This window comes from Cyprinodon tularosa, unplaced genomic scaffold (assembly GCF_016077235.1).
Source record: "Cyprinodon tularosa strain WSP-4 unplaced genomic scaffold, ASM1607723v1 ctg8, whole genome shotgun sequence".
Lineage (NCBI taxonomy): Eukaryota > Metazoa > Chordata > Actinopteri > Cyprinodontiformes > Cyprinodontidae > Cyprinodon > Cyprinodon tularosa.
In genome coordinates, this window is record NW_024039562.1 from 787 (window position 1) to 144965 (window position 144179).

At 37.7% G+C, this 144179-nt stretch overlaps 2 protein-coding genes and 2 long non-coding RNA genes across 7 annotated transcripts; 3 read left to right on the top strand and 1 right to left on the bottom strand.

Moving 5' to 3' along the window:
• Window positions 1-11418: 11418 nt before the first annotated feature.
• LOC119774126 (deoxynucleoside triphosphate triphosphohydrolase SAMHD1-like) lies at window positions 11419-75079 on the top strand. Of its 3 annotated transcripts, XM_038271489.1 has the most exons (17): window positions 11420-11578; window positions 11723-11830; window positions 12333-12493; window positions 12617-12732; window positions 13349-13410; window positions 14729-14884; window positions 16477-16653; window positions 18081-18362; window positions 18675-18728; window positions 22376-22476; window positions 72423-72531; window positions 72622-72713; window positions 72820-72917; window positions 73820-73959; window positions 74092-74142; window positions 74238-74342; window positions 74488-75079. In XM_038271489.1, exons 2-17 carry the CDS (start codon window positions 11813-11815, stop codon window positions 74620-74622), a joined length of 1857 nt encoding a protein of 618 aa, XP_038127417.1. In that variant the 5' UTR covers window positions 11420-11578; window positions 11723-11812; the 3' UTR covers window positions 74623-75079. The 3 variants fall into 3 exon arrangements, with proteins under 3 accessions (XP_038127418.1, XP_038127417.1, XP_038127419.1); XM_038271490.1 differs by lacking the exon at window positions 16477-16653 and having other exon boundaries at window positions 11419-11578; XM_038271491.1 differs by lacking the exons at window positions 72423-72531; window positions 72622-72713; window positions 72820-72917; ... (2 more) ...; window positions 74238-74342; window positions 74488-75079 and adding exons at window positions 22573-22681; window positions 22772-22863; window positions 22964-23049; window positions 29187-29353.
• Window positions 30891-31793, top strand: LOC119774127. The gene is made up of 3 exons (XR_005279491.1): window positions 30891-31044; window positions 31214-31318; window positions 31490-31793. It is a non-coding gene; the product is annotated as an uncharacterized LOC119774127 (long non-coding RNA).
• Window positions 75080-87324: 12245 nt separating the features above from the next.
• LOC119774075 lies at window positions 87325-88805 on the top strand. Its single transcript, XR_005279487.1, has 4 exons — window positions 87325-87432; window positions 87556-87626; window positions 87873-87918; window positions 88127-88805. It is a non-coding gene; the product is annotated as an uncharacterized LOC119774075 (long non-coding RNA).
• Window positions 88806-91291: 2486 nt separating this feature from the next.
• LOC119774073 (sodium- and chloride-dependent GABA transporter 2-like) lies at window positions 91292-101329 on the bottom strand. 2 transcript variants are annotated; one of them, XM_038271381.1, is made up of 14 exons: window positions 101022-101329; window positions 100783-100917; window positions 99422-99562; window positions 99199-99277; window positions 98034-98166; window positions 97664-97798; window positions 97474-97577; window positions 96888-97012; window positions 96466-96578; window positions 96246-96383; window positions 94371-94473; window positions 94195-94295; window positions 93308-93478; window positions 91292-92540 (listed from the first exon to the last, which is right to left on the bottom strand). In XM_038271381.1, the coding sequence occupies exons 1-14, from the start codon at window positions 101209-101211 to the stop codon at window positions 92433-92435; spliced, it is 1776 nt and encodes a 591-aa protein (XP_038127309.1). In that variant the 5' UTR covers window positions 101212-101329; the 3' UTR covers window positions 91292-92432. The 2 variants fall into 2 exon arrangements, with proteins under 2 accessions (XP_038127309.1, XP_038127310.1); XM_038271382.1 differs by lacking the exon at window positions 91292-92540 and having other exon boundaries at window positions 93293-93478.
• Window positions 101330-144179: the final 42850 nt, after the last annotated feature.

Consider the following 144179-nt stretch of genomic DNA (forward strand, 5'->3'; position numbering starts at 1 on the left):
GGAGCAGCTGATCATCTGACCTTACAGCCTGTCTAAGATAGTAAGGGTGAATTAAATCTGTAAGATAAGAAGGAGGAAGACTGTGAGGACATTAAAGACAAATACAAGAATTCAAGCACAAACAGTGTCAATGGAGAGCAGCCAGAAGAGGAGTGATGGGATCTTGCATATGTGGGCTTGGAGATAGGCGGCTGCATCCAAAGTATTTTACTCATTTAAAATTACATTCTAAATGTGCTAAACTTGTATGCTAAATTAGTGATTGGTGAAAATGGGCTGCTTATTGTAATGTTTTTCAATAGGTTTACAAAAGACAATAACAAAAAACTGTTTTGACAGTAACAAGCTAAGACCTCACTGCTGCAGGATTTATCCAGAACCCACATGGAGAATATCTCCTCTGTTCCTGTGGTGACAATCCAGTAGTCCCCTAATAAGGCTTGGCTGTGTGTTCCTGGTAAGTACTGGCTAAAAGGTTTGGACAGTGTGTTTCCCAGTCAGTACTGGTTAAGTAGCCAAAAGTTCTTGTGCTTTCCACATGGAACTAATCAGTAGTCTCATAGTAAGACTGCCCTACGTGTTTCGCAGTAATCCACGTGCTACAAAATGAGAACAAGTCTTTCTGGATTTAAATGCTTGCAACAATTAAGGGTGTGATCCCATTTTTTTCATGATTGGTATTTTTGTTGGCTTTGTTATGAACCGATACATACCAGCAATGTTTTTCTTTAACAGCAGGTCCAGTGACAAAGTGGTACTGTATACTCAACTCTTTACTTCTTATCATTAATGCTGCTGTTGTTTGTGTGTCTGATCTAAACCAGGTGTTCATCATATGGTTTTTGATAATTTACGTGTTTCTTTATTTAGGAGGGAAGAAGAAAAAGGAATATTCGATAAGAGTTTGAAAAAAAAAAGTTATCTAAATTCTATGGATTCTACTGATGTCCCCACTATTATTGTTTGTAGATGAAATAAAGTCACAGAGACACAAAAAAAATTTTTTTGAGCTCTGAACATTGGATCTGAATAAATTGTTTGTATGAAGGATTTAGAAGAAAACGTTTAATTCACCACTTTTCTCATATTTCTAACCTTCTCTCAGGTAGGAACAAATATGACGAACACTCCAGACTTGTCGTAGGAGTCTTGCACAATCAGTTAGCTGTTATCTAAACCTAGTTTTTCACTAAATTACTACATTGGTTGTTATTTGTAAGCAATTTTCCATTTCATTAGAATACATCTTTATGTATTATGCAACTCTGCAATTATACATTACATTTTTATCCACCGATGACAGAACAATAGGTCACTAAACCTGCAACTGGCATATTAGTATCCAGCGGACACTTGTTTAATCTGTTGTCAGCGAGTCATTGAGATGAAACTAGTTTTAGATAATCTGAACTGTGTGTGATGGTTCATCATCCACTCTGTGGTCATTAACTAATAGAGAAGGTCAGTAAAAATACTAAGATGGGCTGGGGTGCTTTTACATTTTTTTTTTTAAAGGAACAGGGAAAAAGTGGGCCAAGATGATGTCCTACACATGTATTTTACTACTGCCACCAATTTCAAAGAACAAGATATTAAGCTGAACAATAGAAATGCATCTTGAAATGAACTGAACTGAATGCTTTTTGACAATATTCTATTTCACTTTAGGGTGTCTTTTAAGCTGCATGTAAATTGTAATAAAATAATAAAAAGAAAAATATTCTTTGTGTCAAGCGTCTTTACTGCTGGAACTCATTAACCACAAAACGACAACAAGTAGGACTTTATTTAAATGCCTGCAACTGTCAAGGGTGTGATCCCATCTTTTCATACTTGGTATGTGTTTGTTCTTTTGCACATGATCAGGGACAATGCTGCCACTCACCAACATTTTCTGAAAACTGAAAAAAAGTATTTTGTTGTTAAACAAATTAGAAATGAGAACAACAACATACCATAATTAGGTTTTTGTAGATAATTCCAAAAATGTACCTGGGAGGGAATTTTAAGAAGTCACACAGAGACTTAAACACAATAAATCTTCTAAAATGCATTGCGTAGTTGTCAGGTAGTGATAAAATATATTTTTAAGTTTGCTATAAACTCTTGGGTTCCCTCAGAGGGATGATAAAAACAACTCTATGTGCCAAGTTTTATTCAACTTCCAATCCAATATATGTATGAAATATACTTAAAAACAGCAAAAGTTGACCTCAAGTGCTGTGCAATCCAACAATACAGAAAAGAATAGACCAGACATGAAAGGTTATCCAAACCTACTCCTGGTAAAACAACAAACAAATCATGCTGTGTTAAAGACCATGAGACATATAGATGGGTCTTCAAGGAGAATCTAAAAGACATCAGTAAAGGAACCTGCTTAACATGCTAACATAACACATTTCTTAACTTGGGGGCCAAAACTGTGAGAGGCTAACCAATCCAAGGCTTCACTCAACCTTGGAACTCTAAGGAGCAGCTGATCATCTGACCTTACAGCCTGTCTAAGATAGTAAGGGTGAATTAAATCTGTAAGATAAGAAGGAGGAAGACTGTAAGGACATTAAAGACAAATACAAGAATTCAAGCACAAACAGTGTCAATGGAGAGCAGCCAGAAGAGGAGTGATGGGATCTTGCATGTTTGGGTTTGGAGATAGGCGGCTGCATCCAAAGTATTTTACCCATTTAAAATTACATTCTAAATGTGCTAAACTTGTATGCTAAATTAGTGATTGGTGAAAATAGGCTGCTTATTGTAATGTTTTTCAATAGGTTTACAAAAGACAATAACAAAAAACTGTTTTTTGACAGTAACAAGCTAAGACCTCACTGCTGCAGGATTTATCCAGAACCCACATGGAAAATATCTCCTCTGTTCCTGTGGTGTCAATCCAGTAGTCCCCTAATAAGGCTTGGCTGTGTGTTCCTGGTAAGTACTGGCTAAAAGGTTTGGACAGTGTGTTTCCCAGTCAGTACTGGTTAAGTAGCCAAAAGTTCTTGTCCTTTCCACATGGAACTAATCAGTAGTCTCATAGTAAGACTGGCCTACGTGTTTTCCAGTAATCCACGTGCTACAAAATGAGAACAAGTATTTCTGGATTTAAATGCTTGCAACAATTAAGGGTGTGATTCCATTTTTTTTCATGATTGGTATTTTTGTTGGCTTTGTTATGAACCGATACATACCAGCAATGTTTTTCTTTAACAGCAGGTCCAGTGACAAAGTGGTACTGTATACTCAACTCTTTACTTCTTATCATTAATGCTGCTGTTGTTTGTGTGTCTGATCTAAACCAGGTGTTCATCATATGGTTTTTGATGCTTTATGTGTTTCTTTATTTAGGAGGGAAGAAGAAAAAGGAATATTCAATAAGAGTTTGAAAAAAAGGTTATCTAAATTCTATGGATTCTACTGATGTCCCCACTATTATTGTTTGTAGAAGAAATAAAGTCACAGAGACACAAAAAGAAAAAAAAAATCTTGAGATAATCTGAACATTAGATCTGAATAAATTGTTTGTATGAAGGATTTAGAAGAAAACGTTTAATTCATCACTTTTCTCATATTTCTAACCTTCTCTCAGGTAGGAACAAATACAGGTGCTGGTCATAAAATTAGAATATCATGAAAAAGTAGATTGATTTCAGTAATTCCATTTAAAAAGTGAAACTTGTATATTATATTCATACATTACATACAAACTCATATATTTCAGATGTTTATTTTGTTTAATTTTGATGATTACAAACGACAACAAATGAAAATCTCAAATTCATCATATCAGAAAATTAGAATATTACTGAAGACCAATAAAAACAAAGGATTTATAGAAATGTTGGCCAACTGAAAAGTATGAACATGAAAAGTATGAGCATGTACAGCACTCAGTATTTAGTTGGGCCTCCTTTGGCCTGTATTACTGCAGCAATGCGGCGTGGCATGGAGTCGATCAGTCTGTGGCACTGCTCAGGTGTTATGATAGCCCAGGTTGCTCTAATAGTGGCTTTTAGCTCTTCTGAATTGTTGGGTCTGGTGTATTGCATCTTCTTCTTCACAATACCCCATAGATTTTCTATGGGGTTAAGGTCAGGAGAGTTTGCTGGCCAATTAAGAACAGGGATACCATGGTCCTTCAACCAGGTACTGGTAGCTTTGGCACTGTGTGCAGGTGCCAAGTCCTGTTGGAAAATGAAATCTGCATCTCCAAAAAGTTGGTCAGCTGCAGGAAGCATGAAGTGCTCTAAAACTTCCTGGTATGTGGCTGCATTGACCCTGGACCTCAGAAAACACAATGGACCAACACCAGCAGATGACATGGCACCCCAAACCATCACTGACTGTGGAAAATTTACACTGGACTTCAAGCAACGTGGATGAAGTGCCTCTCTTCTTTTCCTCCAGACTCTGGGACCTTGATTTCCAAAGGAAATGCAAAATTTACTTTCATCAGAGAACATGACTTTGGACCACTCACCAGCAGTCCAGTCCTGTTTCTCTTTAGCCCAGGCAAGACGCTTCTGACGCTGTCTGTGGTTCAAGAGTGGCTTGACACAAGGAATGCGACAGCAGAAACCCATGTCTTTCATACGTCTGTGTGTGGTGGTTCTTGAAGCACTCACTCCAGCTGCAGTCCACTCTTTGTGAATCTCCCCCACATTTTTGAATGGGTTTTGTTTCACAATCCTCTCCAGGGTGCGGTTATCTCTCTTGCTTGTACACTTTTTTCGACCACATCTTTTCCTTCCCTTCGCCTCTCTATTAATGTGCTTGGACACTGAGCTCTGTGAACAGCCAGCCTCTTTAGCGATGACCTTTTGTGTCTTGCCCTCCTTGTGCAAGGTGTCGATGGTCGTCTTTTGGACAACTGTCAAGTCAGCAGTCTTCCCCATGATTGTGTAGCCTATAGAACTAGACTGAAAGACCATTTAAAGGCTTTTGCAGGTGGTTTGAGTTAATTAGCTGATTAGAGTATGGCACCAGGGGCCATCGATTTTGAACCTTTTCACAATATTCTAATTTTCTGATATGATGAATTTGAGATTTTCATTTGTTGTCATTTGTAATCATCAAAATTAAACAAAATAAACATCTGAAATATATGAGTTTGTATGTAATGTATGAATATAATATACAAGTTTCACTTTTTAAATGGAATTACTGAAATCAATCTACTTTTTCATGATATTCTAATTTTATGACCAGCACCTGTATGACGAACACTCCAGACTTGGCGTAGGAGTCTTGCACAATCAGTTAGCTGTTATCTAAACCTAGTTTTTCACTAAATTACTACATTGGTTGTTATTTGTAAACAATTTTCCATTTCATTAGAATACATCTTTATGTATTATGCAACTCTGCAATTATACATTACATTTTTATCCACCGATGACAGAACAATAGGTCACTAAACCTGCAACTGGCATATTAGTATCCAGCGGACACTTGTTTAATCTGTTGTCAGCGAGTCATTGAGATGAAACTAGTTTTAGATAATCTGAACTGTGTGTGATGGTTCATCATCCATTATGTGGTCATTAACTAATAGAGAAGGTCAGTAAAAATACTAAGATGGGCTGGGGTGCTTTTACATTTTTTTTTTTTAAAGGAACAGGGAAAAAGTGGGCCAAGATGATGTCCTACACATGTATTTTACTACTGCCACCAATTTCAAAGAACAAGATATTAAGCTGAACAATAGAAATGCATCTTGAAATGAACTGAACTGAATGCTTTTTGACAATATTTTATTTTACTTTAGGGTGTCTTTTAAGCTGCATGTAAATTGTAATAAAAAAAGAAAAAGAAAAATATTCTTTGTGTCAAGCGTCTTTACTGCTGGAACTCATTAACCACAAAACGACAACAAGTAGGACTTTATTTAAATGCCTGCAACTGTCAAGGGTGTGATCCCATCTTTTCATACTTGGTATGTGTTTGTTCTTTTGCACATGATCAGGGACAATGCTGCCACTCACCAACATTTTCTGAAAACTGAAAAAAAGTATTTTGTTGTTAAACAAATTAGAAATGAGAACAACAACATACCATAATTAGGTTTTTGTAGATAATTCCAAAAATGTACCTGGGAGGGAATTTTAAGAAGTCACACAGAGACTTAAACACAATAAATCTTCTAAAATGCATTGCGTAGTTGTCAGGTAGTGATAAAATATATTTTTAAGTTTGCTATAAACTCTTGGGTTCCCTCAGAGGGATGATAAAAACAACTCTATGTGCCAAGTTTTATTCAACTTCCAATCCAATATATGTATGAAATATACTTAAAAACAGCAAAAGTTGACCTCAAGTGCTGTGCAATCCAACAATACAGAAAAGAATAGACCAGACATGAAAGGTTATCCAAACCTACTCCTGGTAAAACAACAAACAAATCATGCTGTGTTAAAGACCATGAGACATATAGATGGGTCTTCAAGGAGAATCTAAAAGACATCAGTAAAGGAACCTGCTTAACATGCTAACATAACACATTTCTTAACTTGGGGGCCAAAACTGTGAGAGGCTAACCATTCCAAGGCTTCACTCAACCTTGGAACTCTAAGGAGCAGCTGATCATCTGACCTTACAGCCTGTCTAAGATAGTAAGGGTGAATTAAATCTGTAAGATAAGAAGGAGGAAGACTGTAAGGACATTAAAGACAAATACAAGAATTCAAGCACAAACAGTGTCAATGGAGAGCAGCCAGAGGAGGAGTGATGGGATCTTGCATGTTTGGGTTTGGAGATAGGCGGCTGCATCCAAAGTATTTTACCCATTTAAAATTACATTCTAAATGTGCTAAACTTGTATGCTAAATTAGTGATTGGTGAAAATGGGCTGCTTATTGTAATGTTTTTCAATAGGTTTACAAAAGACAATAACAAAAAACTGTTTTTTGACAGTAACAAGCTAAGACCTCACTGCTGCAGGATTTATCCAGAACCCACATGGAAAATATCTCCTCTGTTCCTGTGGTGTCAATCCAGTAGTCCCCTAATAAGGCTTGGCTGTGTGTTCCTGGTAAGTACTGGCTAAAAGGTTTGGACTGTGTTTCCCAGTCAGTACTGGTTAAGTAGCCAAAAGTTCTTGTCCTTTCCACATGGAACTAATCAGTAGTCTCATAGTAAGACTGGCCTACGTGTTTTCCAGTAATCCACGTGCTACAAAATGAGAACAAGTATTTCTGGATTTAAATGCTTGCAACAATTAAGGGTGTGATTCCATTTTTTTTCATGATTGGTATTTTTGTTGGCTTTGTTATGAACCGATACATACCAGCAATGTTTTTCTTTAACAGCAGGTCCAGTGACAAAGTGGTACTGTATACTCAACTCTTTACTTCTTATCATTAATGCTGCTGTTGTTTGTGTGTCTGATCTAAACCAGGTGTTCATCATATGGTTTTTGATGCTTTATGTGTTTCTTTATTTAGGAGGGAAGAAGAAAAAGGAATATTCAATAAGAGTTTGAAAAAAAGGTTATCTAAATTCTATGGATTCTACTGATGTCCCCACTATTATTGTTTGTAGAAGAAATAAAGTCACAGAGACACAAAAAGAAAAAAAAAATCTTGAGATAATCTGAACATTAGATCTGAATAAATTGTTTGTATGAAGGATTTAGAAGAAAACGTTTAATTCATCACTTTTCTCATATTTCTAACCTTCTCTCAGGTAGGAACAAATATGACGAACACTCCAGACTTGGCGTAGGAGTCTTGCACAATCAGTTAGCTGTTATCTAAACCTAGTTTTTCACTAAATTACTACATTGGTTGTTATTTGTAAACAATTTTCCATTTCATTAGAATACATCTTTATGTATTATGCAACTCTGCAATTATACATTACATTTTTATCCACCGATGACAGAACAATAGGTCACTAAACCTGCAACTGGCATATTAGTATCCAGCGGACACTTGTTTAATCTGTTGTCAGCGAGTCATTGAGATGAAACTAGTTTTAGATAATCTGAACTGTGTGTGATGGTTCATCATCCATTATGTGGTCATTAACTAATAGAGAAGGTCAGTAAAAATACTAAGATGGGCTGGGGTGCTTTTACATTTTTTTTTTTTAAAGGAACAGGGAAAAAGTGGGCCAAGATGATGTCCTACACATGTATTTTACTACTGCCACCAATTTCAAAGAACAAGATATTAAGCTGAACAATAGAAATGCATCTTGAAATGAACTGAACTGAATGCTTTTTGACAATATTTTATTTTACTTTAGGGTGTCTTTTAAGCTGCATGTAAATTGTAATAAAAAAAGAAAAAGAAAAATATTCTTTGTGTCAAGCGTCTTTACTGCTGGAACTCATTAACCACAAAACGACAACAAGTAGGACTTTATTTAAATGCCTGCAACTGTCAAGGGTGTGATCCCATCTTTTCATACTTGGTATGTGTTTGTTCTTTTGCACATGATCAGGGACAATGCTGCCACTCACCAACATTTTCTGAAAACTGAAAAAAAGTATTTTGTTGTTAAACAAATTAGAAATGAGAACAACAACATACCATAATTAGGTTTTTGTAGATAATTCCAAAAATGTACCTGGGAGGGAATTTTTAAGAAGTCACACAGAGACTTAAACACAATAAATCTTCTAAAATGCACTGCGTAGTTGTCAGGTAGTGATAAAATATATTTTTAAGTTTGCTATAAACTCTTGTGTTCCTGGGAGGGATGATTAAAACAACTCTATGTGTCAAATTTTATTCAAATCTCAATCTTATATATGTATGAAACATACTTAAAAACAGCAAAAATTGACCTCAAGTGCTGTGCAATCCAACAATACAGAAAAGAATAGACCAGACATGAAAGGTTATCCAAACCTACTCCTGGTAAAGCAATAGACAAATCATGCTGTGTTAAATATCATGAGACATATAGATGGGTCTTCAAGGAGAATCTAAAAGACATCAGTAAAGGAACCTGCTTAACATGCTAACATAACACATTTCTTAACTTGGGGGCCAAAACTGTGAGAGGCTAACCACTCCAAGGCTTCACTTAACCTTGTAACTCTAAGGAGCAGCTGATCATCTGACCTTACAGCCTGTCTAAGATAGTAAGGGTAAATTAAATCTGTAAGATAAGAAGGAGGAAGACTGTAAGGACATTAAAGACAAATACAAGAATTCAAGCACAAACAGTGTCAATGGAGAGCAGCCAGAAGAGGAGAGATGGGATCTTGCATGTGTGGGTTTGGAGATAGGCGGCTGCATCCAAAGTATTTTACCAATTTAAAATTACATTCTAAATGTGCTAAACTTGTATGCTAAATTAGTGATTGGTGAAAATGGGCTGCTTATTGTAATGTTTTTCAATAGGTTTTCAAAAGGCAATAACAAAAAACTGTTTTGACAGTAACAAGCTAAGACCTCACTGCTGCAGGATTTATCCAGAACCCACATGGAGAATATCTCCTCTGTTCCTGTGGTGACAACCCAGTAGTCCCCTAATAAGGCTTGGCTGTGTGTTCCTGGTAAGTACTGGCTAAAACGTTTGGACAGCGTGTTTCCCAGTCAGTACTGGTTAAGTAGCCAAAAGTTCTTGTCCTTTCCACATGGAACTAATCAGTAGTCTCATAGTAAGACTGCCCTACGTGTTTCGCAGTAATCCACGTGCTACAAAATGAGAACAAGTCTTTCTGGATTTAAATGCTTGCAACAATTAAGGGTGTGATCCCATTTTTTTCATGATTGGTATTTTTGTTGGCTTTGTTATGAACTGATACAAACCAGCAATGTTTTTCTTTAACAGCAGGTCCAGTGACAAAGCGGTATACTCAACTACTTCTTATCATTAATGCTGCTGTTGTTTGTGTGTCTGATCTAAACCAGGTGTTCATCATATGGTTTTTGATAATTTACGTGTTTCTTTATTTAGGAGGGAAGAAGAAAAAGGAATATTCAATAAGAGTTTGAAAAAAAGGTTATCTAAATTCTATGGATTCTACTGATGTCCCCACTATTATTGTTTGTAGATGAAATAAAGTCACAGAGACACAAAAAAAAAATTATTGAGCTAATCTGAACATTGGATCTGAATAAATTGTTTGTATGAAGGATTTAGAAGAAAATGTTTAATTCACCACTTTTGTCATATTTCTAACCTTCTCTCAGGTACGAACAAATATTACGAACACTCCAGACTTGTCGTAGGAGTCTTGCACAATCAGTTAGCTGTTATCTAAACCTAGTTTTTCACTAAATTACTACATTGGTTGTTATTTGTAAGCAATTTTCCATTTCATTAGAATACATCTTTATGTATTATGCAACTCTGCAATTATACATTACATTTTTATCTACCGATGACAGAACGATTGGTCACTAAACCTGCGACTGGCATATAAGTATCCAGCGGACACTTGTTTAATCTGTTGTCAGCGAGTCATTGAGATGAAACTAGTTTTAGATAATCTGAACTGTGTGTGATGGTTCATCATCCACTCTGTGGTCATTAGCTAATGGAGAAGGTCAGTAAAAACACTAAGATGGGCTGGGGTGCTTTTACATTTTTTTTTTTAAAGGAACAGGGAAAAAGTGGGCCAAGATGATGTCCTACACATATATTTCACTACTGCCACCAATTTCAAAGAACAAGATATTAAGCTGAACAGTAGTAAAGCATATTAAAATGAACTGCACTAAATGCTTTTTGACAATATTTTATTTTACTTTAAGGGTGTCTTTTAAGCTGCATGTAAATTGTTAGAAAATAATTCAAAAAATAGTCTTTGTGTCAAGCGTCTTTACTGCTGGAACTCATTAACCACAAAACAACAACAAGTTGGTCTTTATTTAAATGCCTGCAACTGTCAAGGGTGTGATCCCATCTTTTCATACTTGGTATGTGTTTGTTCTGTTGCACATGATCAAGGACAATGCTGCCACTCACCTACATTTTTTGAAACCTGAAATAGGTGTTATGTTGTTAAACAAGTTAGAAATGAGAACAACGAGATACCATAATTAGGTTTTTGTAAATATTTCTAAAAATGTATTTCTATTAATTATATATATATATTTAAAACTAACTAATTCATTCACTTTAAAAACAGCTACCGTTACAATAGTAAAATAATAATTGATAATCGACATTTATTAATCTCACATTGGAGTTATTCACCTCTGCATTTAACCCATCCCCTTGGCGATCAGCGGGCTACCATCGTGGGGCACCCTGGTAGCAGTGTGGGGTTAAGGGACTCAACCCCAGACTGAGACTTCTTGGTCAGAGCCAGAGACAGAGTGGCAGTCTGTAGGATTGGGGCTCGAACGCAGAACCTCAGGAATTCCAAGCTCTATGCCCTAATCACCACTCCCTCTAATGGTTACAGTGAACAAAGGCAATGAGATGGTTATTCATTTTAAACTACAATGAACCTGGAGGAGGTGCATACATGTCGTCCTCTTATACATCATCTTTAATCCGTCCCCTGGAGGTGGTTAGGTTTCCAGTATAAATTACCACACTGATGGAAGCTGGTAATCATCTTCATCTGGAAGATCCAAGCAGATCCTTGAGTTTGCTTTTACGCTGTTACATTAAGGTAGAGAAAAAAAAAGGATCAGCAATTATTGCTATTTTATTCATATATTGTCTTTGGATATTTAAATAACATAAATTGACAAGTGTTTTTCATATCTGTTTCTCACATTAACAATCCTCACTTTTTTATTTCCCTCATTTACAGGATCTTCACATCAGAAATCTGATCCTTCATTTCAAGAATTTTGGTGACCATCTGCAAATCCTGAAAAACCTCTGAAGGCTTTTGGAAACAATGGCAGAGCAAAGGAAGGTAGAGCTGTTCTCACTTTACAGCTATAGAGATAAAAGAAGAGGAGCATTTAGAAACAGAAATGTAACACTCAGTTCCTTAAGACTTCAAAGTGGCAGAAAAAATTTGTTTTAAACACACAGAGACTCAGACAAGGATTAGGTCCACTAGTGAAAGATCACTTTATTTGGGCTTTGTATTCATGGCAAAGGCTGTTTTATTGTTAATTAATGTTCACTTTTCAGATTAAGTCATATTACTTAATACATTTTTTAACTCGTGTTTTCCTTTTTAGTTGTTACTGTAAGTAATTTTATGTGAGCTATCTCTATCCTATTCTGTTTTCTCTGAGGATCATACGTTTTCATTAGAGAACTTAAAACAGATATAAAACAAGATGAGATTTTTTCAATAAAATAAGCATTTGAGTTTCTTTTCTGCTTCCTTTTTATGCAAATATTTATTATTTTCATCCTTTCTGTATGATAATGATGTCAAAGATGTTTCCTTATGTTAATGTCAGATTTTTAAAGATCCGGTCCATGGGACTATAGAGCTGCATCCACTCCTTGTCAAGATCATTGACACGCCTCAGTTTCAACGACTTCGAAACATCAAGCAGCTTGGAGCTGTATCTTATGTTTACCCTGGAGCAACCCACAGCCGCTTCGAACACAGCATTGGGTAAATTAAGTGTATAGTTACTGAGGTTCACGAACAATAGTTCTCTCAAAAAGGCTTATGTCAGTTTCCTTGATTTATCTTGTTAGGGTTAATCTATTTTATTTTATTTTTTTTCTGTTACAGGGTGGCTTACCTGGCTGGAGAAATTCTAAAGTCTATCAAAGAGAAGCAGAAGGAGCTTGGGATTACTGACTGGGACGTCCTTTGTGTGCAATTTGCCGCCCTTTGCCATGACCTTGGTGAGGGACTTCCTGAGTCAGACTCACAGTTAATATTAAAAAAACCAGCAGCAGTTTGAATTTTGAAAAAATAAATATTGTATTTCACTGCCTTAGCTAAGCATTAGTCAATCATCTCAAATAAGTAAATGAAGCATATTTGTTTCCTGAGGAAAACTAATACCCCAGAATGGTAACTGAACAAAGTAATAGTTTAATGTAGAAGGTAGATTTTCTCATTGTGGGAAAATTATAGATTTCATTTATATGTTGTTATTGTAACATTGTAACACAGGATTCGGCAGGTACAGTCTATCACCTGTTCAATTTCTGTTTTAGACCCAACGTCTAATAACATAAAAAGAAAAATAACAACCATAAGTGTTATAAGCTTTAAAACAATATCAATATATATATATTAGCTTCTTTTTTATATATTCGAAATTGTTTCAGTGTCTGTGAAAAGAAATGTTTCAACTTGTTTTTTAGGATTAAAACTGACCTTTAAACCCATTTCTGTTAGGATCAAAAATACATTTAAAATGTTTGTTTTTAAAATGCAGAACTGTTCAAGATATTATATATAGACTTTAAATCATAGCTCAAACCCCTGAACTCTGACTTATTTTCTTTTCAGGACATGGACCGTTTTCCCACATGTTTGATCTAATGTTTTTACCCGAAGCAAGACAATTAAAGTTAAAGAGTATTATATCTTATACTAACCTGCAACGTCACTGCATTTTATCAGACTAATTTAAGCATAGCAAATTAACACATTATTAGGGTGATCTGGTGAGATACCTCACTCATGCTCCAGAGAACTGGGGTAAACTCCTTAACCTAAATTTCTCTTTCAACATTAGTTTTGGTATCTCACTATGCGATATTGCGACTCCTGTATTGACAGATAGGCTTACTCAAGGACCACAATTATAAAGGTGAAGATAGAAAAGCCCTTTATTGTCCCACAATGGAGAATTTGTGGTGTTACAACAACATTACAGCAAAACTTGGTAGCAGAAATATGAACCTTAAAAGTGAATAAAAAAAAATAAAAAATAAGCGGTTAGAGATAAAAAAGGAAACAAAATAAAATGCTGTACTATGCAGTGTTTTCACAAATATACATACTATGCAGTCACCCGAAGAAAAAAAATCAATATACAGCCATGAACATTTTCACAGTAGTAGATCCCTCACCCAGAACTGTGTGGGCCAGTGTAGGCGTGGTAACATCCAACCTGTGACTCCCAGTGAAGGTTGAGGAGTTGCCTAGCTGGCAGCTACACAAATGTCCACCAAAGCTATACCCTGGAACAGGACTGCAGGCCTGCAGTGGGTTAAAGGCTCTATAGCTCGCACTATCCATGTTGTTTAGTGAGTGGTTTTCCTTTATGGGGTTGAGCCCATGATGCAAACAGCTGCTCAGATTTCGGGGAACCAGCTGTTTTCTCCACATACATTCTCGGAGCTCACACTGGGCAGAGAGTGTATAGTCGTTCAGGCTCCTGGGAGGAAAATGGAGGTGGGTAGAAGAAGGCCATTAAGCCAGGGGGATAGTATGACAGAGTGGGGTTAATGACCTTTCGTATGATAGCTGGGTTAGGATTAAGTATCACCTTAAGAGTCCCCATTGGAAAATTACATGGGAGTATTTTGAGCTCAGCCTAATTCATAACATGTGAATATGGCTCACATGTTTAGCAGAAACAAAGCAATCAGCAAATCAGTCCAAAATGGCAGTATTTAAAATATCAATTTCCATCTAAAATAGCTGAATATAATCTTTCAAGTACTAAATGGAAGTACTTTACATAACACAGTTCTTATCTATTGGTAAAAGTTAAGTAAATAATGATCACACCTGATGTCTGCCCACATTTAAAGATAAACTGTGTCCTTTTGTGTCTGATACAAAGTAGGCTATTTCCGCTTTATTCAGATAGATATGTTACTTTTATTTTCAAAATGTGATGGCCTGTTCTCACAATAAATTTCTTTGTGTGTCTTGCAGCGTGATGAACTATCTAAAAAGATTGATGACTTACTAAAACATATGAAGAAAATGACTGGTGAGGATCAAGGAGATTCTGAAGAGATAAAGGAGCTTCAAAAGCTTCAAAAAGAAATTCAGGATTTGATCAAGGATCTCATAGACCCAAAAACAGAGGTACCCATCCTGACAGCTTGTGGAATTTATCATCAAAAGTTAATCTGGTTGCGTGTGCTTTGGTGGCGCAGTGGTTAGCGCACACAACCCATCTATGAAGGCCTTAGTCCTCGATGTGGGTTACCCGGGTTTAATTCCGGCCTGCTTCAAAAGCTGGATTTTTTATGCGTGATAACTTAAGCATTGTGTCAGATAATGATAGAAGTATGTTATATAAGGCACCATCATTATGATAATGTAGGGCATGGGTTTCAATTTTATAAGCTCAAGTAGTTATATTTTTATCACTAATCATTTCAGACCTCCCTCCAACTTCTTCAGTCTTTCCATCTTTAAAATATCTATTTCCATCTAAAATAGCTGAGTTTAGTGTGTAAACGACACAAACACTGACATTACTCTTTTCAAGAAGACAGAGTGCTGTTTTTTTCAAACGTCCCATAGTGGCGGTATTTTGCTAAAAATCAGATGAAAAATATGTATTGGTTGGTTGACATGACTTTAGTGAAATTAGCAGCCTAATAGTAGAAAGGTGTCCATCCCAGGATTAAGATGAGCTTGAATTACATGTTCTAAATTTAAATGTAAACTAACAACAAGGTGTTATAATTAGATGTTTTACCTCATTCGAAGGTCTCTGAACGTAGAATTTAGCTGATAGCGCAGCCTACAGTGTCTGTCCCACTCAAAGCAGGTGAGGAAGGGGGCGGGGCCAGGGACATAGAGTTGCATTGCGCTTTTAGAATAAAAGCATGTCAGGTAGAAATATCAAAATGAAATTTGTTTGTTTTTCCTCTGCTATATTCTTGCTCTTGGGGACAAATGCGCCTGTCTCAGGGAGAAATGCAAAAAAATTGTCAATAAATGTTTGTTTAAATAAACAGGCAGATAGTAAAGTAAAAAAGAGAATGTGTAGGAAAAATAAACACTATTACTTCACAGTTTTAAGCCTAATACAACCTGTTTTTGTTTTTTGTCCTAACATGCCTCTTTTTCTTGTTTGCTTTGATAAACATTTTAGAATGCCTTTGTTATTGTTGTTCTAAAAGCACATATTACACCTATAAGATGACAACACATTCCTATTTCCAAAGTTCAAAAGTTTCTGAGACACAATTTCAAGACATTTTACTGTTGAATTAAGAGTGAGTAACATATGTGGAATTTAGCTTATTTGATTAAATATGATGTAATGTACACATCCTCTCATTACATTAAAAGTGAACTCAGATTTGAGACTCTCTAAAAAGAATCACTGTGAGCAAATTGAAATCAATTTTTATTCTGCTTATAGCTTCATAAATACTAAAAGTTAATTACAAATGTTTTTAAATAAATCTTTCAAGCACTAAGTGGAAGTTCTTTGCATAGCACAGTTCTTATCTATTGGTCAAAGTTAGAATAAAAACTGATCAAAGCTCCCAAGTAAATAATGATCACACCTGATGTCTGCCCACATTTAAAGATAAACAGTGTCCTTCTGTGTCTAATACAAAGTAGGCTATTTCCGCTTTATTCAGATAGATATGTTACTTTCATTTTCAAAATGTGATGGCCTGTTCTCACAATACATTTCTTTGTGTGTCTTGCAGCATGAGGAACTATCTAAAAAGATGATTGACCTGAAGAAGAAAAATGATGACTTACTAAAACATATGAAGAAAATGACTGGTGAGGATCAAGGAGATTCTGAAGAGATAAAGGAGCTTCAAAAGCTTCAAAAAGAAATTCAGGATTTGATCAAGGATCTCATAGACCTAAAAACAGAGGTACCCATCCTGACAGCTTGTGGAATTTATCATCAAAAGTTAATCTGGTTGCGTGTGCTTTGGTGGCGCAGTGGTTAGCGCACACAACCCATCTATGAAGGCCTTAGTCCTCGATGTGGGTTACCCGGGTTTAATTCCGGCCTGCTTCAAGAGCTGGATTTATAATGCGTGATAACTTAAGCATTGCGTAAGATAATGATAGAAGTATGTTATATAAGGCACCATCATTAAGATAATATAGTTTATGGGTTTCAATTTTAAAAGCTCAAGAAGTTATATTTTTATCACTAATAATTTCAGACCTCCCTCCAGCTTCTTCAGTCTTTCCATCTTTAAAATATCTATTTCCATCTAAAATAGCTGAGTTTAGTGTGTAAACGACACAAACACTGACATTGCTCTTTTCAAGAAGACAGAGTGCTGTTTTTTTCAAACGTCCCATAGTGGCGGTATTTTGCTAAAAATCAGATGAAAAATATGTATTGGTTGGTTGACATGACTTTAGTGAAATTAGCAGCCTAATAGTAGAAAGGTGTCCATCCCAGGATTAAGATGAGCTTGAATTATATGTTCTAAATTTAAATGTAAACTAAAAACAAGATATTATAAATAGATGTTTTACCTCATTCGAAGGTCTCTGAATGTAGAATTTAGCTGATAGCGCTTCCTACAGTCTCTGCCCCACTCAAAGCAGGTGAGGAAGGGGGCGGGGCCAGTGACATAGAGCTGCATTGCGCTTTCAGAAATCAAAACATTTTTTTTCTGTACTATATTTTTTGCTCTTAGGACAAAAGCGCCTGTCTCAGGGAGAAATGCAAAAAAAAAAAAATGTCAGTGAATTTTTGTTTAAATAAACAGGCAGATAGTAAAGTGCAAAAAGAGAATGTGTAGGAAAAATAAACACTATTACTTCAAAGTTTTAAGCCTAATACAACCTGTTTTTGATTTTTTGTCCTAACATGCCTCTTTTTCTTGTTTGCTTTGATAAACATTTATGCCTTTGTTATTGTTGAATATGATGTAATGTACACATCCTCTCATTACAATAAAAGCAAACTCAGATTTGAGACTCCCTAAAAAGAATCACTGTGAGCAAATTAAACTAAATTTTTATTCTGCTTATAACTTCACAAGTAATACTAAAACAGTTATTTACAAATGTTTTTAAATAAATCTTTCAAGTACTAAATGGAAGTTCTTGCATAACACAGTTCTTATCTATTGGTCAAAGTTAGAATAAAAGTTGATCACAGCCCCCAAGTAAATAATGATCACACATGATGTCTGCCCACATTTAAAGATAAACGGTGTCCTTTTGTGTCTAATACAAAGTGGACTATTTCCACTTTATTCAGATAGATATGTTACTTTTATTTTCAAAATGTGATGGTCTGTTCTCAAAATAAATAATTTTGTGTGTCTTGCAGCATGAGGAACTATCTAAAAAGATGATTGACCATCTGATGGAAAAGAATGATGACTTGCTAAAACAGATGTATGATGTGCGGAAGAAAATGACTGACGAAGATTCTGAAAAAGTAGATGGCGTACTAACAAAGATGGAGGATGTGCAGAAGATAATGACGGACAAGGATAAAGGACATTCTGGAAAAATAGAAGAGCTTAAAAAGATTCTAAAAAAATATCTAAAAGAATATCTAAAAGAAGATCTGGATTTCATCAAAGATCTCATAGACCCCCCAAAAAAGGTACCCATCCTGATAGCTCCTGGAATCTATCATTAACAGTTCATCTAATTGGGCTTGCTTTGGACGCGCAGTGGTTAGCGCACATGACCCATGTATGAAGGCCTTAGTCCTCGACATGGGTTACCACTAGTGTGATAAAATCCCCCCCCCCAAAAAAGTTCCTCTTGTTCATAACAATAGTGTTTATTCTCACTTTTCCTTGCGCCAATATAAACTACTGTTTTTGCTTATGTTATATTCAACATTGATACAGTTCTAAACATTACCAGAATCCTTGATGTTATTTTGTGTTGATTTTCTTCAATAATGAAGACGATCCCAGCTACTGACCAACCAACAGGAGGATCAGGAGGAGCGAGAAAGCAGGTACTAGAAAATGAAGAACCTATACCTGAACTGTTTCAAAGGTTGGATTTATAATGCATGATAACTGAAGCATTGTGTAAGATAATGATAGAAATATGTTATATAAGGTACCATCATTAAGATAATATAGTGCAACACGGTATGGGTTTCAAATTTAAAAGCTCAAGAAGTTATATTTTTATCACTAATCATTTCAGACCTCCCTCCAGCTTCGTCAGTATTTCCATCTTTAAAATATCCATTTCCATCTAAAATACATGAATATGATGTGTAAGCGATATAAACACTGGCATTGCTCTTTTCAAGAAGACAGAGTGCTGGTTTTGTTTAAAGGTCCCATAGTGGCGGTATTTCGCTAAAAATCAGATGAAAAAAATGTATTGGTTGGTTGACATGACTTTAGTGAAATTAGCAGCTCAATAGTAGAAAGGTGTCCATCCCAGGATTAAGATGAGCTTGTACGGAGCCCCCTAGGGGACATGGGGAATTTTTTTTCTTTTGCGTTACCTCGCAAAACTTTTGCGTTCCCTCGCAATACTTTTGCGTTCCCTCGCAAAACCTTTTGCGTTACCTCGCAATAGGGCTTGGTCGTCGTGACGTCACCACTTTGCGTGGTCGCCCTGTTGACGGCGCACTTTACGGCTTCCGTGCTGGTGTCTCCACTATGGATAAAATAAGGACATCTTTTAGCTAAATGTGCATCATGCAGCTGAAAAAGCCACAAAAGCAACATACGGTGTTGAATCTGCTGGCTCTGTAAGGCTTACCGGGTGGAACAAGGTCATCAATAGCTGTCTCATCCTCGCAGGTTTACTGTCAGTCCTTTGCCGTTTTCTCTTTTCCTGTCTCTCATAGCGTGCAGTCTGTGTGGCCTTTATCTCAGTGTGGCCCAAGTGTAGTGATGGTGCCCAATCCGGATGCGAGGTGTACATTTCATTTGCTGGTTTTCCTGGTGACACAATTTAAAATGATTATCCACAGCAGCAGTGTTGAACACATACAGAACCATAATGTTATCAATGATCCTCAATATACACATTATTATATTGTATTATATGATTACATTACATTACAAGACGGCTGGTAAGCGCTAGGATCAGCAAAATTTATAAGTGGTGCTATGACAGCTGTCAACCTCAGGGTTTTTTTTTGAAAATGGAGAGGGATGTCTAACCTGACAACAGCCAGATGCATGTCTCGCTCCGCCCAGCTCCACTCCACGGAGCGAGACATGCATCTGGCTGTTGTCAGGTTAAGGGATGTCCCTGTCCTTGTAGGAACTGGCAGTGTGTTCTACCAAAGAGGATAAAATGCTATATCAACCAACGAGGATGAAAATGCTATATCAACAGTCTCTGGGCGCGCGTTCATGCATGTATGTGGTGCCACGGATGAAGGAAGGAAACACTGTAGGCTATAAAATAAAACCGTGCATCTTTAACTTACCAGAATGAAAATGCAGGGAACACACTCGCATTGACATCAGGATACTGTGGAAAGTTCTGTTCTGTCGTCTTACAGCCGCGATTCAAGCTAGCCGACGACTTTTTGTTATCTGTGAAACTTGGTCTCCGTGTTTGCGCCTCCAGGCAGGACAGCGGTGGAAAGTTATCCCATTTTGTAGGTTTTTCCCTCGGCGATCATGTGATGCGCTGTTACAGCCCACAATACTGCAACGGTTTACCATGGTTGAAATCAAGTTACGGTGAAATTAAACGAAATAAAACACGGCTGAGAGGGAGTACAGTACGCGTTAGTCACAGGCAATAGTCTAAGGAAGCCGTAAAGTGCGCCGTCAACAGGGCGACCACGCAAAGTGGTGACGTCACGACGACCAAGCCCTATTGCGAGGTAACGCAAAAACTTTTGCGAGGGAACGCAAAAGTTTTTGCGAGGGAACGCAAAAGTATTGCGAGGGAACGCAAAAGTTTTGCGAGGGAACGCAAAAGTATTGCGAGGGAACGCAAAAGAAAAAAAATTCCCCATGTCCCCTAGGGGGCTCCGTAGAGCTTGAACTATATGTTCTAAATTAAAATATAAACTAACATCAAGATGTTATAAATAGATGTTTTACCTCATTCGAAGGTCTCTGAATATAGAATTTAGCTGATAGCGCATCCTACAGTGTCTGCCCCAATCAAAGCAGGTGAGGAAGGGGCGGGGCCAGTGACGTTGAGCTGCATTGCACTTTCAGAATAAAAGCATGTCAGGTAGAAATGTTGAAATCAAATTTGTTTTTTTCCTCACCGCAGTATATTTTTTGCTCTTGGGGACAAATGCGCCTTTCACAAACCCTCTTAGCTACGTCTATACTATTAAAGGGAAAAATGCAAAAATATTGTCAATGAATGTTTGCTTAAATAAACAGGTAGATAATAATGTAAAAAATAGAATATGTAGGAAAAAATAGTTGTTTTCTTTCTTGTTTGCTTTGATAAACATTTTAGAATGACTTTGTTATTGTTGTTCTACAAGCATATATATTCAACATTGATACAGTACTAAACATCACCACAATCCTTGAATGTTATGGAAGCAATGGTAGTAAAATGTATAATCAATATTATAGAAACTTAAGGAAATTTGACAGGGAGTTGGTTTAGAAGTGATGGACTGGTCCATATAAAACCAGTGCAGCATTAGAACCAGGGCCGAAACAATTAATCAGAATCCTCTTTTTGCTCCTAAAGATTCTGAAAATGGTCGTTAGGTTATATCCAAGTAACGTCTTCCTATGGGCAGACGACTTGAAGACGCAAACTAAACTGTTCATAATTTATTCGTTATGGTATGCCAGCATTTATAACATGTAGGTGAATCAGTGTCGTGTGTATGACGTCATCCGCGCACGCTGGCTACCCTTCATTCATCCTGTCCGCTGAACTGCTGATAGTTTTACTCACATGCCTGGAAGATGTCTAGTGCTACTACCACAGATGATCTCGCTCTCAAAATGGTATTGAACGATTCAGATTAGCTCGCCGAATTAATATAAGGGGTAGAGCGTAGCCGTCTGTGGCCCGGGCTGCCTGTCACAACTCCAGTCAGACGTCATACATGCGGCGCTTTGTTTTTAAAAGATATAAATATAAAAAATATAACTGCGGATGTCTGGGTGACAGTGATTCACCTACAAAATATGAATGCTGGCATACCATAATGAATAAATTATGAACAGTTTAGTTTGTGCCTTCAAGTCATTTGCCCATAGGAAGACGTTACTTGGATATAACCTAACAGTTATATCTTCAGAACAGCTCCAAATGACACAAAATTTATATGGGTGAGTAGAACATGATGTAATAATGTAAAATCAGGAGCCCAATGTAAAAAAAAAAAAAAAAATGGAGTTGCCCTTTAAATAATGGAGTTAAAAACATCTCTAGGGAGCACGCTGCCGAACCAACCTAGAAGTTCTGACTCTTCTCGCCTGGTTTAATTCAGAAAAAAATCTTCTAGGGAACCTCTGACTTTATTATATTACTATTTATTAATCTAAAAAATAATCGTCAGATAAATTCATATGTAAAATAATCATTAGTTGCAGCCCTAATCTGAATATATTCATCTTCTTCTGTATATGTCTGTAATTGTGTTTGGCGAAACACCTGGCAATATTTGTTTACAATTCTGTTGTTCTTCTGTAGAGGCCACCCGCAAATCGTTCAGAAAAGCGCTACATCCTCTACGACATTGTATCCAACACGATAAACAAGATTGATGTAGATAAGTGGGATTATTTTGCCAGGTGGGTATTTATTATATGATTCCACACTCTAAATGTGTCTTGTGTTAAATATAAACACATATTTCCAAACATTTGTTTCCTTTTTCCATATGACAGAGACTGTCATTACCTGGGAATGAAGAACAGCTTTGACCATGAGCGTTTGATTAAATCTGCTAGGGCGTGTGAGGTGGATGGAGAGTGGCAGATCTGTTACAGAGACAAGGTGTGATTTAGTTGAGAATTTTTCTTCCTATCAATATTCAAACTCAGATTTACAATACGTGCCACTGAACATTGTGATTATCGTTAACAGGACGTGTTCAATCTGTATGACATGTTCTACACAAGGTTCTCTTTACACAAAAGAGCCTACCAGCACAAAGTGAAAAACAGCATAGAGTGGATGTAAGAAACCCCTGACATTGCTGAAACTCAGTGGCAACTGTGTCTCCTTGTATTTCATGCAATGTTATCATTACCATTACAATTTGCAATGTTCCTTCAGGATCACAGACGCTTTCCTGGAAGCAGATGAGCACCTGTCCCTGTCTAAAGCTATAAATAATATGGAAAAGTACACTCAGCTGACAGGTGAGTCAGCACTTACAACACTGTAATAAAAGTTATATTTATATGTTGGTCTGGCAAAACATGGATTTTTAAAACCAGCTCAAACATTCAATTCAATTCAGTTTATTTATATGCCGCCAATTCCCAACACATGTCATCTCAAGGCAGTTCAGCAGCTCACACAGTCAAATTGACTGCACCACAGAACATCTTTTTCATCTTACCTGGAAAGGGTGTATGCACAGGTGGAGAGAAATCTAAAATCTGCACTGAAAGATTTCAACTTTGTTTCCCCTACTGCTGATATTTGGTCTGCTAAGTGCTAACAACAGAAGCTATATGGGGTAACGGTACACTGGAATAGAAAATCCCCATTGAAGCACAATAAGGCTGTATGTCAGAGAATTTACGGTAGACACACATATGATTTAATCGGTGCAGAAATCCAAGACATTCAATCTCTTATGGATTACTCAAAGTAGTTGCTCAACTAGATCAAAACAGTCCAATCACAGTTCAGGTTCTATAGTTACATTTGATGCTGCCATACTTTTGACATATGAACCACTCTTAATTAGAGGGGTGTCACTAATCTTACTTTCAATAAAATAAATTGTTTTTATAAAGAATACTATAAAATAGTCACTGATAAGAGCTCGGGGAATACATGGTTCTACAGAGGTCTGGCTCTCTGTGAGTTTTGCAACTGTTTTAAAAAGAAATATAGGATTATTCTTATTCTGATCTGTTAATGAACAGTCGTTTTCTAAAGCAGTCAAAATGTTTTCATATTAGGTAGGATTCCTGTACAGATGTAAACATAGTTCCCTAGTATCATATGCTTTAAAGTATCTAGCTCCAAATTAAACCAGAAAGCCAGCTTCCAAATAGTAGTGACTTTTAAAGGGGCTACTGTGTATAGCAGTGCACAGAGAAGTAACCCCCAACATGATCAAATTGTGAAGGGGAATAAATTAAATGGTTGCCCTCTGTAGTGAGGAATATATTTTTTTTTAAACTTCATTATCTGATAATGATCTACTAAAATGGATCATTTGGGAGATAAGAACTTTGTTAAATGGGTGCTAACTGTCAGAAGCAGTTTAGGTTTTCCCCAAAAAGTCTGCCACTTATCAACTTAACTCAACATTGCCTTCAGAAATCTGTTTTACAAAGCCGGTATTCAACTCTGAATTGATCTAGCCTAAAGTTGTAAACTCTGAGTTTTCAGTTTCATAAAAGCTGATGTGGGTTAGTTTAATAAACTATGAATAGGTCCACTCAGAGTTGAACATGTGTGTAACATTTCTGAAAAGCCATTATCAGTAGAGCACCAATTCAACGATTCACCATGACAACATGCAACAGGAAGTGCCTATTTCACACCACTTCAATTACAGATTTTAATACAGAAATGAGGAAAAATGCAGACTTTGTTTAAAAGACAGAGATACAGTGCTACAGTTGCAAAGGAGGGGAAGATAGCAAATGAGAAAAATTGCTGCTAGAGTTGATAGTTAATAAGTTAATATGCAGCCCTCTATGGCAGACCATTTTCACATTTATTAAAAGTGTTCTCCTCTCTGTTCCATTTGTAGATCACTAAAATAAGATTCTTCCTGGTCAAAATCACATTCCTAGTTGAAGCTATAATTGTAGATTTTCTAAATTACATCTTGTCAGCAGAAATTGACACATTTTAAGTAGCCTTTTTGACACCTATCAGCCTGACTGAATATGTATTTATAATATCTGAAATACATTTCTTGATGGTCAAATTAATACAAATGATTACCATTCACAATAGGAATATGGAAATCTGAAATTAATTTCTAGACATCCAGAATGAGGTAAAGAATTAAGTCATTTTGACAAAGACAATTTATTTATGATATCAGAAACACATATTCAGTCAAACCAATCCATATTAAATTGGCCTGTCATAGTCTGTTGTAACCACAATAACATTATGGGGAAAGCTAGTTTATTGTTTGAATGGTATTGGATCAATGTATATATTTAGGTGTAATTACCTGTTAGCAGGAGAAGGTGAAGTGTAAAAATGTTGTTCTAAGAGGTAGGACCTGCGCATCGTCTCATGGGCTTCCTCCTCATTATGATTCTGTGTTCCATCACACAGTAAGTACTAAGTGGCTGTTTACAGTCGCTTCGGATGTTATCATCCAAATAAATGTCTTATCTTATTATTGATTATCAGTCCCATAGAATGTCTTCAGACAATTAATCAGATCAAATAATGTATTTATGTTAATCTGAAATGATTTCAGTAGATCTTCGTGTATTGAAAAAAAAAAAAGATCTGCATAGTGCCTAAAAGGACATTTAACATTTATTTTTGAAACTTAATGTGTCTAATGGACCTTGTGAATGATTTGATATTATTGTATATCCATAACTATGCTACAACTCTCACTAAATCAGGAAATAAAATTACCTGATTGGCTCTAAGGTGGGCGGATATAGAGCTCACTAGGTTTATTAAACAAAACCTGCTCCCGGCCAGGTTATTCTCTGGGGAGAATGTTGCTACGGCAACAGAAACAGGTTAAGTAAACTCTCGTTTTGAAATGGAAAACTTAAGTTCCCTTGATTTCAGGTTTTAAAAAATATATACGTTTTTAGTAAACAAGCTTTGAAACGGACCCCAGGACACCAACCAGACAACCAGTGGTTGAAAGACGACTTGTGGCTAAACATCCATCCATCCATCCATCCATTTTCCAACACGCTTAGTCCCAAGTGGGGTCGCGAGGGGTGCTGGTGCCTATCTCCAACTGTCAATGTGCGAGAGGCAGGGTACACCCTGGACAGGTCGCAGTCCATCGCAGTGTGGCTAAACATGTCTTTTTTTTATTTGAGGGAATACTAGTTCTAGTCTTAAATAAGATTGATACCTACTGACACCCATCTAATTGCTCATTGTTTTGGTTACTTGGCAAGGCAAATCAACTTTTATCCTAGACCAGGGGTCACCAATTGGGTACCCGCGGGTAACAAAGGGCCCTCAAGGACCACATAGAGTCCCCTCAGCAACTTTTGAAAACAGAAAAACTCACCAGTTGGCTTATTTTGAAATTTAATTTAATTTTGTTGCTCTTCTTCTTTTTATTCATTTATATAGTATTTAATCATATTAATCATATAGGCCATGTAAGCATTTATAAAATTTCAAAATGAAAATGTCTAAAAGAAGATAAATTAGAAGAAACAATAAAAATATGTTTATTTTGTATGATGTTTAGGTGAATGCTGACCCCTATCCTAGACTCAGCAATCTCTCATCTTGGTTTATCCTTCATTGTTCTCTCAACCATGTTAGGTTGAATAATTAATCTGTACTTGGTGTGCTTCGATAAAATATAACGGTCTTTATAAAAACCTTTATGGCTACAATAAATAAGAAAGATAATTTATGTAGTGGGCAAACTGTAGAAATTTAATTTATTGTAATATTAAGGTGGGTAGAACCTATGTATAATTAGATATGCATATGTTTTCAAAAAAATAAGGTTAGCTATTTTGATTATTGTCAGTGGTGTCAAAAGTACACACATTTGTTACTTAAGTAGAAGAATAGATACTGCATTTTAAAAACACTCTGGTAAAAGTTGAAGTATCAACTTGACCTCTTTACTCAAGTAAAAATGAAAAAGTATGTGCTGCAAAAACTACTTAAAGTATAAAGTAACCTTTAAAGAAAACAGCCAGATGCCACTGTATGAATTGTAAGCTAAATTTTTGACTATTTTGAAAAATTCTTTGAGATAGAGCCAAGGATGAGGGAGGCCTTGTTGGTCTACGTCTCCATCTTCAGATACGCTCCCGTCTGTGTCCGACCTTTCAAACATTTCAATATCTTTTTCTGAATCAGACATTGTAGCATGGCATAGACAATTCACCTTTACAGTTTAAAGAACACCTGCTTGCTTCTGATGATTTCCTTTAGCTAACCAATGAGTGTTTGCATTATATGACTCATCAAATTACACTAGTTTTCACTAGATATGGATGGCGCCAATGATCTGCAATTGGATGGAGCACATGACGTGAAATAAATATTTATAAACATTAAACTGAAGCCAAGAGTAACGGGTAACGTTTGTTTTAATAATGTAAGGAATAGAAAGTACAGATACTTGTGTGGAAATGTAATGAGTACAAGTCACAAGTGGGAAGAAACATAATAGTGTAAAGTATAGATACCTAAAAAGTGTACTTAAGTACAGTAATGAATTATTTGTTCTTCGTTACTTGACACCTCTGACTATTGTATTTTATTCAAAAACACTGTATAGAAAACAGGAGTCTTGACTCTCCTCACACTTCCATAGTGAAAGTGTGACTCACTGTGAAGCTGTATGAGCTTGAGTGAATAATAAAGAGTATTAGACTAGTCTATGCCCCAGACCCCTGGACACTGATGGAGCTGGAAGATGAGATGGTGGAGGTGGGTCAAAGTTCAACTGAAACGTTAAATGGTGAAGCTGGGCCTTCGTCTTGATGAAGAGTGTCTTGAGAAACGAATGAATTTGGAGAGGGTACAGTCTTCCGTCGATTGGCTGAAGCTTGAGTAAGGCATTTCAGTTGGCATTCCAGGTTAGGCTGAATAAAATTCTTCCAGGTTGAATTTTCATTTAATCTTCATTTTCTATCTGAGTCTGTTGTGTCCCTCAGAGGATGAGTAAAACATAGTGTAAACTGTAACCTACCCTATTCCAACATACTTTAATAATTTTGATTAATTGAAATGGTTTGATAATATTTTGAGGTGCTCCTTCTACATACAATTGTTTAATAACTGTAAGTTATATATTTATTTTTCATCATATTCTTTGAAACATCATCATTTCTAAATTACTTTACATCATTTTCAAAGTATTGAATCAGTTGTTTTGATCATGAGTTGTCAGTCGAGCAGTTATTCATACTTTTAATATTTTTACTCTTATCCAAGTAATTTCTTGAAGAGCTACTTTAAACTTTTACTTCAGTTAAAACTTGATGAAGTACTGCAACCTTATCTTGTCTATAGTTTTGGGGTACTCCACCCACTGCTGGTAACTTCAGAACTTTGATGTAACTTTTCTCTCCCTGCAGCTGACTAATCATCACCTGGGCTATTATCTTATCTATCTTACTTTTCTATTCACTTGCTTATATTTCTAGTATGGATTTGATTTTAAAGCATTCGCGCTATGCAGTCATTTTCTTATATCGTTACCCTTTTGAATCAACTTTAGTAAGTACATGGTTCCTCTGAACAATATTCAGAGCAAACTTTTTCTACCAAAATTTAATTCATAATTATTTGCACTTCAAATAGCATGTGCAACATTGGCTTGGTTTTAAGCAAAGGATAGAAATTTAACTCATGTTTTTTTTATTCAAGGAATCATTTACCTCATGTATTAAACTTGCTCACTGCTATTATTTTAAACAAAGCTCTTTCAATATTAGAAACCCCTAATCAGCTCAAAGTGCATCTCATGTCAGTTTCTTTTTTTTAATACACCAGCTATTAAATTGATAGCCATATCCATCTCTTTGTCTGTTTATTTGTTCTTTGCATAAATTAGGTACCATTTCATTGGCTTTAGTTGCATTTTAGGATACTGTGAATGAACTATGCTATGGAAATGAATTTGCCTTCATGCCTAATTGATTGTGTGTTTGTCGTGGGAAAAAGGTATTCAACTATTCATCCTAGTTAAATAAACGGAAATCGATGGATTCACTCAGTCGGTACATTTATTCATATCTTTGCAAAGAGAGAACAGTCATCATGAAGCCCTTATGGCACAGCATTCTGCTCTGTTCTGATCTGGACAGGGTTCGTTCCCCCTTACTTACAACAATGGAAAGTAGTCAAAGTCAAAACAAATTACGAACACTTTGGTTAACAGTAACATGTTATGAATAAACCTTGAGAAAGAATCTGGTTTGTTATGGGAAGAAGCTCTGTCTGGTCTACAAACACCATCCTGCAGAGAATGGTGTGGCCTTGAGAGAGAAACAGACTGAGTGAAAACTTTTATAGAGTAAATAGGATAAATTAATATATAATAGAAGAGAGATAGAAATTTTCTGACAACATTGTTCCTGTTTTTATTTTTTTCCCCTTTCTTTTTGCCCTTTAGATGATGTATTTGAAAAGATACTAAACGACTCTTCAGGCAAACTTGATGATGCAAAGGCCATACTACAGAGAATACATCGCAGAGATCTCTACAGCTGTCTGGGAGAATTAATCTCTAAGGGATCCAAAGAAGAACTTGAAGTAAGCATTTGAGTTGCTGCACAGCTGATGTGGGTTGTACATGATAGTTCAAATGTGTTGATGACTCAGCAAGTCTTTGTTTGTCTAATTATAGTTTTAGTCTTACACAGTAAGTTTGGGTCTGTGGGAAAGTCTATAAAGACTAAGGGAAAATATTGATACAATATAAATAAGTTCATTATGAAGTAATGTTTACATTAATATACAGAAAACTTACTTTTTGTAATTGGTAAATTTAAGTGGTTGAACAGTTTGAATGCCTGGTTTCAATAGGACTGTAGGAAAATCTCTGTTTTTTCAGCAGTTTCCTAGGGTATAAGTAATTACTTATATTTATAAACACACACACACATGTGCTCCCATTATTTAATATTAGTTCTTTAAAGAAGTAATAGCTTCAGGTCCAAACTTTCTTTAATAGAGCTGAGAGTGGTCTGCAAGAAATACAGAAAAAAGAAACAAATGGAAATTATAATTTTCACTCGCCATTAATAGTCATTTCTAATTTGTCCAGCAGGTGGCAGCAAGAGGCCTCAAATAAATCACAAACTGCATACTGTTTAAATTGCTATATATTTAAGCTGCACAGATATACAAATCTTGCTAGTCTACTGACAAACTTACATTTATTCATTTAAACACTCCCAGTTTCTTGAAAAAACAGCTCTAAATGGTCTCGCACGATTAGGCTAGTTCGTCAACTTTCTGCTCATCTAACACTAAAGTACTCAGACAACAGCAATGGCTATTGGCAGCTAGAGATTACAATGGACCAATCACAGGAAACAATATTCAGATGGCTTCCTTTGCTCTTTAAGCTATAAACAAGGTTTAATTAGTCCACTTTAGACAGTTACAGAAATTCATTTAATACTTTGTACAAAAGCCTTTGTTGCCATGACAGCTTCAAGATGCCTCCTGTATAAAGAAATTAATCACATGCATTGCTCAGGTCTGATTTTGGCCCATTCTTCCACACGAACAGTCCTCAAATTTTGAAGGTTTCGTTGGCCTCTTCTATGATCTCTGATCTTTAGTTCATTTCATAGATTTTCTATTGGAGTTATGTCAAGTGATTGGCTGGCTGATTCTAGCAGCTTTATTTTCTTTTACTGAAACCAATTAAGTTTCCTTGTGTGTGTGCTTGGGGTCATTATCTAGCTGAAATGTCCATCCACATGTCACCTTCATCATCCTGGTAAATGGTAATAGATTTTTATCAAGAATGTCTCTGTACATTTTTCTATTCATCCCTCCTTCAATCATTTGAAGTGCTGAAAAACAGCCCTACGTCATCTAACCAGACTATATTCTCCCAGTATTTCACAGGCTTGTCTAAATGCTGTGCATCAAACCTTAATCAAGCTTCATCATGCTTTTTCTTAAGCAATGGAGTCTTGCATGGCGAGCATGCATACCAGCCATGGTGGCTGAGTGCATTTATTATTGTTTTCTTTGAAGCAATTGTTGGACAACTCTTCTATGTGTGGATTGTATGGATTGTTAATGACATCTGGTGAAAATGTCACGTCAATAGCACCTCTAGAAATATATTTACAGAGAAAAATTGTGTGTTCAATACTTAGTTAGATTTCACCTGTTGTATAGTAAATGCTCCACTTATTTTAAAGGGAATAAAAAACAGATGGGAACAGTTGGAAATAAACAACCCCAAAGGTGGCACCGAAAATCTGCAGCCAGAAGACTTTGTCGTTGATGTAAGTTTTTATCTACAATTTTTCACATTAGACAGAATATCTACATATGTAAATAGGACAATTCTGCTAAGATTAACATTTGTTTTCTAGTTGTAATTCAATCCCAGGAATTGAATTGCTTTTTGCGTTATTTATTGTATTTGCTGACCTAAATTTCATTCTTTTGTAGGTAAAAGAAATAAACTATGGGATGAAGGAAAATGACCCAATAGAGCATGTGTGGTTCTACAAAAAGGACAATCCAACAAAGCCCTTCAAACTGGATAAAAATCAAGTATGAATAAAACATAGCACTGTAAAATTTTAAATCTTCCAATCTGTAGATTCTGAATCTGTATCAATTTTTATTTATGCTATACTCAAACTGTAGGGAATTTATACAAGCTCTTTTCCTTAACAATTTTCATTCCTCCATTTAATACAATATTTCTTGTTTACTTTTTAGGTTTCTAACCTTCTTCCAGGAACATTCAGCGAGAAAATAATCAGAATCTACTGCAAGAAGACGACTAAGGAGACTCTGAAAGCTGACCAAATTCACTTCGAGAAATATAAGAAGATACATGACGGAATGATCAATGCATAAGTGCTGCTTTTCTTTGAGCTGTATTTGACAGCAGCAGAACAGCTATTTTAAGGCAATCATTATTAATTTCCTAATTGTTACTAATACGTTTTTATAGATATTGATTTGCTAATTTATACCCCTAACAGCTGGGTAATGTGAATAAGGCCAGAACAATGGGTGAAAATCTTTTATAGCTTCACATACAGCTAAAAGTATAGTTACAACAATAAAAAAATGCTAAATTCATTCTTAATGTTGATAAAAACTCAATAGTTTTGAGTCTAATGACATCAACAAACAAAAAGTAACCAAATGATACCAAGGGCATGGAGATCGGTGACAACAATATATATATTTTTCAAAAATTACATCATAATACTTCAGAGACAGCAAATTGGATTTATCAATCAATAAATGTATCACTTAGCCATAGAAGAGCGTGCCACAAATGCTTTTCTATTTCTTGAGTGTGCTCTAGACTCTCAATACAAGCAACCCTGTTTTCTGTTGCATAATGGGATGAAGTAAAAAATGTGACGTGCCCATAATTATAAAAATTCCACTTAATAAACTTGGTATTGGGGACTATAATCAAAAGGGGAAAGATATTTTTTGTTGAGCTTTGATGTTAAGGGATATTTTCCTCTAAAGTGAAGGTGTTGATTTGTGGTGTTATCTATATTTAAAATAGAATAAAATGAATTAAGATAAGGTTTTATTTTAGAATGTAATTACTGATGTTAGAAGGCTTGTTATAGAAAATATATCTTTATATCCCTTTATAGATATATGCATTTATTCTTTTTAATTGGGTTTTGATTCGTTTTTTATCTAAGCCAGTTTTTTAAAGAAAAAAAATACATTTTAGCCAGTCTTGTGATTAAAGTGGGTTTTAAGTTTTTTTACTTAAAGGTCCAATATTATGAAAAAAATTCCAATTTTAAATATTTTGTAACAGTCATATGAGTCCTGAAGCCTGTGTAGGAAAAAAATCCTTTGACCTCCATCATTGCCTTTGTCCACCTGTTAGCTTTTTGCTCAAAATGGTCTGCTTGAAAAATTTCCTCTTAAGATGTCATAAGAGGAAATATGTTGCAGCCCAGCAGACAAGCTATGGCCTTCGTCTAATGTATCATTCCAGGCTCCTAGGCTATCTGTAAGAACGGGCTGTTTGTCATGATTGTGGGTTGTGGGGACACTGCCTTTGGGAGCGCAGGGGTGGGGAAATTAAAACAGCTCGCCCAGAGGAGGGCTTAATAAAAAGATGTTAGGTAAAGGATGACTGCCTAATCTGAAAATAATTTTCCTGCACAAATGGCAAAAACATGCTCATGGGGGCCCAATTGTTAATATTTTTTTATTCTCAAATATAGAATAATATTGGACCTTTAACAGTTCTAAGTGAAGATTTATTTGCATGAATATGTTCTACATAATGGTAGTAACTCAGCTTCCTCTTACCCTTCATATTTCAGTAATTTTTTATTATTAAAACCTATTTTTGATTAACGCTGAAAACAAAACTATATTTGCTATGTTATTTTTTGTATATTTCAAAATTATTTGACTGTTTTTTTGCGTACTGTGGTCTTTTTCAAGACTGAAAAAAGGTTCTGTTTGAATAAAAAGTGGGATGTCAGTGTGTGACTTATTTTGTTCAACACAAGTGAGACATGGATTACATTTTTGTTTCAGTCTCTAGACATCAAAGGCTACGTTCACACTGCAGGCCTTGATGCTCAATTCTTTTGTGAAATCCAATTTTTTTGCGCTGCCGTTCACATTTCCAAATATATACGACATGTATGTGATCTCCTATGTGAACTGCAGTCATACAACGCAAATGTCTTGCAAGCGCAGTAGAGGACGCAATGATGTCACAGGCCAGCGTGCTCTGTGTTTACGGAAGTAAACATGGATGGTAGTGCCGGAGCGCATCTAGTAATCTTTCCCAACCATAAAAACACAATCTTTTCAATATGGTTAAACATAAATACAGCTCTCCGCATCATCGTCTGCCATGGTTGTTGTTTTTCTTGCCGCTTCTTCATAGCAAGACACAGAATAGTGACCTTTGTCAGGAATTAATGGGGTTTAGGTCGGATTAATGCGACCTGTTCAGACACAGGTCGCAATTGAAAAGATCAGATTGGCATCAGATTCAGGACCACATAGTCAAGTGGCCTGGGTCACATTGGAAAAAATCGGATCTGTGTTGTTCAGACAGCCATTAAAAGATCAGCTACAGGTTGCATATGGACCAAAAAAATCCAATTTGAGTCACTTCAGGGTGCAGTGTGAACTAAGAGACTTAAAGAGTATGTATAGGCCCACCTACATACCTAAGTGCATCATAGCCAGTTAAATTTTTTAACTTTGCGTGTTAAAGCACATGATCAATAATAAAAAAAAAAGCATGAGTGATTTTCAAGGTTCTTGGCCATAGAGCAGAGGTCTTCAACAGGGGGTCCGTGACCCTCAAGGGGTCCACAGAGGTACTGCATGGGGGTCACGAAAGTTTCGGTTAATTAGACTTTTTTTTTATATTCCCCACTGCAATTTTTTCCAGTAATTGAAATATCTTTAAATACACTTTATCATGAATTCAACACACTGTAGTGAACAGATAAATAGAGGCAGAAGATCCCAGGGAGAAATTACTTTTATTACATTACTCCATCTGTAATAGAGTGACTATAGGACCAGTTTGATAAAACACAATTTCATACAATATATATAATTAGGGGTCCCCGCTCCATCTCGCCATCAGTTTGGGGGTCCTTGGCCTAGAAAACGTTGAAGACCCCTGCCATAGAGAGCTCATGTAGCCAAGATTAGCCATTTGTTTTACATAGCCAAACACTAATTAAAACAGTCAACTGCAGTATATTTTTTGAAATAAAAATGTGAAAAATATTTCAGCTTTAACTTTATTGGCACCTTTAATTTCCAGATAGTTCAATCGGATGTGTGCCACTAAGATACTCTAATTAGAGAGCAGTAGTGAAACTTCGATATTGTAGATAGGGCTGTACAGATGCGAATTGAAGAGAAACACTGTACAAATGTTGGGATGGTACAGTAAGGTATGGATAGAGGGGAAGGAAAGACTGGTCTTTGGGAAGAGTTCAATAAGGTGACTGCTGTAGGAAAGAAGTGGTTTCTGAACCTGCTTGTGTTAGTCTGCAAACTGCGTAAATGGTAGAGCCTGGGGGAGGAAAAGAAAAGAGTATGGCCCGATGAGAGGAGTCTGAGAAAATCTTACATGCCTGGTGCTGGCATCTCTTCTTGTGGACATCCTGTGATTGCCTGTCAGCAGTTCCCTCTCAGCTTAGTGCTTTTTTAAGGTTCACATTCAGTTCTCAAAAATTAAATGTTGAACATGGGTCAATACTCATTAAAACCTTAAAGTAATCAAAAAGTAATCAAAAGTAATTAGTTACATTACTTTTTAAAAGTAATCGAAAAAGTTACACTACAATTACATTTTAAACAAGGTAACTTGTAACTGTAATGGATTACATTTTTAAAGTAACTTACCCAACACTGACTGTGACTAATGTCTATACCTCAAGCTTGGTTCTCCTCCATCTGAAGAAGGAAAGATACCCCCTCCCTAAATTTCACCCACTAATATACTAAACCCACACCTACTTAAGCTCCAAATATCTGCTTAAAGTCCAAAAGTGCAGTGTATTTTGTCCCCCAGATCACAGCATGTTCATATAGAGAAACAGAAAAGCACAAATTAGCATGCCTCTATCACAGCTGCAGGCTTCAGAAACACAGGTAAACACATAGCTCACATTCCTAAACATTCCTAATCTATGACAAAACTCATTGTTGATTTTAACAAAAAATACCTTTGATTTCATTTCCTGTATAGACATTTTACTGAAATAGAAACCAACTATATGATGCACTCAAGGCATTACTTATTTCTATACATGTTTTGTTTACAACCAAAGTCAAATCACATTTATCTCACCTGAAGCAATCTCAAAAAACTGCTTAATCATGTCTGCAGCCATTGCAAGACAACTCTCCAACACCAGATTTTCCCTTGTGACTTTGTCCAAGGCAATGTCAATCTATAAGTTGGTTTTAGGAAAACATGTCTGTAACCAAAGATTCTGCACATCATTTTGTCAAATTGTAAGTTGTTGAGTTAAACCAGCATCAGTTTCTAGAGAACTGCACTTCTATGGGTTGTAGAAGACTATGGGAACTCATGTTGTAGTTTTTGGTGGGGTATGTTCTGTGCATAGATGGACAAGAAAAACGTCATTCTGAGTAGTCAGACCATGGAGCTTATTACAAACACACTTTTGCTACCCTTAAACCCAAGCGCCCCTGTGATAAATTAACTGGTGGCAGCAGCTGGAACCTCAGATTTTTGCAGATGTCTCTGTGGGTGTGGCGTTTCAGGACCCCTTTCCCCAAACAGGAAATATACCACATATAGACTACAATAACTACAAATCATTACAAAGTGTTGTTTTATCAATATGAAATACATTAGTTTAAGAAGTTACCGTCACAAAGGTATTTAACTGCAAGATATATAGCATGTTTTATGCCGGTGAAGATTCTCAGTCATCCAGGTCACAGCTCAACACAGATGGGCTACCTCCTACGGACAAAGTCCGGTTATTTATTTTATTTTGTAATCAGATCTCTTTGGACCCTATGAAGGTGCACGCAGTCACAGACTGGCCAGTTCCTAAGCATAGGAAAAAAACTGCAAATTTTTCTGGGATATGCTTATTTTTAAGGAGATTCATCAGAAACTACCGTCAGGTTGCCCCTTCACTTCTGCTAATCTAAAGTTTTGTTGGAATGATCAGGCTGATAGAGCGTTTCAAAGACTTAAGGCCCTGTTCACCTCCACACCAGTTATTGTTGAGGTGAAGCATCCAGTACAAGAATCGGGGGGTCCTCAGTCGGGAGGCTAGGGATGTGCAAATCCACCCATGTGGTTTCTTTTCAAAGAAACTTTCAAGTGCAGAAAGGAACGATGATGTCGGGGCAAGAGAATTGTTAGCTGTCAAGTTGGCTCTCCAAGAATGGAGAGATTGGTTAGAGGGGTTCAAGACTGCTTTTTGTTTGGACTGATCACAACCTGGAGTACCTAAAGTCTGCATACAGACTTAACCCCAGACAATCAAGGTTGGCACCTTTTTTTGGATGCCTTAACTTTTCTCTTTCTTACAGACCCGGAACCAATAATGTCAAACCTGATGCTCTGTTCAGGGTGTTTGAGGTGGACGAGGAGAGTTCCAGTGGTGCAAAGGAGTTTGTGTTACCAGAGTCTGTAAAATGTTATTTCACTATGGTCGATATTTATGTAGGAAGTCAGACAGGCTCTCCATAATCAGCTTTCCCCAAGCGATTGCCCTAAAGACAGTTTGTTTGTCCCTGATGTTCTGAGAAGGAAGTTCTTAGAGTTCTCTCAAAGTTCTCGTTTTGTTTTGTCATCTTGGTGTGTCCAAAACCCTTAAGATTGTTCTGGCTCAGTTTTGGTTGCCTGTATGGGAGTTTGTGGGAGCCTGTCCCCTTTACATTCAATCCAAGACACCTAAGAGACCTCCATCAGGTTTTCTTTGACCTCTACCCATCCTGTCTCGACCATGTTCTAATATAGCCATGGACTTCATTACCATGTTCCGAAGGTAACATCATTATTCTCGCCATCATTGACAGATTATCCAAAAAGGTTCATTTGGTTCTGCTGGCCAAACTCCCTTCTGCTAAAGAAATGGGTGAGATTCTTAATTTGATATAGTTCGCCTTCATGGTCTCCCAACAGACATTGTTTCCGACAGGGGTCTTCAGTTTTTGTTTCAGTTCTGGAGAAAATTCTGCTCTCTGTTGGGGATCTCTATCAAAAACATGTCAAAAATGTTTTTGAGAGTTTAATCATCTAAACTCTCAAAAACATCTAGACAACCTTGACCATACCTTCTGGGCTTTTAACACAAGTTAACATTAAAGTAATAGGGACTAGAATTTTTTGACCATCTTTAAACAGCAGCTACCTGGTAAAATGCAAGAAAATAAAAGTCCATTTCAGACTCACCAAACGGCGAAAACATGATGTGTGTACTGATATCCAAAGCATCACAAGAACAATCTGTGCTTGTCGGTTCTTTTCGGAACTGCCAGTGACCCTCTTATGAAGGTGTATAGCCTCTACTTCCAACTATTGTTAAGGTTCAGCAGGTGCATAACTAGCCTTTAATAAAAGAAACCACCAATAGTATTCAAACATGAAAGGAAACAAGGGCAGGTAAAGCTGAGAGGAATATTTTGTGAGGGTGAAAAGAGAGATTCTGTAAGATATTCCGTTTTGTTATATCCAGGTATCGTCTTCCTATGGGCGATCGACTTGAAGGCACAAACTGAACTGTTCATAATTTATTCTTTATGGTATGCCAGCATTCATAACATGTAGGCGAATCACTGTCCCCCAGACATCCACGCTTATATTTTTTATATTTATATGTTTTAAAAACAAAGCGGTGCGTGTATGACGAGTGGGAAAATAGCATAGATAATGAGAGTGACGGGAGCAGTGAAACATCGAGTAGAGAACGGATGAGTCCAAAAAGAGGTAATTCTTCAGCTAAGGCAGGTGTGGGAGAGAGTGGTGAAAAACTGGGATGAGTCTGAAGAAGAAATGGATGGGGAAATAAGGGATTTCAAAGTAATTGTTAGAGTTAACGAAGATAAGGCATCGCAAACTATCAGTCTAGTTAAACCATCCACCTTTCTGAAGAATCAAGTGGGGGACATAACTAATGCAAAAGTTCTAAAAGATAGAACTTTTGCATTAGATAGACAAAGATTTTAGGATGAAAGAAGTAGGAAAGTATAAAGTGACAAGCGTGTGTCTGGTACAAGAAGTAAGCAAATGGAGGAAGGGAGTTATTTGGGGGATCCCGATTGAGGCTTCAATTGAGGGAATCAAATCTCAGAGGAGGATAAATTAAAGATGTTAGAAGGCTTCAGACCTTTAAAATGGAGACAAAATGGACAGTGAAAGTGTTTTGATAAACTTTGATAATATGAAAGACTTCCAGACAAAGTCTATTTGGGATACTTGACCTACAATGTAAGATAGTATGTCCCATGACCAATTAGATGCCTTAAAGCTACAGTGTGTAATAATTACAGGGATATACAGTCAGAAATGTAATATATTATACATAACTATGTTATTTATCATCATCTACGAGCTCAGCCTCTTAACCTTAATATTTGCGTTGCCTTAGAATTCGTTATTTATAATTACATAGGAGCGGGTCTCGCAGCCATGGAGGCAGACATCTTTGCGCTACGGCAGCGCAGAGCCAACAAACTAGCGATTGCGAGATCGCCCATTACGCTAGAAAATAACTACGGCAAGTTGAGAGAGATGAACTGAGACGGTACTGAACAATAGATGGCAGTATCAAAATTATCTATGTAAACAAACCTCATCACTTGAGAAGGAAGGTGATGCGGACGTCGTGGAAGACATTTTGTCCCGTAACGCTCGCCGTACTGTTGGGGGGGGAGAAGCGGTGGGGGGGAGATGTTCATGTTGCTGCGGTCTGCAGTCTGGACGTTAGATGCCGCTGAAAATTACACACTGTAGCTTTAAATGTCAAAGATTTGTAAATACAGCACAGACATGCAAAGGAAAGAGAAGATGCGAATGATGTGGATCATGAATATGAACAGTGCAATAAGAGCAGGCAGCCAAAATGTTGTAGCTGGGATGGAAGCCACAGTGTGGCATATGGAGGCTGTGAAGTAATGAAGAGGGAGGTGCAGGTTCAAAGTCAGAATACACAACAAACGATCCTATGCACAGGCTGTTGAAATGGTAAAGCACAGAACAGACGTTGGGGAGAAAAACAGGATGAATACAGGGTTGAACCAAAGAAAAGAAAATAGTATATGTGGATTTACAAAAGTTAGTTACATTCATTGTGTCAGGATTCCAGTCTGTGTGTTTGTCTTTTGTGTTGTTCTTCCTTTCACCAGCAGGAGGCGCCTGGTTCCGGTCTGCCTCCTCACCCACCTGCGGAAGTTTACCTCATTATTGGAGCGTTCTTAAGCTGCTGGTTGCCACTACCTGAACGCCAGAGTCTTTGCCAGTTTGGGGTACTCTAGACATGCTTTGTTTATCAGAGTCTAACCTGAGTTTTTGTATTGCCAGTTTTTGGTACTCTAGCCAAGCTGAATTCTCACTGAGTTAGACTGAGTGCTTGTCTCTCTGAGATTTTACTTTGTTTTTGTCTTTGCCTTTCGGCAGGAAGTCATCTTGCAAACTGGATCTTTTCGGACCTCCTCTCCTAGGAGGGATCAACTGAGTCTTAAACTGAGCGAGGGATTCAAACAGGAGGTTTGGATCCAGTCTCCTTTTAGAACTTTAAACTTAGGCTACGTTCACACTGCAGGCCTTAATGCTCAATTCCGATTTTTTTGTGAAATCGGATTTTTTTGCGTGTCCGTTCACACTTCCAAGTATATGCGACTTGTATGTGATCTACTGTGTGAACTGAAAGCGTTCAACCGAAGTGTCCCGCATGCGCACTCGAGGACGCGATGACGTCACATGTAGCAAGCGTCCTCAGTGTTTGCGGAAGTAAACATGACTCGTAATACCGCAGCGTATATTGCGTTCTTTAAGTTCTTCTCCAACAGGAGCAGGCACATTACGAACGAAATCTTTTTAAGAAGATCAAAAAGAAAGAGAGCCAGGTTCCGGTAAGACCCTTCGAGTTTGATCTGAATCGAGCTATCTTTCCAAATATGAATTAAGTCAGCAACCTCACTTTCTCTCCATTGACTGCTCTCTGTGTTATCTTCCACAATGGTTGTTAGTTTTTCCCGCCTCCGCTTAGTAGGACGCAGATTAGTAACGTTTAGTAACATTTGTCAAGTATCAATGACGTGTAGGTCGGATGAATGCGACCTGGCCGTACAGACACAGGTCGCATTTGAAAAGATCAGATAAGTATCGGATTCAGGACCACATATCCAAGTGGCCTGGGTCGCATTTGAAAAAATCCGATCTGTGTCCTTCAGACTGTCATAAAAAGATCTGATACAGGTCACATATGGGCAAAAAAATCGGAATTTGGTCACTTCAGGCTGCAGTGTGAATGTAGCCTTACTCTCTGAGCAAGGAAATCATCTTCACCACGACTCGTTCAAGTACCCCAGGAAATCTGAGTGGCAACCAGCGTCTCCATCCATCTTCACCATCCGAGTTCTGGGTAAACCCTGTTTCGCCATCCACCGAATCAGACATACTCTGGAAAACCAACACACAGATTGGAGTCAAGGATCCTTCACTTCTCTGGAAACATGAGTCAACAAACAGATCTTCTCCTTCAAGATCAATGAAACAAATTTCCCACTGATGTGCCATTTTTATTAGGGAAGGGCTGCAGTTTAGAGTGGTTAAGAGAGGAAAAGAGGAGGAATTCGTAATGGTCGAGATTTTGATAAATGCAGATCCATTCATTTTAATAAATTATTACAATCCATGTAAAAGATTAGAGTTGCAGTGTGTGCAGATTTTAATATCCTTAGCAATTTATGGGAACAGGGAACTGATACAAATGGAGATATGATAGAACAGCAGTAGGAAGATAATCAATTATTGTGTATGAATGAGGAGAGGGAAGAAGAATAGATGTGTATACAAGAAATTACTCAGCTATAGATTTAACTCTGGTGTCCAAAGATTTTGTTGGATTATATGAGTGGGAATTAGAGCAGGAAACATAAATTTCTTATTTCTAAAGAAAATTAGGTATTAGGAAGGTAGGAAATATGGATATTTGGTAAGGTATAACGGAATATATTTAAATATATATGTGAGAAATACATGGATGAAGTTGATTCCAATGTAGATATAAAAAGTAGAGAGGGAAAGATTAGGGAAGTTATATTGATAGCAGCAAAAAAATAAATAAAAATCAATTCCTATAAGTAAAGGTGTGAGGACTAAGCAGTCAGCACCGAGCAGATTCCTGCTGGTGTCATGCCAAAGTATTTATCCCTGCGAAAATTTCTATCCCCTCACCGGGAGCACACACAGAGTAGATAGAGCTGGTCGAGTTCACTCCGTGTTATGGTCTTGGTTTTGTTAAGTTTTCTTTGAGTTTTCAGTTTCATGTTTATTTATGTTTTTCTTTGCTTTCTAGTTTTGTTGGTTTAGTTCCTATTTTGTTGTGTTTTTGCAGGTATTTGAGTTCTTAGGCTTTTCGTTGTTGCCCTCTTGTGTTGGTTTCCTTTCCTGTAGCTCTTTTCCTAGAAGCCTCTGTTCGCACCTGCTCCCAATCAGCTCGTTAGTCCTCCCTTCGTTCAGTCAACCATAAATACTCTCACTGTGCAGTTCCTCAGTGCCGGTTCCTCGTCTTACCTCATCTTTTCTTGTCTTTCCCTGGCTCCTCGTGGTTGTTTTCCCCTGATGTCTCCATGATTCTAGTTTTTTTTTTATCATTTTAAGTTGTATTTTGGATTCCTGCCTCTGTTACCTCTGTTCATTCATTAAACTGCAAGAACTCACCTCTGCCTCTCTGCCTCTGCATTTAGGTCCTCAAACCTCAACCAAACACTGACAATCCGCCTCAGTTTCAACCTACTAAATGTGAAACTGGAGATGTGTCATGTTTATGAAAGATGGGCATTGTTATTTTATTCTCCACTTCACTTGTTATAGCAGAATATCAGCAGTTATATTGATAAAATAATAAAAACTGTTTGCTTCAAAATAGGACGCTCACAGCAGGGTTGACTCCTTTCTCTGAAAGCCAACAGCTTCTTGTTTGTTTCAACATGTTCCTTAAAAAATCTCTCATTGTTTAGTGGTTTCTAAATGTTCTCATCTCATTTAAAAACTGTTTTCAACCATATTCTTGCAATAAAATTGAAATAGTAAATGCAGTGTACATGTACATATTATAGGCTATATACAGTAGGAATATTACTTTTTCCCAAGTCAAATTAAAGCTGAAGTCTGTAAGTTTTTAAAAATCATTTTTTTGTCATATTGGCTAAAACTGTCCCTATGCCCAGACAGCAGGCATGGCGGAGCGACAGCCACCAGCGAAAGAGAAACTGCCTTTACTGCCCCTGCCGACAACTGCTTACACGGCAAACTTCGGTATAAGCAGCATCTTATATCTAGCTGCTTGGAGGTGAGTGTTATCACTCTTACCGGTTCACACTCCATGCCGCGTACGCTGCTTGGACGCTTGTGGTCGCATGCGGTAGCCGCGCAGGTGCTGTGAGAGGGGTGGAGCTTGGAGGTGGGGCATGAGTGAAGCAGAGAGGGTGGGGGAGTGGCGTGAAACCTGTTTTTCTTCAAATTTTCAGTCGAAGTCTGCTCTCTTCTCAATGTTACAGACTGCAGCTTTAAGCAATTAAATCTATATTTGTGTTTTATATATTGACTCATTTCTCTATATTGTACTATCCTTAATAAACAGTGTTTGTTCCAACATCAGGCTTTTTATTGAATTCCATATTACAAGAACTGATATCCCATCTACACATCCAGTATAGGAATAATCACATGCTTAAGATGTCTCTAGGCTGGAACATCAAAAATAATGTTTACTGCAGATTATATCGGGCTGTCTGTCCCTGCTATAATTTGTTCACCTTGTCTTAATCGGACACACAGTCTCTCGCCTTTTTCATTTTTGGCTTTCAAACATATCTTATGATTACAAAAACTCCTGAAACTTTAGAGGTGATAGACCTTTGTATTGTAAAGTTACAAGGGGAAACAGATTGAAGCAGGCTTTCCCTGCTATAATCTGTTCTCCTGTGTAAATCAGACACACTGTGTCCCACTGTTTTAATTTTTTGCTCAATAGTCAAAAAGAAGGTGCCAAAAGGAGGGAAAGGTGTATGGGGTATATACAGTATATACTGTCCATTTATATTTATAACAGCTGAAGTCTCTTATTTAACAGGATTATTACACAGGGCATTAAATGGGTCTTTATATAAATAGGTGTTTATATATATAGTTATTGCACTGTGTATTAAATATAAACAGGATATTGCACAGGGTATTTCACAAGTGCACGTCTTTCACTAAAGGAGCTGCTTAGCACATATACAGTCTGGGCTCCTTTAAAATTAAACCGGGAAAGGATCCACTTGGGGAGTAGTGGGCTGCCATCTTGGGGCACCCAGGGGTTAAGGGTCTTGCTCAGAGACAGAGTAACAGTCTGTGGGAGTTGTTTTTGAACTCACAACCTCAGGAGCCCACTCACAAGCTCTATGCCCTAACCACTAGGCTGCCACTCACTCTTTATATTGTGAATGCATTTGACATTATAAGGAAGTAGGGTTGTCAAAAGTAACGATACTCCAAAAAGTATCTATACTAAAACGTTGTATGCGGATACGATACTCAATTTTAAAAGTATCAATACTACCGCTGCCGCCGCCGCCCTGCCTTCTCTCTCTGCCCTCACATACACACGGCAGCATGTAGCCTCTCGCTTCAGTCTGTAGGACGCCTCGGTTGGATATCCAACTCCTCCCACATGCCGTCGGTCAGCAGATATGGGATCTTCCTATTGGTGACCTAATCAAAATGGCCGACTTTGATGTGGGCAGAGTTGGACAGCCAACACAGGCGTCTTACAGACTGAAGCTAGAAGCCACATGCTGCCGTGTGTATGTGAGGGCAGAGAGACAGCACAATAACAGAAGAGAGCATGGCCAGTGCTGCTGCAGGAGGGACAAAACAAGCAGTTTTGGTCGAAAATGATAGAGGCAAGAGTGCTGTTTGGAGGTATTTTGCCTTCGAGCCTGACATGGAAGCCGGACGTGTATTTGTCCTCCTTTACCCCCAGTACTTGTCTTTCATGTAAATCAATGAGAGCTGTTCCACATCCTCCGCTACTCCTCCGCTCGTCAGCACCCACGTACGTCTTCTCTGTCTCTCCCCGTCAAAATACAGAGCTGAGTTTTTTGGGCTCCGCTCTGGTCAGTCCAGATCAAGACCCGTAATTGCAATCGCACCAAACAGGAAAAAGAATGTAGAGAAGACCCGGTTTGTCAAATTAAATTATAGTAAAAACAGAACAGAAAGTAAGAGCAATTAATTAAATCATTGGATGCAGACTATTGGTGCTTCAACAGACCAGGAAGAAGTTGTGAGATTCTAGAGTGCATCGCACAACTTTAAAAGAAAATTCTTATTGAAGGAATGGATGAAGAGATGATGAGTTAGGAAGCAGAGAACAAGCAGAGTTTATAAAAACTATGTATGATCCTAGTTATTCCTGTTACAAAAATCCCCAACAGAAAGAAAATATTTGGGCTAATATTTGGGAAACTGAACATCTGCTGGATGAAGATGGGGATTTTTTTTAATATGTCATATTAAATTAAACGTTCACAGGGTTTATACAGGAATAAGGAACTGTAATTTATTGCTAATAGAAGTAATCTTAATGCCATCAACAAGTATCATGTACACAAGTTATTAGTTTACATGAAATAAGGAGCTGTAAGCACATTTCCATGACTGAAGTTTGTAAATAGATAGATAGATAGATAGATAGATAGATAGATAGATAGATAGATAGATAGATAGATAGATAGATAGATAGATAGATAGATAGATAGATAGATAGATAGATAGATAGATAGATAGATAGATAGATAGATAGATAGATAGATAGATAGATAGATAGATAGATAGATAGATAGATAGATAGATAGATAGATAGATAGATAGATAGATAGATAGATAGATAGATAGATAGAGAACACACTGAAGACTTTTTTTGTAACGGGCAGCTGCTGAGAATACAGCATTTATTTTTGTTTAACTGGTTTGGCTAGTGTCATTGTTCTGTTTGTAAAGCATAGCCAAGGAAAGAACACTTAAGTTAATTTGGTTATTTTTTTCAATATCAAAATATTGTTCTTATTGTTTATTGTATTTTATTTATTAATAAAAATATTTCTGTTGAATTTTGAGGTCTTTGTTTTTTACCTTGTGGTATCGAAAATGGTATCGAGTATCAAATAATTTCCCGAGTATCGCTATCGGGTTGAAAATTTTAGTATCGTGACAAACCTATAAGGAAGGATGGGTTGTTTATAAAATCTTATAAAATGGGGCTTACAGGAAGGCCTTATAACTAGATTAAAGATTTTTTGTTTGACAATGTTATGCAGGTACAGATGGGAGTAACAAGATCCGATAAATATAAAACTGATCATGGAAACTCCACAGGGAAGTATTATCAGTCCTTTATTATTCTCAGTCCTGGTTAATGATGTTTTTACAGAAGTAAATTAGGATGTCATACAATCATTATTTGCTGATGATGGAGCCTTGTGAAAGAAACGGAAAAATGTGAGATTAGTGTATGAGAGAATGAAACATTATCTTAAATCTGTTGAAAATTTGGCTTATAACTGGAAAATTTAATTCTCAGTAGTTAAAACAAAGACTTTTGTATCAAGTAGAAAGAAAATTGAGGAAATTTATTTAAAATCTATGGAGAAAAATTTAAAAAGTAAGTACATTTGGTTTTTTAGGTAGCTTTTATAAGGTGATCATAAAGTACATTGAAGGGAAATGTAAAAAAGTTATAAATATAATGAAGTATTTAATAGGAATAGATTGGGGGGCAAATAAAATTAATTTTAAAAATATGGATGGTGCCTTGATCAGATCAGTGTTGGATTACGTATGTGTAATTTTTAGGCATGCTGCAAAAACAGTAATTAGTTAATTAGATGTACTGTAATTCAGAATCAAGCTTTGAGATTATGCTGGGGAGCTTTGAAGACATCTTCATCTTTGGCAGGGCATGTGCAATATGGGGGAGATTCCTTTATATTTCAGACAAAAGCAAATTGTGCTGAATTATTGGGTGAGTTTGCAGGGACATAAGGAAGAGAATAATCCAGTAATTTAAATCCTGAGACCTTGCTGGGAGAGTGGAAAAGCTAAAACACACTGTTTTGCATGGGAAGCAAATAAATATATTAGGGAAATAGGTATACAGGGAAAGAGATTCTGTGCTGCAGTCAAGGGTGGATCTAGCGGGGTGGCCATGGGGATGTCTCCTGCTCTCACAGGAGACATCCATGGCTCGTCCCAATATTTGGACACCAAATCCTCTATAGGTAGTTTCAATTTGGAAATTGTATCTTTTCTATACTAATCTTCATTGTGGTAAATACTTAATACTTAATAAAATACTTAATTACACTTTCAAAAAGTTTTTATCATATGCCTAATATAGCACCATCCAACAGAATCTTCAATTTGATTAAATTTATTTTATTCTTAAACCACCAATGCACAACGGCATTGGAGATGACAACATGTCATCTCAATACTCTTCAGAGAGACCATCTTAAGGATAACTAACATCTTATGTCTTTTGCCTAATTGATTCTTCACTACCTACATCTGATCTTTATTCTCATGTTCTGTTTCCAACTGTTTTTTACTGTTAGCTTACTCAAAAGAGAAAACTCTCTCACATACGGGGCAAATGAGTGTTGTTTTCAGACTCATGACGATGAGTATTTAACATTTTGTATTAAAACATATCAAGCACCATTTTCCAGGACCTGTTAGTTGTGAGACCAATTCTGGTGTGGTGCCATGTTGGCAAGGAGCAATGGCTGAATTTGCAAGTAAAATATGTGTCTCCTGAACATTTTAGTTTTACTTTACTACTTGTTTATAAAGCAACTTCTATTGAAAGGCTATTTTTGATTGAGCAATGGGGAAGTACTTGCACTTTACTTTGTCTGCAGTACACTTGATTATGCCTTTATAGCAACTACTGTCTTGAATGCTGGACACACTCTAACTCTAATAAAGGCAACACGGGTTTTAAAACATTAGTCTTAGTGTTTGTACAATAAAGGCAGATAAATGACCAATAAGATCAAGCTATTGACTGTATCCCAAAACTATCCTATGTACTAATAGAAACACTATATCAGTAGTAACACTATATCAGGGCATAAAGCAAAAAAAAAAAAAAAAAAAAAAAGACAGACAAGAATAATGATCCTGAACTTTCATGGAGAAGGCTGATGTAAACGATCGGATTACACTTTGTTAAAGAAAAATGATTATTTTTAGTTTTTAATACAGTTAATCTTATGGCATGTGTAAAAGGTATGTTGAACACTCTCATTTTGACCATATTTCTTAATTTTGAACAAGGTTGTGTTAATGATTTAAAACTAAACTATTGATGGGTAAGTATTCAAAGCACAGGAGGCCATAAAATGAGTATCTCCTGGGGGGCGAATACCATTTGAGCCTCAGGGGAGAGGTCTGCTTGGTTTACAGAAGATCAAAAGTCTTCCAGAATAAACATCTGGGATGGTGTGAAACTGAATACAATGTAGAATGTTAAAACACTAACATTTAGTTTTTAAGACATTTTTCTAAGTATTAATAGAATGTTTTTTAATTGAAAATTGTACTATCTGTGACAATATCAGAATCAAATGGAAATTGTTTGAATGAAAATGTTTTGTTTAGTATTAGAAAATTGCTCAGGATCTATGCTTAATGGGGTAATTGAATATGTTAGCTTGTATACTTAGGATTGAATATTATGTTTCATATGTGAGAAAAAGGAATTGTATCTCATGTTCTGTTGATTCTATGTGTTATTTTTGGTTTAAGGCAGGATTCAATCTTTTGGGGTGAAATGGTGCAGAAGAGCAAAATTGAGTTGTGAAGATAACCTTTCCTTGAACCAAAATACTGAATTTAAGTTTGTTCTTGAGATTTTATGGCAGGAAAGAGGCCCCAACACTCCACACTGATTCTGTGAAACTTTATCTCATGTTAGCCAGATGACCTTAGAATCCCTGGAGGCCCGGTCGTAAATTAGGGGAAGCTCTGAGTTTTTCTGAGTGTCCAAGGTAGCTTCCAATTGGTCAAGCGGAGGCCCTTATACTAAAGGGCAGGACTTATCTACATTATAAAATTTGTGCACAGGGGCAAAAATTCAGATAGCTGCCACTATTTTGCTTTTGCACCAGCTCTCTCCAAAGACGCGTCTTTGCCTTTCTTTTCTATTTTCTTTACCTCAGGTAATTGAATGTATGTTTCTGTTGTTCTGCAGTTTTGTTGTTAATTCATAAGCTGTTTTTTGTTGGATTAAATTCTGTGATTCTGTGACGTCCGCACGCCTTGCTGGTTTTCCTTGGGGGCCACACGCAGCTCGCCGAGCACACTTGGGAAAGGAAGAGAAAAAGCCAACCTTTTTCCAAAGTTAACTAATTTAGAATAAATTTCTTCCTTAACAACTTTTTAACGCAGCCATCCCTCTGACATCACATCTTAGACACAGTTCCTCTAAAATTGACTGCGAATGGAAACTCTTTCTCTTAAATAGTTTTTTGTCTGGTTTAAGGGACACCACCATTCCAACTGACCATCGCGCCCATGTGGTGGAATACTCCAGAGCTAAAGATTTTCTTTAAAAAAAAGCGTTGTGCTTAAGCCCAGCATCGCCCGTGCTAATACCGCACGTTCTGTTAGAGTAGATTAACCTTGTGTTGTTAGACTAAACAACACAAGGTTCTCTCCTGTTCTGTCCTCGGCCAAGATATTGTGCCTGTCACCTGTTTTGAGTGAGCAGGACCCCTGTTGAGTTAAGTACACCCTGAAAGCTGCTCCCATAAGATCTGTAAAGCCGGGCATATGCTGTACGATTTTTTTCAAGGGCTACTGCTCACACTGTACGACTTTTAAAAATTCACAGTTCAGGATGTATGTTCTCCTGACAATCTGATGCGATCTACCTGCTCCCACTTTACCTCTAAAAACCACGTCGGACTCAGCTCCACAGTGAGATGCCGCTATTGGAGTTGTCTATCCAGAAGCCAAAAGAGTAGAAGAGGAAAAAGAAAGAAGTGTCACTGTCTCCAGTTAAATATGAAGGTCACTAGCATGAAATGCACTGCCTTGGCAATTTGTGCAATTTTGTGTGCTGAAACCCCTAAAAAGAAAAGCTGACGAAGTATTTGGACAAAGACATGGCTGAGCAAACGTAGCTATTACGGTCTGTCAATTTTACAGAAAGAACTCCATTTCACTTGCACCCCCACCATGCTTCTGTGTTTTCATCTGAGAGGAAGAAGTAGAAGAAGAATCCTTAATTCTTATGCGTACTGAGCAATTTGCCCACGACCACCCTACGATGGCCAACTGAATTTCAAACATCTTTGTTTTTCTCCCGACCTTACAATTCCTTATTGGGAGGTGGTCATGAGAGGCTAATCGCCCCTCCTTTACCCCCTGTACTCTACAGTACATGACACACAATCAGGATGAAAGTCGGCCCGCTCAAAACATTCTCACGACTGGAGATTTGGCCCAAAAAGGGCAAAAAGCTGTACAGTGTATGCTCGGTTTAAGTGATTGTCAGGTTAAGATTCTACTAAGTCTATGTGTGGTACTTTACTGACTCTGAGTTACCTAGGTGGCTGAGGTGTACCCAGGATACAAACCACTTGAGCATCACCAGTACTGCTGCATCCCAAAGACAGCAAACTACAGTCCACCTTCCCCCCCACGATGGGACAGCAACAAGTTAAGAATCTTCCTACTTTACTCTTAAGAGTTAATTTGCTTGGATGAGGGGAATAAGTACTTAAATGCAGATTTTTTTAATAAAAGAGCTCCATGAACTGCTTTCTTTGCTGATGTTTTCTGATGCCGAAGCTGCGTGGAGTCTTCCATCTCCATTTCTCCCTGTTTCTCCACAATCCTCTTTTTGATACTTAAAGTTTATGTCTCTTGGTTCAGCCATCTTGTGGAGGGCATTTTAGTTTATGCCCAGAAGGAGTTTTTATGACCAATGTTTTTGATCGGTCTGACATTTTATGATTCCTGAGCTATGGGTTACTATCCAAGCTGCTAATTTACAAGAGAAAAAGTGCATTCACACAGAACGTGTATTGGGTGTACCAATATAATGCTTTGATTTTTTACTAGGTTGGACCCATTCATCATGGATGCCTATGATGTCACATCTGCTGAACAGCATGGGAACTTCCCACCCAAAGTAAATTCAGGGAAAATAGGCTACAGGCTTAGAAATGCTTCAATACTGAACTACTGGGGTTTCAGGCTGCTTCTCATGTTTCATTTTTTGGTCTAAAGGGTAAAATGAAATGAAGATTTTTAAAGAGGTCATAGAATGCATAACCGAGTTTACATTTTCAAAGATGAATAATGATAGTTCAGTGGGTGAAATGGACGTACAGAGAAGTTAAAACCCCATTGTCACCTCCTTTCTCTGCAAATCTCACAATTCTAAACTTCCACCATAAAACGTGCGAATTCAAATAAAGCACAGAATCAATTTGGGTATGTTGCCTTATTTGGTTCTGGCATGTACTTTTGACACGCCCCGAAATTGACATACAGACCAGCCCACTGGTTCACTGGCCCAATAATATAAATAGAGGTAGATGTAAGACACCAGTTTAGCTGTTTAGCCTGTTTCAGTGAGCATGTGCTTGTTGCTATGATGCGTCTTTGCTCAGCAGCTTCGCTCATTGTAATCCAACCAATCAACGCACATCTCATCTAAATATTCATGAGCATACCATAAAAGTAAGAAAACCTGTTGTTTCATTCTGGGGCTCTTAACCAGGCTTGCATTAGGGCTCATAGAATAGTAAATATGCCATTTTCAGCTTCACCTTTAAGGATAATTTTCAGTAAAAACTAATTAATAGGCATTAGACCCAAGGGTCTAAAGGATGGGGGGTAGAGTCATGCACGGGTCGAGTTTTACCAACCCGCACCCGCCTGAACCCGTTAGGATGTCTACCGAACCCGACCCGTCACCCGCGGATATCCTTAATTCAAATCCGAACCCGACCCGACCCGACCCGTTGATATTTAACCCGCAACCCGACCCGTTAACACATCAAGTGATAGGCTATAGTACGCTGCGCTGCAGAACAGCACCATTAACACTGCAGCAGACGTGTATGCACTGACTGTGGCCTTTTTTGAAAGGAAGCCCACACTGCCGGCAGGGCTTTAAGCTACAACAAGGGTGACCACAGTGCCTGATTAATATAACATTTCTGATGTCCATAACACCCACGCATAAAAAAAAATCACCAACTACCCGCCCGCACTAAAAAAATATCCGCCCGACCCCCGACCCGTTTATTTTTATTTATGTATTTTTCACCGGCAAAAGAGCATTTTAGCGCATGACCTGTCAGGGACCTGCGGGTACCCGACCTGTTTCAGGACTCTAATGGGGGGTACAAGTGACAAAGGGCCCTGAACAGTGGCTTTCTTAATTTGTTGCTTAGCGATATTGTTTTGGCTGACAGAGGTTTTGATATACAAGAAAAGTGTCATGATCTTGGCGCTGCTAGTTCGTTTTTTTTCCTTTGCTCCTGCTCCCCTGTCTCATTTGTTCTGCGGCTGATTAACGCTGATCATTTCCACCTGGTTCCTCTGCTATTTATGTTGTGTGCTTGTCTTCCATCAGCGCCAGGTTATTTGAGCGTTTTGGTGAGGCTAAGTCTAGCATTTTGTAATCTGCTCTGTTTTCCTGATTATGACCTGTTTCTGCCCTGTGGATCCTGAGTTTTTGCCTAGTCTCTGTCTAATCTGTTTTGGACTGATTCCTGGATTCTACCGGCTTCTGAATTTGGACCTGTCTTCTGACTCTGGCTTTGGATTTCCCCTTATGGACACTGTTGCTGCTTGGCGTCGGCTGTGGCCTGCTCCGCTCTCTCTCTAGGAACTCTGGGGGTGGCACCCACCACAAGCTGTGAAGAAACCTCCCGTTAGGATTCAGCTCTTTTCTCCGTAAGCAAACTGAACTTTGAATCAGGTCAGTGACTTTGCTCCAACTCATTATCAGCCTGACAAATCCAGTCATGTAAAGCCAGACCTGTATCTCCTATCTGCAGAAATCTGCCCTGCAGCTGACAAACAGCCCTGCGCCCCCTTTTTTCTGTTAAATAAGTGCTTTGAACTTGCCCACTGCCTGTCTCACCTCAAATTCAGGGTCCACCATTCTGAGATCATTACAAAAAGCTTCCAATATTCACAAAGGGGTGCTGTCAGCTGGATGCTAAGGTTGTAGAAGAGACATGGAAGATAGCACATTCAAGAAATTATGTTGAAAGGGTGAATGGAAAAACATCTCAGAAATAGAAAACATTAAGTGGAACCACACCATGAACACGCTATTTTGGGAGTGGCGGCCTAGTGGTTAAGGCTTAGGGCTTTGAATCTTAAGGTTGTGAGTTCGATCCCCCACTCCCACAGACTGCCACTCTGGGTCCCTGAGCAAAACCCTTAAGACCACACTGCTCCCCGAGCGCGGCACAATAGCAGCCCACTGCTCCCCAGGGAGATGGGTTAAATGCAGAGAATTCATTTCGTTGCTCTGTACTTGTGACAGTGGAATGACAATAAAGTTGAATTCTATTTTGTGCTGATCGTTTTGATTACCCGGTCCAAATCCGAAGTAGGGATGTGTCTCATAAAGTGCACAAAAGGAAAGAATCGTTAGTATTAACTGAATTTATTATAGCCATGTTTAACAAAATCATTGATATCAGCATAAATTGCAGACGATCATCTACCTCTAAGGCTAACCTGACCACTGCTCTGATGAAGAGTGGCCCTGATCTTAGGTCTTCTAGTTTACATACTCTATCTCACAGCTTCGCCTTCTGTTATCCAAGTCTTCCAGAGTCTAACAGTTACACAGAATCAATACTTCAGCTTCACTGAAACAGACATGTAAGCTTTCACATAAAAGACACAGGACATGAGAACACCTATACAGTAAGCAGTAACAGAAAATCAAATAAAAAGAAATCAACCTCCAACACCATTATCATATCAAATATTAAAATATTTGACCACTTTTGAAAATTAATAGCACAAGTACAATGTTCAACCATCACTTCAATCTGTAATAAAAGAGGACAGATGAGCCCAGTATTCAAGGTGAGAAAACCCGTAGGAAAGTGTTCATTAAATGATAACAAACAAAACTAAAGTGGAGCTGCTTGGATCTGTGGCTCGCGGATGCTGCAGGAGGGGGGCGGGGCACCGCCCAATCTCTGACACTCTGGTAGGAGAAACACAGGTAAGTGACAACAATCATCTGACAGAAGATGATCTCAGTGAGTCACTTACCTGGTTCAACAGTGCAGTCCATCTCCCTGAAAAGGGACGCAATCCAGCCAATGGACTGATGGCAGATGCGTCACTGAATGTCCCCAGTGCAGCAGTCCCAGAGAACTTGCTGGAAGCTGATCCTGGAAAGGGATTCAGAACATGTAGGAAAAGACAGAGCAGGCAGGATCCATGATTTCAGGCACCCTAGAGTTCCCAGGCAGGTTCAGAGTCCAGACGTGTGACCAAGAGGACACACACAGGAGCAGACAGGATCAGGTGCAGACAGGCAGGTGGAAGAGGGTAGCCGAGACAGGACATGGAGCCAGAACTTGAGAAGGACCTTTAAACTGGTCTCCAACTTGGAGCCAGGCTTACTGGAATAAAAACTGATTCTCCTCCCGTATAGAGCAAAAAACCCTGAAGACTCAGCAGGGGAGGAACAGTGGTTGAGCAGGAGATGAGACAAAAAAAACCTCTTTCAACTGGCCGCTAGGATCCAGGACATGAACCTTAGAACAAAACAGAACTGAACAGACTGAACAGAAAACATCTAACGATCTGGCCATGATAGCTGGAACTGAGCCCAATATAAGGGAAACTGGCAGGTGGATGAGATGAATGATAATTAGGAGCTGGAAAGAGTGAAGCAGGAGAACGGCAACAATAAGTTTGAAAAATGAAAAACATGCTGTTATAAACTTCTCTTTGAAGCAGATAATTTCTGAAAATGCAATGCAGTAAAAACTCAGAACAGTGCAAACCTTAGAAGGCTTCATTTTGTCGTCCTCCCTTATGTAAATAAAGTATGTTATTGTTACCATGGCTGTAACTACTATTACGGATGCCGAGGTCTGGACCTGTGTATTTTACTGCTTTGTATACAGCATAGGCGAACAAGCCATGCGCATCAAGCACTGCACATAGGGCTAGGAGTTGCGGGGGGAATAAAAAACAATAAAAAAAAAGTAACAATAACATACTTCAAATTAAAATGTATAAAGCTTTTTATTTCATATAGTTGAAATGTATAATATATATTTCATGTAATGATTAATACACAGAAAAAACCTCTCCTCAAGAAAGAAGCAGACAGTATTCAACTTTGAAAAAAAAGAGCTTTTAGTCATGTTACATGTTACTATCACCTCAGTCGGATAGTAAAATGACAATCCTTGGGGAATAACAACCACTTTCTCTGAATAATTTTGGGTTATGGTTCTACTGGACATAATCATGTTGTAATAAAACAACTGCATCTATAACTGGACAATGTCCAGCAGGTCCTTGAAATTTCTATGCAGTTCTGTCAGACATTTTAAAAATACTGTCGCTCCTCAGTTATAGAGTTACCTTGGTTTATAATGTAATTTTCTTTGAAAAAGTATATTTCCTTTTTGCAAATTCAGACCTAAAGCAGAACGTCCATTTTAGCAATGAAAGATGTGAGTGAGGCTGGTACCATGCAAAGTTGCCAAAGAGGCAAAGGCAGCATCTTAATGTTGTCAATGCAAATTCTTCCAGAATTTGCAAGTAAAATATAAGCTTTTTTAGTTCAAATGAAAGTCCCTCTTTTCTCTTTTCCTAATGATGGCCCTGATGATGCTTGTAAGATTAAGCCATCTAATTTCTTGAGAAAGTGAATATATGTGAATAGTTGTAACTTATAATCAGCAAATTCTGGGTAAAGACAGCATTAGATTTAATCAATGTAAGTGATACAAAGACAAAACTCTGCTAAATAAAGAGGTGGACAGCGTTTTAACTATGAAAAAAACATAGAAATTAATCTAGGAGTTCCCCACCTCTCGCCCGTAGACAGCTGGAGATAGGCACCAGCACCCCTCGTGACCCCACTTGGAATAAAACGTGACAGAAAATGGATGTTTAAGGTCTGTCTTAGAACAGCAGTGGAGAAGCATTTAACTAAAGACACTCATGATTTTTAATAGTCTTCTGAAAAGGATGCTCATTGTTGTCTATAACGGTCTTCATTTTTCATTTGTCTATGTGAAAACATCTCCACAGGCTCTAGAGGAGTACCTAGAAAGAAGGTGACTATTTCTTTTATCAGCTAAGAGTTTTTTTTTTTAGGTAATTAAGTCTTATGTTGTTACCCAATAAGATGATTGCTGAAGAAATTCTCTCCACAACAGGCTTATAGCTGATATGCAGCAGCCCAACAGTGTCTGCAACAATATGCTCAGACTTAGCCAGACGCATCCTGTCACCAAGGGCAAATGGGTGCTTTTCTTCCTGTTACCTGGACTCATGACATGACAGTAGTTATGTAGGTACAGCCTCTACTCCTTTAGATGTGACACGGGAGAGTTTCACAGCTTCCAATGTTATCACAGGGGACCAGCTGGATACACAGATTTTTGTCACAGGGGCTCTGCATGCTGCCTTATCCCAAGTCTCAGGGGAACAGTATGACACCTTAACTCAGGTCACTTCAGCCCAGCATGATGTATCAACTCAAGTTGCAGTGGTAAGAACTAGGTGTAGTTTCCTTCTGACCCTAAACTCCAAACAGAGCTACAGTACATTGGCTTAAGATCCATTTGTAAAGTCTCCCCTTAGTGCCACGGCTCAGAACAGGGGACCTAATATTCAAGGTAGACAGACAGATCATTCAAAAGCATTTATTTTAAAATGGATCTGCAGTAACAGTGGCTAGTGCATCTAAGACATGAACCTCTGCAGAAAGGAAACACAGGTTAGTCACCACATAAATCTGGCAGAAGATTTTGAATTTGAGTCACTAGGAGAACGAGGTAGCATCCAGCCAGTGGGCTGCCAGCAAGATGCGGCGGGTGCCGCCCAGAGTGTTCCGAATTGCAGCCCCAGAGGATGGAGAACTAGCAAGAGACCAGATCCGAGCAGACAAAAGAAGGCAGAACAATCCAGAGGACGAAGCCAAAGCTCATGTTGAGGACGTGTTCAGGATTCAGAACCAGGAGATCACAAGTCTGAAGAGGTTCTGAAGGAAAATCTAGGACAGTGCCAGGGAACAGCTCCAAGTTCAGCAGGAGTCCATAGACAGGTCAGGCAATTAGATCAGACAGGACCAGGCAGGTTCAGTGGTTGAGAGGCAGAACAGGTTAGGATCAAGTAATAAAAAGACACTAAGGTAACGCTGGCACACTCTCCCCACTGGCTCGAGAATAATCTGGCACTGATGAATGGTTAGAACACTGGACCTGAAAAACAGAACATCCCAAAAGGAACACCAAGGAAAATCTCACATAAAATAAACCTGAAATAAAAAGCTGCTCTTTTGTGCTTAAAGGTTTAACAGAGGATGTTTTTTTTCCAGGTGGATCATTAAAATAAGTGGTCCTCCTAATTGTTGATCATTGTAGTGATATACGTAGGGCTGTTCTACGTGCTCATCCCCACCAGTGTTGAGACTGACATAGTGGAAAAATTGCCAAACTTCTTTTGGAAAGTAAGCTGTATGAAGGGCTGCAAACAGCAACGTTTAAACAGAGCGTGCACGAGGAGAGAATGGCTTGTGCATGCTCTTGCACGCGTTTAATAGGCAATCCCTCTCGGGAGCCGGTACAGGGTTGTGCATATGCAATCTTTTCTTTTGTGGAGAGGGAGGGTCTATGCAAAAAATTATGAAAATTATGAAAATCCTTGTACATTTAGGACATAAAAATAATGTGACAATCCTAAAACAAAAGCTTTTATAGTGACTATAAAATCAACTGACCAGAAGCAGCTACAAAGCAACTTGAAATTTCCATCGAGGTGCTGGGAAATGTTTAAACCAGAAACCACTAAAGATTACAAAACAGGATCTTTAAACAATGTCTGCAAAACACCAGAACCAAAACAGTCTCATGGATGATATTAGAGCAATCTTGAAACTATTTAAATAACGATTGCTCTTTATGTGCTACAATTTAAACACTACACATAATGTGGTAAAACAGTACAGTTGTAATCACATAAGCCCAAGCCAAAATTCTGTCTTAAATAACCCTGAACAGTCCTACCGATGCAAAATGTGTACAAGTTTCTATAGATTATTTGCCAAAAACACAAGCCTGTCAACATCTTCAGGTCTGGGGAATCGGTTGCAGGAACACACATACGTTTTTGCCAAAGTCTTCACATTTGGGAATATTTCCTTATGGCCCTCCCACTACTGCAGGGGTCAGATTCAATGGTAAAAAAATCAAGCTTGGCATGTCTTATTTGGCATCTAGAATCTTACGATGTTTGAAGCCGGGTTTTCCATAACACTGACAGAAGCCATGTTTTTTGTGATATATTTAGTTACATCATCTGGGATTTCCCTCCACCTCGTGCTTTTTCTGTCATATGGGATAGATTTAGCAAAAGAAGAGGCCAGTGTCAATTATTTTACTCGTGGTTTATTCAAATTTCACGAAGCAGTTCAAGGAAAGTTGGAGGATTGTCTTTTCTCTCTCTCAATCTGAGCTGAATTATCATCAAGTCTGAACCTACTGCACCTTTAAGCAGCTGGTCGAGCCGTGCTTTATCCATATTTTTGGCTGGAAGGCCACCTCTTTGCAATACTTTTGACAAAAAGTGTTCCATTCTCCATAGGAAATCTGACAACTTTTCTCCAGACTACTCCTGCAACAGTCGGAAAGCAAAATATAAATCATCTCCTGACTCTGCCATTCCGAATGCACTATCAAGAGCTTCTAAGCACTTTCCAGGGGTGACATCAGGATCAGAAAGAGAAACAGCTTTTATAATTTCTAAAGCAGTACCCTTTAAACTTTCCATTATCCTCCTTCTTTTTTCTTTTGAGGAGCATTAACTCACTTCCACCATCATGTAAGCCTGCTCTAACCAGTAATCAAATTGTTCCTCACCTACTAGAGTAGGCGTGATGCCTGAGAAGACAGGTTTGATTGCTTTATCCAGTAGATCACTTACAGCACAAATGAGAGGAACTGGTTCTGGTTCAGCTAGAAGAGCCTGCACATCATCAACAGTCTTCCATTCTGCACGCAAAAGAGTGTTTAGTTTACTTCTAAAACCCGCCTCGTCGCTGGAAGTTTCTGAAATAATGAATATCGGCCAGGCTGTAGACTCATCTGAAGTAGTTATTCATGTTTGATGTTTGTTCGTTTATTTCGTTAGTTTTAGTTTATTCCAAGGTTAATATCCCCCATGCAGTCAGGAGAATAATTACTAGCCAGTGGTGAGAGCCTTAGTCCGCAGGTCCTCAGCTCCACACTTCTGTTATGTTTATGTTTTGTTTTCATAAACTTTTTTGAACTTGTCTAACCTTGACTACTCAGTCCATCTGTCCCCGTTTTCGTTACAGTAAGATAATTTCTAACTTAGCTAGAGCCTTCTGTTAATAAGTTAACTCACTGCACCTGTGTCTCCCCATTTGTTCTACCATTTTCCTTGTTTTTCCTTCTACTGAGAGTCTGAACCAGTATTTATTGGGTCGTCAGTTAATTTTCCATGTCTCCTAGCATGTAACTCTATAATTTACCTGAGGGACTTATATCTTTGAACTCATTGTGTTGCTCTTGAGCATCCGTCTACATTTTGTTGCAACAAACCTGAACTTTATAGAGGATTTCAAAATCAAATTTAGCTTATCTGAATTTGATGGGCCTACAATTCACCATATGTTATATGGACATCTCTGATGAATCTGACGTCCCTAATTGAAACATTTAGAGGAAGTGAACATTAAAGTAAAATGCAACGGAAAACAGCAAAAATTAGTAATATATATTTTAATGCTATATTTAAACCTAAAAAGGTTAAGCTTTCACTCATTTTACCATCACCTCTGTTGGATAGTAAAATGACTATACATGGGGTATTACAATCCCTTTCAGGTTGCAATGAAACAACTTGTTCTAGAACTCGACAATGTCCACCAGGTCCTTAAAATTTATATAGCTGTACTGTTATATAAGACATTGGTTTAAAATGTCATTTTCATTTAAGGAGCTTTTAATAAAATACTTTATAGTATTTTTCCGTTTTGCAAATGCAGACCTCAAGTGAAGCATCCTTTTTAGCAACTAAAGATGTGAGTTATGCTGGTACCATGCAAAGTTACCAAAGGAGCAATGGCAGCATGTCAATGCAAATTCTGCCAGAATTTGCAAGTAAAACACAAGCTTCTTCAGTCCAGTTGAAAGTCCCCCTCTTCTCTGTTCCTTGTGATGACCTTGGCAATGCTTGTAGGATTAAACTTATCTAATTTCTTGCAACGTGAATATATGTGAATAGTTGTAACTTATTATCAGCTAATTCTGGGTAAGGACACCATAAGATTTTACTGCTATATTTGCCAGGGTCATAATGCTTCCACCAGCTCCTGTACACACACACTCACCAGGCTTTTTCTGTCTGTTCGGCTCTGATGGTCCAGGGCTGCCTGTCTGCCTTTGCACGTAGTTGCACAGTCAGAGTCCATTGTGTGGAAAATATATTTTTTTAGGCTTAATTTTCTTTTGAATTACTGTCTGGTGATGCTGGAGCAGATAATTAGGGCATTCACTTTGTCACACTTCCCTGTTGCTTGTTGTCATTGTTGTCAGCACTTTTCAGGGGTGACATCAGGATCAGAAAGAGAAACAGCTTTTATAATTTCTAAAGCAGTACCCTTTAAACTTTCCATTATCCTCCATCTTTTTTCTTTTGAGGAGCATTCACTCACTTCCACCATCATGTAAGCCGGCTCTAACCAGTGATCAAATTGTTCCTCACCTACAGGAGTAGGCGTGATGCCTGAGAAGACACGCAGACATCGATATCCTCTATTTTCTGCAGGTTTTGTTGCTTTATCCAGTAGATCAATTACAGCACGATTGAGAGACTCTGTGGATAAGGGAACTGGTTCTGGTTCAGCTAGAAGAGCCTGCACATCATCAACAGTCTTACCTTCTGCATGCAAAAGAGCATATAGTTTACTTCTAAAATCCCCCTCGTCGCTGGAAGTTTCTGAAATAATAAATATCGGCCAGGCTGTAGACTCATCTGAAGTGGTTATTTATGTTTGATGTTTGTTTGTTTATTTCGTTAGTTTTAGTTTATTCCAAGGTTTATATCCCCCATGCAGTCAGGAGAATAATTACTAGCCAGTGGTGAGAGCGTTTCATCATTTCCTTAGTGTTTCTGATTACCTGCCGTAGTCCGCAGGTCCTCAGCTCCACACTTCTGTTATGTTTTGTTTTAATAAACTTTTTTGAACTTGTCTCACCTTGAATAATCAATCCATCTGTCCCCGTTTTTGTTACAGTAAGATAATTTCTAACTTAGATAGAGCCTTCTGTTAATAAGTTAACTCACTGCACCTGTTTCTCCCTATTTGTTCTACCATTTTCCTTGTTTTTCCTTCTGCTGAGAGTCTGAACCAGTATTTATTGGGTCGTCAGTTAATTTTCCATGTCTCCTAGCATGTAACTCTATAATTTACCTGAGGGACTTATATCTTTGAACTCATTGTGTTGCTCTTGAGCATCCGTCTACATTTTGTTACAACAAACCTGAACTTTATAGATGATTTCAAAATCAAATTTAGCTTATCAAAATTTGATGGGCCTACAATTCACCATATGTTATATGGACATCTCTGATGAATCTGACACCCCTAATTGAAACATTTAGAGGAAGTGAACATTAAAGGAAAATGCAACGGAAAACAGCAAAAATTAGTAATATATATGTTAATGCTATATTTAAACCTAAAAAGGTAAAGCTTTCACTCATTTTACCATCACCTCAGTTGGATAGTAAAATGATTATACATGGGGTATTACAATCCCTTTCACGTTGTAATGAAACAACTTGTTCTAGAACTCGAAAATGTCCACCAGGTCCTTGAAATTTCTATAGCTGTACTGTTATATAAGACATTGGTTTAAAATGTCATTTTTATTTAAAGTGCCTTTAAAAGACTATTTTATAGTATTTTTCCGTTTTGCAAATGCAGACCTCAAGTGAAGCATCCTTTTTAGCAACTAAAGATGTGAGTTATGCTGGTACCATGCAAAGTTACCAAAGGAGCAATGGCAGCATGTCAATGCAAATTCTGCCAGAATTTGCAAGTAAAACATAAGCTTCTCCAGTCCAATTGAAAGTCCCCCTCTTCTCTGTTTCTTGTGATGACCTTGGCAGTGCTTGTAAGATTAAACCATCTAATTTCTTGCAAAGTGATCAATGTGAATAGTTGTAACTTATTATCAGCTAATTCTGGGTAAGGACACCATAAGATTTTACTGCTATATTAGCCAGGGTTATAATGCTTCCACCAGTTCTTGTACACACACACTCACCAGGCTTTTTCTCTCTGTTCGGCTCTGATGGTCCAGGGCTGCCTGTCTGCCTTTGCACATAGTTGCACAGTCAGAGTCCATTGTGTGGAAAATGTATTTTTTTAGGCTTAATTTTCTTTTGAATCACTGTCTGGTGATGCTGGAGCAGGTCATTAGGGCATTAATTTTGTCACACTTCCCTGTCGCTTGTTCTCAGTGCTTGTTGTGAGTGTTGTCAGCACTTTTCAGGGGTGACATCAGGATCAGAAAGAGAAACAGCTTTTATAATTTCTAAAGCAGTACCCTTTAAACTTTCCATTATCCTCCATCTTTTTTCTTTTGAGGAGCATTCACTCACTTCCACCATCATGTAAGCCTGCTCTAACCAGTGATCAAATTGTTCCTCACCTACAGGAGTAGGCGTGATGCCTGAGAAGACACGCAGACGTCGATATCCTCCATTTTCTGCAGGTTTTGTTGCTTTATCCAGTAGATCAATTACAGCACGAATGAGAGACTCAGTGGATGAGGGAACTGGTTCTGGTTCAGCTAGAAGAGCCTGCACATCATCAACAGTCTTACCTTCTGCATGTGAAAGAGCATTTAGTTTACTTCTAAAATCCCCCTCTTCGCTGGAAGTTTCTGAAATAATGAATATCGGCCAGGCTGTAGACTCATCTGAACTAGTTATTCATGTTTGATGTTTGTTTGTTTAGTTCGTTAGTTTTAGTTTATTCCAAGGTTTATATCCCCGATGCAGTCAGGAGAATAATTACTAGCCAGTGGTGAGAGCGTTTCATCATTTCCTTAGTGTTTCTGATTACCTGCCGTAGTCCGCAGGTCCTCAGCTCCACATTTCTGTTATGTTTTGTTTTAATAAACTTTTTTGAACTTGTCTCACCTTGAATAATCAATCCATCTGTCCCCGTTTTTGTTACAGTAAGATAATTTCTAACTTAGCTAGAGCCTTCTGTTAATAAGTTAACTCACTGCACCTGTGTCTCCCCATTTGTTCTACCATTTTCCTTGTTTTTCCTTCTACTGAGAGTCTGAACCAGTATTTATTGGGTCGTCAGTTAATTTTCCATGTCTCCTAGCATGTAACTCTATAATTTACCTGAGGGACTTATATCTTTGAACTCATTGTGTTGCTCTTGAGCATCCGTCTACATTTTGTTACAACAAAGCTGAACTTTATAGATGATTTCAAAATCAAATTTAGCTTATCAAACTTTGATGGGCCTACAATTCACCATATGTTATATGGACATCTCTGATGAATCTGACACCCCTAATTGAAACATTTAGAGGAAGTGAACATTAAAGGAAAATGCAACGGAAAACAGCAAAAATTAGTAATATATATGTTAATGCTATATTTAAACCTAAAAAGGTAAAGCTTTCACTCTGTTGGGAGCTGGAGAAAATCCCATCTTTCTCCAGCAGAGTCCGCCGTGGATCCTCCGAGGGAGCCTCCTGCACAGCTGCAGCTCATCAAGATCATCAGAGGATCCACTATATAAGCTGTTTTCAGACCTTGCCTCAACGCCGCAGTGTTGTTCCAGTTGGTCAGCGCTAAAGCCTTGATCTCAGTGATTTTTCCATGACTCTAATTCCTGGTTGGATTCTTACCTCTGTCTCTGTGCCTCTAGGAAACCCGTGCTTCCTCCGTGAAAGCTCTGGAAGAGCTAACCTGCCGAGCCGACCCTCAGAGCCAAACCCTGAAGACTCTCAGAGAACCTCCAAGCAGCTCTGGGCTAGAGCTGGGAAACCAAGGCCAAGGTCTGTTCAAGCTAGATGTGAGACGCTGAAGCAGCTAACGGACTCTGCTACTAAATCCTTCTCCAGAACCAACAGTGACTCTCCCAAAGAGAACCTCAAGAACCCTCAAGGTACTATCTGTGCACCATTGGAAACCAAACCCCGTCAACAGTCCTTAACAGTGCTGTCTCTCACGCAGACTCCGGTGAAACCAGAATCCAGGCCCGAACCAGCCTTCTGCATAAACTGTGTGATTGTGCAAATAAACTTGTTAAACTTTTCATCCTGTGTCCGTCAGTGGTGTTCTGCATCTTTGGGTCTCCATTTGAGAACCGATCATGACACACTCATTTTACCATCACCTCAGTTGGATAGTAAAATGATTATACATGGGGTATTACAATCCCTTTCACGTTGTAATGAAACAACTTGTTCTAGAACTCGAAAATGTCCACCAGGTCCTTGAAATTTCTATAGCTGTACTGTTATATAAGACATTGGTTTGAAATGTCATTTTTATTTAAAGTGCCTTTAAAAGACTACTTTATAGTATTTTTCCGTTTTGCAAATGCATACCTCAAGTGAAGCATCCTTTTTAGCAACTAAATATGTGAGTTATGCTGGTACCATGCAAAGTTACCAAAGGAGCAATGGCAGCATGTCAATGCAAATTCTGCCAGAATTTGCAAGTAAAACATAAGCTTCTTCAGTCCAGTTGAAAGTCCCCCTCTTCTCTGTTTCTTGTGATGACCTTGGCAGTGCTTGTAAGATTAAACCATCTAATTTCTTGCAAAGTGATCAATGTTAATAGTTGTAACTTATTATCAGCTAATTCTGGGTAAGGACACCATAAGATTTTACTGCTATATTAGCCAGGGTTATAATGCTTCCACCAGTTCTTGTACACACTTTTTTTCTCTGTTCGGCTCTGATGGTCCAGGGCTGCCTGTCTGCCTTTGCACATAGTTGCACAGTCAGAGTCCAGTGTGTGGAAAATGTATTTTTTTAGGTTAATTTTCTTTGAATCACTGTCTGGTGATGCTGGAGCAGGTCATTAGGGCATTAATTTTGTCACACTTCCCTGTCGCTTGTTCTCAGTGCTTGTTGTGAGTGTGAGTGTTGTCAGCACTTTTCAGGGGTGACATCAGGATCAGAAAGAGAAACAGCTTTTATAATTTCTAAAGCAGTACCCTTTAAACTTTCCATTATCCTCCATCTTTTTTTCTTTTGAGGAGCATTCACTCACTTCCACCATCATGTAAGCCTGCTCTAACCAGTGATCAAATTGTTCCTCACCTACAGGAGTAGGCGTGATGCCTGAGAAGACACGCAGACGTCGATATCCTCCATTTTCTGCAGGTTTTGTTGCTTTATCCAGTAGATCAATTACAGCACGAATGAGAGACTCAGTGGATGAGGGAACTGGTTCTGGTTCAGCTATAAGAGCCTGCACATCATCAACAGTCTTACCTTCTGCATGCAAAAGAGCATATAGTTTACTTCTAAAATCCCCCTCGTCGCTGGAAGTTTCTGAAATAATAAATATCGGCCAGGCTATAGACTCATCTGAACTAGTTATTCATGTTTGATGTTTGTTTGTTTATTTCGTTAGTTTTAGTTTATTCCAAGGTTTATATCCCCGATGCAGTCAGGAGAATAATTACTAGCCAGTGGTGAGAGCCTTAGTCTGCAGGTCCTCAGCTCCAATTAATTTTCTTTTGAATCACTGTCTGGTGATGTTGGAACAGGTCATTAGGGCGTTCATTTTGTCACACTTCCCTTTCGCTTGTTGTCAGTGCTTCTTCATCACCTACGTAACACACAGCTTGTAATCTGACTAAACAAACTGCACATAAAGGAGCCACAGTTTCATGGATATGCATTTTTCTAAATATATGCAGTACAGATCTTGGCCCAGTTTTATTGACATGAGAGGGCACAGAGAAGGCATGTATGCTGCAATGGAATCTGACAACAACAAACCACCAAATATAAATCCTCAAATGTCCCCCAGCAGACATTGTACCCTATTCTGGACAATTCTGCACTATTCTGGGAATCATGTCGGTCAATGTTTTTACTTGCTCCTTTATTTTACAAAATAAATGAAACTGAATTTAAAAACTCCTGTTCTTGACTCAATATGGATGTATAATTCCTACTGATAGACATTATTGTAAGGATAATTTTTAATAAATGTGGATAACCATAGTATGCTTTCTTTTTTCGTATTGATTTTGAGGATTTTTATGAGTATGGAGGAGGTGCTTAAATGTCCTCCTCTTTTACATCAACTTTAACCCCTCCCCTGGAGGTGGTTAGGTTTCCAGTATAAATTGCCAAACTGATGGAAGTGGGTAAGCATTTTCATCTTGAAGATCTGAGCAGATCCTTAAGTTTGCTCCTACGCTGTTAATATAACATTGAGGTACAAAAAAAATGGTTGCTATTAATTATTGCTATTCTATTTACAAATTGTCTTCGAACAGGTGTGTGTGCTCTGTTTCTCACTTTAACAACTGTTACTTTTTATTTCACTTATTTACAGTATCCTCACATCAGACCTCTGATACTTCATTTCAAGAAATTTGGTGACCATCTGCAGATCCTGTAAAACCACTGAAAGCTTTTGGAAACAATGGCAGAGCAAAAGAAGGTAAAACTGTTCCCATTAAAAGACAGCTTTTACAGCTATAGAGATGATGTGAGCCAGTTCTATCATATTAGGATCATAAATGTTTCAAATATAGAACCAAAAATAATTATAAAACCATTTTTTTGAAACTTTTATTATGTCAAAGATGTTTTCTCATGTTCATGTCAGGTTTTTAAAGATCCAATCCATGGGACTATAGAGCTGCATCCACTCCTTGTCAAGATCATTGACACGCCTCAGTTCCAACGACTTCGAAACATCAAACAGCTTGGAGCTGTATCTTATGTTTACCCTGGAGCAACCCACAGCCGCTTCGAACACAGCATTGGGTAAATTAAGTGTATAGTTACTGTGATTCACTAACAATAGTTCTCTCAAAAAGGCTCGTGTCCGTTTGCTTGATTTATCTTGTTAGGGTTAATCTATTTTATTTTATTTTTTTTCTGTTACAGGGTGGCTTACCTGGCTGGAGAACTTTTAAAGTCTATCAAAGAGAAGCAGGAGGATCTTGGGATTACTGACTGGGACGTCCTTTGTGTGCAAATTGCTGCACTTTGCCATGACCTTGGTGAGGGACTTCCTGAGTCAGACTCACAGTTAAAGGAATAGTACACCCAAAACATGATTAGCCTTCATTTTCTACTCACCCCCATGCTGAACAACACCCTGGAGTACTTTTTTGATATCTCAAATGCATCTGGAGATCTGGGAGGCTTCTTGCTGTCTGCTGACATTCAAATAATGGAGGTCCATGGCGCCCGAGGCAGAAAGGTCCATTAAAGTCCACAAAAAACGTTTCAATATTCCTCCATACTGCTCGTCCAATGTATTCCAAGTGTCCTGAGTGGGTAGCATCCAGAATTTACTCGAAACGAAGTCATTTAGAATGTTTTTAGAGCATAAACAGTAGTGTATAGGATTTCCTGAAAGCGCGCACATGCGCGTTCATGACGCTACGGAAGCCGGCAGACCAAACCAGATGAAAGTGCGCATTCAGCGTCTGCTCTGCCAATAATGCAAGCGTAGAAGAAGAAATGTGCTGTTTACCTGTGCAAAGAAAGAAACAACGAAAGAAAAATGTCTGAGGACTTCAGTGTTGAGGAAGAGCATGAGTTCTTTGCTGAGCTGAATGCACACTTTCGTCTGGTTTGGTCTGCCGCGGTTTCCGTAGCGCCGTGAACGCGCTTTCAGGAAATCCTATACACTACTGTTTATGCTCTAAAAACATTCTAAATGACTTCGTTTCGAGTAAATTCTGGATGCTACCCACTCAGGACACTTGGAATACATTGGACGAGCAGTATGGAGGAATATTGAAAAGTTTTTTGTGGACTTTTATGGACCTTTCTGCCTCGGGCGCCATGGACCTCCATTATTTGAATGTCAGCAGACAGCAAGAAGCCTCCCAGATCTCCAGATGCATTTGAGATATCAAAAAAGTACTCCAGGGTGTTGTTCAGCATGGGGGTGAGTAGAAAATGAAGGCTAATCATGTTTTGGGTGTACTATTCCTTTAATATTCAAAAAAACCAGCAGAAGTTTGAATTTTGAAAAAAACTATTGTATTTACTGCCTTAGCTAAGCATTAGTCAATCATCTCAAATAAGTAAATGAAGCATTTTTGTTTCCTGAGGAAACCTAATATCCCAGAATGGTAACTGAACAAAGTAACAGTTTAATGTAGAAGGTAAATTTTTTCATTGTGGGAAAATTATATATTTCATTGATATGTTATTATTGTAACATTGTAACATAGGATTTGACGCATGCAGTCTATCACCTGTTCAATTTCTGTTTTAGACCGAACATCTACTAACATAAAAAGAACATAAACACTTGTGATAACAACCATAAGTGTTATAAGCTTTAAAAAAAATATCAATATATATGTGTTAACTTCTTTTTTACATATTCAAAATTGTATCAGTGTCTGTGAAAAGAAATGTGTTTCAACTTGTTTTTTAGGATTAAACCTGACCTTTAAACCCATTTCTGTTAGGATCAAAAAGACATTTAGAATGTTTGTTTTCAAAATGAAGAACTGTTTAAGATATTTAAATCATAGTTTAAACCCCTGAACTCTGACTCCTTTTCTTTTCAGGACATGGACCGTTTTCCCACATGTTTGATCGTATGTTTATACCCGAAGCAAGACCAGACAATCGTATTACGGTAAAAGATAATCATATCTTATACTAACCTGCAACCTCACTTCATTTTATCAGACTGATTTAAGCACGGCAAATTAACAATTTTTTTGTCTAAACTGCATTCAGTTGCCAGTGAATTCCTTTGTTTATTACTATGGAAGTTATTCTTTTGGTGACAAGGTATAATTTTGAAATATGAGTTTCCTTATTCCACTGCTTTAAACTATTGGATTAATATAATATTTTCAATTTAGACCCTGCTGTAAGTTTAACAGTTCAAGAAAAATCAGATATGCTTGTACAAAAGTACATCAAAACAAATCAGAAAATCGTGACAAAATTACATTTTCATTTCAGAAAGTAAAATGTATTTTCACTTATATTAGATAAAAAAACTTAAAGTAGCAGGTGAGGAAGGGGGCAGGGCCAGTGACACAGAGTTGCATTGCGCTTTCAGAATAAAAGCATGTCAGGTAGAAATGTTGAAATCAAGTTTGTTTGTTTTTTCTCTCCTATATTCTTGCTCTTGGGGACAAATGCGCCTGTCTCAGGGAGAAATGCAAAAAAAAATGTCAATAAATGTTTGTTTAAATAAACAGGCAGATAGTAAAATAAAAAAGAGAATGTGTAGGAAATATAAACTCTATTACTTCACAGTTTTAAGCTTAATACAACCTGTTTTTGTTTTTTGTCCTAACTTTTTTGTCTTTTTCTTGTTTGCTTTGATAAACATTTTAGAATGCCTTTGTTATTGTTGTTCTACAAGCACATATTACTCATATAAGATGACCACACATTCCTATTACTAAAATTCAAGAGTTTCTGAGACACAATTGCAGGATAATATACTGTGGAATTAAGAGTGAGTAACATATGTGGAATTTAGCTTATTTGATTAAACATGATGTAATGTACACATCCTGTCATTACATTAAAAGCGAACTCAGATTTGAGACTCCCTAAAAAGAATCACTGTGAGCAAATTGAAATAAATTTTCATTCTGCTTATAGCTTCATAAATACTAAAACAGTTATTTACAAATGTTTTTAAATAAATCTTTCAAGTTCTAAGTGGACGTTCTTTGCATAGTAGATGTTCTTATCTTTTGGTTAGGTTAGAATAAAAACTGATCAAAGCTCCCAAGTAAATAATGACCTGATGTCTGCCCACATTTAAAAATAAACAGTGTCCTTTTGTGTCTAATACAAAGTAGGATATTTCCGTTTTATTCAGATAAATATGTTACTTTATAGGTTATTTTCAAAATGTGATGTCCTGTTCTCACAATAAATAACTGTGTGTCTTGCAGCATGAGAAACTATCTAAAGACATGTTTGACCATCTGATGGAAAACAATGATGGCTTACTAAAATATATGAATTATGTGCGGAGGGAAATGACGGGCGAGGATAGAGGAGATTCTGAAGAAAGAGAAGAGCTTAGAATTATTCTACAAGAAGATCTGGATTTCATCAAGAATCTCATAGATCCACAGGTACCCATCCTGACAGCTTCTGGAATCTATCATTTAAAGTTAATCTGGTTGGGTATGCTTTGGTGGCGCAGTGGTTAGCGTACACGACCCATGTATGAAGGCCTTAGTCCTCGATGTGGGTTACCTGGGTTTGATTCTGGCCTGTGGTCCTTTCCCACATGTCTCTCCCCCTCTCTCATACCCGCTTTCCTGTCGGCCTACTGTCCATAAAAACGAGCCACTAGTGGGATTAAAATCTCAAAAAAAAAGTTCCTCTGGTTCATAAAAATAGTGTTGGTTCTTACTTTTCCTTGCGCCAATATAAATTGCTGGTTTTGCTTATGTTATATTCAACATTGATACAGTACTAGACATTACCACAATCCTTGAATGTTACTGTATTTTGTGTTGATTTTCTTCAATAAAGGCTGAGATGAACCCAGCTGCTGACCAAGCAGCAGAAGAAGCAGGAGCTAAAAGAGAGCAGGTACTAGAAAATGAAGAACTTATACCTGAAATGTTTCAAAAGTTGGATTCATAATGCATGATACCTGAAGTATAGTGTAAAATAATGTTAGAAATATGTTATATAAGGCACCATCATTAAGATAATATAGTGTAACAGGGTATGGGTTTCAATTTTATAAGCTCAAGTAGTTATATTTTTATCGCTAATCATTTCAGACCTCCCTCCATCTTCTTCAGTCTTTCCATCTTTAAAATATCAATTTCCATCTAAAATAGCTGAATATGATGTTTAAACGATACAAACACTGACATTGCTCTTTTCAAGAAGACAGAGTCCTGGTTTTGTTTAAAGGTCCCATAGTGGCAGGATCATTATGGGACCTTTATAAAATAAATGATGAAGTAAATGTATTGGTTGGTTGACATCACTTAGGTGAAATTAGCAGCTCAATAGTGGAAAGGTGTCCATCCCAGGATTAAGATGAGCTTGAATTATATGTTCTAAATTTAAATGTAAACTAACAACAAGATGTTATCATTAGATGTTTTACCTCATTCGAAGGTCTCTGAATGTTGAATTTAGCTGATAGTGCATCCTACAGTGTCTGCCCCACTCAAAGCAGGTGAGGAAGGGGGCGGGGCCAGTGACATAGAGCTGCATTGCGCTTTCAGAATAAAAGCATGTCAGGTAGAAATGTTGAAATGAAGTTTTTTTTTTTTTTTCACCGTAGTATATTTTTTGCTCTTTGGGACAAATGCGCCTGTCACTAACCCTTTCGGCTACGTCTATACTATTAAAGGGAAACATGCAAAAATATTGTCAATGAATGTTTGCTTAAATAAACAAGTAGATAATAAAGTAAAAAGGAGAATGTGTAGGGGAAAAAATCCACATTATAACTTTACAGTTTTAAGCCTAATACAACCAGTTTTTGTATTGTTTTTTCTACTAACATGCCTGTTTTCTTATTTTTTCTTTCTTGTTTGCTTTGATAAACATTTTAGAATGACTTTGTTATTGTTGTTCTACAAGCATATATATTCAACATTGATACAGTACTAAACATCACCACAATCCTTGAATGTTATGGAACCAGTAGTAGTAAAATGTATAATCAATATTATGGAAATGTAAGCAAATTGGACAGGGAGTTTGTTTAGAAGTAATGGAATGGTCCGTATAAAACCGGTGCAGCATTAGAACCAGGGCTGAAACAATTAATCAGATTATTCGTGAACAGCCAAGCCTTATCAAAAGTCACAATCATGCTTTTGCTCCTTAAGATTCTGAAGATGGCCAGATTTAAATAATGGAATTAAAAATATTTCTGGGGGAGCAAGCTGCCGAACCAACCTAGAAGTTCTGACTCTCGACCTCAGTATTTTTTGGGCCCTGCGTACAGCCCTTTTTTTAACCTGGTTTAATTCAGGAAAAAATCCTCTTTATGGAACCTCTAACTTTCCGATTATTAATCTAAAAAATAACTGTCAGATAAATTCATTTGCAAAATAATCTTTAGTTGCAGCCCTAATCTGAATATATTCATCTTCTTCTGTATATGTCCATAATTGTGTTTGGTGAAACACCTGGCAATAATTGTTTACAATTCTGTTGTTCTTCTGTAGAGGCCACCCGCAAATCGTTCAGAAAAGCGCTACATCCTCTACGACATTGTGTCCAACAAGATAAACAAGATTGATGTAGATAAGTGGGATTATTTTGTCAGGTGGGGATTTTTTATATGATTCCACACTCTAAATGTGTCTTGTCTTAAATATAAACACATATTTCCAAACATTTGTTTCCTTTTTCCATATGACAGAGACTGCCATTACCTGGGTATGAAGAACAGCTTTGACCATGAGCGTTTGATTAAATCTGCTAGGGCGTGTAAGGTGAATGGAAAGTGGCAGATCTGTTACAGAGACAAGGTGTGATTTAGTTGAGATTTTTCCTTCCTGTCAATATTGAAACTCAGATTTACAATACGTGCCACTGAAAATTGTCATTATCGTTAACAGGACGTGTTCAATCTGTATGACATGTTCTACACAAGGTTCTCTTTACACAAAAGAGCCTACCAGCACAAAGTGAAAAATGCCATAGAGTTGATGTAAGAAACCCCTGACATTGCTTGGTCTTCTGGGTTGGAGTTTGTGCTTTATCACCCTACATTTCCAAAGACTGTTACACAATTAAAAGTTGTTTTGCTCCATCAGGATAAAGGAGGCTTTCATCAAAGCAAAAGAGCACAAGTTTGAAGATTGGACCCTGTCCACAGCTATAGAAGACATGGGGGCCTACACTAAGCTGACAGGTAAGTTGTAACAAGCTGTAACAATAGTTTGATTGAATGTTTATTATTATAACCAACTTAAACATAGATTGTTTTTTAATTGTATAAAATCTAATTAACAGAATGAATATATTGATAGATATTGGGTTATTTATGATAATTGTTCGCATGATTATTGTAGCTCCCATTTGAATAAAGGGGGGAGTGACAGCCAAGTAGTTAGGGCATTGGGCTTTGAATCCTGAGATTGTGAGTTCGATCCCCCACTCCCACAGACTGCCACTCTGGGTCCCTGAGCAAGACCCTTAACCTCACACTGCTCCCCGGGCGCCTCACAATGGCAGCCCACTGCTCCCGAAGGGGATGGGTTAAATGCAGAGAAGTAATTTCCCTCTGGGATTATTAGAGTATATAAAATCAACAAAAAAAATAAAAAAAAAATAAAGAGGAGAGCATAGTAAAAGTGAAACAGATAACAAAGCCTGACCTGATTTAAATATGTAAAGTGTAACAGTAGATGAAATGGACAAAAAATTTAACTTTCTGCTGATGTGACAGTCAAACTTAAATATCAATGGCTTGTTAATTTGATCAAATTGTAGAGCAGCAAGGATGCCTATGTGTACAGATAAAAAAAGAAATACAAAATATAACCAGGTATTTTTTCAGATTTCTCTGACTCTGAAAAAAGTACTGAGCTGAGCAAAGAATATTTTTGCGGCTTAGACAAGAAAAGATGTGTGGCAGCCATTGATTAAAGCAAGGGAGGTATATTTACATACCACATAGGGCTGAAAGGTGGGCAGATTTTGTGTCCCTCATTTCAACTGCATGTGCCCAGACAAAAAACTACTCTTTAAAATAAACTCCTGAATTTATCACAAAACCATTGAAACCATTTTGTGTTTCTCTTTGACTTGTAGATACCGTATTTGATCAGATACTGAACTCCACCTCTGCTGAGCTTCAAGAGGCAAGGGGTATATTGGAAAGGATAGTGAAGAGAGACCACTACTATTGTCTGGGGGAATTCCACTCAGAAGATACCCTGCAAGTTATCAAGGTATACTTGTTTGAGTGCCAATCTAGCATCATGTATGCTTAACTGCACTTAATTAATATTTTTTTATCTCATATGTAAGTACCATTTGGAAGTTTATACATGTTACACAGATTGTATCCTATTTCTGTTAAGGAAAACTGGAAGACATTCCACCAAGGTACACAAGAGGAATATATCGTGGATGTGAGTTTCATTGTAAACAGGAAAATTCAGTTAACATCTGAAAACATAAGAATTTCCTTTGAGTTCTTATATTTAAACCTTTATTTGGTATTTAGGATGTTACATTTAACTATGGGAAAAGGGCTCATGACCCCATAGAAGACGTGAGGTTCTACAACAAAAGAAACCCACAACAAGCAAGGGCTATAACCAGAGCTGAGGTGAGATTTCAGGTCAAGAAATTGCGTTTTTGAGTATTTTGCCCATTTCTATTACTAACCATGTTTTGTTCTGAGTCAAAAAGTTATCACAAGTATATTCAATTTGTTGGTTCGGTAAAACTAGTGCTACTTACCTCCCTTTCAGGTATCTCGTCTTCTTCCAGAGACATTTGAAGAGACGATTTATAGAATCTACACCAGGAGGATGGATAAAGATCTGAAGGATGATGAAGATGCTTTTGAAAAATTTAGAAATAATTCCTACAAAAAAAAAAATTGATGCCGCAGACGCATGTGTGTCTGGCACATAAAAAAAAATAAATAAAAATGCGTTAATAAAATACAACCGATAATTACTTCATATGAAGAAATAAAACTAAGAAAGAAATCAGGAAAAAATTTTATTTTAACTGAGGGTTTTATATTGACTAATTTTTAAATTTGCAGGTTTGGTTAGGTATATTTTTTCTTTTAGCGTATTGGTTTAAAGGTATTTAGTTCATTCATTTTACTTATATTCATAAAAAGAGGTTTTGAATGGTAATGTTTTTATAATTTAATCCCTTTTATGTCTGTATTACATTACAAGTGTGTCTTTGGGTATCATATAAAGGTTATTTTTAACAAATTGTGAAGTGGTGTGACAAAATATTAGCTTGCATGAAGAAATTTCTCTGAAAATGTAATACTTTTAAGGTTCTATGGAGTTGTTTCAAATTAAAATTTATACAATCACACTGTTTCTTTTTTTTATACCAGACAACATGCATTTGTTTACATCTAAAAAAAAAACCTGATTAATAGGGGTGTGCATTGACACTGCCCTCACGATTCGATTTGATTACGATTCACCAGGTAACGATTCGATTAAATTCGATTCTACGATGCATTGTGATGCATTGCGATGCATCAAAATCCCATTGACTTCGTAAAATCCGAAATGTGCCCAGATATCTGCTTTCCCAGCTTTTGGTGCGTTTTAATTAGGCCTACCCGTCTATTGCGGTCATCTCCCTACGCCTCAGCCATCTTGATTGTTGTTGGTATGCCCCCGGAAGTAATTGAAACTTCACAACTTGTCTATTTGAGGCCAGAAAACAAACAGTGACATAATCGATTATGGCACGTTGCCGCATCGATGCTGAATCATGCATGCCCCGCATAGCAATGCATCGCTGAATCGATTATTGTTGACACCCCTACTGATTAACTTCATCAAAGTATCCCAAAGCTTATTGTCTCAATATAATTGTTTTCCACAACCACTAGAGCTCAAGAATAAAGTTGTAGCTATATGACTAATCTAAAACAAATTTGTTGCTAGGCAGATTTACGTTTAAAGAGACATTATTTTTTATTTTTACTGAAAAAAATAGCTTTAAAATAGCCTTTTTATTTGACTCTTTGCAACCAAAACATTGTCTGCTAAGGAACATTGACACCCCAGAAGGAGTGACCCATCTTAAGGCCTGTAGCCTATTGCACATTGGGTCAGAGTTTCACACACCGTTCTGTGGATGTGATGTCAAATGCTTCCATGTTAAATGGGTCCAACCACGAAAACAATCAAAGCTTTTGCTGAGGTCAGATTCAGGGGCTGCATCAGCCGAAAGCTTGATTCGTTGGCCGATTATGTCATAGCTCGGAGCTAAGCCCTTTTTGGGTTGGAAGACTCCTCATTATGTGGCCGACTGTCAATACCCAATCCATAGTGGAAGTACAATCCATACCATCATCTCATTTGCACATGTGCAAGCAGATATTCATCCAGGTCACCATAAAAAATTTACTATGGTTCAACACACACAGTTAGTCTAGAAGGTTTATTGAAAAGTTCTGAATAGTGGATGAAAGTAACCAGAGGCTGTACCGGAGCTGATGTGAGCCTCAGGTGCAGTAATCCTCAGTGAACAGCGTGAGCTTCAGCAGACAGAGGCTGCAGTAATCTGCAGGTTAACAGGGAGAGAGTTCTTGGTGAGCAGAGTACATAGTGATTCCACAGAAACACAGAGAGGATTGTTGAACACAGAGTGGATCGCTGAGCTGCTGTAACACACCATGTGCAGTTGAAAGACTTCACAGGGCAGCATGCTAAGATCCAGCAGTGCAGCAATGAAAACCTGAACCTGAGTGACAAGAAGTAGAATCTGTAGTGAGTGAATACGAACGGGCGGGGGAAAGCTAACTGAGTTAGGCTTTTGTAGAGGCTAGATGGTGGTGTGAGTCTAGACTCTAGACCAGAGGTCTTCAACAGGGGGTCCGCGACCCCTAGGGGGTCCGCAGAGGTACTGCAAGGGGGTCGCGAATGTCTTGGTTGATTACTTTTTTTTAAATTCCCTCCTGCAATTTTTTGCACTAATTAAAATGTCTTTAAATACACATCAACATGAATTCAACACACTGTAGTAAACAGATAAATGGAAGCAGAAGATGTCCTTCAGTCATCAATGCACACATTTAGCAACACACAGGGGCTCTTTCAAACCTGGGCACCATTTCATTCACAACACCTGTCCCATCAACCAGGAATCAGAATCAGAAATACTTTAATAATCCCAGGGAGAAATTACTTTCGTTACATGACTCCATCTGTAATAGAGTGACTATAGGACCAGTTTGATATAACACAATTTCATACAATATATATAATTAGGGGGTCCCCGCTCCATCTCGCAATCAGTTTGGGGGTCCTTGGCCTCGAAAACGTTGAAGACCCCTGCTCTAGACTATAGGTGCTAAACAGATGTGAATAGAACCATGAGGATTTCTATCCTTAAATGACTAAAGAATGCTAATATAAATCATTTTATGTGACTTTTCTCAGAAAATATTTTCTCCGTTAAACAGCTTGTCTGACGTCATCATCGGATATGCTCAGACTAGTCCGGTGTAGGTAGCAGATCTGCTCGGGTGATCAGATCTGCTCGGGGACCCTGCACTTTTATGATGTCATTACATGGCAACTCCACTCGGGCAAACTGTATTGCACCCCTTTCCCTTACAATTTCAAACCCTGGATTTCCTTCAAAATACTTTTACCTATAATTTGGTATCAGTTACTTTTTAAAATTGGCAATTTTAAAAAACCCGAAATTACCTGTTTGGGTTAAAATTGAGGGGGGAAAACTATGTGCAGCTGTTCGGGAGGATCTCCACCCAAAAATTAAGTTATTTTCTCTTGATATCTCTGTATCTAATTAAACTCTAACAGACAAACTTTAAAAACAAAAGCACCTTCTTGTTTCATTTTTCCCCAACTGAGCACTGGCCCGTTTCCCAAGGGGTTTTATTTCTGATAGCAAGAAAGTACTGCCTACTACGCTACCCTTTAGCTTTCGCTTTGGCTTCTCTCTCTCCCCCCCTTTGACTCTTTTTCCCCCTTTTTGCCTTCTTCCTCTCCCCTCTCCCCTGCTCCCTGTGTCAAAATGTGCAGTTTTCCTCTGCCCCCTTTTATGATAAGGGGGATTTTTAAATTTAAGTGTAGTATTTTTTACTTTGGGGCGGGGGTGTCAGTTTTAGAACCCCGGGCTTCGGGGCTGTTTTGAAAGGCCCCCCACGTTCTGTCCCCCAAAAAATTTGCCTGACACCCGGGGGCTTTGGGTAACGGAAAAAAAACTAAAACGTAGTCGGGAAATCCTGCCCACGGGGCCAAAAACCAACCCTTTCATTTTTTCAAAACCGGGGTTTTCCCCCACTCAGTGACAAAACCCACTGAGAACCCCACTCTGGGTTTGGGCCCCCCAAAGTCAGAAACGTGGCTTAGAGACACCCGGGGCCCTAGTCAAAGGGTTTGCCGGGGCCAGAACGGGCGAAAATCAAATCCTACCTGAAACAAACGGGCAAAGAAAAAGGGTTTTAAATTTACGGGAAAATTGGGTTAATTCCGGCGGGTTTGGTAATGACACCCGGTTACCCGACCCGACGGGGGGCCCCAAAAATTTAGTGTTGCTTTTTTGGTGGTGAAATTTTTTCCCAAAAAAAATGGGGACCCCACTTTTTTTCTGGCCCCCCTCCCTGATTTTGGACCATGATGACATGTTTGCCGCATTCGCCCATTAAATTTCGTTTGGTTGTTTTAGGGTGCCCTGAAAACAACGGGGCTTTTTTAAATTAATTGGAAATTTCCTTTTTGGGGGAAAGCCGGGTCTGTTTCGGAAAAGACGCACCCAAACCCACTTTGGAGGTGCACCTCTTTCAAAAATCTGGCCCCCTTTTATTAGTCCCCCCCAAAACCCTGACCACCCGGGGTGCAAAACCCCGGAAAGGGCAGGGGTGTAGTTTAAAAACCCCATCCTGCACTTCTCATTTAATTTGTTTTTCCCACTTTTTTTACCCCCACCCAAAGACAGTGTCTTGCCCCCCACCAAAATCTAAAAAAAATTAGCAAAAAATTCCCCAAAAGGATTTAAATCATGAAAATCAATTTAAAATAAAAAATAACCCCAAATTTGGGGGAAAAAGTTAAAAAAATTTTAATGGGCCCCTTGTTTAACAAAAAACCTTTTTCCTCTAAAATCTACTATTTAATTTTTGATTTGGGGATAACCATTGATTTTTTTTGGGGGCCTTTTACAAAAAAACCTGGCTGCAGCAAGAGGATTATGTACAAAAAAAAGAGAAAACTCCTTCAAGCTTTTTAAAATTTCACATCCCCAAAAGTTTCGGGGCGAGGAGGAAGATACCAACAATCTTGGGAGTCTGCCCTTACTGATTCCCCCAAAAACAATTAAATTTTCCTAAAACTTTTTTTGGAACTTTTAAAAACCCTTAATTTCCCTAAATCCAAATTTCGGCAAGAAAACCCTTTTTTTTGTAACTTTGTACGTCCACCAGGCCTTTACTCTGAATTTTTAGATGATTTTTAAATTTTCCCCCTTTCTGATTTGGTTTTTAAATACTACAGGGTCATAATAGGGGATTTTTTTAACACCCCGGGCTGAAAATTAAAGGGCCGATAGCTTAAAGAAAAACCTTTAATGCTATCTTAGACACTTTTGGGTTTTTTTTCAAATTTTTGAATAGTCCCCCCCCCCGCATTCTCATTTTCCCATACTTTGGTTCTTGGGCTGAATACGGCAATAAAATGTGAAGAAAAAACAGTATTTTCCTCACAACCCTGCCTCTCTGCCATTTTTCTAATATTTTCCCAGATTTTTAAAACAGAGTTCCCCTCCCCCAAAAGAAGTTAAAATTTTTGTAAAATTTTTATCAATGGGTGAAATTTATAAATTTTTAAGAATCGGCTTCACTTTCTCTCGGGCCTTTTCACGAGCTTGCTGCAGATAAAAATTTAAAGCTTTTTCCCCTTTCCCAACGGGTTGATGTTTTTTTGTTGAGGGGGGTTGCAGTTCTCTGCGTATTGCCAAAGCCCAAACGCAGTCCTTTTGGGAAAATAAAACCCTTTAAAAAATAGAAAGCTTGCCCCCTTGGTTTGAAGCAGACCCTCCCCGTATTTTTGGAAGAAAAAATGCTGGGAAACGGAAAAAAAAATTTATGGGCTCCACGGGCCCTTTGCGAGAGTCCTTCCTACGGGAAAAAAGGGTTTTTACTGCTGAAATTTAAAGGGACCCTTTTTGAAAGCAAGAGCACATACTTCCCCTTTAAATTTGGGAAATAAAATAAATCCAAAGATTTCTTTTTAAAAACGGGTTCCAAAAACCACCCAGACCTAGCTCTGTTGAACCTCCATTCCCCCTTTCTCAAAAAGCAAAAATTATTTTTTTGGATTTTTTATAAATTAAGTTTGATCTTTTTTAAAAATAAGATCAAAAGCACTCCTCTTCCCGATTGTACCGGGAATTTAGTCGGGAAAAATTTTTAAACCCGGGGGTTTTAGACTGTTTTGATCCATTTTAAAACTCTCTAAATTAAAGCAAAATTTTTTCTTCTCTAACCCCAAAAACTTTTATTTTTAAATTTTCCATTCCCAAACCCCGGGTTATTTAAGGAGGTTTTCCCCCCTTTGTTTCTCCTCCCCCAAAATTTAGAGGGTAAATAATCATCTCTTTACGGGAAATTGTACCTAAAGCTTTAAAAATTTGCGGTAATTAAAACCCTCTGCTTAAGAAACCGCCCTCTTACCCAGATGACTTGGGTCAATTAAAACCTAAAACCAATCTTTCCTTTTCCTTACCCAAAATTCTTGAGAAAGTATTTTGCCAAACAATTTTGGGCGACCCAAACTTCCACCAAATGAATTTTTTTAAAAGTTTTTTCCGTCTGGCTTTAGAGCTAAATCAAAAGCACGAAACACTCGGGTTTGGAAAGTCACTAATGTATTCCAGGGCCCTTCAGAAAAAGGACTTGTATCTGTGCTCTTTCCGGGTTGGATCTTAGTCCCTTCCTTTTTGATACAGTTGCCCAAAATTTTTTCTTTAGAAAGATTTGAATATTTTTTTGGGTTTTAAAGGGAACAGCACTAACTGGTTTAAATCTTATCTATCTGATCGAATTCAGTTTTTTTCATGTTTTTGAAGATCTTCAACACCCTCAAAGGTTTTCCTGTGGAAAACCAAAGGGGTCAGTGCTAGGAAACCCAAACCCCTTTACTTTTTAAAAGGGTCCCAATTGGTAAAAGTTTAAACAGCATGGGAAATTTAAATTTTCCCCCCCTGGGGGTTTGGTGGAAGGGGAAACCCCGCATTTCTGGCCCATAAATTTCCAAAGAAACTAAACCCCTTACAAAGATTTCTTCATGTCTTTAAGACTAAAAAAACCCGGATGACTCTTAATTTTTCTGCTTCTGAATGCGGGCAAAACAAAGTTTTTTCTTTTTACCCAAATCTCTGAAAAAGAAACTGATTTTGCCAAAACTTCATTTGGATGGGGTTTAAACCCGATTTTTAGAAAATAAAGAAAAAATCTTTGGGGTTATTTTTATCAGGGCCTGTCATTTAAATCCCCCAAACAAAGAGGTTTTCCCAGAATTTTCCTTCTTTCATCTGAGGAACATTGCAAAAATTAGAAAAATCCTTCCCAGGGGGGATGCTGAAAAACAATCCATGCATTTGGGTTTCTTCAAGGTGCCCATTGAAAATTTCTTTTTATCAAAGTCCACAAACTGGAGTTTAAAAACCTTCCCCTATCCCAAAAAGCTGCACCAAAATTCTAATGAAAATGGGAAAAAAAGAGTTTATAACTCTCCTATCCTGGGTTCTCTTTCCCTTTGGGTTCCGTTAAATCCAAAATTAATTTAAAAATCCTCCCTTCTCACAATAAAGCCTTAAAGGCCCCAAACTCCATCTTTTTACAAATTTTGGGTTGGGGTTCCCCTTTTGGGTTTCCTAACCCGAGGGACTCGGCCCCTCAATCTGCGGTTTACCCAGGTTCCTAGAATTTCTAAAAAAAATGGGAGGGGAGATCTTTTAGTTATCAAGCTCCTCTCCTGTGGAACCAACCCCCCAGTTTTAGTCCTGAGGCCCCGACACTTGTCCCCACTTTTAAGGCTTGGGTTAAAAATTTTTATTTTATAAACCTTTTAAATTAGGGGGGCTCAGTTTCCTGAGCATCCCCTAAAAGGGTTTTCTGCTATTAAAGGGTTAGACTTTTGGAGGACATAGGGGCCCCCCCCTTTCATCATTCTGCTTCATTCCCCTCCGGGTTCCCCCTATTCCAAACTGTTAGGGCAAACCTAACCTTTTGGGGCCCTTTTGCTTTTCCCCCAAGTAAATTTTCCCCGTCGGGGGCCCGTTTGGGCCCTTTGGTCCATCCTGGGGGAAAAAAAAAAACAGCTGTGCTCTTCTTTTCAAAAACCCTTGTTAAAAGATTTTTGGAATCCCGGGCCCGGGTTTTTCCCTGTGGGCCCCTTTTTTCTGACCGTACTGAGTGGATGTGCCTCTTTGTCCCGGCATTTGGGGGGCTGCCCCTTTTTGCTGTCTGCCTGGGGTGTTTGTTTCCCGGAAAGGGGGCCGCCTTTTTTAAAGCTCTTTTTGGGGGGCTCGGGGGCCATCTCCTTTAACCCCATCGGCCTCGCAGATGGCCCCCCACACTTAGCCTTTTTTCTGCGGAGTTTCTTCCGGGGGAAAAGGGATTTTTTTTTCCCACTGGCGCTAAAAAAGAAGCTTATTTTGGGGGATTGTATTTTGGGGGTTCCCAAAGAGGGGCCCAAAGCAACAACTGGTTTTCCTTAATTGGAAAAAATTTTTTTAAACAATTTGACTGGAAAAACGGGTTTAACTGTAAAATGCCCCTTTAGATGCAGTGTTTGGAATTTGGCGCTATAAAAAATAAAAATGAATTAAAATTTAAAAATTTAAATAGAAAACAACCATTCTCAGACTGAGGAAAAACACTTCTAAGAAATTTGGGTTTTTTACATTTATTAAGGTACTAAAAAAGTCTCAGCTTATTTTTATTCTTTCTATTTCTGAGGGTAGAGGAAGAAAAATGGAACTGCCACAGTCTTGGTTCTGTTATGTTTTACTTTTCTCCATGTTTTCTAGTTTTATTGGTTTAATTCCTATTTTGTTCTATTTTCTGGATATATTTGAGTTGTAAGGTTTTTATTTGTTGGCCTCCTGTGTTTGTCTCCTTTTCCCTAGCTCCTTGATTGACTGCTCCCTTCACACCTGCTCCCAATCTGCTCGTTAGTCCTCTATTTGTTCAGTCTAAAATAAATACTCTCCTTGTGCAGTTGCTCATTGCTGTATCCTCGTGTTACTCCATCATACCTCGTCTTACTTCATCTTCTCCTGGCTCCTTGTAATTGTTTTCCCCAGTGCCGGCCCGAGTCTCTTGGGGGCCCTAAGCAGAATTTGAGAAATTGATTTCACACCCATTACCCCCCCCTCGCGGAATCAAATATACTACAACATTACTGACACAAATGTCACTCTATAATGTTATCATATATAATACATATAACATTATATATTATAAATAAATATATTTCAAAAGAATACCTTACAGTTATGTATTAATACAAAATAAATAAATAAACAATACTTACAATACTTCATTTTATTAAACCTTTTGAATACAAATATGTTAAATCAATTATTTGCAAATGTGCATTAAATGTGCTCTATTTTAAATTAAACCATAATGTACAAATATAAATATATCAAAAATAGAATGTTACAAAAAAAAGATACTTAAATAATGAAAGCAAAAAAGGGTTCAGCAATGAAAATTGTACAACAATGACATTAAAATCGTTCCTTCGTTATTAATACTTTGTTAACTTTGTTATTAATACTAATGACTGCAAGTCCACTTAGTCTTTCCTGGGCCATTGGTGATTGCAGGTACGATTTTATTAATTTGAGCTTGGAAAAGCTCCTCTCTGCTGAGGCAACTGTCACAGGCAGAGTGCAGGCTATCTTGAGAACAATCCAAAAATTTGGGTAAAGCTCACATCTCATTTTGCTAGAGGTATGCATGTGAGAAGCTCAAAGGCAGTCTTCATAGTTTGGGGAAGTTCAGGAAGACTCTCTATCTCTAATGCCAATTGTGGTGGGAAAAAAGTATTCAACTCTTCACCCTAGTTAAATAAACGGAGATTGATGGATTTCGCTCAGTCTGCACATTTATTCATATATTTGCAAAGAGAGAACAGTTCATCATACAGCCCTTATGGCACAGCATTCTGCCCTGTTCTGCATGAGCAGCGTGTGTTCCCCCTTACTTGTAACAAATGGAAAAGTAGTCAGTCAAAACAAATTACAGACACTTTGGTTAACAGTCACATGTTATGAATAAACCTTGAGAAAGAATCTGGTTTGTTATGGGAAAAAGCTATGTCTGGTCTACAACACCATCCCGCAGAGAATGGTGTGGCCTTAAAGGGATAGTTCGGTATTTTTGACATGAATCTGTATGGCATCCCCATCACCAGCGGCATGCAATCACACTGACTTACCCCTGGCAGTGTCCTGTGAGCAGAGTTCTCGTCCAGTTTTGGTCAAGCTGAAAGTAGTCCTGCAGGTTTTTAGGAACAGCGAAATAAAACTTTTCTCTTCCCAAAACATTATGTGTTCAAAAGAGCGATATTTTCGCATCCCAAAAACATTGTAGTGGAAAAAGTCACACGTCGTTATCAATTGGTCCTATTTTCTCTCTGTTCGTATCAGTGCGCGCCGTCATTCAGACAGCGAGCCCAACAACAGCCATGTCTCCCTCCGCGGCGGAGGGAGACATAATGTTTTGGGAAGAGAAAAGTTTTATTTCGCTGTTCCTAAAAACCTGCAGGACTACTTTCGGCTTGACCAAAACTGGACGAGAACTCTGCTCACAGGACGCTGCCAGGGGTAAGTCAGTGTGATTGCATGCCGCTGGTGATGGGGATGCCATACAGATTCATGTCAAAAATACCGAACTATCCCTTTAAAGGTGAAACAGACTGAGTGAGAACTTTTATAGTGAGTAAATAGGATAAATTAATATATAATAGAAGAGAAATCAAAATTTTCGACAACACAGCCCTAATCTGAATATATTCATCTTCTTCTGTATATGTCCGTAAATATGTTTGGTGAAACACCCTGGCAATAATTGTTTACAATTCTGTTGCTCTTCTGTGGAGGCCACCCTTAAATCGTTCAGAACAGCACTACATCCTGTACCAAATTGTGTCCAACAAGATAAACAAGATTGATGTAGATAAGTGGGATTATTTTGTCAGGTGGGGATTTTTTTATATGATTCCACACTCTAAATGTGTCTTGTCTTAAATATAAACACATATTTCCAAACATCTGTTTCCTTTTTCCATATGACAGAGACTGCCATTACCTGGGTATGAAGAACAGCTTTGACCATGAGCGTTTGATTAAATCTGCTAGGGTGTGTGATTTGTATGGAAAGTGGCAGATATGTTACAGAGACAAGGTGTGATTTAGTTGAGATTTTTCCTTCCTATCAATATTGAAACTCAGATTTACAATACTTGTCACTGAACATTGTGATTATCGTTAACAGGACGTGTTCAATCTGTATGACATGTTCTACACAAGGATCTCTTTACACAAAAGAGCCTACCAGCACAAAGTGAAAAACAGCATAGAGTTGATGTAAGAAACCCCTGACATTGCTTGGTCTTCTGGGTTGGAGTTTGTGTTTTATTACCCTACATTTCAAAACACTGTTACACAATTAAAAGTTGTTTTGCTCCATCAGGATAAACGATGCTTTCCTCAAAGCAGATGGGCACATCTGCTTTGAGGAAAAAAATTCATTTATTTCAGCTGCCTGAAATAATCTGTTCCCTCTCCATAACATTGGAAGAAATTAAATCACCTGCAAGTCTTTAACTGTGCCTATTCCCCTCACCATAAACAACAAATCCTTTGGTCAAAGTTGACCATTATTTGCTATGATATGAGAGAGAAACAATATATTTTAGCCACCTGATATATTCTGTTCCCCATATAACTTGGGAAAAAATAAAGAAATTCTTTGAAGTTGTCAATAATTTTTCTGTATAACACTCTAAACATTAATGATACCATATTATTATAAATATGACTGTTAATGTATTTTCAGTTTAAATGTTTATCTAACTGTTTACAAATATTACGGAAATAATTAAAAACAAACCACTGGAATTTTTTTTCCAGAAAGCTTATTTTGAAATGAGAAAGAGATGGGAAGAAAAACATCTTCAAACTTGGAAAACAAAGCCCTGTATCTCATCCGTAGACAGCTGGAGATAGGCCCCAGCACCCCTCGCGACCCTGCTTGGGATAAGCGAGACATAAAATGGAAGGATGTATCAAAGCACATAGATTTCACTTTGTATTATCATACATATGTGTCTCTTAAAAATTGATTTGTATGGATTCGCTTTAGTCTTTTTTAATGAGTCAATGCTATCAACTGGTTTTCCCTAGATAGAAAACGTTGTATCAATTTGACTGTATGATCTGATTGAACTGTAAAGTGCCTTGAGATGACATGTGTTGTGAATTTGGCGCAATACAAATAAACTGAATTGAAATTTAATTAAAAATGAATGCATATAAGTTGTTTTACTCTGACATTAACAAAATTGGTCCTGGCATGGAACTGGAGAGTCAGGTAGGTACAATGACCATATTGTCTAGGAATATCACAGCAGTTACAGTATATAACTAATATTTTTTCTTGCAACACATTGCAGTCTAATAATGCATTTTTGGCTGTCATCTTTAAAGATTACAACAGACAGTACACAGGACAGGCAGCGTTAATAGATTCCTTTGCAATGATAGCTGTGCGGCAGGGAAAAAGTCCTAGATTAAAGGAATATCTTACACATTTCATCTTACGGTATATCTTACACATATCAACAGTCTTCAATGTGCATGCGCGAAAGCAGCATGCTGCAGTTACAGTTTAACTTTCTTATTTTTATCTTTTTTTGATTGCTCTTGTTTTTTCACAATGACTCTGTGAAGTATTATCCTCTATAATGAGGTATTTTTCAGAGAGCTTCTGTGCTTTTTTGTGTTGTTGGTTGGGAGCGGCATGATTTGTTTACTTCAGAGAACAGCTGATCGCTCTAATGCCGGCCGGCGTTGTAGCCAGACCAGCTGGAATACCATCCGAACTCTGGAGGAAAACACAAGGAAAGCAACATCGTGGGATGAAAGGAGGGTCAAGACGGGACAGACTTATTGAAAGGAGAAGATTTAAGCGGTGTCTCCCCTCTGTCGTTATGGGAAACGAGCAGTCTCTTAGCAACAAGATGGACGAGCTAACGGTGCTAACGCGGAGCCAACCGGAGTACCAGGAGTGCAGTCTGATGTGTTTTACGGAGACATGGCTGCACAAAGACATTACGGACCTGATTGTCTTCGTGGATGGCTTTATACCGTCCGGGCCGACCGGGACACCAAGAGTGGTAAGCAAAAAGGAGGGGGGCTTGCCATTCTAGTAAACAGCAGATGCTGTTACCCGGGTCACATCACCATTAAGAAACAGCTCTGTTGCCCAGATGTTGTTTACTTTTTACTGAAGTATGAAAGCCATATCAAATTGTTCTTATTAATATATCTATACTTACAGGGTATTTATGAGGAAGAAGGGGTGCAATGTCTCACGTTGGACATGTGACACTGTCAAGCATCCAAAACAACAGGATATCACATCATGTGGTGCATTTGCACTGAAGGTGCATACATATTGTTACACAGTGTATGACTTCAGGATTTTTATATATATTTTGAGACATGCACAGGAAATACTTTCTTTGTTACTTCAATTTAAATCCATTAAATTAAGATGTACCTCTCAGTTTGCAGAAATGATCCTAGCAAAAGAGGTTGTGGATTTTCCTGTTTCCACTGAGGCAGTCTACAGCATGAGGTTTGAAATTTTTGTGAGACTTATCCTTAACAGTGGTGAGGATAACATTCATATTCTTAATTTGAGTGTTAATGACAATTGCTATCACGGTTACTATTATTTGTATGTTTCACTGAAACAGCTATACTTAGCCCAAAATTAATACATTAACATGGACTCTGAAAACATTTATTTATGGACATTGCTTGTACTGGGATAATCATGTGTTTGTTTGTGTGTATGTTTTTATAATGTTGTTATTACCAGATGACCTAAAAGACTTGTGCCACTTCTGTGGAGAGATGGAAACTGGGTAAGAACTTTTTTAGAATTTTTTAAACGTTTTTAGTGTAAATTAAATGAAGAGGACAAGTTTTATCGAATTGTATCTTGCATAATCAAGCTTTGATAGGATCCTCCAGCAATTGGAATATAAGGGAATCTGAAATTATTGATTGCGTAGTGTAATTACAAAGACATATTTTTAAAATAAAACCTTAAATTTTTTATTTCTTTCCTAGATCCAGTGTGACATGTGCCTAGTGGTTCCATCAAGCGTGTGTGGGAAGCCCACCAACTGAACAAAACTTTTACTGCTTTGCGTGTTCGCCTTAGCTTCCTGAGTTTGCTGTGGTGTGCTGGTTTATGTATGTTGTTTAATGCTTCATAAATGACATTTTAAAACTATGTTGGATATTTATTCTTCCAAGAATTTAATTTAACATAGTTATGGAAAGATTTAAATTCTAGGCCTATTGCATTTGTGAAATGAAGAGCAAATGTTTTTGAATCAAAGTTGAAGACTTGCTGGTAATTTTTTCCCCATGTTTTTGGGAGAATGGATTATATCAGGCAGCTAAAACAGCTGAAATATATGATTCCAAATGAAGAGTAAATATGACCAAATCCACAGGATTTGTTGTTGGTGGTGAGGGGAATAAGCACAGTTAAAGACTTTCTGGTACATTTATTCTTCCCATATTATGGAAGATTATTTCAGGCAGCTGAAATATATGGTTCCCCTCCTTTAATTTTTGCAAATAAAGAGTAAATATGACCAAATTCACAGGATTTGTTGTTGGTGGTGAGAGGAATAAACACAGTTAAAGACTTGCTGGTAAATGAAATTCTTCCCATGTTATAGAGGAGGAACAGATTATTTCAGTAAACTGAAATAATTTGTTCCCCTCCTTTAATTTTTGCAAAAAAAGAGTAAATATGACCAAATCTACAGGATTTGTTGTTGATGGTGAGGGGAATAAACACAGTTAAAGACTTGCATGTAAATTAATTTCTTCCCATGTTACGGAGATGGAACAGATTATTTCAGTAAACTGAAATAATTTGTTCCTTTTCTTTTGATGCATTAATGAGGTACTGCGCTCTGCGAGAGAGACAGGTAGATTCAGGGATTTGAATTAATGCTGATTTTAATCTGTGTTGGTTATAAGAGTTCTGGTTCACTGATTGGAATAAATGTGCTGTGAAAGCTGCAAGTGATATTTCTTTCCTCTTCTCTTTCCTATCCTCTTTTCTTTTGTTTCTGCTTTAAGGTAGTTATAGAGATATTACATTCAACCACATGTGGTCACATGGTTGAGGGCCAGTTAACCCCCACCCCCCCACCCCCCCTTCATCACATTAAGAGGGAGGTCTCCCGTACATTTACATGCCTTCCCCACATACATACATACTGCCTTGTTGATGCCGTTTTGCTAAAACGACTTCTGCTGCTGTTGTTTAATGCATTTTTAACCATTTTCCATTTTTAAGCTGAATGTATTATTTTAAGTTGATTAATTGCACTGTTATCATCATACCTGCTTTTATTCCAACGGACATTACTGAATGTATTAACATCTGGCATCTTTGGGACAATCTCAGAAGCCAGTTAAACAGACTTTTACTGTTTTATTCTTTTTTGTTTTCTTTAAACTAGTCATTTAATCTACCTCGTGTTTATTTTCTAATAGCGTGTAGTGTTTGCATAGATGTTAGATTTTCTGTAATCCTGAATTATAAGAATAAAGACATCGTTGTTTAACTTGTAGTAGTTCTGTGTTTCATACAGTGGACGATTTATCACTCAGGTCAGATCCACCCCTTTTGGTAATAGTGCGAATAAACAGTGAAAAAGTTCTTTATTGAAAATGAATAGCTCTGCTGATAACTTAGCCTGGGTCACTAGATTGGTGTGGATACCTGGATTTTAACAGCCGGTCCAAGAACCCTCCAGAGGTGAAACCACAAACCCTAGTAAGTAACAGAATTGAAGCTACAATTATTCAACTAAGGCTGTAGGGTTGTCAAAAGTATCGATACTCTAAAAAGTATCGATACTGAAACGTTGTATCCGGATACAATACTCATTTTTAAAAGTATCGATACAGTGGCACCTAAGCAGTCATTCACCTAAAGTGCAGAATAGAGGACAATTTACTTTCTGAACACTGTGTGATTGAATAATTCTGTGCACTTTTCAGTTTCATACTTTTTTTGTAACAGGTGCAGCTGCTGAGAATTATTTTTGTTTTTTAACCGGTTTGGCTCGTGTCATTGTTATGTGTGCAAAGCATAGTCAAGGAAGGAACACTTAATTTTATAAGTTTTTTTTTATCAAGCTTGCTTAATATTGTGCACAGCATACAACCTCAAAATATTGTTCTTATTGTTTATTGTATTTATCTATTGTATTTTATTTATTAATGAATATATTTCTGTACAATTTTGGAGTCTTTGTTTTTATCCTTGTGGTATCGAAAATGGTATCGAGTATCGAATATTTTCCTTAGTATCGGTATCGAGTTGAAAAGTTTAGTATCGTGACAACCCTATAAGGCTGTGATAATGATGTTATTCCCAACAGACTGTGAAAGTCCTGCATCATCTGCTCACCAGTTTACTCTGTGCAAAGCAGCTGTCTGATTAATTTATTTCCAAGAAATGAAGATGGGTGTAGATTTACTTGCAGCCATTATTTAATTTAAAAGAAAAATTGAGAACAGATAAGCAGATCATGGCTTGTCTAAATTGAAAAGAAGGACTGTGTTATTTGCTGTTATTTTGTGTTTCGGAAACACAGGAAGGAGCAATCAGCTAGATGAGAATGGGCTTAGTGAGGGACAAAAGGTAGAACCGATAATGTATGTCTGTATCCTTATAATGGTTCTGTTTTATGTGTTGTCTTCTCAGTTTAGAGGGCCCAATGCCTGTCTTTGCTTAGGGCCCCACATTTTCAAAATCCATCCGTTTGAGGAAAGCACCATTAGTCCTTGTTTCCCAAATGCTTTGTGGCCGTCACAAAACATGTGGAAGGAGGTGCCATTTAGTCAGGTGAGACCAAAACGTTAGTCCTATATGCCAGAATATGGCAAAAAGTGTGATATGTAAAACTGCACATTAAAGCTGATAAAAGCATACTGATGGCAGCAACATTTGATCCTCCAAAATCTGGGCTAAAATTGGGGCTGAAAACAAATGAATGAAACAATTTTCTGATTTTATTTGTATATTTTTTTTTTTTGTTTTAAGCAATCTTCCCACTTCACAAGTATGACATACCTGTTTAAGTTATATAACCAATTAGGTAATAAAACATGTATCAAATGACAAATACAAGACAAAAAAAATCATACTATTGTTTCTTATAATTATACAAACATTTTTTTTCTAAATACTCTTGTAAAATAAAAAGATTCATGTTGGATCTTGAAAAAAAAACATCTGAGGTAGTGTTCAAAAATATCGTTCCCTCTGGACCGACTGACACACAGAACAATAGTTAGTCATGCTTTTATTTCTAAAGAGACAAGCATAAAATATAGAAAAACTCTTAAAAGCTCCAACAAAATAAGAATATACCTCTTAAAATTAGTTCAAACCTCAAATCCAGTTGAAAACAGATTATAAAAATATTTTATCTCATTAGTGGCAAATTGTCCATGACTTTTAAACCGTATAATAATTATTGAAAGTAATGACAACGAATATGAATGATAACGAAGCCTGCTTTGTTATTTTTACATTTGTCAGTTTTAAATACATCTATAAAGTTATATCATACCCTTGGTAATAACCTGTAAACCTTTCAGGACTCTTGTAAATTGAAAATCAGTACATAACTGAGCCTTGATGTGGCATATTGAATGATCGGAGAGAAATGTAAGAGGGGGCATATTAAGCGATGAACAGTTGACTTAGTGTTTTGCTGCGAGGCAAAAAAAAAGAATTAACTTGGAATACTTGTTGGGAAGTTTGCTGAGTAATGATTCTTACATAATGATTCGGCATGAATGACTGCAGGCAATATTATATTTAATTGATCATTCATGCATGCTTAGCTTATTCACGTATTTGTGTGAATCTTGCAAACTGAATTAAATAAAGCAATGCTTAACATCCCCTAACAAACTTTTTTTAAATAAAAAAAAATGTAAAGTGTTTGAACCTGTTATGAGTTATCATGATTAAAACATCAAACCTGTCATTCATATTATTCGTATAATTATTTCACCTGCAAAGCTTGAGGGACTAGCAATATGCTTACTGTACCTTATAATTTGCTTCTTTGGCTAAATAATCTGGATTCAGTCCAGGGTGTACCCTGTATCTTGACCTATGACCACTAGAGGTAGGTACCAACTTACTCCCATGGCAATGGATGGATAATTAGTTACATTGAATGGCTGATTCCCACATTTATCTAAGTCACTTTAAAGGATTTTGTTTCCCCCAACATTTGATAAAATCAAATCTGGATCACACATGCTGCTAGACAGTAAATTGTGCATTTTTTTGGTGTCAGCTTAGTGACTTAAGCTGCGTGGGTCAGAAGTTTGAGGTCCGTATATGAGGGTTGCTGCTGTTGTTGTTGCATTTCGGCGGCAGACATATTTGATCCAAGGTAGCAACAGGCTTACAGAGCGATACGAAACGCTGAGTAAAGACACAAAGAGAAATATTAAGTAATGTTCAGAAAAAACTACTAGTTTATAAATGCTCAACTTTCAATGGCCAGTAATTAAATAGCGCCCTTTCAAGTCAGTGGACTCCAAAGCTCTTTAAACTTCAGTCATTTCACACAATGATGGTGGCAGACTATATTGTAGCCAAGGCTGTCATGGGGCACACTGACAAAAGCTATCTTTGTTGTTCCCTTTCTCTCTATGGCTTTTTTACAAGTAAGGTTTCACCAAGTAAAGCACTAATTTATGTAACTACATTGTAGCCACAGCTGTCATGGGGCACACTGACAAAAGCTATCTTTGTTGTTCCCTTTCTCTTTATGGCTTTTTTTACAAGTAAGGTATCACCAAGTAAAGCACTAATTTATGTAACTACATTGTAGCCACAGCTGTCATGGGGCACACTGACAAAAGCTATCTTTGTTGTTCCCTTTCTCTTTATGGCTTTTTTTACAAGTAAGGTATCACCAAGTAAAGCACTAATTTATGTAACTACATTCTAGCCACAGCTGTCCTGTGGCACACTAACAGAAGATATCTTTGTTTTCCCTTTCTGTCTCTATGGGTTTTTTAACATGTAAGGTATCACCAAGTAAAAAACAATGTATTTTATGTTTATATATTTCCTTATGTATTTTACTTATATAAGTAAAAACACTCAAAATGTCAAATGTCACCAAAATGTCAAAATAAAAACAGTACATTTCTCTAAAACTTGTTTACTTAAATCTTTCTTACCTGTCGAAGTGTGCCTTGTCCTTGGATTAATTTAAAAAGCACAAACAGTGGGATGAGAGAAAGAGAGACTGTGGCAAAAAACCAGCCCAAGATATTGGCCCATAGTGGATATTCGTAGGAGTTACTGAACTTTAGTGGAGTATATTTGATAATGGAGAAGATGAAGGTTCCCTGTTAGAAGACAAGACAGAGAAGATTTAAAAAATTATAAAATGCTACAAAGATCAAGACAGACTCTAGATTTTGTGTAAATAATTTCTGTAATGTTTGTATATTTTTAAAATGTTTATCAATATGAATATCTGAAGTAGCTTGCTCTCTTATCTTTCAAATTTTGAGGAGGGATGAAACAAATAGACCTCTTTTCACATTTTATATGCTTCGAAACCAAGGGTAAAATTTTATTTCCCCATTGAAGTTATGGATAAATTAAAGCTAAATAGTTCGATATACCTAAAAAAGTGTATTAATGATGCATATATTTAAGTAATGACTAATTGACCTGTAATTATTTAACGGTTTTTCAGATCGAAGGGCTCCAAAAACAATTTACACTACAATGTACCAATGCAGTATAAGATTTTTGGTATTTTACAAATCTATCTAAAGTGTTAATATTTTTTACAGTTGTGCTGTAAGTATGACAAAAAAATGCATGCAAGGGAAGTCCAGATATCAACCTCACATATTTTTATCTACATTACATTGTCATGAGGCAGAATAAGAGGGCACATAAATATGACATGATCTGCCGCCAAAAGGTTTGACCTGAAGCATGTATTACTTTTCAGAGTTGGCATCTCGATTGTTTATTAATAAACACACTGAAAATCTAACAGGACAAATTATGGAAAAGAAAGACATGTCTGACAATTAGTTGTACTTACAAAGCAAACAAGAGGAGTGATGTACCGCCAGCAGTACTTCATGAATGGAAAGGGACGGTAACCAATCATCTCTGTGATGTTGTCATAAAAACGGTCTGTGCCTACAGATAAACCACATGTGAGAGTCAGTGTAATGTGTGAGGTCAGTGAAATCAATCAAGGGCTCCATAACTCACCATAAACCCATCCAATACTAACAGACTGGCAGAACGCAAGGATCAGCAAGGTGCTGCCACTGCAGACATGGTGGTCCAACAGCTGGAGCAAGTAAACCCCGCCCTTAAAAGAGGAAAAAAGTGTAACGTATGAATTGGTTAATTAATTGATGATTGAAATAAACTATACTACGGTTTTGGGTTAACCATGTACAACACTTATAATATATATATATATATATATATATATATATATATATATATATATATATATATATATATATATATATATATATATATATATATATATATATATATATATATATATATTGAGCGACAGCATGACTCGTACACTTTTAAAATGAAAAATAATTAAATAATTTGAAAAGTGTTTGCAAAAGACACAACATTTTTCAAGAACAAAGGGGAAACATCTGAGGGGCTGGTTATATTTTTGCTGCAGTGTGTCGCAGTGAGCTTGCTGCAGATATTTTTTTGATTTATGCCCAGCCGAGGCAGTGAGGAAGTGGAAAAAGTGCAAGGGGCAAGTTTGTGGGACAACGGGCGGACAAGGGGCGAAAAAGTGTGGGGATCCAGGGGGAAAAAGGGTCCCAGCGTTCTTGCGCACCTCGCTCTTCTAGCTGGTCTATCTTCACGAGTCATTTTCCACAATTGCTCTCATACAAACAAAACAAGCAGGGAAGGTACCAAACAGGAAATATGCAAAGTGTAGATCAGATATAGCTTTGACCATTTAGAGACCTCCTGTCTGAGGCACTGTCTGCGGTCACCTACAATTTTGGAGGTGAACGCAACATTGTAAAGAGTAATAGTAGACTATAAACACTAGATAATTGCACACACCTGCTAATATATCACATTCATTTTAGAAAGATACATGAATGATGCTAAATACAGGGCAAATAAAAGAGAAAATATATCCGAAAATAACAGAAATACCAGCAACACAGGTAAGTTCATTGTGTAGGTTCACTGTCCAACATGGTAAAAACTCTACAAACATATCTGTGTTTTGTGATAGAACATCCCAGACCAAAATGCTGACAAAAATAAGAATCTGTGGCAGGCTTAGTTTGAGCTAATTAATAAAAAAAAATATGCAAATCTTTTAGTATTTTGGTGCAAAGAGTATTGACTTGGGAATAAATAAATACATTTGCAAATAAATATGCATGAAAGTCTGAAATTAGTGATGCATTTAAGTGTAGTTGCCTGAAATTCTCTTCTGCCCCTCACAACCATCACTACTGTGTGCTGTTATAAAAATCCCAGTTAAAGCTACAGTGTGTAACTTTTAGCGACATCTAGTGGTCAGACTGCAGACTGCAGCAACATGAACATCTCCCCCCCACCGCTTCTCCCCCCCAACAGTACGGCGAGCGTTACGGGACAAAATGTCTTCCACGACGTCCGCATCACCTACCTTCTCAAGTGATGAGGTTTGTTTACATAGATAATTTTACAGATAGTATTTCATTAGTCTGTGTAGGGTATAGATTTCATGTAGACTTGAGATAATAAATATACCCGTTATTTTTTCTACATCGTTGTGACATTTTGGCGATCTCACAATCACTAGTTTGATGGCTCTGCGCTGCCGTAGCGCAAAGATGTCTGCCTCCATGGCTGCGAGACCCGCTCCTATGTAATTATAAATAACGAATTCTAAGGCAACGCAAATATTAAGGTTAAGAGGCTGAGATCGTAGATGATGATAAAATAACATAGTTCTGTATAATATATTACATTTCTGACTGTATGTCCCTGTAATTATTACACACTGTAGCTTTAATTCAACACAATTTGTAAAGAGGCTAAATGAAAACCATTTGTTACTAGTAAAATGTTATCAGTTTTGTATTAGTGAGTTCAAACCTCAGTAACTAGTAAGAGTCCAAACAGGCAGGAGACACAGCAGATAACCAGCAGGAGCAGCTCCCTCCTGTAGCCTTGATTCAGGTAGGAAGGGAAATGATCAACCAGGGATGTCATCACACACTCTATACCAACAAACTGGAAAAAAGGGATAATGGAAAGTAATTAGTACATAAATTAATTCATGTATTCATTGACTTAAATGAGTCTTGATATTTACCTGGCTATCTAGTCCAAGCAGTATAATCATGAGGAAGAAACACACTGACCAAACCTGAGGCATAGGCATCATGGCCACAGCACGTGGGTAGACAATAAATGCCAACCCAGGGCCTAGAAAAAAAATAAAAAATTGGTAAAAATGCAAAGTGGGAGAAAACAGACTAGAAAGTAAAACAAATCAAAACTATACTTTAAATAAGATGATAGGTATTTTCAGTTCTTAAAACAGGCCAGCTTAGTCCAGTGACTATATTAACTGTTAGATTTATAAAAAGAAAATTTTTTTCTGCAAAATAAATGTAATAAAAAGCTAATCTTTTTTCAGAAATTTAAAGTGGTCCACAGTTACTCAGACCAAAAAAAAAAAAAAATGTAAGTTGGATTATCAGGCTCGCTAGAAACATATGCATCACTACTTGCCTGATTCTGCCACTTCAGAAATATCCACGCCTTGTTCATATGTCATGAAGCCCAAAACAGAGAAAATGGCAAAACCAGCCACAATGCTGGTTCCACTGTTCAGCAGACTCAAGTAAAAGCAGTCCCTGTTAAAAGAGGTTGTATATTGAAGAATAATATTTTAATGTTTTGGCAACAAAACTACAGCCCTGACCATTACCATTTATAAAGAACCTGGTCACCAGCTGAGTAATTTTTCACCAAATGTGGACACATCCTGACCTCTGCAGGCCAATTTACAGAAAATCTATCTGAGCAGCAGACATTGATACTTGTGCAAATATCCTCAGCTCTTGGTCACCATTATGAGGGAATATAAATAAAAAAAAATACAGTGGAAATAAAATAAAATGTGAAGACCTTTGAGAGCTCACATAACAGCTGCATCAATACTAGCATTACATTTCCCACATATAGTCTCCTGTAAAACTAATAGGTGGAAGGGAAAAGAGTGACTTGTTGTTTGCAGATAATATTTGTGGTTCATAAAATGTGTAAATGATCAGAGACTGTGAGTAAAATGCTTGGGCACAATTATTGTACTTACTTATAACAGTTATTGTTGTAGGTATTATAACTCCCAAGAGAAGTGAGAAAACCAAGACCGATGGCATATGAGAAGAAGATCTGAGTACCAGCGTCCATCCACACCTAAATAAAGTGCACCAATATATGCTTGTAACTAATTTAACATCAACCTCATTGTTATGATTTATGCATTGAATACTTTTTCTTACCTGAGGATCTGAGAGACGAGAAATATCAGGGTAGACATAATAAATAATCCCATCCAGAGCTCCTGGCAAAGTAACACCTCTTATCAGCAGAATAAACAGCATAAAATAGGGAAAGGTGGCTGTAAAGTATGCTGCCTGGAGGGAAAAGGAAAGAAAATGTTCTTCATATATTAGAAACCAACATATCACACAGAAGCAACAAAATGTCCTAAAATTATATAAAAAAAAAAAAAAAAAACTTTACACTGGTGTTTACAAGAAAATTGATGGTCATGGCAGAATAAAGCCTGCTTGTGTCTTACAAATGAAATGCAAATGCTTTAAGTATGATATATACAAAATATTGTTGTTCATATTTCAATTATCATACCTTTCCTGTTGACTTTATTCCTTTCCAGACACAAAAGTAGCAGATGATCCAACACAGGATGAGGCACAGTGCTAGTTCCCACCTTAGTCCACCCAACTCGTTGATCCCACCAGAAATCTTTAAAACTCTTCGACTGGTCAGATGAGAGAAGTGAATGGGGTAAAAATAAAATGAGATTAGGACTAAACAAGAAAATATGCAAATGGAAGGAAGCAAGTTGTTTATGTCTCTGCTATCTGTCCTCTGAAACCCTAGACAGTTGTGGTTGCTGTGATTCTGTTATTTTTTTGGAGGACATCAAAAAGTTGTCCCCCATCTTTATTTACAGCATAGGCTAAGTAAAGTAAACTTGAACGTTTTAAGACAGATTAGCAATGGTAACAATTACAGACACACAACATAAGCTTATAAGATCTTTTAAGTATGCTAAAAAGATTCCTGTATGGGAGGAGGTGTTAAAATATGTTTCGGCAAAACTGTCTTTATGTTTTTCCTTTAAGGAAAAAATGTGCAATAGAGCGGTGGTAAGTGCAACTGGTATCAGGAAGATGGCCCAAGAAACAGACAGGAGATTAACGCTGGTGATCATGAGAAGACTTTTTATAAGGGTGCGTAAATAAAGCTGTGAAATAATGGCGCTTGAGAATCGGTAAGAACTAAATCCATGCTGGTTGAGTAGACAATCTGCCATCCACCTCTTGGTATCTGCTGCTCTTTAAGCTGCTCCTAAATGTCTTAATGAGCTGCAGTAGCAGGGCTACACTTGTCGCTCCAGGAAGCATACAGCTCTGTTGGTCTGATAGATTAAACCAATCTCCTTAAGAAGTCACTATGAAAAAAAAGAGTCCCCTTTCTCTGTAATTTAATCTAAGTATAAATACAGCTGTTCCCTGAAGGCCTCAGATTTTGACCAGCAGTGAACGCATAGCAACATAAAGGCCAAGGGAGAAAAAAGCTCCTAGTTATATTGTTACAAAATGTGGAAAAGTTCATTGACAAAGATTGTTTATGCAATGTTGCAATGTGTTCTATTTAGAAGTAGACTAAATAGGAGTTGAGAGAAGGCAGGAGCAGCAGCAAAGGAGATATTTGGAGATAAGCCAGACAGAAGATAAAAGAAGGAATTAAAATGTAAACTGTTGAACTTGTGTGAACTCATGCTTACTTCCAGAACTCCACGACTGGGAGGGTAGTGTTCACTTTGGATTTCATGCTCAGATTCAGATGGCTGTCAAAGCATGAGTCTAGAGTAAGAAGATAAAAACATATCACAACACTTTTTTGTGTTGAATTAAATTCCACACTCCTCTAAATAAAAAAACAACATATATTACAGTGTTTATATACTTTTATCCTCATAGAAACAGCATAGCAGAAACATGCTATACCTGTGTTCCAGTAATTCCCACATGAAGCCCAAGGTAAATGTGAACCAAAGGATGAGAACAGGTAAAAGAACGCCCAGGTGAGGATCATGATGTAAGAAGTTGCAGTGAAAGCGATGATTAGGTGACTGGCATAGCCAAGGCCTTGGGGGGGGGGGATAAAAAACAGGGCTGTAATGCATTTTTACATATTTGTCATAGAAATACAGACCTTATAAAATAAAATAAAATGGCAATAAAGTTATTCATCAAAGGAAAAGGCAATGGAAAAAAGAGAACCAGTACCTCATAGAATCTTTTACCTTTAAGTCAATATTTGGTAGAAACTGTACTTTCCAGTGGTCATGCTTGTTTATCCTGCATTCTGTCTTTGCAGATGACAGGAACAATTTTTCTCTTGAAGTTGAACTTTAATTTGATCTCCACTAACCCTGAACATGTGCCCGACTAATAATAATCAATACTGCAATAATAAGAGTCTTTTCAAAATTACAAAACGGCAGAAGGTTTCATTTAAAACTCTTAGTCTGCTTGACAGTTTTTTGGGGGGTTTTTTTTTTAAGGACAATAACTAAATGATTCAGCCGTACATCTTGACTGGCATTCTTTATTTTTTGTTTTTGCAACATGAATTCCCTTAAAGAAAACATATATTAGCTTTCTCTTTTGACATATCTAAAGTAGTATGGTTGCATGTCTTGAGATTTGAGTGGTGTTAAGAAAATAAAACACAAATTTTATCATTACTTTTTTTTAATGTAATATTTTACCAAAAAAAATCTATGTCACAGTTTCACTAATATCTAAACATGCCTTGATCTCCTTGGCTAAAGTTCTGATTTTCTGTTGTGTTTTGATAACTTTCTTGGTGATTATAGTATGCTCTTGATCCTGCAATAGTTGTTTTAGGTGTTTTTTGGTGTTGTTCTTTTGTTTTTTTATTCAATTTGTTTTCCTTTTGGGTCTTGGCATATTAAATGAAACCTCCTTGTTTAGTTTCTTATTGTTTACATCTCTTTTGGTCTGTTTACCTTGGTGTAGTAGTATCAGAATGCATGAAGGGCACTTTCAATGACACATTATTTACTGATCAAGGCTGCTTATTACATGAGATTTCCTAGCGTGTTTCTCTTTACCACTCTCAGAAAATTAATTCTAACGTTTTTTTCAGTTCTTCCAAGGAATAAAAGAGCACTGAATATCCACAGCATTATAAAAGGCAAACAATTCAGTGCAATATTGAAGTCTTAAAATAAAGGGTGAAAAAAGGCTGCAGATCTATTTAGTTGAACTACATCAACTATTATGGACAATTCAAAACTTTAACGGAGGTTTAAGACAGAAGGCAGATTAGGATGTTTCACCTTGAAAAAGTGGACAGATCTGACGCCAGCATGTGATTCCTCCCTGACGGGTGTACTGCCCCAGCGCAGTTTCCAGGAAGAACAGGGGTATGCCACACGTAAATATAAACAAGATGTATGGGATGAAAAACACTCCTGCAAAACACACACACATAAAAAAAAAACATTTAAAAAAATGCATTCAGTCTGAATTTAAGTAGCAAAATGCCAAATGCGCATCTGTGCGTAAAACCACTCACCTCCACCGTTTTTGTAACATAGGTAAGGAAACCTCCAAATATTTCCAGGCCCGATAATTGCTCCTGTGACTGTGAGGATGTACTCCGCCTTGGTCCCCCAGTGGCCCCGTCCCTCCATCTCTTTGGCTTTCTGAGGGTATTCGTTCAGGACGCAGACCGCTGCGCTGCTTCTCATTCCGTTCGTTGTCATCTTTTTTTCTGCCAAACGTTAAAGGGCAAAGTTTCTCCTGCAATCAGTGGCTGTGCGCTCTGAGAGCTTCTCTAAGTGGGAATGTAATTTAACAAGGGAAGAAAGAGACGCTGTGATGTGAAAGAAGCTTCCTTTATTATCAAGCGGGATCCCAACTATTTGTAGAAGACGCATGTTTAGGGAGACGGTGGAGGGCGTGACTTTGTTTTGTAAGAGAAAGTAAATTAAGCTTGATTAATTCGCTGTTACAGCATAATATTTGACCCATCATGTGTTGCAATGGGGCTGGGATTGGGGGGGGCTGTTGCAGTTTCTCTTATAAACCTATAGGAGGTGAAATAAATGTAGTCATGAATTATTTGGTGAAAGCCAAAAAGCTCTTTTATGCAGCAGGTGAAACAAGACATCCGACCGACAACATGCTGCACTGATGGCGCAAAGATTTTACCTACTTACCTTCTTCAACACTTAGTAATGACTAGGTTAAACTAATACCTAGGCAAAGCTTAACTGAAAGTGTTAGTCACTAGTTGTAATTAATATAAAACAATGATCCATAAGCAGTAATATCTCAGAATGTAGACAAACAAAATTTTAATATGGTCTAATCTCATATATGAATTTCCATAACTGTTTTTTTTTTTACCTTTTCTGGGAAAGCATCTAGGAGGTATATGCTTAGATAGATAGATAGATAGATAGATAGATAGATAGATAGATAGATAGATAGATAGATAGATAGATAGATAGATAGATAGATAGATAGATAGATAGATAGATAGATAGATAGATAGATAGATAGATAGATAGATAGATAGATAGATAGATAGATAGATAGATAAGGATTTTAGATTTATTATTTCTAATGAGTATTACATTAAAGAAGTAGGGAGATTGCTTGGAACATGGAAGTTTTGTCACCCCATGTGGGACTCATGCATACAGCGAAGGTGGATTAATTACATAGTGTGACACAGGTTACAAAATAGGGTTCTGAGATTCATGGAACTACCTGGTTAATTTCCTGGACAGTTCTGCCTTTATAGGCTAAAACTTTGGTGAAAGTTATATTAAGAGTATAGAGTATATTAAGAAAGTAATTTAGTAAATGACTACCCTTAACTGATAACCTTACCCGGGTTCTTCTTGGAAAGTACTTGGTCAGATTGGCAAAAAGTGAATAAAAGTGACTTGCAAGTACAGTATTTAATATTTCTATCTACAGATGTTACCTAAAAGTACATTTGCAGCTTTCTTTTATTTCTAATGTTTATGTATATTTTTTTAAGATTCCAGCAAGTTACATTTTTTGTTTTCATCTTTGTTTTCTCTTTTTTCAGGTGATTTCAGCTTACAGCTGTCACACGGCAGTTAGGTAGGAAATAAACCATTCCTTTTTACTTTTTTTACTTTAATTGCATACAATCAAGACAAGTAGAATTTAAAATGTATTTTCACTTCTGCTAGTTTTTAAGGGGGTATGCAGTAAATCCACTGTCCTTAGATTTGAGAATGTTTTTTTTTTTTTACCTCAAAGAAATTGTTGAACAGTCCTTGTTTTCCTTTAGCTTGAAATTAAAACACTCTGTATGACTGTTTCTCTGTCACATTTAGTCCAAGAATCAGTGGCCCACAATGTAAAGAAAAATGTGTCTGAATCTAAATAAACGCTATAATCAGCGGCTTGATGGCAACATTTTCATGCTTAGTGTGAGTTTTCGTCACTTTTTGTCATGGAAACATGCATGCACACAAAAAAATGCAGAATTATGTGTTGTGAAACATAATGAAATGGGTGTGTTTAAATATTTTGCACTCTTCGCATCAGTGTTGCTGTTTTAGGATGAGCAACGCAAAGTATGTTGTCCATAGATTTTAATAATCTGGGAAGACTGGACGAGTGATACACTACAACAAGTCTGCAATATTTCTTAGAGCTTGGGTAAGTTTCAAAAAGCAGGTTTTCTAAAAACTTAAGTATTTTAAGCATGAAATAAGGAAAAATTTGAATTTTCTGTTTCATAAAGAGAGTTTACTTAGCCTCTGTTTCTGTTACCTTGGTAACATTCTCCGCAGAGGAACCTGGTCGGGAGCAGGTTTTGTTCAGTAAACTCAGAATGTCCTCTGTCTCTGCTCTATTTAAAGCTAATCACATTGTTTTATTTACTGATTTAGTCAATAGATTTTTAGGTTTTAAAAACAAATATTGCTTGTCCTTTTGAAAAGCATCTTAATTAATTAATGATCAGCATTAATTCACAGATAATTAGGTATTTATGGGGAGAGGATTCTACAACTCAGTTGACAGAATATGAGATTTATTTGTCTTTGGTTTGTTTAATATGGGTGATATGTGGATTATTTCTTTATTTATTTTTCAAAGTAGCCTACATGAAGAACTACTGAAATTATTTTCAGATTACACATAAATAGATTCATTTAATCCACAGGGAAAAGGAATTACTTTAGGGTTAGGATTAGGATTCCCTCGGTGATAACAATGACTTAACCCAATCACACATTGTGAGGCCATATGGGACTGATAACAAATATTTTTAGGGATGATATCATCCAAAGCGGCTGCAAACAGCCACTTAGTATTTACTGTGTGATGGAAGAATCAAATGAGGAGGAACCCATGAGATGATGAACAGGACCTTTCTTTTTAAAAAAGTTTTTAGACTTCATCTTCACCTGCTGCCAGTTGATTTTACTTAGAGCCCTGTCACACCTTGCCGATTTAGACAGCGTATGCCCAACGTCCCAGAATGTACCTTCGTATTTTTTCAATTTTCAATTTCAAATCCACTGATATATTAACAAACCTGAAAAATAATGGAATAGCTTTTATTTTTTTACATTTATGTGAAAAAAGAACACAACTGAAGGCGAGAGCACAACAAAGATAGAAAGAAAGGTATTGCTCTGAGGTATCAGGTGCCGGGAACAGATTACGCTCTACAACCATTTTTTGTAGTTTATATGTAACTGCTATCATACGTCTTTAAATGTGTGATGATCCCATTTCCTCAACGGTCTTTCTTCTTCTTGAGACATAGTTTGTTACCTGGGGGGGTTTCTGGCCTTTCACCAGTGCAAGGCTCTATTGAGGTGGTGCTACATCTCTTGTGGAGAAAAATTGATCTGCATTTTAAATTCATAAAGTATATTTTGGGTCAAAGACTAAAAGAGGAAAAAAAATAAATAAACGATTTCAGGATGTCCATGTCCTTGGATAATGGCTTCTCATACTTGTAACGCATGAGTTCAACTTTGAGTGGACATACTCAGAGTTGACTGAACTAAATCACATCAGTCGTTGTGAAACTGAAAACTCAAAGTTTACGACCTTAGGCAAGATCAATTTAGAGTTGTGGATTTGAATCTGTTTTTTTTTTTTTTTTTCAGTCCAAAAATCTTTACTTTAATTTTGTTTTGGTTTATCTGTAGAAATTTTTGTTACTCCTACACATTTATTTCTTCTATTTTTATTATCTATTTATCCAGCACTGGAATGGGTTCATAGCCACCTGGTGGTATTGCAAAGCATAGCTGTGTGTCACCTGCATAGTTATGGTAACTTGTTTATTATAGTTTAAGTTAGGGGAACCATTTAAATGTTAAATAAGAAACTCTACTCATCTAGTGTCTCTTTGTGCTCTGGTAAACTCTCCCATTTATTCCTCTACCTTTACCTACACTAAAAACGTTATCATGAGAACCTCACTGAGAATTTGGATTCAGTTTAAACGGTACTTTGGCGTACAAACCTTATCTGCTCATACACCACTTGTAACCTACCATCCATCCATTTTCTTCTGCTTAGCCAGGTCCGGGTCGTGCAGGCAGCAGTCTAAGCAAAGATACCCAGACTTCCTGATCCACACACACTTCCTACAGCTGCTCTGGGGGGACCCTGAGGCGACACCAGGCCAGCTCAGAGACATAGTCCCTCTAGCGTGTCCTTGGCCTTCCACGAGGCCTCCTCCCAGTGGGACATGCCTGAAATACATCCCGATGGAGACGACAAGGAGGCCTCCGAAACAGATACCCTAGCCACCTCAGCTAGCTCCTTTCGACATGGAGGAGCAATGACTCTACTCCGAGCTCCTACTCAATAGGCAACCATGCATTTGGCAAATTGGGCAAGTATTGATGTTAACAATTTTAGAGACTTGTACATTGATTATGCGTTAGCTTCATTTCAGGAACTTGTAGAAACATTTTCACTTCCTCAGCAGAATTCCTTTAGATATTTGGAGGTCTTTATTTTTCTTTATTCTACATTTTCTGGGTTTCCCACCCTACCAGAGGACACCGCCCTTGATGTATTCTTTAGACTATTATAAACTCTTAAAGGTTCCATATATTTTATTTATGATCAGATCATTCTTCTTAGTCCTGAACCCTGAAGGTTGTGGAAGAGGACTTGGGAGAGGCATTTTCACAACAAATTTGGAGAGAGATATTGCAGCTGTATAAATGTATAAATCCTCTATTTGTACTAGACACGTTCTCATTCAATGTAAAGTGGTACATTGTGTCTATTATACTAAAGCTAGATTGGCTAAAATGTGTGATGAAATAATATTGGACAGGAATTTTTACCACTTTGTCAGAAGTACTAAGTTAAAGAGTTGAACCAAATACATTTGCTATTTGGCATCCCCCTCTTTCTTGGAGATACATATTCTTTGACTTCTTTTGCAAAATCTATGAAAGATATCCTTGCTTTTGCCACCCTTTTGGCAAGACAATTGATTGTTTTGAACTAGAAATCATTGGTACCACCTTCGCACACCTGTTGGATTAGAGAAATCTTCTATTTTTTCAAACTAAAAAAAATCGGACTGTCAATAGCTGGTGTTTGTATTTGTGGAGGTGTATTGTTCTTACAGAAAAAGGAAACTGTAATTCACTGAGATAAAGTGGAAAAAAATTATTTGATAGGAGGGGAACTAAGATCTGGCACAGTCCAGTGCTGTAGCAGAAAGGCCAACCCAGAGCTCAAATAGAATGGAGTGATCAACAGTGTCACACGCTGCACAAGGTCAAATTATTTCAGCTCCGCGGTTTTTTGGCAGTGTGCATTAATATGGATGTCCTTTTACACAAGGACAGTATCTGTCTTGTGGCGAGTAAGGAAACCTGCCTGGAAGACGCCAAAGTGGCTTGTCATTGTTAGGAAGCTGTTTGGCTGTTTAAACACAACTTTTTCCATAATCGTAGAGATGAATGCGGTGGGGGGTCGGCGGGGAACTGGTGGTTGGATAGTTCTGTAGTTCTGCATTAGTGGTTTGTCCAACAGCTGTGTGATAATTGCTGTTTTTAACGCCTGGGGGAAAACACCTGACAAATGTGATGTATGTATTATCAAATCAGACGTTACGACAGGCAGAGCTTTCTTCAGGAAGGCTGTGGGTGAAAATCGAGACAGTGGGAGGAGCTAAGTTGGTGAGGCAATTAAAACATTGTTAATGAAATCAATCAGTTTTTGTCCATGTTTCTGTTGTCTCTCTTTATAGATGTTTTAGTGAACCTCCAATCTAATCTTTCCCCACCTGTGTTCAGCTTTTCTACTCTCCCTTTTTTTATTTCTGCAGTGATTTCTCTTGATAGAAACAAACCCTACTTTTAATGGAGCAATTTATTCAATGATTTGGCTGAATGAGAAACTTGGAACTTTCCCTCTGAAATACAGAGTTGTCAGATAGAGCCGCATCAGTTATAGACAGTTTGGAAATGTTTGGCCATTTTCTGTTTAACGTGTCAAGTAAAACCATAATTGGTCTATTGCACTGGTTTGTCAGTGAGAATGTTGAAATCCCCACTATAAATAAACAGTCATAATCAATACATATCACAGATAAAATGTAATTTAAATCACTAAAAACAAACAAATTCAACTACGGCGATCAGTAGATATTAAAAGACCAGGCTCTTTCCCTTGAAAGCCAATTGTTAATTGTTTATCAAGTAGCCATTCCTTTACCCATTCTTTGCAGTCTGCTCTCACAATGAACATTTTACTTTAGTAGCTTCAACACGATGACAACAGGTGTCGCATAAAATGCGTGTAGCCATGTTTCTGTTAAAACATAACATTAAGATTATGGTCAGTGAAAAAGTCATAATAAAAGAAAGTTATTTTCCAGACTGAGATCTTATATTCAATAAAGCCAGTTTATATGACTCAGGGGCTGATTTTAGCTCTTTGTCTGGTTGTCTCTGGCCATACATTTTTTTCTGGAAGAACAAAAAAATTTAATAATTTATTATACAACTTTTATCAGATTAATAATGTTAATGATGTTTCAACTACAATGTTGTATTGCATAATTACACCTAGGGAAATAAGTATTGAATCCTAAAACATTTCTCTTAATCTAAATATTTCTAATTTGGCTATCTACCGTATTTTCACGACCATAAGGCGCACCGGACTAAAAGGCGCACTCTCAGTTATGTGTCCCATTTCTGTATTTAACACACACATAAGGCGCACCGGACTATAGGGCGCGTTTTTTATATACAGGTACATGTCCTCTACTACCTTTAAATACCTCTACTGCGTATTTAAAAATACAGCGGGGGCAAAACTGAGTATGACTGTGCTTTATTCATGTATTTATTACAAAGTATTAATCAAACCTGGCAGCTGGCCGTGAGACAGATACATCGCAGATGACACAGCGCTGTGGTCACTCCTAAATTAACTTAAAATCCTGAAACCTGCCGACGGAATATGTTCGCTTTTATTACCGGTATCCTGGTGCCTGCAGCTAAAATTATTTAGATGAAAAACACCTGCCAGCAGCCGCAGGTGAACGAAAGGATTTCTCCTGTCGGTGCACCGCTGGTATGTGGGGGTCTGAGCGCCTCCGACAGAAATAGATAATCTGGATGAACTGACTGCAATTATTAAGTTTTCAGGTGGCCTTTCTCACTTAAAAACATATTAAAACTACTTTGTTCCCACTGATCACAGCAAATATAGCTGCAAGATTTAGATTATTTAGATGAAAAAACACCTGCCAGCCACCGCGCTGAAGAGGAGGAGACGGGCTCAGAGGCTGCTGTTGAATTAAGTTTTCAGGTAGAAAAATAGAGCGGGAGCAAACCTGAGTATGATTGTGCTTTATTCATGTATTTATTACAAAGTATTAATCAAACCCATCAAAGTCATCATCCTCTGTTATCCTCAGCATTCCTCTGAATAAAACAGCTGCGCTAAATCAGACATGCCAGTTTCCCCTTTTTCTGCGCTGTCAGTCACTTTCCGTGCAGCGCAGCTCCTCAGAAATAATGCCGGCTTTTGCAAAAGCTTGAACAACAGAGCCAGCAGACACAGTCCATCTACAATCCATCCGCAAACTGTGGCGTAACTTGCACGGCGCTGCCTTCCATTTATCATGAAACTGTGGTCTCAGTCTGTCATCCATCGCTCCCACGCCGCTCGCAGCCTTACTGTGAACGGCCGCTCCACACCGATGTCAAGCGGTTGAAGTTCCTTTGTCAGACCCCCGAGATAACGGCGAGCACAGCGTTCATTTGATTCATCTTTTTTTCACATCGGCTGTGAGATGGGCACGCAGCGATGGTGATGCGTGGAAAAAAGCACCTAGTCTCCTCACATACACCTGCCTTTCATCATCTCCTCATTCATCCAGCCTTTTTCATTTGCGTTAATATCATGTCATCAGAGCGCTCTGTCTGTCTCCCAGCCAGCTCCCAGATCAGCTTCTCTGATTGGTTGGTGCGGCGCGTCCAGCAGCAAAACTTCAATTTTTCCATCTGAGCAGCAGCAGCGCGTTGGCGGTGCTTCAGATGCTTAAACGCTCCCGACGTGCTGCACCAAAACGCGCTGCAAGACCTTTTGCTGCACCTATATGCGCGTCAACCATTGACTTTGCATGTAAACTCGCTGCTTCTGCTGCACCTGCTGGGTCCGGTTCACACCGATGTCGAGCGTTAATTTGTTTCCCCATGTTTTTCACATCAGCTGTGAGATGGGCACGCATGGAGTTACATATTAACAGCGATGGTGAGGGGTGGAAAAAAAACACCTGGTCTCCTTACATTCAGCCACTCTTTCATCATCTCCTCAATGAGGTGGTCTCAAAAGTTGCAGTTACAACACACATAAGGCGCACCGCACCATAGGGCGCACCGCACATTTTGAGGGGAAAAAAAGACGTTTAAGTGCGCCTTATAGTCGTGAAAATACGGTATATGAAATTCACACCAAAGTTGTGGCCTTCTGCACTTACTTAGGCCTTTTCTATATTTTTTGGTAGCATTTTTTTGTTTTCTAATCTGAATTTTTGGGTTTTGTTAGATTTCCTGTCAAGAATGCCCCCTGATTATTCTATTCACCTTTCCTTCTTTTACTAGAAGTCTGCCAGCACCATAAGTTGTAAGAGAATCCACAACATGACATTCCCACTATAACAAATACTGTTTGGCCTTTTTTAGGGGATGTGCTTAAACATCTCTAAACATGGAAAAGTGTCACAGGCTTTTACAATTCATCTGCTGAAAACTCAAGATCAGCTCTAATACACATTTTCTTTTAGCGGGTGAGTCTTGTGCACTGAGTGTGAATAGAAGCCTTGCTTAGTTTTTGCATAGCGAAAGTTATACCTGATTTGAAAGATTTCCAAATCTTTCAAAGACTCTGTTAGCATCTGTGTTCTTGGATAACTGTTTGGATTATTTATTTCTCTCCTTTATTATAACCTTTGTGACCAGCTTCTAATTGTGACTGGTTTGCAGTGAAAATACACAGATTTTTGCAATATTTGAAAATGAATAACATTTATAATTGGGTCACCGGTTAAAATCAAATCAGCTGAAGCTAAATAACACATAGCCGGAATATTTTCTTAAAACGTACAGATTTTTTTTGTCTGTTTGTTGGTTTCTGAAATCAAATGTAAATGATGAAATATAAATTATGTTAATGAAATGTAAAAAAAAATAGGAAAATGTTTATTAATAGCATGCATTGAGATGTTAAAAGTCAAATCACCAAATTCCAATCTATATTAAAAAATAATTTGAACTGCATTAATGCCATAAATGAGAAAAACAAGGATACATTTTAAAAGGTCCACTATCTACTTTGTCTCTCCATCTGTCCTAAACAGGACCTTTTAAGTTTCAGTACAAACTTTTATTTTTTATTTTCTTGTATTACATAACTAAGACTCTGTGATTACAAGGCAGACGAAATTATAGATTTAATCCACTCTTACTACCACAAATCATATCTTGTTTCAATTTATGAGTTTGTTGATATGATTCCTTCAGTTTACAGGAGCTACAATTTTTAATTTTTACCTTATAAAAAAATATGTGCTGGATTTAATGCTGTTTGTCAAAAACCTTTCTCTTTCCTTTTAGGTTGTACCTCATAAACTGCATGTACATTAAACATACTTTTAATTTTACTCATCCATTCTTAACATTTTATCAAAGACAGATTTTGTTTTTGTTTTTTTTTTAGAATCATTTATGTGTGTTCATACAATAAAGTTTCTTATGTGAACAGCAACCTGCCAAGGGACAAATACATGGAATACATGCATTAATGCAGCGTATTTATAACTTCTGTATTGTTTTTGTCTATATGCATTATCCATTTTTTCCAATAACTTAATCTAAATCTTTCTTTGTAAAATAATTTTATTTGCCTGTTTTAGCAGTTAATGTTTCTCTGTAAAACCAGTCAAAGTTTTTACTTACTGTGTTTGGGATTTTTCCCAGAAAAACAATTTTATAATCATGGTTGATAAGAAAACATTTTAGGGAGGGTTCTTAGGAGCTTTGTGGGCAGTTTTAATTTGGGTAGTACACATATCTTATTATGTGTTTGAGGAGAAGTAAATGCCTAACATGTTAAATTACACAAAATAAATATTAAAAATGCATTTAGTGGTACAGTGCTCAGGGTGTGATCAAATCAGTTTTACTTGTTGCATAAATTGTTGTGTTTTTTTGTTGGTATAGTGAATAAAACAAGTCTTTGTGTCAACTTCCATTACACAAGGAATCAATGGACCACAAAATGAGAACAAATTGGTTCGATTCAAACACGTGCAACAATCAAGGGTGTGATCAAGACTTTTTCAAATTTTGTTCCCTCCAGCACCGTTATCTGTTGTCTAACACCAGATCTAAGAGCTTGGGTGTGTTCAGGTCTTTTTTTATTCTGCATCAATACTTCTGTTGGGGGTGTTGATGAAACAAGGTGTGTCATATCCACAGGCCTCAGTGCAGATGTGTGTGTATGTGGTTCACCTCATCTAATTACAGGGTGTAGCTGGCAGGTGGTTACTCGAAGCTGAAGCTCATCAAGTGCAATCAGGAGTAGCTTGAAGAGGAGCCGATTCCCTGAGGCAGATGCCAGATTATTCTTACTCATTGAGTGCTAATCTTTTTTTTCTTTTTTTTTTGTTCATGCGTATCCTATGATCTTACCTTATCTTCTGCCATCATCCTTAGATGTTTCATTGTTGGAGTTCTTCCGTGTTTATGATTTCAAGTTTCTGCCATTTTATTTTTATTCTATATTTATTGACATCTGTGGATTTGATGCTTAGTTTATTCCACTGTTACATTTCTTTCCTGTATTTCTCTCTGTCGGCCCACTTTCAGAATGTGTACTCACTTCATTCTTCTGTTAATCTCATGTTCCCTGGAACTTCTCGATGTCTCATCCTGTTACTTTGCTTCAGTTGATCTACTTTACCATATTGTAAGCATTTATTTGCTTATTAAAGTATTCTTCCAGACTGCAGGTGTACTTTAAATATGATTACTTCCAAAACTAGACCCGACAACCAGTATTTCCCCTTTACCAGGAAACTTCTTTTCAGTATATAACCATAACTTGTTAACGTCAAACAAGTTCCTTACTCTGAATTTTTAGATGAGTTTTCGGAGTTCCTTTCTGGGGTATTTTAAAATCCATGCCTTTAATGCTATCTTAGACGCTATTCGCTTTGTTCAAACTGTGAATAGTCCCACACATTCACATCTTCATACTTTGGATCTTGTGCTGACATATGGCATAGAATGTGAAGAGTCTGGTTTCAGTCTGGCTTTAGGGCTCATCATAGCACTGAAACAGCTCTGGTGAAAGTTAATGATATTTTCATGGCCTCAGATAATGGACTTGTATCTGTGCTTGTCCTGTTGGATCTCAGTGCTGCATTTGATACAGTTGATCATAATATTCTTTTAGAAAGACTTAACTATATTTTGTTGGAAATAAATGAACAGCACTAGACCGGTTTAAATCTTATCTATCTGATCGATTTCAGTTTGTTCACATTAATGACAAATCTTTCTCATCCTCAAAGGTTACCTGTGGAGTACCACGGGGATCAGTGCTGGGAACAATTCTCTTTACTATATATATGCTCCTAATTGGTAGAGTTATTAGACAGCATGGGATTAATTTCCACTGTTATGCTAATGATACCCAGCTATATCTGTCTATAAATCCAGATGAAGCTAACCCATTACATAAATTACAGGCATGTCTTGAAGACATAAAAACCTGGATGTCCTTAATTTTCTACTTCTGAATGTGGACAAAACAGAAGTTATAGTCTTTGGACCAGAGTCTTTGAGAAAGAAGCTGATTAGTCAATCACTTCATTTAGATGGGATTAAAATGATTTCAGATAATAAAGTGAAAAATCTTGATGTTATTTTTGATCAGGACCTGTCATTTAAATCCAATATTAAAGAAGTTTCTAGAAATTCCTTCTTTCAGCTGTGGAATATTGCAAAAATTAGAAATATCCTGTCCAGGGGTGATGCTGAGAAACACTAGTCTATGCATTTGTTACTTCAAGGCTGGACTATTGTAATTCTTTACTATCAGGAAGTCAACAAACTGTAGTTAAAAGCCTTCAGCTGATCCTAAATGCTGCAGCCAGAGTTCTAATGAAAATGAAAAAGAGAGATCATATCTCTCCTATCCTGGCTTCTCTTCATTGGCTTCCTGTTAAATCCAGAATAGAATTTACTGTAAAATCCTCCTTCTCACATATAAAGCCTTAAATGGCCAAGCTCCATCTTATATCAGAGATCTGATTTTTCCTCATGTCCTTAACAGATCACTTCGCTCTCAATCTGCAGGTTTACTAGTGGTTCCTAGAATTTCTAAAAGTAGAATGGGAGGCAGATCTTTTAGTTATCAGGCTCCTCTCCTGTGGAACCAACTACCAGTTTTAGTTTGTGAGGCAGACACCCTGTCTACTTTGAAGGCTAGGATTAAAACTTTCCTTTTTGATAAAGCTTGTAGTTAGAGTGGCTCAGGTTATCGTGAGCTATCTCTATAGTTATGCTGCTATAGGTTTAGACTTCTTGAGGACATAGGGACTCCCATTTCATCATTGTGCTTCATTATATCTCTATTCTTCCACTCTGCAGAATCTGTTAGTTTAATCTCTAACGTTATGCTCTCTCTGCTTTTTCCCATAGTAGCTTTGCCTCATCTATTCCTGTTTGGCTGCGACACCATCCTGGAAAGAAATATCAGCTGTGCTGCTGCCATCAAAATCTTTGTTTATAGATGTTGGAGATCAGCCTGTTTTTCCAGTGTAGTCCTGTTTCTCTGACTGTGACTGGCTGGATGTGCTCTCTTCATCCTCTGACATGGAAGCTGGCTCATAGATCGTCTGCCTGGCTGTGTGTTTCCTGGACGGGGCCGCCTTTTACAGTTGCTTTTTGTATCTCTGCTTCTTTCTCCTTGAACCCCAGTTGGCCTCGGCAGATGGCCGCTCACACTGAGCCTGGTTCTGCTGGAGGTTTCTTCCTGTTAAGAGGGAGGTATTCTTTTCCACTGTCGCTACAAGCATGGTTAGTGTGAGGGATTGCATTCGAGTCAATGAGTCGATGCAATCAACTGGTTTTCCTTAAATAGAATCAATTTGACTGTATGATCTGATAAACTGTAATTAAACTGAATTGAATTCAATAATTTTATATATATATATATATATATATATATATATATATATATATATATATATATATATATATATATATATTCAATATAGCACAGACAGCTGACAGAAGTGAGAGGCAATACCGGATCCAAATACATTTGGTTCTATGGATAGTTGAAATTGGATTCCAGACCTATGCTGGCATTCATTGTGGATAGAGCAGTTGGGCCTAAACCTCTTCCTCCACTCCCTTCTGGATTGTTGAAACCTCCAACTCTGAGGACAATGTCTTCCCAGTTCCAAGGAAACTCCCTCTTCCTCCTCCCTAGGGTCCTTTGTTATTCCACAATGGCTGAGGTGGACCAGGAAGGAGAAGAGTGCCAATATATGCTTGATGTGAGGGATGGTGCTTTGGGGTTCTCATTAGATAGTTGCTCCTGCAAAACTTTTTGGAAATCTTCTTTTCACGTGCAGTGGCATGTTTTGGTTCTCTCTCTGTCTATCTGCTATAAAGGATTATGGTTTTTATTAAAGGCTTTATTTAGCTACGCAGTTTGAGGATTACTTAGTGTACTTAGTGGGTGGGGATTTCTTCCTTGTTTATTCATTGTTTTACTTTTTCCCTCCACAGCCCTTTGATATCCTTAATACAAACTCTAATATGACTTTTATAAATATTATTATTATTATTATTCCTCTACTTCAGGAGGCAGATGGAAAGTTGTAAAATTGTCTGAAGCATTATCAACATTTTCCACCAGGTGGCGATGTCTAACTTATGAAACAAGTCTTTATGTCAAGTTTCATTATTGCATGAATCAGTGAACCACAAAATGAGAACAAATTGATTTAAAATCAAACACGTGCAATGATCAAAGGTGTAATCCAGTGTGTTGTTGTAGTTTTTTTTTTTTTTTTCATGCTTACTCCCTAAAGCAGCATTATCTGTTGTTTAACACTAAAGTCTACTGACTTGGGTGTGTTCAGATATTTTTTCATTCTGCATCACCAGTTTGTTGTTGACTTTGATGAAACTAGGTGTGTCATATCCAGAGGCCTCAATGCAGGTTGTCTGTGTGGCTCACCTGTTCTAAAGTGTGACTGACAGATGTTTCACTTATAGTTTAGCTCATCAAGTCCAATTAGGACTAGCTTTGAAAGAAGCAGATTCCCAGAGGCAGATGCCAGATCATTCTTACTCACCTCTGATTTTTTTTGGGCTCATACTTAACCTATGTTTTTTTTCAATCAACTCAGAACTCGAAACTAGGAAGTTAAACTTATATAACTGATATAATTCAGTTTCCCGATTGTCTGAAAGTCTGAAAAACTGCACGCTCATATTTATCATTGCTTGTGTCACCCTGTCCACAATTGGTCTATATTCCAAAAATGACTTTCTGAGGTGTGTGAATACAACTCAGAGAGTATGCAGTTGGGCCCCTGACATGACTGATACTCCATTCTGTCCCCTGCTGTCTTCTTCAAATCTCCTTAGATATATTCATTAACTAATGTTTTTTATATATGAATCGCTTATAAGTTTTACAGGTTTCTAAAAAAGAATTTATGTAGTCTTCACAATCATAGATAATAGAAATATTTCAACTGCAACTATATCTTACTGAATAAAAAATTAACTTTATTTATTTAATCTGCAAACCAGCTTATCTAGTAATAGATCATTCATTCATCCATCCATCCATCCATCCATCCATCCATCCATCCATCCATCCATCCATCCATCCATCCATCTTCTTCCGCTTATCCGGGGTTGGGTCGAGGAGGTAGCAGCTTCAGTAAGGAGGCCAAGACGTCCATCTCCCCAGCCACTTGGGCTAGCTCCTCCAAGGAAATCCCAAGGCGCACCCAGGCCAGCCGAGAAACATAGTCCCTCCAGCATATCCTGGGTCTCCCCCTGGGCCTCCTCCCGGTGGGAAGTGCCTGGAACACCTCACCAGGGAGACGCCCAGGAGGCATCCTAATCAGACGCCCGAGCCACCTCAACTGGCTGTTCTCGATGTGGAGGAGCATCGGCTCTACTCTGAGCCCTCCCAGATGACTGAGCTCCTCACCCTATCTCTAAGGGAGAGCCCAGGGCATAAACCTTTTGATATAGGGTTTATTTTGGTCAGGTTGCTATGTCTGAATGTGTACATTTGGGTTTTGAAATAAGGAATAGTTTGGGAATAATAAGAAATAATTTCTTCTGCCAAGTTCTCCGGCTAGATTATATATTGATGGATTAAACCAGATATAGAAATATCCTGTCCAGGGGTGATGGTGAGAAACTAGTCCATGCATTTGTTACTTCAAGGCTGGACTATTGTAATTCTTTACTTTCAGGAAATCCACAAACTGTAGTTAAAGCCTTCAGCTGATCCAAAATGCTGCAGCCAGGGTTCTGATGAAAATTAAAAAGAGAGATAATATCTCTCCTATCCTAGCTTCTCTTCATTGGCTTCCTGTTAAATCCAGAATAGAATTTATAATCCTCATTTTCACATATAAAGCCTTAAATGGCCAAGATCCATCTTATATCAGAGATTGATTGTTCTTTATGGTTTATGACACCATCCTGGAGAGAAATATCAGGTGTGCTGCTGCCATCAACACCTTTGTTTATAGATGATCTGGTTAACTGTAAAGTGCCTTGAGATGACAAGAATTGTGAATTGGCTCTATATAATATAGAGAGATTCTATATATACATAAGAATTGAATCTTTATGGAGTAATCATATAAATCTCTGTATCACTCTGTGATCCAATCCTGTCCAATTGTATTTGTGAAGCACTTAAAAACAACCACAGCTGAACAAAGTGCTGTAAAGAAATCAAGTCAATAAAGTTGAGTAAGAGATAAAAGGAATAAAAAAAAAAAGATTTAGGGGTAAAAAGGCAAAGAGAAAAGGAAGGTTTTGACAAGAGATTTAAACAGTCAGAGAAGAGGCCTGTCTGATGTGCCGAGGCAGTTCATTCCAGAGCGTTGGAGCTGCTACAGCGAAAGCGTGGTCCCCTCTGAGCTTCTGCTTAGTTTCAGGCTCTGTCAGGATAGGATATGTTGAAGTTAAATTAAACTATTTCCTACAGTTTGCACTTGATAAAGTGTAGAGCAAAGTTAACTGCAATCCTTTGTTGTCTGCTCGGTAATCTAATTGCAAATCGTTTGGACACTCATGACCACAGACGTGTGAGCAAAACCCTTTAGTTATTTTATCTTGCAATACTGTAAATATAGATGATAATAGAGCGATTGCAACGGGATAGAACCTCAAACTACTCCACAGACCTGTTTAAGATATGACAGCAGATGGGGATTGGTTGGTCAGCATAAGGGGAGACACCAAGAGGATTACTTCAGATTGAGATATGTCCTGTTTTACCTTCAGTGTAGACAAAAGGGCTGAACAAGAGGTTGTATAGTTGAAAAGAGCATTGGAAAAAAACTTAATCATTACTAAATTGTTGTAATCTTTCCAGGACATCCCAAACATGCAAGGAGCGAAGATGGATATGGAATCAGGAAAACTGACAGGAGCCCTTGGCAAGGTGAATAGATTTCTAGAGAGGCAATTAGCCCAATTATCTTCAAAAAGGATGTAAAAAAAATTGCAATTGCATTACTGAAAGAGGAAAGTTTGCACTCCTGATCAGTAAATAGAATGATAGAAAACGGAGAACCAACAACGGAGATCTAGCGCATCAGCAAATTTATAACTGTATACTTTTTTTTTTTTATGATTATAAAACTGAAACACTGGCAAAAAGAACAACAGCACTGTGATCATCAAACATTTGTTCTGGAAATTGTGTGTTAAGTACTTGTACAATATAACTTGTTATTTCAGACAATTTCTTTATGTATGTTATAAATTCTTAAATCTGTTTTTTGCTTGTTTGGTTTGTTTTTATGTAATTTCTTGCTTCTTTTTTTTTTTTTATCAAAAAGCCTGATCAGAGAGGAGGACTAGCCTTTGTCCAGACACTTGTTCACTCAGCTGACTGTGGATGACAAGGCAATTTTGTTGTTCTGTCGGTAAAAATAAAAAGATAAATAAAATAAATACAAATGCTGCTTTTCTGTATAATCCCTGCCTGATAAACCAGACCAAATGTGAGATTAAATGTGTAATTTACTCGCAGGCAAAAATGATTTTGGCCGCTGGTGGGTGGGGCTAGTTTACTTAGGCTAGTATAATCCTACATATTTAAAAGTCCTAATCTACGGAAGCCGAGAGCGTTCGTGCTTTACTTTTTGTTTTTTTCTTTGCTTTCTGGAGATAATGACATAACTATCTCATCCGATAGCAAAAATAATTATGTCGTCATCACGAGAAAACAGTTAATGATTTCTTGTGATAACGAGATGTTCAACCTGTATGAGTAATGAATGAGGCTGACCAACAGCCCCGCGGTGACTTTGTTGTGCAATCGCGGTACCACGTGCGCGCAAATAATCGTTTTTTTAGTTTCCTTTTTCTTTTCACTCATTGCTGAGTCGTGGTGGATGGTTGGATTGCATGGAATACAGTAGAAACAAATCTGACGGTGTTTAATGTAAATCTTTCATCTGGATTCATGAAACCCATAACACACATTGGGGGTTCATGTTCAGCACCATGGACAGCAATGCCAGTTTGCTACATTTACTAAACTATCCATGGTGCTGAACGGTCCTCCACATCAACCCTTGTCCGATTAAGGATGGTAGCTAGAACTAGCGTGCTTTATTCTCATCTGTATAGCATTAAAACTTTGTACTGTTGTAAAATACGTTTAGTTAATAAACTCGATGTTTAATACGTCAGTATGTCATTTAAAAGCTCTGCTTATGGGATCTGAAAATGACTCAAAAGAAATTTGATTATAGCAGCTTGGATAAACAAAAAAATGTAAACCTGATTAATTTATTTGGTATTGTAACTTTTATATTTTCCGATTAAATGCATCATTACTCTCATTTTTAAATTTATGTTATTGTATATAATCTGCCTTTTCCAATTCTTCCACCAGATTGTGCTGTTTGGCGGATATCCACTACTACAGGGATATTAGCTACAGTGTTTCTTTCTTTTCAAATGATTGGAAAATAAATATTTTTTACCTTTTTACATTGTAAAATAATGGCTCACAACCTTATTCATTTTTATAAATCAATTTGTTAAAATGTTCCCAGCGATCTGTACCTTGTTAAAGCTATGATAGGCCTATCGTTTCAAGTTCGCTCTAAATTGCTTTAAATACTCAAAATGCCTTTGCGCAAGTTCACTTGATTGTCACTAGATGGCACCCTAAACACGCTTGTTTATAATATCATTAGAACTTCTATGTGTAAAAAGGATTTTTTTCTGTTTATTCATTTACTCTCTTAAATGTATTAAACATTTTTAGATTTAATCCTAATAGTTTCATAGATAAGAATTATATACTCAATGCATTTAATATACAATTGATTTAACCAATTCTATAATTATTCTACTAAGTTATTTAAAGTAAGTATATAATACTTTTAAAATTAGTCTAAATTATCAAAACAATATCTAACTTAAATATTATTAGGAACTTTTTTTCTCTATATTTTCACCTGATAGGGAGTATCAGGAATTCTGTGGCTATGATGATAACTAGAGACGTACAATCTCATCAACACACGTAAACTCCTCCACATATGTGAGGCATTCAAGCCATATCTACTAGACACTTGCAGTGTGCAGCAGCACCAAGGCCAACTGCCTGCCAGTATTTTTATAATCTTCATCCTCTCTGACCTCTTGCACCCCTCCTGGCGCCAGTGGTCTCAGCCCGTTCACCCCTCCGCACCACACACACTTGCATACACACATGTCCCTGTACACTTAGCAATGCCTCCGTGGATAATTGAGACCAGCTGTTGCAAGGTGCCTCTTCCCTTGACCCTGCACCCCTCCTTCCCCTTGTTGCATTTTCTGCTGGTGCACTTGCCTTTCTGGCAGAAAGCAAATTTAAATTCCCATCCACTACACCCTCCTTTCCCCTTCATCTATTCTTATCCCCAAGTCTGAAATGCCTATAGATGAGCGCTGAAGCAATTGAGATAATTAATAATTGTTTGTTGTTGCTTTTTTCCTTTTAAAGGCATTTTGTTGATATTTCATGGGCGCTAAGATCTTGCATTTCTATACCCTTTTTTATATACATGCTCATGTTTATTTAGTAGCTGCAGAAAAATCATGTCCTGTAAAGAATCACATCTGTTTGTTTCTAATTTTATAAGAGGTTGTAAGTCCATCATTAAAGTTGTTTGTATAAAACTAACTGAAACACATAACATTGCTCAACTAGACTTATTCAGTATTCAATGAGTGTGTTTTGCTTATTGCTATGCTTATTTGTAGCCCAGGTGGGTGGTGCTTCTGCAGATCTTCCACCTGTCCTTAACTCATGTCATAAATATATATATATATATATATATATATATATATATATATATATATATATATATATATATATATATATATATATATATATAGTTATTTATTTTATTTGTTTTATTTTTTATTTTTTGCACAAAATGTATTGATTGTTAATGTGATTGTTGGTAGTTACAGTGTATGTGAGGCATCTCTTCGAATGAAGCTGATTGTCACTCCAGCACTACACAAACCCATATCCCACATTAAAAATCAAATAAATAAGAAAGGATATGAAAACAAGGAAAGTCTAGGTAATACGTCTAGGTAATACGGCTCATAATGTTGTTCCTTTATGATAACTTCACCAGTATCCTATCAACATAAAGCATTTCAGAGTCAACATCATCTCTTTTCAGGCTTGTTTGAACTTTTTATAGAATGTCTTACAGTGGTATATGTACTGATCTTTTAGACATGCTTGCTTCATAACAACAAAAAACGTATTGATTCAATTCATGTAAATTGTGGACCTCCTTTTTAGTTACCGGTAGTTAGAGCAGCGGTCCCCAACCACCGGGCCGCGGACCGGTACCGGTCCGTGGGTCATTTGGTACCGCGGCCCGGTGGTTGGGGACCGCTGCTCTAACTATATATATATATATATATATATATATATATATATATATATATATATATATATATATCAGAGTCTGAGTGATGTTTTATTTTGAAAAATATAAAAAATTGCTGTATTCTCTCCCAATTAAATCAGTCAGTGCATCTGTGCCTCTTGACACAGGTTAATTCAGTTCAAGACTCATCCTCTCTATAACATCCTATCTTTGTGAAGCGGGATTTTTTGCGGTTACAGCGACCGAAACAAAGCTAGGGAGCAGACTGGACATCAGGAGCACACTTCGTGTGTCATTGTCTCCGATTATGCCTAGATGAGACCGGCTTTTTGTTTTAGTTGTATTTGATTTTATGCCAGTCGTATCATTTTACTTGATCGTATTTACCACCAATCCCAAGCCCCCCACCCTCCCGGTCCGTGAAAATGTTGTGTGACATATAGCGGTCCGTGGTGCAAAAAAGGCTGGGGACCGCTGAGTTAGAGAGTGTATTAACAAACTGTAAATGGTCTGTATTGATATAGTACCTTATTAAGTCTGGGTTCTCAAAAGCGTTTGTATTACATTTTGTGATTCAACCATTCATCCACTCACTGGTGGTGGCAAGCTACATTGTTACTATAGCTGCCATGGGAACAAATTGCAAACTGATAGGAGTGAGGCTGCAGTGCACAGGCATCACTGTGTCCTCTGACCATCAGCAGTAAGCAATGCCTTCAGAGTGCAAGCTCAAGGACACACAACTTAGAGCTGCCTTAACCTGGAGAAAGAAACTCCTAAATTCTATGCTACTCTGACCCCCACTAACCAAATATGCAATGAAGGCCTTAAAGAAAACAAAAATCAAGCGGATGGCCGCATCATGATATCGGCACTATTTGCTTAAGCAGAAACAGGGAAGCTGGTCAAATTTGATAGTAAGATTGATAGATCTATATAAAGGCAATGTTGGAAGAAAAGGAAAGGCTGCAAAATACTTGTGAATGTTTGTCTTTTTCTAAATATTTCAAAAACCTAACCATGTTCTTCCTTCCATTTTACAGGTATTGTATATTTTGTCTAGTCTATTCTCATTAATTACATTACCACTCTGTGGACGTTCTGAAGTTTCCAGATGACATTAGTGTCATTGGTTCATAATCAAATCTGCTCACAGACTAGCTGGTCCACTGCTGTGCTTACATACATTACAGGGGTAGGCAACATAAGACCTCATGTGCCACTCTCCTGTAGCCTTTGCATGTATCCCTTCCTCCACACCTGAAACAAACAAACGGTTAATGGCCAGGCCTCATCTAAACTTGCCCACATGCCAAGGAGATGATTTGGGTTGTTTATTTTTTTCTGTTTCAGGTGTCTTGGAGCAGGGATACATACAGAGGCATTGGCACTGGAGGACTGACGTTGCCTTCCCCTTGTACAAACTTCAACAGGTGCTGCTGATCATCTTCTACACCACTTTCATTCAGTGTGTTTTGTCCACAACCATCAATGTGTGATTTGGATCATCTACAACACAACTATCCAATAGGTCTGCAGAGAGACTTATCTTGGCTGCGTTTCTCTCCATCCATGACTTGTGTAGGTTTAAGGACATAAAAAGATAAAATGTCATCCTGGTCAACACATTCTGGTCAGAGGTTGTTCAGAGCTTTACTGTGGGATTGGTACAACTACTGATGGCAAAAACAAAAAAGGGACAGTGTCTTTCCCCAGGTTGTCTCTATGATGGACATCATGAACACCTCAAGCACAGGATAATCAGCTACTCTGCTAAAAAAAAAAAAAAAAAACATTAAATAAAATAGAAAAGTTTTTTTGCACCATTCCATACCATTTATTCAATAACCAAATGAAACAAATAGGTTGACTCTACCCACACACTTGCTCATTTCTGCTATTGTTGTCGTTCTGCCACATTTTATCCCTGTAAGTCCACTCTGGTTGTTGATGAAAGACTCAAATTCCTTGTTTTTGCACAGAAACTTGGCCATTAAATGTTTATTCTTATTTTGATACAAAAGTTGAAGGGGCATGAATAAATTAGCAATTGTCTCTATGTGTGGAATCTGGCAGGGGAATAGAGGAGTTGATTCCAGGGGAGATGAGGGAGGGTGAGGAACAGGCACATCAGCTTCTCTTTTCCAGCTGGTCTGTAGGGGTCAAACTGTGTGCCTATGTGTGCGTGTCATGGCCTCTCATTAGGGGTGAGACGCTTCGGCTCCAGACCCCCATGGTAGGATTGCTGGGTGACTCTGCAATGATCCTGCCACTTTGATGCCTCCGACCCCCCCTTAACCCCCTCCTCCCACCACCACCACCAGGAGGTTAATGAGCCTCCAGTGAGCTCTAAATGCATGCTGGTATTAAGTGTGAGCACAGTTAGATTTAAGGTGGGAGAAATCTCAAGAGCTCTGATAAGCCTGCTGTTGTATTTTTGCAGTGAATGGATCAGATAACAAGGCAACAAATGTTTGGATGTGTTCAAACAGCTCTGAACAAGGACAGCAAGCACCTGCTCCTCATGAGACCTTTGGTTCTTCTATTAAGGAAAATTTTTCATTGTGCTTTTTTTCTCTGTATATTCAATTATCACAGCTGAGGTCGCATGGATGAACAGTAAACTCTGATTCACTGCCTCGGCCATCACCAATTACCGCTCATAATTACAAGCCATGTTTCGCCATTTTCCCATTCCTGCGTCCCTTTCACGCCCCTGAAAACCGACTCCTGCACTCCCTCACATAGCTGAACAGGCACTAAGGCATGAATGCTTATCGTAAGGCGGGGCAGAGCATGTCCCAGCCCGCAAAAGGAAGGCTAAAACAGGTGCTCATTTTCTTTCTTTTCGTCCTTTACTCCCTATCCAATGTTTTTCCATTTTTCCTCCACCTGTTGTGGAGGGAGTTTCATGCTGGTGGATAGGAACATTCCAGCTAGTCTGAGCTTTGCTGTAGCACAGGGGGTCTGATCTTAAGTTTAGATAATTACTTTGGTCGAATGCTTTAACAGCTCAGGCCCCCTCCCCATCGCTGCAGTGTATTGTATTTTATTATAGAACATCAAACCACAACTCTCTTTGTTTGTTTTTTATCAAAGCTAAACATTCTTCTTACAATTAGATGAAAATAACTTATAAAGTAACATCAGTAGGTTTGAAAAAAAAAAAATCAGCATTTAGGGCAGCAAAACATCTCCCCTTATCTGTGTGTCAATTCAAGGGGGGTCTGAATGTATGAGCACTCTGGTGGAGCTCCTCACTGGGCCATCACTAAAGCCTCAAACCTCCTGTAGGGGATCATGCTTTACTCAGCTGTTCAGGATCTGTAATGTGGCATCTACAAACTTTCACATCTTGTGTCAAAACCACAAACCCTACCTATTGTTATACCAATGTTGAGAAAACTGCTGCTAGGTCCAAAAGTAGTTCAGCACAGCTTATGTAGGAAAAAGAAAAAACACCTTGAAGAAGGAGCTTTAGTAGAATTATTCCAAAATAATGTTTTTACTGTTGTGTGTCTGCTCCTGTTTTAGAATAAGAGTGAATCCCAGTTCACTTTTTAACATTTGAAGTGAGGAGATTTAGGTCAGTCCTGAGCTATTTTGTAATGGTTAGGTTTAAGGTAAAGGTCCCGTGTAGGCTATAGAAATTGGTTATAAATGAATGGAAGTAATTGGAATTTCCCTAAAAAGAAGAAGAGAGTGTAATATGAATGTTGGTGGAGATGGGTGTGTGTGTGCGTGTGGTTGTGGTAGAGGTAGAGGCAGTATTATGCTGTGATGATGCTCAGTTAGTAAGAGTTAAAGAAAAGGAGGTTGGAGCTAAATTGAGGTCAATCCTGGAGAAACATCTAGAAACTGGAGTACAAACATGTACTAATGTGCTATAATGATTCACTTAATGGTCCACACCAAATCTAACCGGACGTAACATATGTCCATAAATGCTTCCAATCCAATCTATGCTTTAGCTGTTTTGCAAAGCATAGTTGTGAAAAAAAAAACACCTAAATTTGAAATTGACCATGTTTTTATAGACATTCCCCAAAGAGTTGAGAACTTAATTTTGTTTTCATGAATTCTATTATGCAAACTAAGGTCACCTTGAAAATAATCCTGGCCATTCCTCTAAAATCAGTTATTCTAGATTTGGAGCAGTAATGCAGTGCATAATGCACCCAGTGAGTGAAATGCATTTTTTATTTGGTTGGCTTTAATTGAAAATAGATTGAATCAGTAAAGCTGACAAGACGGAAATATGTCCAAAACTCTAAAGCACAGCAGGCCACTGGCACACAGGGACACTGGTGGGTTTATAGAGAGGGGGGATTTTTATTGGATTGGTAGCAGGTGAACTGATTGACAAATCAGTAACAGCTGTGAGGAAAGAAGAAAATGAGGCCCAGAGGGAATCTGGCTGTAGAGAACATCAGACCAAACTGAACTATATAAAGCAGCAGCGAAGTATTTAAGATAATATTTATTGTTTTTTTTAGCTTCAAGAATTTGTATTAAATGTGCAGAAATATCTCTGATTGTTCATGGAATAGCATAAACATTTGTAGTTATTCACTTTAAGCATCTTTGGGGATTAATATTTTGCTTTGCTTGAAACACTAGTTTCTGATGTTATTACTAATCCCCATACACCCTTTACACACATACATGCATAAGAATACATTTTGGCTGTTTGGTACAGTTTAGTTTAATATTCAGGTTTCTTTCTGTAACAAAAGCTTGTTAATAATTATTCAAAGTCCCTGAAAAGCCTATATTGTTCTTTACACTTGATCTGCTCTAAGCACTTATCATTTGACATAGAATCAGTAATTACGCCTTTTAGAATATACAGAACTGCATTTAATGTCCCTAATTTGACTTCCAGTTAACAGAAATAGACATAGAGAGTGGACACTCTTATATTGACCAAAAAAAAATTTTAAAAGGCAATGGTATATACACAACTTCAATAAAAACATATTATAAGGAAAAAAATGCTGTGTTTCTTTAAACAGATATACCGTCCATAGAAATGTATTAAAGGAGAATTTTATATAAATATGAAAGGTAAAATTGAATTAAAATATATCAGCATGACACACAGACTAAATATATGTGAACATTTAAGAACAACACCAAAAAGACAACAAACCAAGATGAAATAGTTCAAATTGTGACTGTCACTAGTGACTGAAAAACAAAGTTATAATTTCTTCATACTGTAGTCATTATCATATGTAATAAAATGTTGTAATGTGTCTCAAATAAATAATATCCTCCAGTGTGATTTTCCTCAGTTTTTTTTGTTTGTTTGTTTGAAAAGCATCATAAGATATAACTGGTCCACTGGAGCATAAGGGGCACAGTCAATGGATAAAACATAAAATATATAATTGTTAATTTAAAAAATCAGATTATCACTTTAATTCAAAATTTTCATCAGATTTTACCTTGAATGGATATTTCTCTTCATAATTTATCTGTAGTGCTTAACTACCAATAGAAATAAACTGTAGATCCTAAGGTATTACTGGGATGAAATGATCATTTGATAGTGAAAAATAGAGGGGTGATCTGATACAGACCCAAAAAGCTATAAAATACATGTGAGCTATTTGTGTTTAAAAAAAAATTTATGATCATTTATCATTATAGTTCAGTTTTAGCCTTTGGCTGCATTACCAAACCTACAGATTAAATCAATTTCCAGTAAACATAAGTTTGCTTTTTAGGTTATCTGTGAAATTTTCAGCGGAGGCCTTTTTTTTTGGTGAAACCATCTTGGCCACATCTGGAAAGGCTTCATGGGAAGATTCTCAAACAGGGCACTTTTGTGTGTTTTTGGGTGGCATCAGTGGGGGTTTAGTGTCCTGTGGGAATCCTTTCAGGATTCTCCACAGGGGTGATGTTTTCTCTAGGTTTCAAAAACACAAGCTCTTACTTAATGATTTCAGTGTGTTGAAAAGCTCTTATTTTGTTTTTTTATTACCAGATACCCTGTCCTCTTCATTACATTATTTAAACTTGATCTGCTAGCTACCATTCCAGTGAGGTGTGTTTGAATTTGATTTATGTGTGCAAATGTGGGGTATGTGTACCTCGCTGCGTCTTTTGACACATGTGCGTGCACGCATGTCACCCGTCCTCCTGTCAGGCCCTCTAGCTGGTAATCTGAGCATAGAGATTAGAAAGAAAAACAGCAGAGAAGAATGTCTTTGGTTGAGCCAGAGAGGAATTTACAATGGCCTTCAGGCTGCTCTGACCTCTCCCTCCCTTTCTCCCTGTGACGCTCTTCTGCATACACACAAGCTCTAAATCAAAAAAATATTTTCATCATCTTAAGGTGTACTTTGCACATGGATCATGTTCACATTCTTATTACAACACCTGAAACCTTGGTACGTTTGATGTTTTAAGGAATGTCTTCAAGGCCCACATATTCAAACAGCTGATAAAATGTTGGGTTCAAATTAAGTTTTCATTATAAGGAAGGCTGATTTTTTTTTTTATGTGTCCTTTTTCACTTATTTCCTGATCATTATGGTAAGACTGAAATAAGGCTTCATTTTCAGACATGTATTCTGGTTATAATACTGTCACTATGGTGTAATGGATCTTTTAAATTCCTGGCTTACTTTTATCTCTGTTAATACCCAGTCTGGACATCTTAAGAGCTAAAAAATATAAACAGTAGATTATTTTTCTGATGAAAATGCAGATTTTGATTCATCCCCTGTTTCGTTATGTTTTACTCCCAATGAGTCAGACTCTGGGTGTCTTTTAGGTGAACTTGATCAATAGCTCTTCAGGCTTTCGAAACTTTTCTACCAGCTTTTCTGCTGGTATCTAAAAACACCAAAGACAGACATGTTTGGTTTTAGCTTAAATGTTTGATTTTAGCATCTATAGAATGATGTCTGGACAAATGTTTGTTGAAAACTGGTACACAGTTCTGAGTAAACAATGATGCATCTCTGAGATCATTTGCTATTTTATTGTGGATTTTTTCCTAGATGCATGACTTTCAGATAGAGCCCATTTGCAGTAGTCGGGTTCATAGCGCTAACTCTTTATATTTGGTCTTATTGTCCACTTTCTAATTTTTTTTTTTTCCAAGAAACATTGCTAAATAAATTGTCAGAAACAAGTTCTGGGGTAAAAATGCACCCGGAGTCGAAAGAAAGAAATCCATAGTCCTTCAGAAAATCCAGAGCACAACTGATTAACATGACAATTGTAAGTCTAGATTCATGCAAGCAAAGTGAAATTATTGATAGTTTATCAGTTTTATACTCAACAGCATAAAAATTGTAGTGAAGGTTCCATTTATTGGCAATACAGAATTTCTTTCATTAAAACATGTGAACATTTCCTCAAAAATGACCAATAATTTTTGTAAAATGCAAACATAGATGCCCCAGATTAGATTAGATGCCATCCATACACCATTTGGATTACATGCAAAGGCCTGGCCTCTCTTTAATGACCACACTTTTAACCTGAGCATTCAAAGTACTGTATATGTCCCTAGTTTGTAACTACTGAAGTTGGAGCACAAATAGGTTAAAGTTTCTTCCTCTCATCTTGATTTATATTTTTGTGTGTTTTCATACAACTTTACATGGATGGTTATAAGGCAAATTATGCTATAGATTCAAGTCTAATCTACTACAAGTTAAAACAGAATAAAAACAACACAATTAGTATTTTGTAGAGGATTTTCTGAAAGTGTCAAAGTATTGTATCTATTAAAGAAGAATATTTACAATTATTGTGGTAGACTATCACCTTGTAGTTCAGATGAGCAAAAACGTGTGTCACAGCATCCAGGAAAAGATTCAAAAACTACAGTAAAGAATTGCATCTTTTATTATTTTATGGTGGATCTCTATAAACTACAGCGAGATGATGCTATATTCTACCTGGGGGACTCACAAAAGACTTACAAAAGAAAAAGAAAATTACACAAATGGTGTTACACAAAAAAGATTCAAAATATACACAAAAATATATCTTTATACATACATACATACATACATACATACATACATACATACATACATACATACATACATACATACATACATACATACATACATACATACATACATACATACATACATACATACATACATACATACATACATACATACATACATACATACATATACACACATATACATAGAGAGATGAATAAAATAAAATAAATGAAAGTGAAAATACACCTTGCTACACTAGTCGGTGTAAATTTTCCCTAAATCAGGAATAAGAGCTGACACTCAGACCAAAAAAATATTGGTTGGGGGTGGGAGTGTCACATTTTGGAGTTCACAATGTGACATAGTGAACCAGACCATGATCCCCAGGGCCATAGAGAGGTATGATAAAAACCTCCACAGTTCCAAGGCTATTACTGCCTTGCTAAAGGGGCTAGATACCCTACTAATTTTTCCAGAACCAGAAAGGATTGAGCATCTGTAGATTATTTTGCAACTGAAGGTGGAGGAGTGCAGAGTCTCTAACATCCACCAGGAGAGGAGGAGGACTGCAGCTGCAATATGTGAATCTGTAATTAACTTAAACTGAAGAAAGTTAAGAAAGTGCCAGAAATTAATAGTGGTCACACAAAATGTTGACCCATTAGGCCCAGTTTGAACATTTTACTTAAAGCTCTAATTACTTATAGCTCTACTCACTTTTGTTTTGTTGAGTTCCGTTTTCAGTTATTTACTTTGAGATGTTGTTTATCATAATCTATAATTTAATCTTGGGAAAATGTCTGTAACTTGGGGTGGAATAACATCTTTGCTGTGGGGGTAAATAAAAAGCCCAATAATAACAAGAACAATGAGAAAGAAAACTGAAATTAAATCTTCCTTCTGTGAGTTAGAAATATGGATGGTAGAGGTGTTTTGATATGTTCCCATCTGCTGCTCGTACGGACAGGAAGGTCTGCAGTCACTCTCCAACAGCTTGCAACGATATGTCACCGAGCGGCAAGAGACGCCACCACATTGAGCTGCATCTTTGGTCAGAGTTCTGGTTTCAGGAGGTTTCAGGAGGACAGCTGCATGGATACTCAAGACAAACTGGTGAACCCCCCCTCTCAATATCACAAAGAAACCCCTCAGCTTGGTCACAGCTCAGCAACCTGCCCTCCTGCCAGACAAACTCCAGACTGCGTGTTTGTGTATGTAAGACAGAAAGACAAGAGGTGCGCAGGTCTTTTCACAGACGGAGGGGACAGGTGTTGGGGACAGGAGGTGCCGTGTGGCCTGGGGGTGTGGTCAGGTGGTAAGACACCTGTGCCCACTGAGTACCAGAGGGTCTAGTTACACATAGACACACAAGCATGCAGACCATTTGTTCTGACATGCAACATTAGACCGTCCACTGTCTAATAAATGTTCACATCTGGGAGGGAAAACAAGGCAAGAATAATTATCCTCATGTCAAAGTAAACACAGAGACTTCAGATCTGTCATAAAGTAACATGATCATAGTTCGAGGGATATGGGGGGGTGCAGAAGGTTTGCAGGACAGGTTTATACATGGAAATAAAGTTAGCAAGTAAAGTTATAACAGAGACGTTATAGGTTAGAAAATAAGTGTGCCAAAAAAGAGAAAGGAATCACATTTAGCAAGTTTTTAACACACACTTTGTTTAGAATCCTTTATCACTCAAAGGGCAAAAAAGAGGAATATGAAAAAAAATGTGATAATTGTTTACTATGTCATATTTGTTTTTAAAAGGTGGATTCTAATAGGATCAAGTTTATACAATCCACGTCAGAACCTTACAACCACAAAATAAGTAAGAAGTATTTGTATTTTGTGGTTGTAAGGTTAGTAGAGATTTAAATGCAAGCAGAAGAAAACATGTGATATTAAAATAGTGGAAATTAAAAATTAAAATTTTCTGACATGAAAAAGTTCTTTTTTCACAGTCCTGGTGGCTTCTAAGTTTGATGAGAAGAAGAAGGGATAACTCTGTTTTTTCTATGAAGTATAGTGTAGGAAGGTCCATCATGATCTGGGAAGGGGGGAGGGGATACTGCTGTGCACAATGCCCCTCTGATGAGGGATGTCTTCCTGCAGAACAACACTCCTCTTTTACATCCTTACCTATATAACATTGAACATGTTTTGGCAATTGTGGAAAGGCAGCTCATGAAGATGATCATCACTTCCAATGTTTGGAGGCCCTTTGGGACACAATCATCATTAGAATAGAATATATTTTACTATTCCTTCTTTTTTTTCTGATTCTTCTATTTCATCTTTTTGAACTTGTCTTACAACTGTCAAATTGGGGTGGAGGTTTGACAGGACCCAAATGCAGACACAAAAACTGAAGAGGTTTCTTGAATATTTAATTAAACAAAAAAGGGTAACAGAAGCAAATATCCAAAACATAAATCCATAAAATCCACAAAAACTCAGAACTAGGAATACTTACAAAAAGGAGGCAAAGAAATGACAACAAACCAACAAAGTGTGACTGAACAGGGGGAAAATATATGGCAGAGAGAAACAAAGACAAGGCTCATTAGCAGATTGAGAGCAGGTGTGAACAGGAAGGGAGGTAGGGAAAATGGGACTGACACAAAAAGGCAAACAAGAAATATCTTATAACTAAAATACAATCAAAAATAAAACCAATGAAAACTCAGAGATAAAACTTAAAGAGAACCAAACCATGGCAACGACCTTGCAACAATCTTGCAAGAACTTGTAGGTTTTCCCCAGTCTTAATATTTTGATTTACAATGTAATTTTTCTATTCATTCTAACCACTGAAAGCTTTTAACCACTATGAATCTCATTCGCCTAGCTAAACCCACATTCATACACTAGTAGATAGTCAAGTTGGTCAGCTAAGTGTCACAGCCAAATACACAACTACATCTTATGGGGTGGGAAGCTGGAAGATAACATGCCTTTCCACTAGCAAGAAAACTGTTTCCAATGTGCCCCTGGTGACATAATAGATTATTGTCAGTCTCTGATGAAATTACCTTAAAATGATCTCTCTCATGACTTTCAGGTGGTTTGTATCTTTTTGCTTTATGTAGGAGAAAAAATATCTCACTTTCAAAAATCACTTATCACAAAATTATTTCTCTATAACAATCTCTACTCATAATTTGATGACATAAATTAAATTGTATTTCACAGTCAAACTTTATGAAACTCATAAAACAGATTTTCTCTTGGTGAATCCTTGCTACACTTAATGGGCTTCCGTATAACTGTTGAGATGTTGAAGATATGCACCCGGCCCTGAGGTGCAGATTTCAGGCAGGTGTATTTTACACACCCTGTGGCAACGCAAGGGACAGGATAGGACGCAGCAAGACGAGGTGGAAGAGACGCGAGGCAATCTGTGCTCTATACATCAACATTGTGGGTCTCCACTCAAAGACTGGTCTCCACCCGTTTTAGCCCAAATCGCCTCCCTCCACCTCCAACCTCGCTCTTTACCTTGTTCAAATGGAATGCTTCGGGACAATAGGACTGTCCCCATCCTTTGGCTTGTGGCCCCCTGGGCCCACACAGGCCCTGACAAGAGGACAAAAGTGCACCTTGCAACTCCTCATACTACCATCAGCAAACCTGGGGGCAAATACCTGAATACCTGTGGTTGAAGTAGGAAAAAAAAACATATGACGCAACAGGATGAGTCGAGAGAGAAGACTAGTATGAACAAAAACAGAAAAATAGAAGATGTGAATTTTTGCTGTAGGCTGCTGCCAACTCTACCAGACTCATCTAGTTCCAAAGAAAACTGATATATCCCAAAACTCTGTACACTGGTTTGTTTTTAATGTAAAGAAGTACGCATTTAGCACATTTTCAAAAACAGGAGTCACAACCAAATACAGAGCAATATGCAAAGGAGAGAATTAAATTCAATGCAGCTTATTTATATAGCGCCAATCCACAAAACATGTCATCTCACTTTACAGAGACAATTAAGCCAGATCATACAGTCAGATTGATTCAAAGTTTTCTATCTAAGGAAAACCAGTTGATTGCATCGACTCATTGACTCGCAGGCAATCCTTCATACCAAGTATGCTTGTAGCAACAGTGGAGAGGAAAAACTCCCTTTTAACAGGAAGAAACCTCCAGCAGAACGATGCTCAGTGTGAGTGGCCATCTGCCGAGGCCGACCGGGGTTCAAGGAGACAGAAGCAGACATAAAGAAAGAAGCAGAGATACAACAGGCAACTGTCAACCAGCTCCAATGGTGGCCCTGTCCAGGAAACACACAGCCAGGCAGACGAGCTCCAAGCCTGCTCCCATGTCAGAGGATGAAAGAGAACACATACAGTTTTGTTAGAGATTGAACTAACAGGTTCTGCAGAATGGGAGAATAGAGAGAGAATTAAGTAAAACGATGAAAAAGGGGTCCCTATGCCTTCTAGCAGTCTAAGCCTATAGCAGCATAACCATAGAGATAAGTCAGTTTAACCTGAGCCACTCTAGCTATAAGCGTTACCAAAAAGGAAAGTTTTAAGCCTCCCCTTAAAATTAGACAGGGTGTCTCCCTCGTGGAAAAAAACTGGCAGTTTGTTCCACAGGAGAAGAGCCTGATAACCAAAAGATCTGCCTCCCATTTTGCTTTTAGAAATTCTATGAACCACTAGTAAACCTAAAGATTGAGAGCGAAGTGCTCTCAATGATGATGGAACAATCATATCTCAATCATATCTCTGATTGATTAAGATGGAGCTTGGCCATTTAATATGTGAGATGGAGGATTTTAAATTCTATTTTAAACAGAACACAATACAATTTTATTATATAGATTTAATATGAAAATCATAACATGAAAACATAAGAAAAACAACTATTCCTAAATAAAAAATAATTTTTAAAATATCAAGTCTAAACTGGGTGAGAAGTAAGGCCATGTATTCCAAGGTCTGGTTGCAACAGCTTGGATAGATCTGTCCCTTGGAGTCCTAAAGCTGGTTCAAGAGATGACTAAAAGGTTTAGATAGGATTACCTCAGACTACAGTTTGAATTAAATCAAAAATATAAAAAGGAGCATTTCATGCAAAGCTCTGAAAATGAAGCCTTGCTTTTAAAAAGTAAAACTAGATCTGATTTTAAAACGGGGTCATGTGAGTTCCTCTGTCTGAGCAGACCAGTAGTTTTGCAGAGGTTATGGCAGCCTGAACAACATCTCATGTCTTACCCATTTTTATCTGCTCTGATACCTTCTATCTTATTAACATCCCCCTCATTCAGGCCCCGTCCACACGAAGTCAAAACGAACACGAAACGCTGATATTTTCCAAAACGTTTGCCGTAAAGACGGAGAAGTAAAATAAATGTGAGCGTCCACACGAATGCATGAAAACGCTGCAAAATGTATGCCAGGCCTGTAAGTGGCGCTGTGGTGCCAAAGCAAAAATAAGCGACGAAATGTTGGGCACTAATATTTATACATGGTCGCCCTGCGGGTCCATTTTCGTGGTTAAGTCAAATTCAGGTGCTGAACTATGTCGTCGATATTGCTCTGTTCTTCCTGGAGATATTCCAGAAGAAGAAGATTCCGTTGTAAGCCCGACAGCAGGGTGAGTAGCATTAGCAGCAACGACGCCATTGTTGTTGTGATACTGGTCGCGCATGCGTGTTTAGAGGCGACGCTATGACGCATGCGTGTAAAAAAATATATGCGGTTAGAGCGTAAAGATGGAAACGCGAAAACAGCGTTTCGAAATCTTCCCACTCTGAAGGCTGAATAAAAAAAAGATCGTTTACAGACCCCCGAAACGCCGGCTTCGTGTGGATGAGAGGCTGGTTTGGTGAAAAACTTGTGCGTTTAGGCCAGGGCTCGTCTTCGTGTGGACGGGGCCTCAGTCAGCTCCATGCATCTTCTCGGTTCACTCTTGTCATGACTTGCTGGCCTCTGCCCAGTTTCCTCTGTGTGTGTGTGGGTGCGTGTGTGTGTGTGCGTGTGTGTGTGTGTGCGTGTGTGTGTGTGTGTGTCTGCGGGTTCCAGGATCTCTTACACGCACTTTCTTGCACCACATTTAGTCCTGGGTTGGCTCATGGTTAAAAAAAAAACAACAGCTCCTTTGCATTTATTTATTTGTTTATTTATTTATTGATGTCAAGTGAACACTTGACAAACTTCATTACCAAAATGAAATCAGTTCATCTTCCAGGCACCCTCTGATCCTCTTTATGTCTGGCTGGATGTCTGTTAAAATGTAGGGGGGTTTTTTTGTGACAATGTGCATGGTTGCAAAGGGAAAGAGTCCATCCATCAATTCTTCCATCACACTTATCCCAAGCGGGATATCGAGGGTTGCTGGTGCCTGTCTCCAGCTGTCTACGGACAAGAGGCCGGGTACACGCTGGACAGTTTGCCAGTCTATCGCAAGGCAACACAGAGACACACAGGACAAACAACCATTCACGTACACTCTCACACCTAGAGAAGCCAATTAACCTAACAGTCATGTTTTTGGACTGGGGAAGGAAGCCGGAGTACCCAGAGAGAACCCACGCATGCTCAGGGAGAACATGCAAACTCCATGCAGAAAGACCCCTGGCTAGGGTTCAAACCGAGAACCTTCTTGCGGCAAGGTAGCAGTGCTACCCGCTGTTCCACTGTGCAGTACTTTTTATTCATTCACTCAACACTTTTTATAAAAAAAATGCTACAAACAGAATCAAAAGCATTTAATGTAATCAGCCCCCTATACTTTGAAACAAATTAATAATAATAATTGAACTTTATTGATTTCACATTGGAGGAAAGAATCCCATGCCTTAAGCATGTTGGAGCAAGGCTGACCTAAACTTGGGCTTGGGAAAGAGAAGCAAGAAAAAAAGCCTTTGGTAATACTTGAGGAGCTCCACAGATACATAACTCAGTAAGGAGAATCTGTTGATAGGACACATGCCCTGCAGAACTTTGACCCATTTTGAAAATTGCAAGAAGGGAGCACTTGCAGGAAGAAAGTTGCCATTACAAAAGCTGTCATGAAATATGAACAAAAAGTCATTCGAAGTCATATTTGCAAATTAACACATATCATGCAGAGGAGAAAGCAAACGTGTGTAAAAGGTGATCTGGTCAAATGAGACCAGGATGGCCAACATGCACCGTGTGGCTGAAAACCGAGTCTGTAGATTGTCCTGAGCAGAAATGCCAGAGCCATGCAGAAAAATATTTTATGAAAAAATTCTTTTACTAGACGAGAGGTATGCGAAAATTCAGCAGATATCCACATCTCAATGAGACAATGGTCAGAAAATTGTGATCATGTCCACAAATGAGTGGTTTTAACCAAACCTTATTTCCATGTTTGGAACGTCTAGTCAAAGTCCAGAAAACAAACCAACAAAAAAACTATGACAAAGCTTAAAAATTCTCTCAGTCTGACTCTGCTTGAGCTGGTTTACAAAGATAAGTGTTTTGTAAGATAAGTGTCAAAGTAAGGAGGCGGAAAATAAATCCATACCACACTTTTAAGTGTTGTCTTGTAAATGAAAAGCTCTGATTAGTGGAGCCTAGGTGGAAGTTCAACTGAAGAAACCGATTATTTACCCTCATCTGCCACAAGCTTATCAGCTATGAACCACATCTCCATGAAAGCCCAATCAGCATCCGGAGTTAATCTTAAAAGGTCTCCAAATCCACAACTCAGTCTGATACCCAAAGTGCAGGCAGTGATTGCGCGATGTCTGACTTCTATTCAGATGACCCAGATTCAACCCACCTCCAGCCACTCATTCCTCCCGGACTCTTCTGCGTCTGCATTCCCTGTCTCATCTCAGCTGTCTCAGCTCCCATGTTGAGCCTGGTTCAGCCAGAGGTTTCTTCTCAATGGGGAGTTTTACCTTTCCACTGTCACTTCATGCTTGCCCATCATGGAGAGGTTCTCTCAACCTGTGTTATCCAAGCTGGACTTCCATCTTCCAGGTCCCTGAGTGAAGCACTAGTATCAAGTCACGCAGTCCACTGGATCTATCCATACAGCTCAAGCAAACTGTCTCGCCAATTAGCAATCTATGGACTGACCAACTTAATCTATCTCCAGTCCACCAGTTTCCTGCCTGTGGGGGAAACATCCCTGTTCTATACTCCTGTTCATGCATATCAAGCAAAATTCAGCGCTGATGTTTCCTGCCAAGGTCTGAGAGCCAAAGACTAAAGTAATTGTATCAATAGAATTCTTCTTATTGTCTTTTTTTCATATTCAGATTGAATTGTGTTTCTTTGATTAAACATTGTTACAATACTTTGTGGTTTGTAACATCACTAAATATAAAAAAAATCAAAGGAAGTAAATATATCTGAAAAGCACTGTAAACAAAGGTAAACAATGAATTCTATGAAATTCTCTATTTAATGACAAATTGATTTATTTTACCAGTAGTTAAAATCCAATTGCAAACTACATTTTCTCAGTTATAACAGCATGTTGAGTGGATAAAGTATAAAACCAGCAGATGATGGAGCCTCAGTGGCAACAGACTTAGGTGTGTGATCCTCTCACTGTGACTTTGAGCCTCTGTATCTGTGCTCTTTTGCAGCAGCTTTTGATTTTTGATCCATAAACAAATCACAGAGCAAAGCAAAACAGAATGCTGCTCATTCAAACTATTTAAAACCACAACTTCATCTACATTGATCTCAGAGCATTACACATATTAAGACTAATGAATTGCTTGGTGACAATAAAGTTTCGTAATATTTAAAAATACTTCCCGCGACATCATGTCATGTTGTAATGATGCTCCCAGTGTTTGGAAACCAAAGAAAGCTGCTGCTCACTGTTGAAAGTGAAATGCTTTGCCATTCTAAGATTTCAGCCACTCAGCAGTTTGCATAACAAGACCTCCTTTGTCATGTGGTTTCATAACTCACTCCATGTTTTTCCAATCAATATAAGATCTCAGTTGCTACAGTAGCCCAGAATCTACACAATAATACTAGACTGCTTCTGAAGAAAGTGTAGATATGTTAAAGGGCTATGTTCCTAATAGAGCTGCAGAGATCAATAGTTTGGGTGTGAGAATATGTTGAAGAGACAAGAAAAAAATAATTTTACATACATAAAAGCAAACTCAACTGTGGTCAGCATCAAGCTGGGGGCTGCTTTCTTCATCACACAGAATGTAATCAGAGGTTTGGATACAGATGTGCACCAAACTCAAGGCAAGGCAAGGAAATGTCATGTTGGTTTGTAGTTTTTTGACCATGTACAGATTCACTTGGAGAACCAGTAAATTTTAGCATTTTATTTACAAAAAGCAACAAGAATCTGGAAGCGTAGAACTGCAGGAAGTCAATCTAACTTTCTGGTTGATCTGAGGGGAGAAAACAGACTGATCAGGAAGGAGTTGGTTGTTAATAACTGATGACTGATTGATTTGCTTACTTAAGAGATCAATGAGAAGTAAAATTGATCTGTAGGGGTTTTATTCCTTGGGGTTTGCAGACTGTACCCCAAAGGTCCAGGAGAATGTGAGTGAAACCTGAAAGAGTTGGTACTTGGAAGACACATCGTGCTGGAGAGCAGGCAGGCAAGTGATAAAGACTGAGGATATACACAGGTAAGACAATTTCCATGAAGATCAGAGACGAACTGAGGTTTGCTGGTTGTCTGGAACAATAACAGAGTCCACATTAAAAGGGAATCACAAGAAGAAAAATTTCAACAAGAAGTTATTTCTGGTTTAGGTCTTTGGCTGGAATCCCATCAGGGGTAATCATCCAACGAAGAGAGATGATCCTTCGCCTCCTTATATACATGCTAGTCATCTTGATTGCCAAATGTTCTCAGGTTTGCACCAACACGGGTCGACCCAGCCACCAGCAAAGATCCTCTCTGTGACAGGAAGCTCACACACCAGAAGAACCTCAGAGACCCTTACAGCCAAGGGAGTTTATATGCATAGCATAATTCAGTACATGGACAATTCAAAGTGCTTTACATAAATTAAACAATAAAAAGGAGAAAATAAAAGCATGATGAAAGTAGGTAGTAAAACAAATAAAACAACTGGACCACAAGCGTAAACTTATATTATCTAAGTTAACAGTTTAGCTTCAACAATCAAAGGCAGCTCTACAGCAATGGGTTTTTTAACTTTGACTTAAAAGAACTCAGGCTTTCAGCACTTTTACAGTCTTCTGGGAGTTTGATCCAGATAAATGCTGCATAGGAACTAAATGCTGCTTCTCCATGTTTGGTTCAAGTTCTTGTTGAACAGAGTAGGCTGGAACTAGACGACCTGAGGGTCTGGGAGGTTGATACACTGAGAGCAAATCTGTTATGTATTGAGGTGCTGATCAATTCAGTGATTTGTAGACTAACTGAATTGTTTTATGGTCTATTCTCTGAGCTAGTGGCAGCCAGTGTAAGGATGTCAGAACCAGGCTGATGTGTTCTACTTTCTTAGTTCTAGTGAGAACATGGGCAGCAGTGTTTTGGATCAGCTGCAGCTGTCTGATGGACTTTTTAGTCAAACCTGTGAAGACACTGTTGCAGTAATAACTTCTACTAAAGATGAATGCATGAATTAGTTTTTCAAGTTTTCCTTTGTCACAAATGCAACTGTCACATTTGTTTGTCCTTGTGTGTCTGTGGTTCATCCTCTGCCCTTTTATCTTGTGGGACAGAACCTCACTGTTTTGGGGGAAATCAAAAGCCTCCTAATGCACACAAACACTGAGACACATTTTGGTGAAGGGGGCAGCAGGGGTGGGGTAGTGGGCAGGAAATGCTGTGTACCAAAAGATGTCAATTAAACATCAATTTGACATCAAACACCGATATCAAATTGTTATCAAAATTTGGTCAAAAAACGTAAATCAAATTGACATCAGTCCTTTGACATCAATTTGATGGTATAATTTTTTTGATAGTATGTCAAATAATGATTTTATTTATGTCATTTTGATATTATTTCAATGTCAAGCTTTTGTAAAATTTCACTCAAATAATGATATTGATGTTATTTTGACATTGTTTTTAAGTCAAACATTTGAAAATAAAAACATTTAAAAATATGCAACGTTTTGTATTGCAAACAGACTTGGCTTCATTTGTGAAAGCCCTTTGGGAAACTCCTCCAACTCCCATTGTCATTGTGAACACTGCACACCATGAAATTTATGCCTCACCCGTGCAAGCCCGGGGCAGCCCTCAATGGCGCCCCAAGGGAGCAGTGTGGCAGGACGGTACCATGCTCAGGGTACCTCAGTCATGGAGGAGGAGCAGGTTAATTACTCCCCCCACCAACCTGGCGGGTCGGGAGTCGAACCGGTAACCTTTGGGATCCAAGTCTGACACCCTAACCGCTCACCCACGACTGCCCGACATGTACTTAGATAAATGTGCGGTCTCAGGGGACCTTCATTAGGATTAAAAAAAAAAGTTCCTTTGAGAAGGAAATGGCCTAAACAAACCCAATTCTGTTTGAAATACAAGACAGCTGTATTGCAGTTCTGCAGTGTTTCATGCATGGCCTTTAAAATAGCAATTCTGTAAAGTATATTGTCAATAGTTCTAATATTAATCATTTTTGGATCATCTAAACTAAGTTGATGTTCTACAATTGCTATTTTTTCGGGTTGCAAAAAAAAAAAAAAATTTTTTTATAAAAAATAAAATAAAATAATTGGTAATTCAAAAATGTTTTTTGAAATATAATGCATTTCCCCACTTTTGGTGGTCAAATGGTGCATGTATTTTCAGCATGAATAACACAACCAAGATTTTAATAGCTTCATGCTTGTTGCAAGTCCCTTATCCCAAGATGCTTTGTGACATCAATATGACATCAATTCAATACCTTATTCCCAGACATCAAATCAACGTCAATTTGATGTTAAGTTTTTGTGCAGATATATTGTTTTAAGTTCAAATATGTTTATTAGCAATATGAGGCAGTATTTGGATGCTAGATTGATTTATTGGTTGGACCTTTTTACAACTATAAGCTTCTGTAGAATAATTATCATGGAAGTCAAAATCTTGACCAATCTTCAACATCAAATTGATGTAACGGTGCCCACTGGGAAGGCTGGTTCCTGTCCTTGAGTTCTGAGTGCATTGTGTGTATTTTTCCCAGAGTTCCTTGTAATCCTGGCATATGTGTTGTTAAAAAAGAATCTCTCTTTTTTTGACACCTGGATTAGGCAGATGTTGATGTTTTTGCATGTGTATTGCATGTTATAGCTGCATCTACAGACAGCATATCTTGCTGCCCTCACAGCACATGTCATTGATCAAGTCTGCATTGCAACATGTGGCATTCCTCAGTAAATTCAACTCCCCACTGATTTGATTAATGGCCTGCAAACAGATACACCCATTCTTCTGCAGACACCCTCCAAGCCACCCTCCCACCTCCTCCCTCTCCAATGTCCAGTCTCTTCTCTCCTATTGCAAACCTCCTCATATTATCCTTACATCACCCCTTTCTTCAAAACTAATGCCATTTATTTCTCTGTACTTGTTGCTTGATTATCGGCTGGAAGGCTGATGAAGCAGAAGTAAATTTCAGACTTTTTTTAACTGTCTTCTGAAAGGACAAACCTGGACGAAAGTCTAAAGAGGCTGCTCAAGTGGAGAATATTGGAGCTGATGCTTTGGGCAGTTGTGTAAGAGCTCTGCAGCTTTTAAGAAGGTTGGAAACTTTAGCCCAGTGACTTAACCCTCTTGGCTTGAACCCGATCCTCCAGTGAATCAGCTCAGCAAAGCCTGACATTCTGATTTCAGCAACACACTCTCTCCCACTCAGCATGGGCTGCTGTAAACCCCGACACCCTTAACGAAGAATCAACAGACATTCATCATCTCCTGTAAATAAGCAGCTGAAACTGCAAACAGATGCTTTGTATCAATGCTTTTTGAAGGTTGTGTTTGTGGAATACTGACAAAATAGTTCCTATCCTAAGCATTGACGTGATTCAATCTCCATCTTCAGTTTCATTACAGTTTATTTCCCCAAGAAATACTATTAACAGCTTATATTGTTTAGGTTTGAGTTATGGATCAGTGTGAGCTTTACTTTACTCCTTTTCCTTTTTATTTTCTAGTAATTCTGACCCATGTGCTATAAATTTACATTCAGCACTGCCTAAATCAATACTATGAAGAGGCTTTGCACATCTACTTACTTAAATCTGGGCCCAACCTATTTGCTTAATAGCTTTTGCTGTTACAAGACCAATGGATAAAATATCCTGTCCTTTTAAACTTTAAAAACCATTCAATTTATTCTCAAGGGTACAAAATCCAACCATCCATGATCCATCCAACTTATACATTTGAGGTGAGACATGCCTATTTTTGTTTAGGAAGTTTGGTCAATCCTGGGCAGGTCTTCAGTCAGTACAACATGAAAGATCACAAACATTGTTGTGCTACTATATAACAATGATTAAACCTGATGAGCATGAAAAAAATGGAACCACTGAGATTTAAGGTGATGATTTATTATTAATCTTTTATCACTGCTGTATTTCTATAACACATTTTCATTTTGACATATCACAGATATGAAAAGCATAATTGTGACTACAGGAAATAGAGAGCATCAGCTCTTTGAATTCACCACACAAGAGTTTCAGTACAATAGCTTTGCATTTATCAAGATAAAGCAATTGAAATGTAAGGACTTCATTGTAATTATCTTTATCTTAAAGGTGGGGGGAGTGGGGGGTGGGGTCACATGTTGCTACATTTTCACGTCAGGCAATCACAAAAATGTGTCTGATTCTACGTAGGTTTTCAAAGCTAAGGACAAATGCTAAATGCAAGTAATTTTATGAACCGCTCACGATTAACATTCTATAATAATGAAGAAAGAAAAGCAAATATTTGGTCCATAAAGAACCTCTTCTCTGACGTGTGATGGAGATTTTCATCAGAACTAAAATGTTCTGTTTTCTGAGTTTGTTGGCAGATCGCTTTAAGTGTGAGCTAATAGAACAAAGCTGATCCAAAAATAAACTTTGTATAGATCTGTGGCAAGTTGCTTTATGTTCAGTAAAACAGTCCCATGGGTTGGTAAGCAACATATAAAAAAGGCAGCTAAACCGTATTTGCTTGTTTATTTCCTGTTTTTCCAGAAAAGCCTGAACGTATCCAATAATGAGAAATTCTGAAGTTTCTTTTGTCATGGGAGTTAAGATGTAGACAAGGGAAGGCCTGTTAGATGAGGCTGAAATACTTAGTAAAATATATGAGGTTTTAAAAACTCTGTTAAAGTGTCCACAGAGACCAATTGAGGATAAAATGCAGCTGAATCCAGGCATTGTGTATTTCCAGCTGCAGAAAATTCAGCTAGGACATCAGTCTACAAGCTGTCGGATTAAATGTCTGTCGCTAATGGTTCAGGAATGTTAAATTAGTCAGGGGATGCACGCGTGATGCTGTGAACGACAAAATACTTTAAGGGGGCCAATTTGATACCTATGAACATTTAAAAGGAAAGATGACAACTCCAGTGATCTCATTGCCTCACAGCTAAATAGTCACAGACAGCCTCCTACACTCCAAAACTAAACAAAAAAACTTTCCTTATCAAGAACGTTTTATTTCAGCAGCAAATAGGAAAATAAGTGTGGTTTTTGGAGGCAGAATGAAGATATCCCAAAAGAAAACTGAAATTAGACTCATCTTTAAAATCTGAGCTTTTTTCTCTACACTGGGTGCCCACATGTTTGACAGTTCAAGCGAAGCTCAGTCCCCTACTGAGTCACTGGATGCGTAGGTGTGCAGCTGCTAAAATGACTCTTACCTCTCACATTCTCATAAGTTGAAAAAAGAAGCCAGGGGACAAATGAACCCCTCCTGATCAAAGTGAGCTTCTGTATTCAGGGGTTGTGTGTTTGCATGTGCACAGCCTTTAGGGGGCTGTTTACATTGAGCAAGCTAAGTCATGCAATCTGATCTCAAGGTTTGACGGCCTTTCTCAAACACATGGGTGCA

Excerpts from the sequence above, each read along its gene's own strand:
- LOC119774073 (XM_038271381.1), bottom strand. The coding sequence starts at position 101,211 with ATGACAACGAACGGAATGAGAAGCAGCGCAGCGGTCTGCGTCCTGAAC. Across the intron at positions 96,384-96,465 it reads TGCTTGGACTAGATAGCCAG|TTTGTTGGTATAGAGTGTGT; the intron begins GTAAATATCAAG and ends CCTTTTTTCCAG. Across the intron at positions 94,296-94,370 it reads TAGTATTGGATGGGTTTATG|GCACAGACCGTTTTTATGAC; the intron begins GTGAGTTATGGA and ends GTTTATCTGTAG.
- LOC119774126 (XM_038271489.1), top strand. Across the intron at positions 14,885-16,476 it reads TCATAGACCCAAAAACAGAG|CATGAGGAACTATCTAAAAA; the intron begins GTACCCATCCTG and ends TGTGTCTTGCAG. Across the intron at positions 22,477-72,422 it reads AAGTGGGATTATTTTGCCAG|AGACTGCCATTACCTGGGTA; the intron begins GTGGGTATTTAT and ends TCCATATGACAG.